The 105,230-nt window shown below is 38.7% G+C and overlaps 1 protein-coding gene across 2 annotated transcripts; it reads right to left on the minus strand.

The window, feature by feature from the left end:
- Positions 1–2,884: 2,884 nt before the first annotated feature.
- LOC133621700 (myosin-10) lies at positions 2,885–95,721 on the minus strand. 2 transcript variants are annotated; one of them, XM_061983972.2, is made up of 45 exons: positions 95,583–95,721; positions 78,419–78,796; positions 70,119–70,275; positions 55,258–55,285; positions 54,182–54,284; positions 53,867–53,896; positions 51,555–51,572; positions 47,806–47,898; positions 47,590–47,653; positions 47,216–47,314; positions 45,266–45,409; positions 44,945–45,040; positions 40,427–40,545; positions 40,186–40,338; positions 39,919–40,092; positions 39,625–39,798; positions 35,653–35,767; positions 35,456–35,518; positions 33,154–33,347; positions 32,826–32,947; positions 32,674–32,743; positions 32,425–32,585; positions 30,645–30,753; positions 30,414–30,545; positions 30,138–30,344; positions 29,918–30,055; positions 28,345–28,468; positions 26,273–26,444; positions 24,244–24,456; positions 24,009–24,153; positions 23,712–23,918; positions 23,514–23,618; positions 21,019–21,171; positions 20,689–20,937; positions 20,405–20,617; positions 16,937–17,149; positions 16,687–16,848; positions 16,475–16,603; positions 13,499–13,587; positions 13,287–13,410; positions 8,276–8,365; positions 8,082–8,200; positions 7,904–8,012; positions 7,430–7,602; positions 2,885–4,630 (listed from the first exon to the last, which is right to left on the minus strand). In XM_061983972.2, the coding sequence occupies exons 2-45, from the start codon at positions 78,761–78,763 to the stop codon at positions 4,489–4,491; spliced, it is 6,039 nt and encodes a 2,012-aa protein (XP_061839956.1). In that variant the 5' UTR covers positions 78,764–78,796; positions 95,583–95,721; the 3' UTR covers positions 2,885–4,488. The 2 variants fall into 2 exon arrangements, with proteins under 2 accessions (XP_061839956.1, XP_061839957.1); XM_061983973.2 differs by lacking the exon at positions 35,456–35,518 and having other exon boundaries at positions 2,886–4,630.
- Between the last annotated feature and the right edge of the window lie 9,509 nt (positions 95,722–105,230).

The raw sequence follows: 105,230 nt of genomic DNA on the forward strand, positions 1-105,230 counted from the left end.
CTATCAGAGAAACCTGGGCTCTCATAACACCTGAGCAGTGCCAGAAACTCATCGACTCCATGCCACGCCGCATTAACGCAGTAATTGAGGCAAAAGGAGCTCCAACCAAGTATTGAGTATTGTACATGCTCATATTTTTCATTTTCATACTTTTCAGTTGGCCAACATTTCTAAAAATCACTTTTTTGTATTAGCCTTAAGTAATATTCTAATTTTGTGACACACGGAATTTTGGATTTTCATTTGTTGCCACTTCAAATCATCAAAATTAAATGAAATAAACATTTGAATGCATCAGTCTGTGTGCAATAAATAAATATAATGTACAAGTTACACCTTTTGAATGCAATTACTGAAATAAATCAAGTTTTTCAAAATATTCTAATTTACTGGCTTTTACCTGTATACAGGCCCGGCCCCAATCAATCTGGCGCCCTAGGCAAGATTTTAGGTGGCGCCCCCCCCCCACATCGGCAGTGAAGTGTATATACTCACAAGAACCCGAATAGCTTTGTCTTTGACCTTTTTTTTTTAACTTACAACTATACCTAATATATAAAGGGGTGGAAAAGTGACTATTACCTGCAGGGAAAACATTAGCTAACCAGAAGGCAATAATGTAAACAAAAAACACCTGCTTAAAAGATCTAATACAAATGTCCCTGAGGAATGTAAGGTGGGAGTACTGTAATTACCTAACGTTACATTATTATTTTCCATAACAATTTAGCCCCCTCCACAATATTAACCCGACGTTAAAACAGAACTAGCTATTTATTGATTAGCAATTGCCGAGTCATGTAACATTAGCTTAATGCTAAAAAGCCAGGTTACTATCACATTCTGTAACAGACAAATAATTTCATGTAGGCTAACGTTACCTACCTGCTACCTCTGTCTTTTCTCTTTTCTCCTCTTCTTTTCTCTTTTTTCTTCCCTGGGCACCTGACAGTTTTGGCCGTTTTGACATCTTGTGTTGATTTTTTGATGTGGTGACGTCCAAAAAGAGTCATGATACGGGAAGGGAGGGGGCGCACCGTGCGGGGGGAGGAGGGGGGGCGTAATGTTGTAACAAATAATATTTCTATTAAATAGGCTTTACTTTGCATTTTAATTAACGTGAGATTATTTTTTGTATTTAGAAATAATAGTAACAACTTTTTTCTTTTTTTTTTTTCTCCAACATTTGTGGCACTGGCATGGCGCCCCCTGATGGACGGCGCCCTTAGCATTTGCCTATACGGCCTATGCCACGGGCCGGCCCTGCATATATATATATATATATATATATATATATATATATATATATATATATACACACACACACACATCAGCCCGAAGGTTGGGTCTTGGGCGCAGTTGGGTGTTCCAACAGGACAATGACCCCCAACCACACGTCAAAAGTGTTAAAGGAATGGCTAAATCAGGCTAGAATGAAGGTTTTAGAACGGCCTTCCCAAAGCCCTGACTTAAATGTGTGGACAATGCTGAAGAAACAAGTCCATGTCAGAAAACCAACAAATTTAGCTTAATTGCACCAATTTTGTCAAGAGGAGTGGTCAAAAATTCAACCAGAAGCTTATGGATGGCTACCAAAAGCACCTGGACCCCGACTTAAACAAGTTGAAAAACGTATTCGGGTGTTACCATTTAGTGGTCAATTGTATGGAATATGTACTGTACTGTTTCATATCATGTATTCTCTTCCTTTGCGATCTACTAATAAAAGTTTTAATCAGTCAATTAATCAATTATTGCAGTGAAACTTGCCAAGGGTCATGTAACCAAATATTAACATTGCTGTATGTATACTTTTGACCCAGCAGATTTGGTCACATTTTCAGTAGACCCATAATACATCCATAAAAGAACCAAACTTCATGAATGTTTTTTGCTCCAATCACTCTATCACAAAAAAATAGGAGTTGTAGAAATGATTGGAAACTCAAGACAGCCATGACATTATGTTCTTTACAAGTGTATGTAAACTTTTGACCACGACTGTATGTCCTGTGTAAGTTCAAAAAGAAGGAATTCAGTGTGCAACTTTATGATAAAGCATTTCATTTGTCATTAAATAAAAGCATAAAACTAATGTAGCAAATATACTATTGGAGACACCTGTGTATCACAACTTAGATACACAACTAGAGGTTGGAGGACAATGCATCATTGTCACAATGACAACAAAAGAGCAGTTGTTAATTGACACTTCTACAAAGTAGCTAGCAACATTGCCAACTTAACACCTACCTCATGGGAGGTGATAGCCACATGTAGCTTCTCCGTTAGACAAAAAATATTTCCGAACTTCTTTCTTTGCTTTTTATAAACCAAAAATGTCAATGTGGTAAAAAAAAGTAACATTTGGGGTCCAATTCCCAGAAGGTTGGCAGATAAGTCTAGCTAACTGCCACCAGTCAAGGCAAAAAAGAATAAACAAATGACAGAAAATTGAACAGCAAATTAGTTTGATAGCGAGCTTACTGTTTTGGTCGCTGACGGGGTTGACTGTTGTTCGCTACGCCAACTAGCGGCGCGGAGGCTCATAACGCCCACTCCAGCTCGCAACCTAAAGCATAACAATTAGTCGAGAGACCGCTCGTATCTCGAGGTACTACGGTATAGTTCCGTAGTATTTAAAAAAAACACTTTTATATTCATATGTTTTTTTCAAAAATGGGGGTTTCCTCATTTTTGTGTTTAAAAAAAGAAACGTTTAGGTTATAGGTCACATTTAAAAAAAATGTTTTTGTTATGTGTAAAACACATCTTCCTCTGCCATTATATTATTGACCTAGCGTCGAAATATTTTCTTATTCTTTTTGGCTCTTAAAGCTTTCCAATCACCTTATTTATATTCATAAAAACAGCTTAGAGTGGGGGTTCTTAAACTCTGTGACCTTGAGGCCCAACTTTTCCCCTATAGCCCACTCAAATATTAACACTGAATTAGTAATCTAACTCTTGATTTGAATTGTGTACATATAACCTACTCACAATTTAAAAAGATAAACTTTGTCAAATGATATGAAAGCATGTATTAATCACAAATATTATTTTCAAGGCTGATGTAGATTGGGTTGTTTACAAAAATAAATACCTATCAAATATACTTTCAAATAAATGACACAGAACTGATGAAAAATAGATTTACTTCCAACTATGCAGGGCTAAAATGAATACATTCCATCAAAATGAATAATAACATACATGTTTCCTAAATAAACCGTCAATAAAATTAAAATGCAAATGAAACTATAGTTTCACCACTTTAGTCATAATTTTTGTGCTTTAAAAACTTCTGACTTTTGCTTCAGACTTCTTCTGTTTGAGACTGTCATTGCTGCCACAAGTGGTGGAAAAGTGTATTACAACTGAGTACTGCTGCGGCCTATATGGACCACAGCTAAGAAACAAATGTTTTTTTAAGGGCCCTCGCCTATGGTTGAGAAACACTGCGCCATAAAGCACCTCAAATTAAAAAAAATATAGAGTGTAAAAGGACAAATGAAAACTGGACAGTTACAATGAATAAGCTTTATTTTCTTTAAAAAACAAAACAAACAAAAAATATTACCTTCTATAAATCCAGGTATACAATGAGAGTATTTGTGTAGTGAAATGCCTGCTTTTGTCGACAGCCAGCTGGATATAATAACAATAACAACAGTAAGTTAATGATTTAACTAATCAAGAATGTTAAAGCTTCCAACCAAATGGTCAAAAATAACGCTTGATTGAGAGAAGCGTTATTTTTGGAGACTTCTTAATACTGGTTTGGACTCGTGGAGCTTTTAAACAAAAGGTACACGTTACTTGTGATATGAAGCACAGCAAAATATAAAAGTAGAAGTTTAGGAAATTCTTTTTCGTTGGGATTTTGTAACATCATTTTGTATCGTTTCTTGTTTTTGTTCAGTGTCCAAGGCACTTTGAAAGAAACGTAAGAAATGTCCGTCATTAAGCAGACCATGTGAACTTTACAGCCATCATAACATTTGCTTGGACTAAATATTGTTTTCATCGTTTCGTAGAAGGGCAACAAAAGGGACGTAGTGTTGCGTGCAGCTGTTTGCATGTCTAGCAGACACATGTTGAGATGAACATTTGTTTTCACAGTCATAACAATAATAATAATAAAAATACATGTGGCATTCAGTCCTTTGCATGGAGACATTAGTGTTGGTCAGAAGGTCACAGAGGACGTGTCAGCTTTGTTTGTTTGACATACGTGAAGTGTGAGTCCGCCTTGTGTGAGCAAAAAGCACTTTGAACCTACAGGGAAAATAAGGGAAGGAGGAGCAGAGGACCCACTAAGGCAGAATTGTCTGTTGGCCTCCAGAGGCCTCACATCCAGGAGGGGGTGGTATTAAAAAAAAAAAAAAAAAAAAGTATAGAGGATGGGGGTCTGGGGGGTAGATAGTGGCTGCTGCAGTCTTTAAAATAATAGTAATGACTCGAGGCAGAAAGCGACGTGGACTTCTTTTACTCCACCACGTTGGAGGTGTCGTTGAAGTCGCTGGTGCGGCTGTCGGCGTCGTCGTCCGATCTGTCGACGGAGGCGCCGTCCACGATTAAGTTGTGATGGCCCGAGCGGCTGGAGAAGCTGCTGACTGGACCTCCTCGCCTGTGCCGAGGGGACACGGACAACATGACAGTTATGCTTGACATCTATTGGCCACAAGATGGCGACATAATTGCTACAACATGGTAACCCCTGACTATTACATTACAGGGATTCTCAAACTATGGTACGTGTACGCCAAAGAATCACTTGATTACAAGCCGTAGAAAAATGGATGGATGGTTTTATTTTCCTATATTCAAACTGTGTGTAATGTTACTTGTCAAATAAAATCTCTGCCTTATTTTTAATGAATACTACGTTACTGTATTTTAATATTGGTCATTATGGTGGTACTTGGAGAGCAAAGTGTTTTCTAAGGTGGTATTTGGAATAAAAAGTTTGAGATGTATTACAACAAACTGATGAAACAAATTGATTCTCAAATCAAAATATCGATACTTTTGATACTTTATTTATTTGAGATAACGTACATCGTTAACTGGAACACACTTTAAAGTAACTACTGTAAATCATTGATATCTTGTTTAAATGAAACGCGTTAGCAACACTTCAAATAGACTACTCTGAACATTTTACCAGTCACATCAGGTATATTTGCACATAGTATCAAATCGGTATCGCCAATACCAGCCTGAATTTTACTGGGTATCAGATCAGACAGAAAATCTGTGGTACGACACATCACTAACTGGGACACCAAGCGATCACTGCTTTGCTTTTTCTTTGGCTTGGGGTTAACTTTTTAGAATAAAAATACCAAAATATCAAGCTAATCTGTGACGCGAATCACTTTACAGACTTAGGGCCTGATTTAGTAAAGATTTGCGTGTATTAAAACACGTGCAAACTTCATAGCACACACAAAGTTGATCTACGAAACGTGTGCTGAGTGGATTGTGTATGTTAAGTGAGCAAAATAAGGCGTGCAATCCATTTTGCGTCTCCTTCTTCATTTATATATGCAAAATATATGCTGATCATAAAAACGCCCAGAGTACAGGGAGGAGAAAATGCATATATATTATACAGCACACGCAATGTGATTTATCAATACTCATCACCGTTTTGGGAGCACTATTTTGCGTTTTATTTAGCATGTTTGAAAAAGCACCGCAAATTGACACAGTTCCATATATTGTACAGCGCACGCAACCTGATTATCAATACTCATCACCGTTTTGGGAGCACTATTCTGCGTTTTATTTAGCATGTTTGAAAAGGAACCGCAAACTGACACAGTTCCACATAAAAAGACAGGAGTGCTCGCACTGCAAAGACACACGATGGACAGAGAATCCTCCGTCCTACGTGTACGTTTCAACATATTTGGACGGTCAGAAATAAAAAAATATTAGACATATTGTCTATTCAACAACATCCTTTTATAATTTCATAGCTGCTCGGTGACTTAAGGGGTTGATTAAAACAAAGTCAATTGAAAATATTTTTTAATGATGTTTTTTTACACGGAATATAAATTACTATCATTAAGTATATCCTAGATGATAAGAACTTTTCGAGGTATGCATTGTTTGCATCTTGAGTACATAAGTGCAGCCTCCCTCCCATGCACCTTCAGCAGTAAAAAAAATAAATAAAGAAAAGTGCTGTTAATATAGATGCAATGCACGACTGCTGCTAAAATGCCCATAAAAAGTGGTACAAGTCTCCTACTTGTTAGAAAACATAACAAAATGCCACAGGTAGAAGCATAAACATCCAACCACTGTACATCAATGGGGACTATGTGGAAAGGGTTTCTAACTTCAGGTTCCTGGGGATCCAGATTGAGGAAGACCTGTCGTGGAATATGAACACCTCAGTGACCATCAAAAAGGCACAGCAGAGACTTTACTTTCTGAGACTCCTCAAAAAGAACCACCTGTCACAAAAACTGCTTGTGTCCTTCTATCGCTGCTCAATAGAGGGTGTGCTGACATACTGCATGTGTGTATGGTATGCCAGCTGCACAGCGGCAGAGAGAAATGCACTTCAGAGGGTCATAAAAACTGCCATGAAGATCATTGGCTGCTCTCTCCCCTCCCTCGATGAACTGTACAGCGCCAGGTGCCTCAAAAATGCCCAAAACATCATAAGGGACCCATCTCACCCTGTACATAAACTTTTTGAACTGCTGCCCTCGGGCAGGAGATACAGGACAATAAAATGCTGGACAAACAGATTTAAGAACACTTTTTACCCGAGAGCAATAGTGTCGCTGAACACAAGACAACAATGACTGTGTATGCGAGCTGTGTGCTTGGTATTTTTATGTATTATTATCTATTTATCTATGTTCTTATGTTTTTATGTGTTATTATGATTTTGCACTAAATTAAATTTGCTTACAATTTTGTTGTACAATGTACAATGTACAATGACAATAAAGATATATTCTATTCTATTCTATGATAATGAATGTGCAGTAAATGAGAATGTCTCCGTGGTGATAATCCTCATTTAAAAGAGGCGGTCTGCACCACTTTTTAATTGCACACGCAGCGTTACTAGATCGCATGCAACACACCCACTAATAGTACAAGCTATTTTATAGATTGCACATGATGTTTAGCGCGAGGTATTTAAAACTTCGGAAATCAGGCCCTTAGTGATTACTATGCTAGTTCAATACTTTCTGTTCCACTTTACTTAAAACATCATTTGTATAGTTTATAAAGGTAATGACAGCTTGACCCTGGAACTGATCATTTCTATTTTCACGATGGTTGCGGTCATGTAAGCCACAAGTCGCCCATCCTGGTCCATGGTTAATGTGAGAAGTTCTCTGAAGCAAATTCCATTCAACCATTCTTGATTTTGTGACTTTTGTGTTCCTACCTGAGGCGGCTCTTGAGGCTGCTGACCTCGCGGCTGAGGCCTTCGCTGGCTTCGGTGGTGTCGTCCAGCTCCCTCTGCAGCTTCCTGCGGGAGGCGTTGGCCTTGGTGGCCTCTTCCTCCGCCTCCTCCAGCTGACGCTTCAGCTGCTTCATGCGCGAGTTGCCTTTGTCCACCTGCACAGGACACCACAATCAGTCACAAAACGAAAACATGTTTTTTTGTCTATGCAATGTTTTATTTATGGCTGTATGTAGAGATGGTTCCACTGAACGACAGCTTGTTGCATCAGCTCAGTGCTCTTAATATATTTTATGTCCATTAATGTTTCCATGAGTTGTTTACCTGATTTTTTGTAGACTTTTTGTATCTGCATTGCAACCACATAATTACCCTATTGTAGGATAAATAAAGCTGATCCTATCCTATTCAGTTGAAAAAAACAAAACAATCAATGAATAATGACAGCCTGCTTACCTGCTCCTTGTACTGGTCGGCATGGCGACGTTCGTCTTCCACCTGCAGCATCACTTCCTTCAGTTTCTTCTCCGTACGGCGAACAATCTTGTTGGCCGCCGCTCTTTCTCTGCAGACGGAACACAACACAGGAAGTCAAGAGGACTACTTCATGACTTGTGCGAACATGAACGCCTACTTTGTTTCCTGCTCCAGCTGTTCCTCCAGCTGCAGGATCTTAGCTTCCAGAGCCGTGATGGAGGCCTTAAACTTGGACTTGACGGTCCCTTCCAGCTCTGCGAGCTTGGCCTTTAACTCCTGTGATCACGGAATGAAAAACTGATGAATGAAGCACAAAATATCCAGTTTTTTGGGCTGCAACGACTTCAAGACCTTGTTCTGCCGCTCCATCTGTTGACGAGCGTTCTCGCTCTTCTGGGCGACGCTGCGTTCTGCAGCCAGCTCAGTGTTCAGGCCGTCCACCTGAAGAAACCATCGGGAAGTTTTACTAAAAAAGTGGAACTTAGCGACATCATCAAGTCTTCATCTTAATGCATGCACACTCTCACGCTCATAAAACTAATTTCTTTTAAGACTGACAATTTATTCTTATAAGACTGACTATTGTTTTAATCGACTTTTGTGCAACTTTATTTGATAAAATGACTTATTTCTTGTTGCGTTACGAAGAAAAATTCTGACTTTATTCCTGCAACTTTTTGACTAAATTGGCGTAATAACTAAAAAATCCTTTAAATTGACAACTTTTATAACGGAATTTTTTTTATAAACTTACGACTATATTCATGCAATATTTTGGACTAAATTCTTGTTATTTAATCTAATGTTGTAAAAGTTTTGGCTTCTTTCAAATAAAATCACAACTTTTTTCTCCATCCATCCATCCATCCATCCATCTTCTTCCGCTTATCCGAGGTCGGGTCGCGGGGGAAGCAGCCTAAGCAGGGAAGCCCAGACTTCCCTCTCCCCAGCCACTTCGTCCAGCTCTTCCCGTGGGACCCCGAGGCGTTCCCAGGCCAGCCGGGAGACATAGTCTTCCCAACGTGTCCTGGGTCTTCCCCGCGGCCTCCTACCGGTCGGAAGTGCCCTAAACACCTCCCTAGGGAGGCGTTCGGGTGGCATCCTGACCAGATGCCCGAATCACCTCATCTGGCTCCTCTCGATGTGGAGGAGCAGCGGCTTTACTTTGAGCTCCCCCCGGATGGCAGAGCTTCTCACACTATCTCTAAGGGAGAGCCCCGCCACCCGACGGAGGAAACTCATTTCGGCCGCTTGTACCCGTGATCTTGTCCTTCCGGTCATAACCCAAAGCTCATGACCATAGGTGAGGATGGGAACGTAGATCGACCGGTAAATTGAGAGCTTTGCCTTCCGGCTCAGCTCCTTCTTCACCACAACGGATCGATACAGCGTCCGCATTACTGAAGACGCCGCACCGATCCGCCTGTCGATCTCACGATCCACTCTTCCCCCACTCGTGAACAAGACTCCGAGGTACTTGAACTCCTCCACTTGGGGCAAGATCTCCTCCCCAACCCGGAGATGGCACTCCACCCTTTTCCGGGCGAGAACCATGGACTCGGACTTGGAGGTGCTGATTCTCATCCCAGTCGCTTCACACTCGGCTGCGAACCGATCCAGTGAGAGCTGAAGATCCTGGCCAGATGAAGCCATCAGGACCACATCATCTGCAAAAAGCAGAGACCTAATCCTGCAGCCACCAAACCAGATCCCCTCAACGCCTTGACTGTGCCTAGAAATTCTGTCCATAAAAGTTATGAACAGAATCGGTGACAAAGGGCAGCCTTGGCGGAGTCCAACCCTCACTGGAAACGTGTCCGACTTACTGCCGGCAATGCGGACCAAGCTCTGGTACTGAGCATACAGGGAGCGGACTGCCACAATCAGACAGTCCGATACCCCATACTCTCTGAGCACTCCACACAGGACTTCCCGAGGGACACGGTCGAATGCCTTCTCCAAGTCCACAAAACACATGTACACTGGTTGGGCAAACTCCCATGCACCCTCAAGGACACTGCCGCCCCCGATGTCCACGCGATGCTGCAGAGTCTTGTCAACCAAGACAGCCCCACAGCATCCAGAGCCTTAAGGAACTCCGGGCGGATCTCATCTACCCCTGGGGCCTTGCCACCGAGGAACTTTTTAACTACCTCAGCAACCTCAGCCCCAGAAATAGGAGAGCCCACCACAGACTCCCCAGGCACTGCTTCCTCATAGGAAGACGTGTTGGTGGGATTGAGGAGGTCTTCGAAGTATTCCCTCCACCGATCCACAACATCCGCAGTCGAGGTCAGCAGAACACCATCCTCGCCATACACGGTGTTGATAGTGCACTGCTTCCCCTTCCTGAGGCGGCGGATGGTGGTCCAGAATTGCTTCGAAGCCGTCCGGAAGTCGTTTTCCATGGCTTCTCCGAACTCCTCCCATGTCCGAGTTTTTGCCTCTGCGACCGCTGAAGCCGCACACCGCTTGGCCTGTCGGTACCTGTCCGCTGCCTCAGGAGTCCTATGAGCCAAAAGAACCCGATAGGACTCCTTCTTCAGCTTGACGGCATCCCTCACCGCCGGTGTCCACCAACGGGTTCTAGGATTACCGCCACGACAAGCACCAACTACCTTGCGGCCACAGCTCCAATCAGCCGCCTCGACAATAGAGGCGCGGAACTTGGTCCATTCGGACTCAATGTCCAGCACCTCCCTCGTGACATGTTCAAAGTTCTTCCGGAGGTGGGAATTGAAACTCTCTCTGACAGGAGACTCTGCCAGACGTTCCCAGCAAACCCTCACAATGCGTTTGGGCCTGCCAGGTCTGTCCGGCATCCTCCCCCACCATCGCAGCCAACTCACCACCAGGTGGTGATCGGTAGAAAGCTCCGCCCCTCTCTTCACCCGAGTGTCCAAAACATGAGGCCGCAAATCCGATGACACAACTACAAAGTCGATCATGGAACTGCGGCCTAGGGTGTCCTGGTGCCAAGTGCACATATGGACACCCTTATGTTTGAACATGGTGTTCGTTATGGACAATCTGTGACGGGCACAAAAGTCCAATAACAAAACACCGCTCGGGTTCAGATCCGGGCAGCCATTCTTACCAATCACGCCTCTCCAGGTTTCACTGTCGTTGCCAACATGAGCATTGAAGCCCCCCAGTAGCACGAGGGAATCACCTGGGGGAGCACTCTCAAGTACTCCCTCGAGTGAATCCAAAAAGGGTGGGTACTCTGAGCTGCGGTTTGGCGCGTAAGCGCAAACCACAGTCAGGACCCGTTCCCCCGCCCGAAGGCGGAGGGAAGCTACCCTCTCGTTGAACTCCAACGTACAGGCTCTGAGCCGGGGGGAACAAGAATTGCCACCCCAGCCCGTCGCCTCTCACTGCCGGCAACGCCAGAGTGGAAGAGAGTCCAGCCCCTCTCGAGAGAACTGGTTCCAGAGCCCTTGCTGTGCGTCGAAGTGAGTCCGACTATATCTAGCCGGAACTTCTCCACTTCGCGCACTAGCTCAGGCTCCTTCCCCCCCAGCGAGGTGACGTTCCACGTCCCAAGAGCTAGCTTCTGTAGCCGAGGATCGGACCGCCAAGTGCCCTGCCTTCGGCTGCCGCCCAGCTCACATCGCACCCGACCTCTATGGCCCCTGCTATGGGTGGTGAGCCCATTGGAGGGGGGACCCACGTTGCCTCTTCGGGCTGTGCCCGGCCGGGCCCCATGGGGACAGGCCCGGCCACCAGGCCCTCGCCATCGTGCCCCACCTCCGGGCCTGGCTCCAGAGGGGGGCCCCGGTGACCCGCGTCCGGGCGAGGGAAATCTGGGTCCTTGTTTTTTATTTTTCATGGAGGTCTTCGAGCTGCTCTTTGTCTGATCCCTCACCTAGGACCAGTTTGTCTTGGGAGACCCTACCAGGGGGCATAAAGCCCCCAGACAACATAGCTCCTAGGATCATTGGGATACGCAAACTCCTCTACCACGTTAAGGTGGCAGCTCAGAGAGGAGAACTTTTTTCTCGTATCATGATATTATTTTTTTGTAATTTTAGAATAATATACTTGTAAATTTTTTACTTTATTCTTGCAATATTTCGACACCAAATTTGTGTAATTTAACTTATTCTCATAACATTTATACATGTTTTTTGTATTAAGATAATAATATATAAACCTACAACTTTATATTGATTACATGTATATAATTAACATATTCTTGTAATATTAGGGATTTGTTCTTGTACATTTATAACTTTTTTCTCTTATAAAATGATTTTCTTACAACATTTTCATAATTTGATTTATTTTGTAAAAATTAGACTTAATAATTCAAATAAAATAAAAAATGTTTTCCTTATTTTTTACATTATTATTTTTAAAACTTGAAACTATATTCTTGCAATAATTAGATTACATTTGAGCAATTTTTTTAATAAACCTTTGACTATATGCTTGAAATATCTAGATTAAAGTTGAATAAATATTTAACAAATTTAATTTTTTGCAAAATGTTTAACTAAATTTGTGTAATAACTTATTTTTGTGACTTGTAACTTATTCTTGTAATATTTTTACTTTCTACTAGTAAAATGCCACCTTTTTTCTCATATAATGGAATTTACAGCTTAATTCTTGCAATATTTTCGACTACATTTGCATAATTTTAATTACTCTTGTAAAATTAAGACTTTTTTTCCCCAAATAAATTTGCATTTTTCATGACGAAAGGGACAAGCGGTAGAAAATGGATGGATGGATGACGCTATTCTTGTAATTTTCTAAATCTGTGTAATTGAATATATTCATATAATATTTTGGACTTTAAAAATTTTTTTTCTCGTATTAAGATATTCTTTTCATAAACCGCAGACCTAATTATTGTAATATTTTGATTACTTTTATATGATTTCACGTATTCTTCTAACTATCTTTTCATATTATTTTCATACACTTTCTTGCAACATTTTGACTAAATTTGCATCATTTGATTTATTCTTGTAAAATTAAGCTTTACCTTAGAAATTATTGAAATAATGTTTCTCATTTTACACTGTTTTTACAACTTTTGACTTTATTCTTGAAATATTTTTTATAAAATTTGAGTAATTTAACTTATTTTCATAATAGCAGCACTTTATTTGTTTAAAAATTATTTTCCCATGTTACGACCTTATTTTCATAAACTTTCAACTGTGCTCTTGCAATATTTAGATAGTAATTTAACTTATTTTTGTAAAATATATATTTTTAAGCCTTATAGTATTTTCATAGACTTACAAATTAATTCTTGCAATTTTTTTTTCCATTTGTGGAATTTGATTTAACACTGTATTCTTCAAAGGAACAAACAGTACAGTACATGTTCTGAAGGTGAGCCTACCTGCAGCGTGCTCTTCCTCAGGCGGTCATTGAGCAGCTCCATGTTGCCCTGCTCCTCCTCCAGCTCCTCCTCCAGCTGAGCGATGCGAGCCTCCAGCCTCCTCTTCTCATCCAGCAGCATGGACCTGACAAACCAAAATGTGGATGTAATTAACTCCATCTTCACGGCTTGTCGAGGACATTAACCATCAGAGAGGAGGCAGAGACACTGACTTCCCAGACGTGCTGTTGGACATCTCGTCTGCCAGTTCGTCTCGCTCCTGTTCAGCATGTCGACGGGCTCTCTCGGACGCCGCGTGGTCCTGTGACGGGAACAAAATAAAATAAAATACCAGACCATCTTGTATCTACCGAGTGGTACAGTTGTGTGCAGTTCATAATAGCAGTAGCGTCACGTAAAATACGGTAGAACCTACTTAAGTTGACTCTGCTTATGTTAAAAACCTCTTTATGTCAACTCATCATCATCAGAGTTGTAAAATTGTTTACTTCATCATTATTTCTAAGCAGCAACATAACTAGACTTCCTGTTCAGTTTAAAGTATGCTTCAAAATAAAAGCATTGAAATATTAATGTAAATTCTGGTATCTCGCAATGGACAAATTGTGCCACTTTAGTTTTTTTTATTGTTAGCTATCGGAAGAAAGATTTGTTGTCATCTTAGTTAAGACAGACAACGAAATTACTGCAGCAGATTTGTTATATTAGAGTAAGAAATATATGACAACAACAAATCCATATTAAAATATGCACAAATGGAGGAAAATTATCTCAACAAACTGCCTAAGGTTAAAAAAAAAAGATATATTATCACCCACTCTCCATATGTCTCCAGCCAAAGTATTGTGTAAAAAGCAATAGCAAGTTTCGAGTTCGGTTAAGTTGATAACTGCTTATGTTGATGTCAGTTAGACTTTCTGGGAGTTCCACTGAATCAGCAAACTTCAGCTTACCGACTTTTGGTGATGCAAAGAGCAAAAATGTGATGATGACAATGGAAATGTTATGCAATGTAGTGATAGCTTACCAGTGGTTATCTGGGCGACCACACAACCCACACAGCTCATGAGTTTAGTCGAGCATCGCTCGCCAATGAGCTCAAAGCCTAGGGCTGTCAACTCATTGTCCAGCGTGAGGTTTTACACAATGTACCAAGGTTTTACACAACACTAACTGTTACAGTCGCATAGCAATGGAAGTGGGACAAAAGTGTCTGTCCGGTTGCTCAGTACAATATGGACAACTATAATTAAAATAACAAAATGTTTACACAACATTGATTGACAGTAAAGGATAGGGATGGGAAATTTCAAACGGTTCCTTTAACGATTCTTCCAGGTGGGGATGATGTCATTACGCAATGTGCGTAGTGACGTCAGATCGCAAAATGGCGATGCCCGGGTGGAACAAACACTAACATCTTACAAGAAAAGATTGCACAAGCGCTATTTGTAATAATTATAAGGCCGCTATTTCATCAAGAGGAGGACATACGAGCAATATGTGGAAACATCTGAACACACAACATGCAATACCGATGAATGAAAGTCGCGTTTTTGAACCGCTACTATGTCATCCCAGCAGCAGTAACGCTAGCACGTCATCTGGTACTAACTCTCTTCCTATCATGTTAGCACTATTATTTGTTAAATTGAAATTAATGCCTTCTCATTTAGTTGAACACGATGAAAAACAGATTCTGACTGGCTACGAGGCGGGCAGTTCACGTCTGTCGCTATACCAGTGCTTCTCAATTATTTTCTGTTGCGTCCTCCCGAGGAATAAGAAAATATTTCATACTCCTCCCCTCCCACCCACTCTCCACAGTGTCTATAAATTGTATAATTTGTGTATACAATTGTCATAACTATACCGCTGCATAACATTGTAAGCTTATTTACGGTCTTTCCTCGTCTCCCACCGTGGTTACAGTAAAGCCCAGTGCTACATACGCTTCATTATATTTTAGTACGGCAAAAAAAGCATGTTCCCCAAGGTCACACGTGCCACGCCTGGCATCGCACCACGCCCTAACAGGGGGGCCAGACCACTATTTGAGAAACACAGCGCTAGACGAATGTCACCGAGCAGCGACTAAGTTTGTGGTCAAAAGCTATTTGCAGCAGCAGTGGCGGCCAAAGAAAAGTTGCATGTTTTACTCACACCAGATTTTCTCTCAGTCATTATATAATACAGATGAAACTTAAAAAATTAGATTATCGTGTAAAAATCCATTTGTGTCAGCAATTAACTTGTGATATGTGATATTAACTCCATCCATCCATTTTCTACCGCTTATTATTTTGGGGTCGCGGGGAGCGCTGGAGCCTATCTCAGCTACAATCGGGCGGAAGGCGGGGTACACCCTGGACAAGTCGCCACCTCATCGCAGGGCCAACACAGATAGACAGACAACAATTCACACTCACATTCACACACTAGGGCCAATTTTAGTGTTGCCAATCAACCTATCCCCAGGTGCATGTCTTTGGAGGTGGGAGGAAGCCGAAGTACCCGGAGGGAACCCACGCAGTCACGGGGAGAACATGCAAACTCCACACAGAAAGATCCCAAGCCCGGGATTGAACCCAAGACTATTCAGGACCTTCGTATTGTGAGGCAGATGCACTAACCCCTCTCCCACCGTGCTGCCCGTGATATTAACTCATTACATGCAAAGTGAGCTTACATTTTCTGAAATTTTCAATTCAAAGTTTTCATAAACTGTAAGCCGTAATCATCAACATTGTTATTAAATATTACATTCTTGTGTAATTTGCACATCATTTATTTTGTTAAATTCTACAGAAGAATATTAATTTATTATATTATTTTTCATAAAAGTATTATATTTCTACGCAACGTATGTGCCTCTTGAGATCCCACTGTAGGCTTGTAAGGTCATGTTACCCCTAAACTAAACAAAATACAAATCCACCTTTTTTTTCAAATAAGAATCGATAAGAGAACCGTTAAGGAACCGAATCGTTAAGTAGAATCGAAAGTGGGATCGGAACCGGAAAATTCTTATCAATTCCCAAAGAATGTTCAAATTCAACTGACATTAACAGTAAATAGAAGTGATAGTTTGACCCAGGAACAGGTTATTTCTATTTCCTTTGTGTACTTTGGGAAACATTTTAGGGTCCACTGTGGCTCTCAGGAAACACCAAGTGTCAATCATCTACCTCTTGCAGCTGTAAGATTTCAGCTTCAAGGCTCTTGAGTTTTTTCTCGTTTTCTTTGGACTGTGTGAAAATCTCGTCCCTGGAGGACCGCGCCTCCTCCAGTTCCCTCTGGTAGTCTTTCATCTGAGCCTGCAGGGACACACAGATAGAAGTGGATCAACACAACCTGCTATAAAAAGGTGGATAACTTCAATGTGTGTGTGTGTGTGCACCTGTAGCTTTTTAAGCTGTTTGATGGCCTCGTCCCTGCCTTTGTTGGCTGCTTCTATTTGTCCCTCCAGCTCATTGAGGTCCATCTCCAGCTTCTTCTTAGCAGCCACAGCCAACGTTCTCTGCTTCCTCTCATCCTCCAGCTCAACCTCCATTTCACGCACCTGGTGATACAAGCCACACAAAACGTGTCTTGGTCAACCCACACTTAGGTTTTACAGTAAGACAGGAGCGATGTGAAGATGGAAGTACCTGTTTGACCAGCGCCCTCTTTTTCTCATCGCCCAGCTCGTCTCTGGCCTGCAGGTCTCGGTCAAACTGGGCCTTCATGGCCTGCATGTTCACCTCCAGACGCAGCTTGGCATCCTCGGTGGCTTGCAGCTCGTCTTCCAGCTCCTCCAGTTGGGTTCGCATTTCCTCCACCTGTTGTTCTAGCGTACGCTTGGACTTCTCCAGTTCATGGACCTGTTGGCAGCAACAGCCACACTTTTAAGGCACTGCCAGGATCGCATCTTCAAGCTTTTCTTGTCCGCTACTGCTGTTTAGATTAAATACTTACTTACCGTATTTCTGGACAGTAATGCGCACTTTTTTTTTTGTGCGCCTAATGTACATATTATTTCTGGTTGTGCTTACCGACCTCAAATAAATGGTATTTGGTACATGGTGTAATGATAAGTGTGACCAGCAGATGGCAGTCACACAAGACATATGTGTGGACTGCAGGATGACATCTGTCCAACTGACAGCAGATTGGGGGGGTGTTACATTATTTTGCCCATAAAGCCCTCTAACAAACATCCAAAAACCGCCAACGATACTCCATTTACATCTTGTGACCTGAATATTAACCAACTATTAGCGATAGTGTTATAAGCGCAAACGTTAAAGAACTACTTTTAGCAGCGCCGTGATCCCAGAGAGGTAACTAGCTTATGCTGTTATATTGACATGGTGAGCTGCTACATTGCCTCTGAGTTGGTAAAAGTTAATTGTAGTTTATAAACCATGCTTCTCACCTGGATATTAGAAGGATGTGGCCATACACCGAAAGGTTGTTCAACTTTGACACTCAACGTTTGTTTGCGTCACTTTTTTTTTCTTTTTACCTCCAGGTGGATTATGATACATTTTTCATCTAATTGGGAAAATATGAACATCCTGTCAGTCGGCATTACAGTGAGAGCAGACAATGAACAGTAAGTGATTGTTTTATTATGTTTGTTTAGGACTTAGCAATGCTGCTGCATGATGCTTAGTGTTTCATTAAAGCTGGATTTGTTTAGCACACAGCTTCTAAAACTTGTAGACCATCCTCCTTATATTCAGGCTCAAAATATAAGGTTCTGGATCATCATTTGTCCCAAAGTAATTGTTGTTGGCTCTCATGAAGTCTGCCATGATTAGTAGTGTTGTTGTTGAAGGTAACGTGATGCGTCTGTGAAATTAATACACCCCCATATGCTTAAATTGAGCCAAATACGCAAATATTACACGTTATTATGAAAGTGCCAGTTACTGCATTACAAATATACTTACAGCATGTATATAAAACCTTGATGGAGGTTTCTGGATGTGTTTTAGAGCGCTTTATAGGCGGAATAGAGCGAATCCCATTACCTCCATTGTTAGCTGACTTTTGTTAGTTTATTTACGACTTAGAATGGATGGAAAAAAGAAAAACATATGTGTTGTTAAATTGTGAATGATGGGCAAAATAAAAAAATAAAAAAGTTAACTTCCCCTTTAAACATCTATGTACCTTAACAAATGTCAGGCAAATAATAAAGACATCTTATCTTAATATTATGTCTGATCTTATCTTGATAAGGTGTAAGTACTTTGAGTTTGTTTAAATATACAACAAAAACACTGGTCAAAGATAATTTAAATTACATTAAAAAATGCTGGTCAAAGATCCTCTATATGAGAGAAGCTCTCTGCCGTTCATACCGATTTACAGCACAAACCCCAGTCAGTGACCCCGGTCTCATCCTGGGACCCACATTTACCCATGGTCATTAACCCGTAAAAGCTAAATACATTTTTTAAATTAAAAAACGCCTTTAAAACATATGCATGTCATTTTCTTTTCAACAAAAAACTCAATTATATGCGAAAAATATATTTCAAAACACAATATCAAGAGGAAGAATGTCAATGACAAAAAAATCCATAATATAAAATAGTAATGAATATTAGGAATGGCTGATAAACATTGGACAGATAATTATCTGATATAGTCTTACCTCGCTACGATGTGCTTTGAAACGTGTGGCTTCAGATTTTGTTGTTGTGAATTTTAAAGCATATTATATGTATTTTTGTCCTAAATTAAGCACGTTTAAGCATAAATATGGCCAAGTTAACTAAAAATATTAATACTACAGTAGTATTGGCCACCAGATGAGACCAACCCAATCAGAGCGCGCTGTTCAGTATCGTGACCACTAATTGGCTCAGACTCAGGCAGCACCTAATCCTGTCTTAACGGGTGTAAAGGTGACTATGTGGTTGTTATTTCATGTTTAAAGGGTTCTCATGTTTAAATAAAAACAAATTGAACGTTTTTTTTTATGCTATCACGGTTAAAATATGTGATTTATAATTAAGAATTCCTACAGCTCGGCAATTAATTTACCTTGGTCAGGCCCGGCCAGTACCAATTAAAAGAGATAATTTGTCGTTTTGGCTTGTGCAGCCCTTTGAGACACTTGTGATTTAGGGCTATATAAATAAACATTGATTGATTGATTGATTGAATTTAGTGTTTACTGTAACATTGAATAACAGCTCCAAAAACCAAACTAACAAAACTACCAAGCTCCAAAAACATCAAACCTTATCAGCCGCCTGAAATGCCAGCACTGCAACGATTGTGTGTTGAAAGCCTACAAAGACACTTGCGCTGCTAAACAAGATGATCCAAAACTAGCCAAAAATAAATTTGTACACAAACTACAGTTAAATCTACTTGAATAAAAATAATCTAAAATAAGTTATCAGCTATCAGTCTTAAGAGGCAGAAGTTATCTGTATTGGTATCTTTGGTTTTTTATTAAATATTATACTGTGATTTGGACTTGTCCATGACCCACCCAGAATGGGTCTGCAGTCCACTTTTGGGTCCCGACCCATCAGTTAAAAAACACTGCTGTTAGAGTACAATAGGGAAGGGGTTCATATGGCCCCAATTTTTGGGTGGATCTCGTGTGAGAGTAAGGGGGTGACTTAATAATTTTGCAATGCAGTGTGTTGAAAACGATGGAAATCGCCACTCTATATAGCAACTGACGCTGTGGTCAAAGATGGAATTGCCACAAAACACATTTTAAAATATTCAACACTCTACTGTCATCTGGCGGCTAAAGTGGATAAAGCACCCCCCGATTTGTCACGTTTCATGTGTCAGGTAAACCGCGATGAATGGGGCCATATGAATCCCCTTTCTACTGTATATGACAGGAACACAGCTGTTTTTAGGACTTTTCTACGAAGATGTGAGTCAGAGATCTTCTATACAGTATGACAGGGTGTTGCCAGTTAAAGACGACAACAATGTAGCAGCCTTTTTTTAAGAATTTTAAGCACTCTGAAACATACCCTGCCTATCATTAAAAAAAAAGTGTTCATTTTGTGTTCATTCACTCACTTTTGAGTGGTATATTTGTAGCCTCTAAAATCAACTCAGTCTCATTGAAAAGTTCAAAGGTTACTCACATTCTTCCCCACGTCATCCTTTGAACTCATCAGGTCCTCCATTTCGGCACGGAGCTGCTTGTTGAACCTTTCCAGCTCCTCCTTGGCCTCCAGAGCCTCCTCCAACGCTCTGGCCATGGACAGGGCCTTGGTATCCTTTTCTCGGGCTTCCGCCTCTGCACGGTCACGCTCCTCAGCGTAACGAGCCGAGATGGTCTTCTCCTCGGCCAGCATCTGTTGGCACACAGTAGTCAGATACAGCAAGCACAGTTATTTCATGAAAGACATTAAGTGGCTGCAAGAACCTGGTCAAACTTTTTTTGTTTCTTCTCCAGGTTGGAGACGATCTGCCTCTGGTGGTCTAGGTCCACTATTAGGTCATCTAGCTCCTGCTGCAGTCTGTTTTTGGTCTTCTCCATCTTGTCCATGGCCATAGACTTCTCCTCCAGACGCTGGTTGGTAAGCTCCACGTCCTTCTGGAGTTTTCTCTTCGCCTCCTCCAAGCCTTCCATGGCTCCCACATCTTCATCCAGCTTCTTTTTTGTCTCAGTTAGCTACATGAAGTAAGGAACAATCAGAATGTATTCTGCTGGGAACTTTTGCCATTTTCTTGGGACATGGTGGTCACCTCATACCTGAACCTGAGCCGTCTGTAGCTGCTTCTCCAGGTTTCGGCGGGTCTCCTCCTCCTCGTCCAGCTGCTCCAGCAAGGTGTTCTTCTCGTCCTCCAGCTGACGCACTCTGCTGCCCAGGTTTAGCTTGTGGCGTGTCTCCTCCTGCAGTAACTCCTGCACCACACAATGAGACAAACACCTGAACAAAATATTATTTTCAAGGGAACTTATATTAAGACCTAAGATAGCATTACATAACGGCTGTCGTCATTAATGCGGCCTTCTGTTCCTGGTTTTAATGTTGTTGAGTCACCGATATTATTGTTTGCACCCTACCATAACCCAAGATTCTTTAAGCAGCACTGCTCAGTCCTGAGCTATGTTCTAATTTGCTGAAACAAACACATCTGTTAGAAATACTTGACTAGCACCTTGATATAGAGACCTGCAATGGGTTGTGTACCCACGGATGTTTGATGCCCATAAATGAGTATTTAGTGTAATTACAGGTATGCCTGGTACTAAATCTACTGTGAGTGTGTCATTTTATGGTGAAAAATTGCATGACAATAGCGCCGATTTCCTTTAACTTCACTCACTTTGCTTTGCACCAAGGACAGCGTGACATTCACAGTGAGATGATGAAGATTAAGTCGAAGATAAAGCGGATGATCTAAAGTACCAGTAGAGTGGAAAAACAAGTTGACTTAATAGGCTTAATTGTGTTTCATTGTATCCATTAAATCATATCCAATTGTATTTACAATATACAAAGTATGTGAAAATACTGTCTAAACATCACAAAAAGTCACAAATTCAGTCAACCATTTTGAATATTCCGCTCCAAATGTAGAAGTGAAGTGAAGTGAATTATATTTATATAGCGCTTTTCTCTAATGACTCAAAGCGCTTTTACATAGTGAAACCCAATATCTAAGTTACATTTAAACCAGTGTGGATGGCACTGGGAACAGGTGGGTAAAGTGTCTTGCCCAAGGACACAACGGCAGTGACTAGGATGGCGGAAGCGGGGATCGAACCTGGAACCCTCAAGTTGCTGGCGCGGCCACTCTACCAACCGAGCTATACCGCCCATGTCTTCTGTAATTTCTGTACATAAGACGTCACTGGAGGAACACTTCTGAACTCTGATCATATGCAAAATTAGACAGCGATGTGCTGTCTATCATTCACAATCCCTATACAAGACATGAACACATACGTTTTTCTTTCTTTCATGCATTCTAAGTCGTAAATAAATAAATACATAAAATGTTCGCTAACAATGAAGTCTATTGTGGCTCTCTATTTTGCCCACAAAACCTTCTAAATAACCATCCAAAACCCACAAACAATATTCTTTATACATATTGTGACATGACTATTAACCAAATATTAGCAATGTTGTTATTATACACGCTAACGCAGAAAAACAATTTTTTAGCGGCGGATTGATAACACACAGTTAAGTAGTGTTCTGCTGCTTTACTGTGATATGGCCATGATGTACTGGTGCTCCCGCATCATTGTGTCTTGGCTCGTCAGAGTTATTCTAGATTATAAATCATGCCTTTTATCTGGATATTAGGAGTATTTAGCCATAAATCTAGAAGTTGTTCATCTGTGACATGTGGAGACAAACACACACATCCGAAGACAGTGTCTGCAGGGAGACTTTTCCTTGTTAACACTTAGTGTAGATCATGATTAATGCTTCATCTAAACGGGAAAATATTAACATTCTATCAGTCGTCATCAAAGTAAGACCAGACATTGTATAGTAAGATATCATTTTATTTTGTTTGTAGTTTGTATTTCTTGTTCAGCACTTAGCAATACTGCTACAGGATACTTAGTGTTTCACTAAAGCTGGATCTGTTTAGCAGAGCTTCTAAAACTTGTAGCTCATCATCATCATATTCAGGATCAATAATATAAGGTTCTGAATCATAATTTTTCCCAAAGTAATCGTTGTTGGCTCTCACAAAGTCTGCAGTGATTAATTGTTGGTGGGGAAGAGATCTGCGGTTCCTAACACTATGTCACACGATCACGTGACTGATTAGGAATCTCTGTGGGATTGATACTATTTTAATCATATCTATTTACTCTCAAACTTTGTAAGTCTTTTTGTGTCATACATCAGATATATATGATAATAGCTTCAATATAGAGGCAACTTGTTTTTCCACTCTACTGGTACTTTAAATGTAGATCGTAGATCTCCAAAACCCTAACGGGCATGACTTAAATTAGTCGATTTTATTTTGAAGGCCAAAAGGGAAGTTGTGTTGATGCATATCATTTGATTTCTATAAACTCAACAGTTTTTCCCCCGTTGCCATTTTACTGTTGCGAGAATCTGTGTACAAGTTTAAAGAGGCTTTAATCTGCATTTAAAACACTTCCTTGTGGTGTAGTCTAAAGAGTTCAATTCTTGAATTGGGCTTGTGTCAAGTTACTTTTAGTTTTGCCTTAACAGAAAAGTTGATATTTGTCAATGCAGTGTTTCATACATTTGCGTCTTGCAACTGGCTTCCCAGGTTGTCAGCATCCTTCGTCAGTTTGATGCCCTTCTTCTCCGCCTCCTCCAGCAGGGCCGTCACATTGTCAAGCTCCAACTAAGAAAGGATTTAAATAAAGTCAACATGTGAACAAACAATATCATCCCACAAGAAAACAGTAGCTAAATCATAATAGGTAATGATGTTTACCTGGAGTTTATGGGATCGGTCAGCCAACTCCCCCTTAGTCCGCTCCATCTCAGTGGCTCTCGAGGTGAACTCCTGGAGCTGGCCCTCCAGCTTCTTCCTCTTGTGTTCAGACTCGGTCTTAGTCTGCTGCAGTATTTTAACCTCGCAGATCATTTCTTTGTTGTCATTCTCCAGGCATTGCTTGTTCTTTTCTAAATTGGCCTTAAACTGCACAAATGGAGATGTAAAAGAGTTGAGTGTCTTTCTAACTGAGAAATACAGCGAGAGCACATTAGCTAATTAAACATGATCACTCACTCGTTTAGACTGTTCCAGTTGTTCAGACAGTTCCTCCAGTGTCGTGCTGTGCCTCTGCCTCATTTCCTGGATCTGGGCCTCATGGTTTTTAGACTCCTCCTCAATCGCCTTCTTTAATTCAGCCACTTCTTGCTCTCGTTTGGTCCTGGTTTTTGAACAAAAACGTGAAGGTTAGACAGGAAGAACGCCCTGCTACTTTCTTTTTTCGTATGGTTCAGCAGCATCATAAGAGCACCTGAGTTCTTGCTGAGCAGCAGTGGTGTCCAGCGTGTCCTCCAGCTCCGTCTTCAAAGCCTCAAGCTCCTCACTCAGGTCCCTCTTCAGTTTTTCGGCTTTGCTTCGACATATTTTCTCGGATTCCAAATCCTCATGGAGCTCAGCGAGTTGAGCCTGAAGTTCTCGGATCTGCTTAAGGGCGTTGTTTTTGTGCGCCGTCTCCTCATCGCTCCTGACGGGACAAGAACAGGCACACTTTGAATATTTGTTAGTATTCATACAATAATTCAGACTCATACTGTTGTGTCCCCACGAATGTAACCATAACATTCCTTATGTTTGGACCAACGGGTTGTCTTATAACTATGAATTTTAACTTTGAAAGGCTCAAATCTTAAAGAATTTATTTAACAAAGGTGCAAATATTTTCTGTTGTCTTACTGGAGAGCTACAACACTGCTCAGCCTCTAGGTTTCTTTCAACATCAGGTTACAAATGCAAAGGTACATTGTTCAGTGTTAATGCAGCTGAGGGCAGACAAGAATTGTAGTTAATAGAAAGGTAGAATGGATAGTGTGTGTGTGTGTGTGTGTGTGTGTGAATGTGTGTGTGTGTTCGTGCATATCTGTAATTCAGAATTTAAATTCAATTAATATGAATAATTGGAATTTGAATTGAATTGGCTCCACCTCAGAGCCTGTTAAATTGGAATTAAATAAGTGCAATTAGATGACTTGCAAATCAGAGAGATCCCTTATGTCTAAGTAACAGCAATCATTTTGTAACCTTTAACAAAGGTTTTGGCCTAAATGCTAAAATATTGCTAAAAAATTAAACAGAAATTCACTGTATTTTGAAAACGTATATACAGTAAAGCATTCTGGGAATTTCCATAATTTGAAAAGTAACCATATTCATTATTTTAGTTTTATACCTAAAAAAATGGCTAAAATAAATGCTAAGAGTTAGCATGCAAGCAAGATAGCAACAAATAAAAATATCCATGACTTTTAGATTTATATCTACAAAATTGGCGAAAATGCATGCTCGCTGCATTCCTGCAAGATACCACAAAGTAACAAGATCCATGACTTGTAGTTTCATATCTACAAAATTGCCTAAAATGCATGCTAATAATTAGCATGTTAGCAGCATAAACCAAGTAACAACATCAATTTATATTTATAGCTACAAAATTTGCTTAGAAATGTATGCTAACTGTTAGCATGCCAATATTGCTAATGAGATAGCAGCAAGTAACAATATCCATGACTTTTAGTTTTATATCTACGCAATTGCCTAAAATGCATGCTAACAGTTAGCATGATAGCCCGATAGAACCAAGTAACGATATCCATGCCTTTTAGATGTATACCGACAACATTGGCTCAAATGCTAACATTTTAAAATGCTAACTGTTAGCATTTTGTCGTTTGAAAAGTTTGAATTGGTTGAGAAATGTGCAAGTAGTAATATACAACAATGATCAATTGGAATTTCAGGGAATTTAAAATTCTACTTCCTTCAATTCTAATTGGAATTGCAATTCTACTCCCTGTTTGAAACCTCAATTCAAATTCATAGAACGGAATTGGAATTTGGAGACATTCTTAATTTAGTTCAGAATTTTGCACAAGTCTGGTGTGTATGTGGGGACGCTCAGACTCTGGCTGATAAAGAACAGCAAGCGCTCAGTTGACAGTCCCAGTATTTATCTCACCACTGTCTTTGTTCTCAAGTCTATTTCAGGTCATGCGGGTGGCTTGGCTGTGTGCTATCGCTGTGTCCTTGCTGTGGAAATTGGTTACGCAGCACCAAGAAGAGGATGTGTGTGGTAGTACAACACAAAAAGAGCCACTAGAAGCAATATGTGCCACATGTTGACAAGATCCATGTTATCTTGCAAAGGGTTAGACAATATGTTGCTTTGTCAATGATATCGTTAAATGAGGCCTTTTTATGGTTTCACTATCTCCGTGTACTTGTCACTTCCTGACACAATCCCCCCAGGTGTGCAATCTCAGTACAACTTTTAAGTTCTAGCTGACCTGGCCAAGGAAGTCTGTAGCTCTTCTTCCTTCTTAGCCACATGAAGCTTCAGTTCTTCAATTTGTGCCTGGAGCTCAGCGATCTGGTCCTGCAGGTCTGTGGTTTCAGCGTCCAGTTTGCGCTTGGCCTTCTCCAGTTCTTGACGTGTTTTCTCTTCCTTCTTCAAACGCTCTGCAAGACGGTGCAGGCTATTAGACTATTTCTAAACACACAACTAGGGCCTGATTTACTAAGATACGAATACCACGTGCTGAACAACGTGTGCAAAAAATAAAATAGCGCATACCGTATTTTTTGGACTATAAGTCGCAGTTTTTTTTATAGTTTGGTCGGGGGTGCGACTTATACTCAGGAGCGACTTACGTGTGAAATTATTAACACATTACCGTATAATATCAAATAATATTATTTAGCTCATTCACGTAAGAGACTAGACGTATAAGATTTCATGGGATTTAGCGATCAGGAGTGACAGATTGTTTGGTAAACGTATAGCATGTTCTATATGTTATAGTTATTTGAATGACTCTTACCATAATATGTTACGTTAACATACCAGGCACGTTCTCAGTTGGTTATTTATGCGTCATATAACGTACACTTATTCAGCCTGTTGTTCACTATTCTTTATTTATTTTAAATTGCCTTTCAAATGTCTATTCTTGGTGTTGGGTTTTATCAAATAAATGTCCCCAAAAAATGCGACTTATACTCCAGTGCGACTTATATGTTTTTTTCCTTCTTTATTATGCATTTTCGGCCGGTGCGAATTATACTCCGGAGCGACCTATAGTCCGAAAAATACGGTACTATACGTGGGGAGGTTGCGTCTGATCTACTAACACAGCGTGTACAATTGAAAAGTGTTGCAGACCGCCTTATGTCTTAAATAAGGATTTTGCATGCATACATGGCTTTTATCACAGAGACGATAATTGTCTGCAAATTCATGTTATCATGCTCCTACCTGTGTGCAATGTGTTGAACCAGCAGCACATATCTATAATCTGTAACACCTTTTCTGAATTGCAATCTAGACAACAGAAACATATGCACACTGACACTTAATTCTGTGCTCGAGCCTGTGGATCGCATCACCAGCGCATTTGTGCGTCTTAAAATTATTAAAATGCAACAAAAAAAAGCACATTGAAAGACGTCTTTCATGTAAGAGATATATTGCAGTAATACATTTCCCAAAAAAAAAAAAAAGACATTTAAAAAAAGACCAGTGGACACCAAAACGCATCAATTGTAATTGTTTCAATCAGCTCCTTAAGTCATCCAGCAGCAATAATACTATGAAAGGAAATTACTGATTAGAGGATACGTCTATTATTTTTTATTTCTGGCCGTCCAAAATGTTGGCACACACACACACACGTAGGACGGAGGATTCTCTGTCTGTCCATCGTCTGTCTGTGCAGCGCAAGCACTGATCCTGCAGCACTGTGTGGAACTGTCAGTTTGCATGTCCTCCTGACACATGCTAAACTAAAGGCAAAAAAGTGCCTGCAAAACGGTGATGAGTGTTGAAAAATCACATAGTGCGTGCTAAATATTTATATTTGCATTTTCTCTTGGCAGTATTGTGGGCGTTTTGAGGATCAGCATATATTTGGCATATTAATGAAGACAGAGACGCAAAATGGATTGCACGCCTTGTTCTGCTCACTTAACAGACGCAATCCACTTTGTAGATCAGCTTTGCATGTGTTTGAGTACACACAAACTTTTATCAAATCAGGCCCTTAGAGTTAGCAGTTAGAAGTAAGTTGAAACCATAAAAAGTGAGAGATGTCATTACCAAATTAAAATAATGTTGGCTCAGTGTCATTGTCGCTACATGAAACTAAGGTAGATTAAACGAATGCACCAAGCTTCTTTTTAAGAAAAAACAAACAAACAAAAAAACCCAACTTTTTTCTTTGGTTCGTGTTAAAGAAGCAGGACTTTTCCACTGTGGAGTCCCAAGAGTAGTAATCTTCTGGCATGCAGGATTGCAGCTTTCTATGCTTGGTGGAATATGCCAGAAAACCGAGAGACTGATTGCGCAAGAGTGTTCTCTTACCCTCCAAATCCACCATCATCATCTCCTGCTTGTTCTTGAGCTTGCCAAGGTTCTTTGCTTTCTCCTCCTCCTCTGTCAGCAAGGTTGTCGCTTCATTGATCCGGTCTTCCAGTAGCTTCTTCTCCTGTGAGGTACAAAATAAAGCTTTACTTAAAATAGTTTTGTCAAAACTTGTATTTCTTGTATATTTTGACATTGCAATTGGAATGTAACCTTTTAAATCTTCAAGTTGAATAAAACAAATAATAAAAATAAAATATACTCTGTTGTTTAGCAAAATGTTGCACTTGAATAAAAATCACAACCAAAAGCAATAAAATAGGGTCTGTCTCTGTTAAGGAGGGGACCCTCAAATTTACACAACCAAAACAATAAATAAAATGGGTAAATAAAGTTAATGTGACCAAAATTATCACTGTTATCATTATTTTTGCGGTATTGTTAAATGAGCTCAAAAGGTACTTATACACATACTAAAATATTTGAACCAAATTTTATTTTTTTAAATACCTAAAATGAATAGACACACAAGTATACTCTCTTGGCAGAAGAAACGTCAAATATTGTTCTGGCTTCATAAGAGCCATAATATTTTAATTTGTGTGTTTAAATATGATTAGCTTCTTCCATTTGAATTTGTAAATGTTTTAGAATGTTTTATCAATAAATGCGAAATGGGTGATCACTCCCTCTTACTTCTAGTTTATGTGACGTGACGCAAGTTCACTTCCTGTTGAACACAACAAACCTCCGTCTGTTTCAACGTGAAACTGTGGAGTAGATATCGATCACTTTGTGAAAAAAGAAAGCACAGCCTGTATGATCAATGTGGAAACTGTATCTTATTGTTTAGACAGTAATGTGTGTATGTATACATTTTGATTGGGGTAGTGTTTCTTAATGGGTTAAAACTTTAATGTCTTTTGTTTTCATGTTAGTATTTAAAATAGCTAGTAAGCGAGCACTATTTGGCCCATCATTTTATCAATGTGTAGTTATCGATTACGTTTTTTTCTATATTTCTAATCTAATACCCTAATCCTTACCGTCTGGAGTTTTACCTTGGTTATCATTATTACGGTTTATGTGCATGCAGTATAAACACCTGCAGATGTTGAAAGCAATTCAAAAAGTGACCGCTCTTGCCTCCCGTAACAACGCATGCACATGGTGATTATCGAGGATGGCAAAGTTATTGAATTCATTTTCATTTATCGTTCCATTAATTGACTTATCGAATATCGGCCCAGGTCTAGTCACAGATACCCGCCTGCGCGGGTTTGTGTCCACTTATCTGTCTTTTTCTGCTGTGTTTGTTCAAAGCCTGCTTGTTACTGCATTGCCGGTGTTTTCCCGCATTTATGGTGCGAACCGTTGCTCACACACAAGGCGTCAAAATATAGTGTTGTTAAAGGAAATTAGTGTTAATTTTGACAGCTCTTGACTCAAACACTTTCAGTTTTAGCAATAAAAGGGTTTGAAGACCCCTAGCACTGTTGTAACTTTCTATAGTATTCTTTGCAAATAATGCATAAAATCCACAGCTTTTTGGAAAAACGCACAACCCTTTTACCTTGTGAAACTTGGAATTTTGGTCCTCGAGCAACACAATGTCTTCTTCTAATTTCTTTATCTTTGCCTCCGCCGTCACTTTATCCAACTGAAGCTTCTGTCTTGCAGCTTCCTCCTCGTCAAGCTGCTCCTCCAGGTCCTGCGGCAAAGACAATGCACAACAAAAATGAGCAAGAATTAGGCAAGGAGGGAATCAAGTGGGATTTCGCATGAAAACAAACCTGTATGTGCGATTGCATTTTCTTCTTCTCGTTCTGCAAACTCTGGTTCCTCTCCTCTTCTTCCTCCACCCGAGACTCCAAGTCATGGAGGATCTCCTCCAGTTCTTGCTTCCTAGAGGCTAGACGAGCTCTCATCTCCTCGGCTTCTGCAAATAGCTCTGTTTCCGCCTGGAGCTGCTCTGCAAGAATGGTCTTCTCCTCTACGAGCTAGTCAGAAAAAAAACATAGTTAAACTATCAAACTTATTGCTATTTTATCATTTCCAGACGTGTCTACCTGTTGGTGTTTTCGCTCCATATCCACAAGCTCAGTCTCCACAAATAGCTGTCTTTCCTTGACTTTCACCAGCTCCTCATCTTTGGCTTGCATCTCCTCTTCCTGCCTGGTCACCTGCAACAGAGGCTTCACCTGACAGAGAAAAAAAGGAAAGTTAAAAAAAAGGTAAAGACTCTAACATTGCTTTGCTGTTGAGCTGTGTCATGCCTGAAGCTGCATTAAGGTTCTTACCTTGGTAAAGAGCCTCCACCACTGCCAGTGGCGCAACTTCAGGTAGGCAGCACAATTCCTTTGCAGAACCTTCAGGGCGCTTAGCTGCTGTTGCTTTTTAGCAAAGGCCCTGTGGGGGAAATATGCTACATTAACATGCATCATGCTGGTAATGCACTCAAAGAGCTCCACTGTTCCATCAATGAGTGGACAGCTATGACCTGGCGAGAGATAAAGTTTTGTCCAGATCATTTTTCAACGGAACACAGTCATTAGATTTACAAGCACAACAAATACATCTGGGTGGTGGTGGACACTTACAGTGCTATGCTAAAAACATTTGTTGGCTCATACACAGTGCAAACTAGAAAAGTACTCGGAGAGGGTAGACCGCCACCATGTCCTACCTCCCAACAGTAAAAAAAAGTCCTAAATCCAGGCGGTGATCTGAACCACCCGCAAAATATAAACATTTGTTCCTTATCTCTATTGCTGACATTTGCTGAAAGTTGAATCAAAATCCACCCATAACTTTAAAAGCTATCTATAGCGGCATGATAGAAACAGAGTGAATCCTCTTGTCAGTGAAGCACTCTGTTTGTCTCTATGGGTGGAGGGGGAGGCGGGAGAACGCAAGCCTAGACAGACACAAAAGTTGAAGCTCGTAAATGAAAATGAAAGGTAACATAGTAGAAATGATCGGGATCAGCCTCAAAATCTAATCACTTTTGGACATTTCCTGAAAGGTAGATGAAAATCTGCCCAAAACTTTTTGCGCTTTGTAGCAGAAGAGCAGAGTGAACATCTTTGTCAGTCATCCACTGTTTTTGTTTGTGCGTGGCCGCAATCATAAACATAGACATACACATACACACTCACATGGAAGCGTAGACATACAAAGCCACCCATAAGTTATGTTAATAGCTAATTAGCTAGCTAGCTAACTAACCAACAATTAAATGACCTATTATAAGGTTCATAAATAAAACTGTTTTTTAAAATTTGATATCTGTCTTACACTGAACTTTACTACTAAAGTACGTCCTGTAAATAGTCAAACCACTGCTTGCGACTTTAACTTCTATTCAAAGAAACATATTTAGAAAGACAGATGAACCATATGATTTCACCATCCAAAAATAGTTTACTAAATTAAGTTAATTCAAATGTTGTCTTTATAACTTTCATATTGGGGTTCAAATAACATGTAATGCTGGTACTTTGGTCAAGTTTTAAGACCATCTTCAAGATAAGACCGCCCACAAAACGGCGCATCCTGAAGAGAGGGTCACTCTTCAGGATGCGCCGTTTTGTGGGCGGTCTTATTTACGTGGCTCTTCTTCGACAGTCTTCTCCCCGCCAACTTTGTTGTAGTTTTTAGAGCTTCCATGTCAAGTCGACTGAAAGATTATGAGGTTCAACCTATACACTACTTTGTATTAGAAGTGGCAACAGCGGAGGTTGCATGTTCATGTACGAGCCAGTCTGCCCCACAATACGAGGATAGCAAAAAAGAAGGAGATTATTGACTACAACGTCAGACTACAATGGCGGACTCGCGCAAAGCACTTTGGGTACATTTCTACCATATATGGATAATCCGCTGATGTCACCAATGGGGCTAATTCCAAACGGCTCGTTTACAGGGAGTATGAAGGAAGTTTTATAAACATCTCCGCAATCCCTCCAGAGTTTGATCTGAAATTTTCAGGACTTATACAGATCCCAAATACACTACAGCAGGCACCAATATGTATGAAAAGTTGGTTTTGGATATTAGGAAACCTTTAATGTTACTCACTTTCGTGCCAGGTATCCGCGGCACACAGACTGGAAGTAAATGATGATGTCGGTGATCTTCAGATCTCGCTCCTCCTCCAAGTGAGCCAAAACCCCGGTTCTAAAGAAGATCTTACTCTGTCCAATGCGGAACAGGTTGGGATCCAACTCAAGGGCGTGGATCTGTAGAAAAAAACGTGCAGAAAAGGTAATTTAAAAAAAACTTTGATTACATTGAAGGGTTTACCTAGTATTAGCAAACACACATTACCATTCTCTCACAAGCTTGTTTCCCATCCATGAAGCCCTTGGGGATTGCGTTGGGTGTGAGGATTTCATATCTATCAGCAGAAGAGAACAGAAAATTAAACTAGAAATGTCCACCGATGTAACGCAGCTAGGAAAAGGTGTTTTATGTGATACCTCTGTCTGAACTCCTGGAAAACAATACGGTTCGGGAAGCCCTGTCTGCAGATGCGGATCCCCTCGAGAACTCCATTACACCTCAGTTGGTCCAAAACAAGGTGAGGCTCTAGTTTACCTGCCTGGAAGGAAAAAATAATATTGAGAAAGGCATGCTAGAAAACAATGTGCATCCTCCAGTTGTTTAGGATGGCGTATGAACCATACAAGTTACTTAATAAAACAATTACCGGTAGGTCACAATAATTCACAATGGGGTTACAAACTAGATGAAACATGTCATGATTTCACTTGCTTGAATACAAATAGATAAAGATTATGCATTTACTCGTTTTTCGTGGTTGGGGATGATGCAGCGGACAAAGTTGGGGTTGGTGTTCCTCAGCGTGGCCATGAGCTTGGTGAGTGACTCCTTGTAGAGCTGACCCACAGTTCGAAACATGCCCTTCTTCGTTTTGTAGGTGGCTCCGAACGCTGTCTCGTTCATTCCTGCCACCTGGTCCAGGCCCACGATACGATCCACTGGTGCAGGGAGACGGGGAGAGGTAGTTATGCCAGCGTTACTTAACAGGTGGGAAGGAGGAACAGTGATGTAGTTACAAGGCCCAATGAAGATGGATGATAGGGGCACTATTGTACACATGATCGTAAGACAGCAGCAGGCACACAATCTGGCATCCTAGATCTAGTACTAACTCTGGCTGCTTGTGGAAAAGTATCTAACATGAGACATAAACTAAATGCATAGAATAACCATAAATAACTACCCCGGTACAAATTTCAGTTCTAGAAACGATGAGTGAATGCTAAAATGAGGTCAAAGAAAGAAATTCAGGACTGGGAACGTCAACACATCACAGCCTATCGTAAGAATTGATCAAACACACCCTTCGGGCTATGAGCAAAACATGGGGTGACGTCATAGCCGAATATTTGACATTTAGAAAATGTAATGCTGCAACTATCGATTGTTTTAGTATTTGAGTAATCTATCGATTCAACGAGTAATCGGAAAAAAAAACTTTAAAGGGGTATATTATGCAAAACTAACTTATTTTACCTGTTGGTACTTGCTGTTGTGTATTTCTAATCTGCACAAGGCCCGAGAATTTAAAAATCTAACTATAGAGGCATTGCAGATATATTTATAGAACAATCTTGCCTTCCTTCATACTTCGGCCAAACGAGTCGTTTGTATTTGCCCCTTTGGTGACGTCTTTGCCATTGGTGATGTAAGCGGATTATTCATAAATGGTAAAGATTTACCCAAAGTGCTTTGCGCGAGTCCGTCATTGTCGTCCGGCCTTTTTCGCTATCCTCTTGTTGTGGGGCAGACTGGCTCGTACATGCACATGCATCCTCCGCTGTTGCCATTTCTAATACAAAGTAGCGTATAGTTCAAACTTACATCTGTCAGTAGATTGGCAATGGAAGTGCTAAAAATTACACCAAAGATGGCGGAAAAAAGACGCTGTCGAAGTGGAGCCACGTAAATAACACCGCCCACAAAACGGTGCATTCTGAAGAGACAGTCCGAAAGTGGCTTGAAAATTCTCAGTAAACCATAATCTATGCAGAATTTGGACCAAAGAACCACCATTAAAGTTATGTAGACCACAAAGAAGTGTTTTAAGTGTAAAAAAAAAAACATAAACTTTTTTCGAATCGAATGAATCGATTAATCGTTGCAGCAACTAAATGCTAGCAAGACGGAGATATTTTTTTTTTTGGTAATGCTGATACATCTCAAAATGCTATGGATCTGGCATATTTTTCGTTGCAAAAACTTGTTTGAGCATCTTAGCCTTCACACAATGAAGTTTGATTCTCCCGGCTGTTCGCAAGTAGCGCTCTGGTGCAATAAAACACAATTAAGGTACCTACTGCATCTGACCACTGTGTACTGTTTTGACTCATTCAAATGAAAACCTGACATCAAATATCAGCGGTCTTTGCTGGTCTACATCAACACCAACTGACAGAGCAGAAAAATTCTAAATCTGTCCCAAAATCACACAGCATGTCAGTTTAGTGCCCTACTAGGTGAATTACAGTCACATGACTTTAATGCATCACAGACTGCTGCAATGTTTGAAACCTCCAACACTGACGTCTTGAGCTCAGCGCCAACACAAACACCACAAAACGGCATCTGGTGTCAATTTGCTGCTACTAAGAAAGGCGGGAAATTGATGTGATTAAATTTTGACCTCAGTCAAGACCTTAATTTACCTCATGCATAGTCACTACACCACAAGAGCAAGAACACAAAATGAGCTTGCAGACCCCAAACAACTACGCTACATCCTAAAAGCTTGCTTTAGGGCAATTGGTCATAATAACCACAAGACCCATAACAGAAGACAAAAGCACACTAGTTCAGCTAAAGGCAGCTATGCTATACTTGAGTTAGGGCTTAGTTCTACTGCTTATGGCCAAGACAAGGAGCCATGCAGCCTGGAAGCAAATGGTGGCACTGCCAGAAGCATGAAACAAATGATCCGCCAGATCTGGGCTAAAATATAATAACCAGTATCAGGCTGGCAGTTCAACCTGCTTTAGGGATGTTGTTTTCACAATTGCACTATTATTTTGGCCCAGGTCTGCTATGCCACTACCCCGTCATTCACCTGCTGGCTCATCCAGACTAGTGACATTGTCATAGAATGAAGCCCTTTGAATGGTCTGAATCTCTATAACACAAAGAGAGACAGAGAGGGGATACGTTTGGCTGAGCAAGGCAGACCAGGCAGTTATTTGTTAATGTAGCGCTTTTTTTGGCAAATTATTCAGAGGAATTCCTTGTCATTATAGTAACATGACTCACCATCTTTCCACAGCTCTGCCACAAATTTATCTGTGGACTGATGCAGAAGCGTGGCCACGTTGTCATTTAGGGGGTCCATGTTCTTCATCAACCACTCATCTGCCTTGTAGTCCACCTTAGGGATGATGCCAAATGTGTATTAACTGACACGCTTTATTAATCCAGTGAGGGCAATCAAGCTAAATAATAAATGATCAAATATTTAATAATAGTATTTATTATGCATGTATGGGAATACCTAGACAAAATATGAATGATAACCACCACTTTGTATAATGGCATTTAACAGAGCAAACCGGCCCAGTGTAAATAAAGCCTAAATGACATAAAGGCAATCTACATTCCACATAGTCCTGAACTCAGGATGTAACGATTTTACATCATGGTTAGTGTAAACAAAATGATCATGGTTATCACCATCAATGTGTGAATGTGGAGTGAATTGAATGATGGGCTCTCACTTCTCTGTAGAAAAGCGCTATATAAATGTAATCCATTATTATTATTATTATCATAATTTTTTATCACGGTATTGTTAAATTTGCTCAGAAACTAGGCTACTTATACACACACTGACAACTTTAAACCATGTTTTATTTAAAATTAAATAAATAGACACAATATACAATTTAATAAACATTACATATGGTTTTGGCTTCTTTATAGCCATATTGTTGGTATTTTAGTGTTTAAATATGTTTATCTTCTATTTTAATTTATAAAGCGCTTTGAGTACCTTGAAGTTAGAAAAGCATTAAACAAGTATAACCCATTATTTTTTTTATATAAAGGATTTAGAATGTTTTTTATTGACAAAAGCAAAGCGAGCGTAGCACGGCCGTTTTATGTTAAGTTAATTTCCCGTTGTTGACACCTCCAGGTCGTATACCTCTGAGTATAGAACGATCACTCTGTTCTAAGAGTGCAAATCTTGTAGGTTCAACGTGCACAATTGAATCGCTTAGTTTCTCAGATAAGAGCCGTGTATAGAGAGAGTATGGCCAACTTGGTTTCAAAGCTGGTAGCAAACATGGCGCTCTGTAGTCACGTGAGAGGCTTTTGACCAATCAGAGAGAGTATCGCCAGAGGGTCTCCTAAATGATTCTGCCAAGAAAGTATATTGTGTCTATTTGATGGAAAGTAATGGCAACAAAAAAAAACAGCCGACCCAGTTTTTCCAATTGCACTTTAAGAAGCAATTTTTGCTAAAAGAGATTGAGAGTCTGTTTTATTTTTTTGTTTGTTTACTTATTTAGGATAATTAAAGTTTATTGATCTTCCACTTACAGTGGTATGAAATACTAATGAAAAATATCGGTATATTGCATTTAAAAGGGTTACTTGGATTAGTATTATATATTATCATTGTATTACATGTACATTACATTAATTTGGTTTCAAAATAATCCTGACAATAGCATCGTTTATCGGCTATAATTTGTGGGACGGTATATCGTACAGCAAAATGTATTACAGGGTTTCTGCAGGTATCAGCAAATCTAATTTAATTACTTTTTAATGCCTGTTTAATGCAACTTAAAACAATTTTAATGCCCATGTCTTACTGCAGATCTTTATAATATACTGTATAGTCAAAAACATACAACTGTCTGTAAGCATTTGACAATGATAATCTTGAATAAATAAAAAGCAATTGCAACACTTAATTGGCCCTAGTGTGTGGATGTGAGTGTGAATGTTGTCTGTCTATCTGTGTTGGCCCTGCGATGAGGTGGCGACTTGTCCAGGGTGTACCCCGCCTTCCGCCCGATTGTAGCTGAGATAGGCTCCAGCGCCCCCCGCGACCCCAAAGGGAATAAGCGGTAGAAAATGGATGGATGGATGGATGTAGTGAAGTGAATTGTGAATTACATTTATATAGCGCTTTTTCTCAAGTGACTCAAAGCGCTTTACATTGTGAAACCCAATATCTAAGTTACATTTAAACCAGTGTGGGTGGCACTGGGAGCAGGTGGGTAAAGTGTCTTGCCCAAGGACACAACGGCAGTGACTAGGATGGCGGAAGCGGGGATCGAACCTGCAACCCTCAAGTTGCTGGCACGGCCGCTCTACCAACCGAGCTATACCGCCCCACATGTAAGCATTGACAATGATAATGTTGAATACCGTAGTTGAAAAGTAACTGTGGCCAAATTAAGCACTAATGTAATCATAATATATAATAATAATAATGCAAGTACCCTTTCAAAAGCAATAAACCTATTTTTCATTACTGTCGTATTTTTTACCACTGTAATTGGATGGTCAATAACTTAATTATCGTAAATAGGTAAACAAACATAAAAATAAAATGGACTCTGAATCTCTGCTAGCAAAAATCTTGATGTGCTGTTTCTTCCACAGTTATAAAAAAAGTGCCGGGTGGTTCGTCTTGTTGTCTTTTTTGTTGCCATGTGGCATCACAGCATACTTGCTATTTCTTCCATGTTGATGGACTCATGTTGCTCATTCAGTTTGAAGATGAAATATACCCACACAGGGGCGTTTCGCTTTGCAATCATCGTTTTTCATCATAACTTTCATTACTTAGCGTGTAGCAGCTAACATGGACAACATGATCACAAAACAAAATGCCGCCACACCAGTGTGGGAATATTGCATTTTAAACATTTGGAACAAGATCAGCCTATCAACACTCACTTCGCGTTTGGTGAACAAGCCAGGTCAGTGTAAACAAAACATTGCAAAATAGTGTGTGCTCATTGTGTGGTTAAATACATCTAATACCATTTCGTACTGTTACAAAGCGAGCATTTCTTAAAGTGCTGCAAACGGACATTTGTCATGTTGTCATGTCATGTCGGTGTTTTCTCACTCGGAATCTGCCGGATTTAAGTTTTCTTTTCATACGTCCTGTTAACACATCTGCTTATACTGTAGTGTTTATATTGGTATGCTGCATGTTTTATTTAAAAATGTCCTTACTTATTTGTCAGTTAAGACATTTACAACACTACTTCTGCCTGCATGTTCAATACTGAAGTGCAACTTTGTTTGTCAATATTTTATTTAGCCATTTTATTTATTATTTTGGTGGTGTATATTTGATGCCCTCTACCCCCTCTGTAACACATTTTATTGCTTTTGGTTGTGATTTATATTCAAGAGCAACATTTTCTAAACAGACAAAGTATATTTTATTGTTATTGTTTGATTTTATTTAACCTGGATATTTAAAAAAGTTTTAATTCCAATTACTGTATTAAAATATACGAGAAATACAAGTTTATTGCATGTGAAAGGATATATATATATGCATTATCATTATGTATTGTCATTACATCAATGGTTAATTAGGTCTCTTAAAACAATGGCAATAATATCGTTTATCTTCAATAATTTGTAGGTCAATAAATCGTCAAGCAAAATTTGTTATCGGCCCAGGCCTTAACGTGACATGCCAAAACACTCTGCTTAAAATTATAAGAGTGAAATGCAAAGTTACCGTAAAAGCATACGTATCAAGACAAGACAGACATTGCAGAAATATCTGATGGAGTCATGAATGTTCAAAAACTTAATACAGCCATCATAGCAAATTCTTCACTTGCCACTAAATCATTTATTTTGTGCATTCCCAATAATGAACATTTGGGGACGTGGCTGTGTGCTTGAGCATTCTTTCCCCCCGCAGCACAAAGTCTCACATCTTTGTGGTTTTTCTAAGGTTGTTGCATAAGACGCCGTCCTCATAATGTTAAGCAGATGTCCTCTTCAGCAGGTCTTTCTGCGTTGTATTGCATAACACCACTAGCAAAGTCCCAATCCACTCATAGTAATTCACCTCAATTTCCACCATGGGGGAATCTTGCGTCAGATTAGCTCTGACCAGCAGCAACTTTCCACTTACGGACAATTAGGTAGGAAAATAAACATTATGGGTACAACAGAAGAAACCACTTAACTTCTTGAGTTCTTTTTAAACACGTCTATGATTCATTCCAAGCATACCTTGCCAGCATAGTGGATGATACAAAAGTCGGCTTTGTCTTTAAGCTGTCGCGGCTTCTGGAACTTGGTGTGTGTTCCCTGTTCCTGGATTAGCTTGTCAACAAAGGTCTTGTCTGTGGCTTTGGGGAACCAGCACTCCTCATCCAGCAGAGCTAACACCCCAGGAGGGTTTGCCTGAAGGAATTAATGCAGAGCAGAAGTTTAGTGACACAGCCCCCCCCCATGCCTCTTTTGCAAGTATAGTCACTCATCTGAATCAAATGTAAGATTTTGTGTCTAATTGACAGTACTGACCGGTCTCTCAATGAGGTCAATGCAAGGCTGCAGGTCGAGGCCAAAGTCGATAAAGCTCCACTCGATACCTTCCCTTTGGTACTCCTCTTGCTCCAGGATGAACATGGTGTGGTTAAAGAGCTGCTGCAGCTTCTCGTTGGTGTAGTTGATGCACAGCTGCTCGAAGGAGTTAAGCTGCAAACATATGAAGAGCAAACACAAGTGATTTATTGTGAAAAAACTGTCGATGCTGGCTTCAACTAATTTCTGCTGTACCAAACATCTAACCTGGAAAATCTCAAACCCAGCAATGTCCAAGATGCCAATGAACGAGGCCCCCTGTCGTTTGGTCCTGTCCAGAGCTTTGTTAATTCGATGTACTAGCCAACGGAACAAACGCTCATAAGTCGCTTTAGCCAGGGCCTCCACTGCAAAGTCAGCCTGGATCAAGTAGTTGTCATAAGTGAGAACATTTAAATAAATATGTTACATTCTTGTTTAGTACAATTGTGAACATTTAATGACCAACCTGCTCTTTAGTTTGGGCTTTCTGGACATAGTCTCTTCCCACTTTGATCCTTGGCGAAAGGATTGCTCTGGTGAACTCCATGACACTCAAGCCCAACAGGTGACACAATTTCTGAGCAGCTGGGAAAAAGTGTGAAAGAAGGCACATCAATGCAATTGATGTACCCTTAGGTCATGTCTACTTTACAAGCTTGGTTTTAGGGTGACATAGATTTCCTTTTTTTTTGGGTTCGTTTCCAGTTTGGGGCTCTTGTTATATTCCCACTTCCTGTTCTGTGTATGTTGGCTTGCAGCAACTTCACCCCTGCTTTCAAACCCTGTTCTCATCACCTGTGGGTGATTCGCGATTATGTTTCTCACATGCTGCCAATGACCATCAGAGGGTTTCTATACAATTCAATGTGCTCAATTTTCCGCACACAGCTTCCCTGTGCTTCTTGTGCACATTTTCTGTGCTGCACTCTATTTGGATTAGTTTTTTTTATAAAAGTAAATACTTTTCAACCTGCACGCTGCCTCCGGCTTCTGCATTTGTGGGGTTCTATATCGCGACGACGACAACTGAACGTGACACAACGCTTATTTGCATTCAAATGTAAAGAGGCCACATATGTATATAAGTGTAGTAATGACTTGAGACATAATGGCTTATTTGACAACTGTAAAAAAAATTAATCTACCGTATTTTTCGGACTATAAGTCGCAGTTTTTTTCATAGTTTGGCCGGGGGTGCGACTTATACTCAGGAGCGACTTATGTGTGAAATTATTAACACATTACCGTAAAATATCAAATAATATTATTTAGCTCATTCACGTAAGAGACTAGACGTATAAGATTTCATCGGATTTAGCGATTAGGTGTGACAGATTGTTTGGTAAACGTATAGCATGTTCTGTATGTTATAGTTATTTGAATGACTCTCACCATAATATGTTACGTTAATAAGGTTATCCAAAAAATAGTGCTCGATACCGTAGTAGAGCGCAATATATGTATGTGTGTGAAAAAAAATCACAAGACTATTTCATCTCTACAGGCCTGTTTCATGAGGGGGGGTACCCTCAATCATCAGGAGATTTTAATGGGAGCATTCGCATACCATGGTTTATATAGGGCACATAAACCATGGTATGCGAATGCTCCCATTAAAATCTCCTGATGATTGAGGGTACCCCCCTCATGAAACAGGCCTGTAGAGATGAAATAGTCTTGTGATTTTTTTCCCCCACACATACATATATATATATATATATATATATACACACACACACACACACACATACATGTACCGTATTTTCTCGGACTATAAGTCGCAGTTTTTTTTATAGTTTGGCAGGGGGTGCGACTTATACTCCGGAGCGACGTATACTCCGAAAAATACGGTATATGATTTTGGGCAGCACGGTGAAAGAGGGGTTAGTGCGTCTGCCTCACAATACGAAGGTCCTGAGTAGTCCTGAGTTCAATTTCAGTCTCGGGATCTTTCAGTGTAGAGTTTGCATGTTCTCCCCGTGACTGTGTGGGTTCCCTCCAGGTACTCCGGCTTCCTCCCACCTCCATAGACATGCACCTGGGGATAGGTTGATTGGCAACACTAAATTGGCCCTAGTGTGTGAATATGAGTGTGAATGTTGTCTGTCTATATGTGTTGGCCCTGTGATGAGGTGGCGACTTGTCCAGGGTGTACCCCGCCTTCCGTTTGATTGTAGCTGAGATAGGCTCCAGCGCCCCTCGCAACCCCGAAGGGAATAAGCGGTAGAAAAAATGGATGGATGGATGATTTTAATCTAACTGTATGATAGATTTCACTTTTTTATCTGCAATACCAAGCAAATTTTCTATTTTTTTGGCTCGGAAATGATGGAAAATACTACATGCAAGACACTGTCTAAATCAGACAGCTAACCTCTTCTTAAAAAAGAAAAAAAACATTCCCGAGATCAGGCTTGACACATTTGGGAATATTTTGCAGAACGACATCATTGGCATTAGGATCAGTCTGCCTCTGTCTCTCTCTTCTAAAAGGGCCACATGTGGAGGAACTGGGCCCCATTTCCTTCAGGAGTAAATCTTCACAATAATGGGCTTTAATAGCAGGTTGACAAAGTTCAGGGAGAGAAAAAACATAAATCAACGTCCTTCTGCTCAACGGGTAAGGATCAGAATGCAAAAGGTGCCAGGAAAAGTGGAAATGAGTTGAAAAATATGCGGAAAAAGTTGTGCGCTTTAATGCATATCAGGCAGCAGCTATGTCAACGTCCTCCATCTGTGTCTCATAAAGTAAATCAATACCCTTTAATGGGGAGGGGGAGGGAAATCAAGGTCAGTGTCAGATCAACGTCTTAAAACAGTTAATACTACCATTAATACTATAATTTTGGTGTATTTCAAATCTTTGCTAATGCTTAAAATTGTGTGTAGCCCTAACATATATATTAGGGGTGCAAAAATTAATCGGTACAAATTGAAAACCGATTTTAACTTTAGAAATATGAATACATCGTTTGGCGAGCTTCTGATCTATATCTAGTATGGATCGGCTGATGCCCGGTTGGAAAGTCATGAATCAGTTGATTAGTGCTCTGCTACAAAATACGGCTGCTCTAATCTAGCAAGACTTCTGTGATGATGTAATATGAGAGTAACGTTCTCGTTTGTGACTGACAACAACAGAGCAACATGGCAGGCAACACCAGAAGAGTTTACAGACAATGCACCCTTGAATATTAAATCTAAAGTGTGGTAAACGTTCAGATTTTCTTTTTTTTAAAAGAATGGTCAGTTGGATAAAAGTACGGCCATGTGTAACGTTTGAAAAGCAGCGATAAAGTAGCGGCAGCACAACTAATCTGAGCCCCCACCTGTTCTGACGGCATGAAAACACTCAAGCTGGAAATGAGGGATCTAGGGATGCTAATACTAGCAGAGCGGGCAACTGGCAAGACAAGGACACGGATTTGAAAGACTTCCAGCCCCAACTTAGCCACAACTCTGCAAGGTAATCACACCAACTACTACATTATTCATTCTGCTAAAGATAAATACCTACTGTAGCTGCACAGTAAGCAGCAGAATGGCACTTTGAAAAGTATTTGAGCTTCTACACCAGGGGGGCCCGCCAAGGTCCAAAATCCGGCCCGCGGGAAGTCCCAAGATACATTTTATTTTAATATATATATTTTTTAATTTGTCCTTTCTAATCCATTTTCCACCGCTTGTTACTCTCTGTGTTTCCTAGCCACTCAGGCAAATCATATTTTCTAAAAATGCCCATCCATAACGTGACATCGGCCAAATTTTTTTTAACCCAATGCGGCCCCCGATTCAAAACGTTTGGGGACCCCTGTTCTACGCTAAAGCTGCTGTTTAGTTTACGTGGTGGCACTTAATTGGATCTTGCACATGTGTTACTGTGGGGTTATAACACCCCTGCTTGATGTAGCGCTTTGCTTTTATTGTTGTTATCTGAGCAAACAACAGAAAATACCTGTTAGCTTTACCAAAAGTGTTTTATTTACACCTTTTTTTTGTAAAGTTTATGGATTGCAATGCTTAGAAGTTGATAGTTCGACTATTGGCTCATAATTAACACAGAAACCGCCTGTTTTGTCTGTCTCAATTTAAAAACACGACATTGTTCTGACATGATGCATGATACACTCGTATCAGTATTGTTACTGAATCGTATCGTAACTCATGTATCGGGGTGCATATCGGATCACCATTTAAGGTAGAGATGCACACCCCTAAATATAAATATATATATCACACACATACATATATGTATATGTATATACATTATGTATATTAAGGCTGTGAATATTGGGCACCACACAATTTGATTCGATTCTTGGGGGTTACGATTCGATTCTCGACTCAAAATGATTTTTTTTTAAACTTTTTTAATAACATTGGGTATCAGTTCAATGATTAACTATATTACACCATAAAATAGATAAACAGCTCTGATAACTTTCTAAATTACTGAAAAGAAACTTTTTTTTTTCAATAAAATTCTACCCAAACATTTAATAAAGTCAAATACAAATAAGGAAACAAGAGACATATCCCGCACTTCTCTTTTCTAAAGTAAATCTGTACAGCAGATATGGGCATCTACATCAACAATATGATTTGCCTGAGTGGCTGGACAAGACAAAAAAAAAAAGTAAAAATAAATAAATAAGAAATCGCTTTCTTTTTTTTTTTTTAATCGATTAAGAATCATTGCAAATAAGAATTGCTCGGCTATAAGAAATTTCTCTGAATTTCAAAGATTTTACAATAATTCCCCTTCCTCTAATTCCGAGTCATATTCCAATTCAACATCCAGTGGAGTGGTTACAGTATAATTTCAACTGTACACATGATTTAAATAAAAATTGCAGATTCAGAATTATGTCCAAGCCTGGTGTTGACTGATATTGAAACTAGTGTACAAATAGTACCTAAATTAACAAGAGGCACATGAATTCACTTTTTTTTTCTGGTTATACTAAAAATTAAACATGCTTACCAGTGTTATCAGGCATGGAGGCCTGGTCTGTGTTCCTTTCCTTCTTAAACACAATGTTTCCAAACTGAAGCACTGAAGACACCACCTTCAACATGGCTATGAACATAAACCAAAGAAACATACATTTTAGTGTAAAAATTTACATTATTTTTTACATTTCCTTTGCATACTGATTCAGACTAACATTTTATTTGCTTCTGTAAAAGTATGTACACGTTAAACTCCAAACATGTTAATAAGATTTGATGATTAATTTATACAGGGTTGAGTATAGTAACAAAAGAACAGGTACAGTAAATCGAACAATAATGGAACATATACCTAAGATCTCCTCATGGGAAAAGCTCATGATGTGCATGGCATCCATGGTCTCATGAAAGTTGTCTTTATCCTGCTGGCCCGGGATTGGGATGTTGCCATTAGACAGGAAACGGTAGTTGCCGAATCCCTCCAAAAGCAGGTCAGCTGTGGATGGAAGAACAGAGGAACTTTAAGGAGCAAGGACATGGAGGGGTGCCAAAACTGGGATGCTGCCTTTAGGAACCTTGCTTTGAGCACTGTGGCACACTCATGTTGAACGGACAAGAACCTTTCCCAAACTGCTCTCACCCGTTAGAAGCAGGGATGGACCGGTTTACGGGAAAAAACGGAACTGTTCGGTTGACCTAACACGGTTCAGAGCACATGTGTTTTTTCTTTGTATTACTAATCAGTAGTTCTGAACATACACGTGCACATTGTGAGGCAAAGTAGGGCACCATGATTTCCACGTAAACAGACTTGCGGACGGAATCACGGAATTGGCCAATAAAAACTAAAACCTATCATGGAAATTCACATAAATGTGACCGAAACGCTATCATCATGAGGGTAAAGCTTGGTAATCTAGGGGCTGCCACGGTACTGTGCTCTCTCGTAGTCTTCCTTGTTTTTTGCATTGTACTCACCGCTTTGCTGAAGTAAACAATGACAAGACAGCCACTTAAAATATTGGCTAAATCTGCGAATCTACTATGAAGCTGATGTTAGTTAGCTATGACAACCCGTACACCTGCAACACATCTTTTCGGCTTATGTTGTCATGAACGAGACAACCAACGCAAGGTTAATGTACAGACACGACAGCAGCTTTAAACTAAAGGTAATTTCCCCATTGGGGGATACATTTAAAAAAAAAAAGTCTATCCTATAGTATGTAGAAATGGCTCTGATGTAGTGGCAGCTGATTGCATCAGCTCTGTGCACTTTTAATGTATTTTATGTTCTTGGATGTTTCCCTCTTTTTTATTGTGATTTTTTTTACCTTATTTTTGTGGACTTTCTGTATCTGCACTGCCACCACATAATTTCCCCATTGTGGGATTAATCAAATCTATTCTATCCTGCTTCCAGCCTTCATAACAACAGAACTGTTCGCAACATCTGGTCTGACTGGGCTAACAAAATAAAGGTTTAAAAAAAGTACCGTACATAAGCACTTTGTACTTAAAGCACTCATTGGTACATTTATGTAAGACAATTATTATGCTTTGACTTAAAATACTGGTCAAGATTGTCCAACGATGTACTGCACCACTAATTCAAATTATTTTTGCATTTAATTAACATACTTTTTTTTCATTTAAACAAAGAAAACTGTAGTGCCCATAAAGCTTGTGCTTCACTTTATGTTGATGGTATATAATATGGTTATAAAGATATATATATATATATATATATATATATGTATGTATGTATATATATATATATATATATATATATATATATATATATATATATATATATGTATGTATGTATGTATGTATGTATGTATATATATATATATATATATGTGCACAAGCTTAGTCGATCAGTTTGTGTGCGCTATCAACTTTGCATGTCTTTTAATACATGCAAACCTTTAGTGGTATTTATATATATATATATATATATATATATATATATATATATATATATGCGTACAAGCTTAGTCGATCAGTTTGTGTGCGCTATCAACTTTGCATGTGTTTTAATACAAACCTTTAGTGGTATTTTTATATATATATATATATATATATATATATATATATATATATAAAAAAAAAAAATATATATATAAATATATATATATATATATATATATATATATATATATATATATATATATATATATATATATATATACTGTATATATATCAAGGAAATCTTTGCGTAATATTTTGTTTTGCAGCAGTGTTCAACATGAGTGACAGAGAGAGGAGCAGAATATTAATCTCTATGTTGCATACTCACATTTGAGGTGTTCACCAGCTCCGGCGAGAAGCTGGTAGAAAATGTGAAATGTGCGTTCATCTTTGGCCTGGCGTATAGCTCTGGATTTTTCCAGTAAGTCTTGACAATTAAGTAGTCAAAGGAAAACAATGAACGGTCAGCATTACTAGTAAATGTGGGATCTGAGCCAAGGATGTCGTTGTGGCTTGCGCAGCCCTTTGAGACACTAGTGATTTAGGGCTATATAAGTAAACTTTGATTGATAATTTACTGTACTGTAATTTTGTCATGCTCCCAAGTTTGATGACAATAAACCTTACATTCTACTCCATTATTCTTATTTATATGACAACATAACTTCAAACGACTTAATAAATCCCTCCAAAAAAGGATACATGTTTCAATGTTGGCTCCAACAATATAACCGGTGACATCAAAGTTGATCCGGATGAATTTTCCCTGCAACACAAAATGGAAGCCTCAGGATGTGCATAAGACAAGCAATTTTCAAAATTCACATCAATCTTAGTAAACAGTTAGAATCACACACAGAGCTTATATTTGAAGTTGCTGTATGTGACATTGCAAATATACATTTCTTCCGCACTCACAAAACGCGACGAGTTGTCATTTTTCACCGTCTTCGCATTGCCAAATGATTCAAGGATGGGGTTGGCTTGTAAAAGCTGACGTTCCAGTTCACCCTGGAAGAAAACAGTCTTGTTACAGCAATTATTAAAACAAAAGACCAACAAGCAAAATAAAATTAAATAAAACTGATTCATCAACGTTCCAAGAAAAGAAAAAAAGGTTCCATGCAGACTGACAGCAGACATCTGGAGGGCATGTGTTTCAAACCAAAAGACACACACACAATCTCCAAGTGCAAGTATGCAAAACAAAGTTTGATTATGACAACAGTGAGAAAAAGTAGGCCATAACAAAACAAATAACAAAATGCAACAATAAATGTTCCTCCATTCACAACATTAATATCCATTCCGAAAATAAGGCTATTAAACTAAATTAGACACAGACTTCATTTAAGCATAGAAATAGAAAACCTTAAAATGTTTTTGGGAATATTTAATCAACTTAGAGTGATGAGTAATAATCGTGATCCAACTGTAAGCATAGTTAGCATTTTTATGATTATTTTGTTTTCATAATCAAAATAATTTTCTTTTTTTTTTTTTTTAAAGCAGTTGCTTTATATCTAGAGAAAAAAAATGACTAAAATAAAAAATATTGAAGGGGGAAAAAGGTGAGATAAAGCAAGTGTAATAACTAAAAATAATATATATATATTTTTTTTCAAATTGTCAATTTACAAATACTTTGTACTTTACGTGTTGAATATATTATGTTTCTTATATCAGATCTGCTAAATAGTAAAACAAGTGATTTAATTTTGCACATCATATTTTTTGCTTGTAAATTACTTGTACAGAAAATAGATAATGGGCAACTTTTTAGTTTTTTATACTGGCTGTCTCTTGCAGAGACAAAACAGACATTTTCCATGAACAGTCTGTCGGACGGGACACTTTGAGAGGCTAAATAAATAAATAGGCTATTCGTGCAGCTGTTCAAACATGTGGACCATTACTGTTTCCATTCAAACCACATTGTGAGCTTAATCCTGACCAGAGAATCCAAAATTGCTGAGTGAAAGATATTTTTTCTTCTGCAACATCATTTTTGAGGAATATTTTGACCAAATTTTAAAAAGGGCTGAAGCTTAAAAGGGCAATTTTTTACATAAAATAAGGAATTAGCATTGAGGAGCTTTGGGAAGATGATTCATACTTTTAAGGTAGAAGCACACTTTGCTAAAACTAGTTCATTTCCAGTTAACTGTTTTTACTTAACAAAATGATCCTCATTTGGATTGTTAAATACAAACCTAAATGTGTGTTTTTACATTTGCGCAAACAAAAAAAACAAGCCGATTATAAAGCACAGAGGGGGTCCAATTTAGATGACCCACATTACTGGTGCAAGGGGAGTCTGTCTGACAATTGACTCTTCCACTTGAGGAGGCCAATTGTCGTACAGCTGTTATTGCTTTTTACGGACACTCCTTCTGCGGCCAAAGCAGCCCCTCTAATTATTCAATCACATTCTGCATATATCTGCCTTAGCTACAAGTTTGTGTCTCCCCGCAGCACAGGCAGTTTGGCAGGCCACAAAGCAGTCTTCTGGACAGATTGAGAACAGTTAAAGAGGATCAGTAAATCTTTCCACGGGGTTGAGGCCAGTTGAGGATGTGTACTCAGTGGTAAAACATCTGCTCTGGAGGTCAGAGAAATGTTCCCTTATCTATAAAGCGAGTAAAAGGCCACATCTTGGAAATGATACAAAGTGTTTTAAATTCGGCCAAGACCAAGTTGATGTTTTTGATGATGTTTTTGCTTTTCAAGCCTTGCATAAATGTCCCTGCCAAAATGTTTAAAAAAAAAAGTGTGTGTTGTACTGTGCAGGTTTGAAATAAATAATTCAATCAATCAATCAATGTGGGGAACTCATCCTGAGCAGCTGGGACTCCAAAAGATGGGAGATTTTGGAGGCCTTGCTTAAAAAAAATGATCTGGCTTCAAATCAAGAACAATCATGAGCTTAAAAGTAGGATAAACTAATGCAGGAGTCTATATTGTCTAAATAAACATTATACACCAACAAATTGGGAGTGTTTCAATGAGGTAAAAAACCCCCACTAATATGACCATGAAATGTTGATAAACATTAATGCAGGCACAATTTAAGTGTATTTGTAACTGTATTTGTCACTGGCTGAAGTGGTTTTACTTACTTTTGAGTGGTCAGCTTATATATTATTTTCAAAAGAATACTTTTTGTTTATTTCTATAGTAGAATATTAATATTATTTATAGATTAAAAAAAAATGCAATTCTGAAGGCTGTGGGCCTCTTAAGATCTCACTGTTGTGTTTGTAATAGGGATTTAACGATATTAAAATTTCATTGTTACCAAAATGATCAAGCTTATCATTATAGTATTGTTGAATACGCTCAATAAGTACCTATACACATACTGAAAGTTATTTTCTTTAAATAACTAAAATAAATAGACACACTGTTAGAAAAGACACTACTTTGTATGTTTTGTGTTTCTTATGCATCACTGATAGTGTTTTAGTCTTAGTATTTAATCTGTTTTAATAGCTAAGCTTTTAATGTTTTAAATATTGGTTTGTACTTCAGCACTTTAAGATGTATTTAAATGAAAACTGCGCAACAGATAAAATCTATTATTATTAATTATTTCTGGGGGGCGTTGTGGCATCCTACTCTGTTCAGCGGTCCTCTGTCTCGTATTCTTCTTAAGATAGAACGATCACTAAGAGAGCACAGCTTGTTGGTTTAATATACACAATTGAATAGCTTAGATTGGGTATGTAATTTCTTAATGGAGAAAAACATGAATGTCTCTTGTTTTCATGTTAGCATTTAAGATAGCGAGCTGGCGCCAGTCAGTCCATGAGTTTATTAAAGTGTAGTTATCAATCACAGTTTTTCGATAATTTTTATTTAAAACGGCAATACTAACCGTCGGGAGTTTAACGGCGGTTATCATTATTACCGTTTATTGTTACATCCCTAAATTGTGAACTTGTCTTCTTGTTAACTAAACAAAGTTGATGCTAATCAACCTGTTATCCTTTATCCAAGTGATAATTTATAAGAGAGTCGATAAATAACCGAATCGCAAAGGAGAATCGAATATGGAATCGAAATTATAAATATCTTATCATTTCCCACCTCTACTCTTCAATATAATGACAAATAGAGAGGGTGCCGTATTACTAGCAATGGCTAGTACGAGCAGGTAACATTACAGGTTGAAAAAATTACAACATAAGAGCCATTTACCCGTTTTTACATTTTACACAGAACCGGCACAAGTCTTTGTGCTTTGGCATGACAATAACTCCTTCTGACTGTTGCTAGTCAATTACTGGCACAACCCCACATCATTTTGGTCTAGCAAATTTTACGACCTTTCGAGGTTCCACTGGAAATGTGCTAAATGCCGTAGGAGCCCAAAAGATTAATACAGCCGTCACACCAGAAGTCTTGCAGTTGTGAGTTTTCTATAAAAAGCGAATCAAACTCAACGCCATGAGCGGAAATTACAGCCCATGCTGTGAAAACGTTAACGCTTAACCACAGCAAGTGGATGAATGAGGATAGAAAGCATCTATAGCGCAGCTTAATGCCATGTAGAAGCGTTAATAGCTATTTCTGTGAGTAAAAGAGGGAATGGAAACAGAGAGGGTAAAAAGCCTTTTTCTATTGTAAGTGAGGTGAGTCAAGTGGAAAAACTACATTCTACTCACATAAAACAGGGCTCCACTCTGTAGGATACGGGGGGATTCAATTGTTATTATTGTGTAGTCAATAGTTACATACATCATGGCAACAACTGAGGCAGAATTCAGGCACAGCCTAAAATGAATATCATATAACAATGGACCACCTTATTGTTCTTTTATAGTTTATAATCATATTCCTAGAGACCTCAACTACAGCTAGCGTTTAAGATAAACATGTAGCCTGTCATTTAGTCACTCTTGAGATATTCTACAGGGCAAGGGTGTTCAAACTTTTTACACTGAATACTGACCAATCAAAGAATGCAGGGGGCCATTTTTACATGTTTCATTTTATAAAAAAGGCTAAAACCTATCCAGTATTCTAAGACGTTATCTATTCAGTACTTTAAAAAAAACAAAAAAAACCTTTGTGGTATAAGTAACAACATTTCAAGTTTATCTCGTTTCTTATATTATTTTTGTCATTGAATTTTCAATTGCTCGATCCCTGAGAATGTATCTGTAGTCCACAAATGGCTCCTGGGTCACACTTTGAACACCCCTGCTATAAGAGGTCAGCGCCTAAAAGGGGAACTGCACTTTTGTTTTGGAATTTTGCCTATCATTCACAATCCCTATGTGAGACAACAACGCACATATCTTTCTTTTTTCCATGCATTCTAATTAAAAATTAACGCTAGCAAGAGGTGGCTAACAATGCAGGTAATGGTGATTAAATTTGACAGCGTGGCTCAAATGGCAGCACAATCTATTCCGCCTATTAAATGCTCTAAAAACATCCCAACACCTCCATTAAAGTTGTATATACATGCTGCAAGTATATATGTAATGTAGTAACAGGCATATTCATAGGAACATATATTACATGTTTTGGACATTTTAAGCATATGGTGGCACATTAATTTCACAGAGGGTATCACAGCATTCGTTATTTCCTCAAAATAACGAATGCTAATCATGGCAGACTCTGTGAGAGTTAACAAAGACTACTTTGGGACAAATGATGATCCAAAATCGTAATTTTTTGAGCCTGACTCCGCTGCGGATGAGCTACAAGTTTTAGAAGCTGAGTGATAAGCGGATCCAGCTCTGGTGAAACACGAAGCATCCTGTAGCAGTATTGCTAAGTGTTTAACAAGAAATACAAACTACGAACATAGTAAAACAATCACTTACTGTACGATGGCTGTTTTTACTGGGATGCCGACTGATGGGATCGGCATCATGATATCTTTTAGTACAAGACCTAAGTTCCCCATTTAGCTGCTAAATTAATCATAATCATTACTCCACAGGTTAAAAAAAAAGGAGGGGGGGGCGCGCAATTGAGTCTCTTTGTGTCTTTCTCGAGATGTTCCTTGGATCTAAATTGAATTTCAAAGTTGACAAACCTCTCGGTTTATGACCACAACCTTCTACTATACAAATGAGAGGCATGATTTAAAATTTAGAATTATCTTTGACCAATTCAAAGGCAATGCAGTAGCTCAGTAAGTCAATAGCTGCATAAGCTAGTAATCTCTATGTGATCCAAGGCGCCGCTAAAAGTAGTTCCTCGGCCTTAACTCTTATAGTAAAAGTATTGCTAATACTTGGTGAATATACAGGTCACAACATGTAAATGGAGTATTGTTTTTGGATGTTTTTTTTTAATAGGACTTCATTGGCATAATAGATGACTCACATTAGCTTTATTGTTAGCCGTCTAGTACGAGCCATATATTACAAATTAGAATGCATAAAGAAAAGAAAAAATATGTATTCTTGTCTCACACATGGATTGTGGATTACAGGCAAAATTCCATAAAAAGTGCAGTTCCTCTATAAGGCACTGACCTCCATAAGTAACGCAATCTATCTGATAATTTTTGATAAACATAAATTACCTGTTTATAATATCAGTAAAAAGATCCTGGCGAGGTTTTATCAGGAGGCTTATGACTATGTTGAGTGTGTTTTAAGAAAACAAATGACTTTAAATCATGGCACATTTACATTGACAAAGTACATGTAACACATATATAGAGTTTAGACATACTTTGTAACACATATATAGAGTTTAGACACACGTCATCTGAAAAGTACTTACAACTGCATTTTGTGCCTTGTGAAACAAACAAAGTAAACACAGTAAATAAGAATGTTTTGTGCTTTTTCACAGTTTTTACAAAACAGCTACTTTAATTTTGAAACTGATGATCCAGAGCTAACTTGACTATTGATTATCAACAACTTGTATATACAGCAGTTGCAGACTCTCTCAATTTTGTTTGCGTGCACATAAACATGGTGTGTAATGAAAGATAGAGACTTGCCTGCAGCTTCACTGGCTTAGGAGATTCAGGCTGTTTGTTACAAATAAACAAATGCAAAGTGTTAGATTGCGTGCACAGATCTTCTGACCAAAGCCATGGCGATTTACCATCTGTTGTCATGTAGCTGTGACTATTTCCTAGCAAGGTTTTAACTTATATTTATCAATTATACAGTTAAATGGTGGGTTTCCCTGACAACCTGACTCTAAAGTATTTCTGCATGCATCTATGAAATAACACATTTAATGGTCTTTTTAGGTAATCTGCTTATTATATTGAATCATTGCAGAAATATATTAGTTAGATAATACTCACAGGAATGTTGTGGTCTTTTCTTCCTTTGTGGGAGGAGGCAACGTGTGCCAGGTACTGGATGACCTTCTTTGTGTTTTCTGTCTTGCCTGCTCCGGACTCACCACTGTGAGACAAAAGAACATATGGTGTCTAATTGAAAACCCCCCCCCAAAAAAACAGGCTTGCTCAAAACAAGTAAGCAGTCACATCTCGACCTTAGCTACAAAAAATGTAGATTAATAGCGCAGAGACAGTGCTTTTGATTTGCAGGCGCGTTCAGACTAAGTGAGAAAACACAAAGCGACCTCGCTCAACAAATAGCACAGGGCGACACAGGATCAGGATGTGTCTTTCTATGAATGTTAAGTATTGGTCCAGTTTAGCAGTTGTGGTTTTCAAATTGTTGAGCATGCTTTTTGTTGCTCCCTCTGCGGTGTTGCAAACAAAAAAAAGGGAGGAAGGAAATCCTCTTAAGTGCTGTCAGACCTAAAAAAAAACAGAGGGACTGCTCTGATTTAGACTATGTCTGGGGTTTTACCTCAAGTGCAAATTTGAAGTATGTACAAAATAGTGTGTAACTCCTGAGGAGTGTGGCTCAATATAAATACCGTTAGACACAGTAAGGCATAGGTAATAGAGGGATTCATTGGACTGTATCGCTTGTCGGGTGTGGTATTCCTCTGTTATTACATCTTGTGAAGTCCACAAAAAGACAGAAATGTGTACTTTTGACTAATGCCGAAGCTGTTTATAAAGAGCACATATAATCTTACTACTTATAGTAAGATCATATGTGCTCTTTATAAACAGCACAAATGCACAAAAGTGGAATCGCTGCATGCAAATGCTGTCGAAGTTTATTTCTTGATACCTATGGAATTTTCTTATGCTTCATTCATGTTATGGCCAGACACTTTTACAGAAAAGCCAGGCGGCTAATGTGACTTTTCTCTTTCAAGTGGTGACCTGAAGTCCTGATGTTGCAATTCTACTGAATTTGTCTGCTTACCAGCTAATACTGTATATGGCTTTTACTTTCATTTATGTGAGGTTAAAATGTCAAGAATATCAATGTAGCAAACAGTCTGTGTACTCACGTGCAAAGAATGGATTGGTCTTCTCGATCTGTGGAAGACAATAGAGGAAAAATAAGAATAGGTCAACCCCAGTAGCCTTTGGTTGACGAGGGCTCGAGTGGTTCTCCAATAAACAGCATCATGAAACAGATGAAAGAGTATTAAATAAGGGGGAGGGCGGAAGCTACGGACGCTCCTGGGGGCAAAAAATATCCCAGAACAAGAAGAGAAAAACAGATGTATTTATTTTTTTAAATCTGCAACAATAAAAAAACTTGAATTTATCGATAAAATCGATTTATCACCCAGGCCTACTATATAGTAGTATTAGTACCGGTATATAACAATCTGAATATGAATGTGTTTACTGTTACACTCCTTGTATCTTATATACAAACTTAAGACTGATCTACTAAGTTCCAAATAACACGTGCTAAACAGCGTGTGCAGACTCTACAAATGCGTGTACTACTAATGGCTGTGTTTCGTGTGATCTACGAAGACTGTGTGTTTGAAAAGTGAAAAGTGGTGCAGATCGCCCTATTTAAATTGTTTGTGCTGATGCTCTGCAACGGTGGACTATCACAACTGCAGCGCATTCTTGCATCTGGAATGATCCAAACGCGAACAAAATGCTTAATGAAAGACGTTTTTTCATACAAAATATATATTAGACATCAAAGCAGATCAATTGAATTTGATTTAATCAGTCCCTTAAGTCATCTAGCAGTTATCGAATTATAACATTTTGTAATGAAAACTACCGGTACAACTAAGACGAATGTTACAATCAAACATTTGGTGTCTAATAAGCGCAATACTTACAGTGTAGACACTTTGTCGAGCACAACATAACACATTCAGCGTCCTGGAAAAATGTACTTCTTAGTTAGACAACATTTTATATATAACCTACAGTACTGCCATCGAATGTCTTGGAAGAGCAACTGCATTGCAAATGAGAATCAAATGGTATAAGAAAACTAGATGAACTGGACAGCACAGTTGTCATAATCAGCTCATTTCTAAATATTACATTAAAATAATTAAATATATTATCAAACAATGAACAAATTTGACACACACAAAAGTACTGAAAATTGGTTTTGTTAAGTACCGGTATCGGATCCTAGGTGCTGGGAATTGGTATCGTACCGGTTCAAATGTGAACGGTACCCATCCATGTTTAATATTATTTATTTCTGACAGTTAAAATATGTTGACACACACGTAGGATAGAGATTCTCTATACATTGTCTGTATTTGCAGCACAAACACCTCCTTTCTCACAGCACTGTGTGTAACTTCGTCAGTTTGCACATACTTTTTAGACGTGCTAAATACAAACTCAAAATAGAGCTTGCTGAACAGTTATCAGACTTGATAAATCAAATGTTTATATTTGCATCTTCTTTTCCCAGTATTGTGGGCATTCTGATGATCAGCATATATTTTGCATATTCATGAAAACAGACACGCAAAATGTATTGCACTCCTTATTCTGCTCATGAAGGAGATGCAATCCTCTGCGCACAAATTTAGTACCGGGTAGATTAATTTTGCGAGTGCTATCAATTTTGCACGTTTTTAGTACACGCAAACCCTTAGTAGATGAGGCCTTTACTGTTACACCATTAATATCTTACACACAGACTATGTATTGGAAACTCTGGTATTTCCACAATTAATGCCCTACACTCGAACACTCCCAATCATGTATTTCTAGGAAAATATTTTGAGATATAGTATAATAAAAAGCGTATTTTAAAACTTGACATGCAAAATAAAGGTACTAATTATAACAGACACCTTGTACTTTCTGCAGTAGACTAAATACATGTCTCTGTACACATGTATGAAGCTTTATTAAACTAGTGCACTATAAAGCTTACTTAGTATATGATCATGTATTCCTTATTTTAGAGTATTTAAATAACTTGCTTGATCAATCATATCAGAATTTGAATTTCACTGTGATTAGGGAACTAAATTAAGCTTGAAATGTGAAATCAGTTTGAGATATTTGGGGATAAATACATAAACTGCTTACAAATGTCTACAATACACACACTGTGATCCCCTCCCATCAAATTAGATTATGGTGTTTGATCAGCTCGGAGTAAGAAGAATCCCCTTTAAGAGATAACAGTAATTATGTCATGAGAAAACAATACTTCCTGTCCCACTTAATGGCCCCGACAAGGACGGACGCCATATCACATGGCTAAGCAGAGTGCAGTACAAAGATTAGATACAAACTCATCACTTGGCTCACACTGGTCATTCTGGGTTAAAAGGCAGCTGGCCATAGACATTCAAAGTGATTGCAGTGAAGAAGAAAGGAATGAATAATTGGCTTAAAAAGGAGAGACAGAAATGGGACACACATCAAATGATTAGGTTCAACTTGCTTTTTATACCTCCGCCAACGGAAGTTATGTTTTAGACCGCATTATGTTTGTTACCAGCGTAACTCAAAAGGAATGCATTGGAGAATATTTACTATGTAGCAAACAGTTTATAACCCCCCAAAAATATGTGTTGCAGATAAAATTATATTAAAAGAAGTCAGCGAGGAAATATTAGCATTGTTTAATCTTGTTTGCCAAGAAAAATGACAACATGATCATTTTAAAACAGCTGTCAGTGATTCATTGGGAGTAGAGACAAGCCAAATAGTTGGAGAAGCATTTGCAAAGTCAATGTATGGTGAACTGTAGCTCCTAAAGCTGCGACAGTTTCACTAGCATTCCAGACTGAAAGAGGTGAAGTGCTGACTGCAAGGAAAGGTATCTAAATGAGGAAACAGCTGGAGGAGTCATCAGGGACTATCTAAAATTCCTAGCCTTGACGGGGATCTTCCTGTAGTTAAATTCTGTGGCAATGGTTTGCAACCACACACGCACGCCCACACGCACGCACGCACGCACGCCCACACACACGCCCACACACACGCACACTTTCAAACCTTTTCTCCAAACCATTTGGTTGGTTGGTTGAAGTTTATTTTGAACATGTATGCAGTTTCAACATGATGCATCACATATTTTTCATTCCTCTTTACAATATGCCCCAAAAAAAGAGTAGAAAGAAGCATATTCCATAAACGTATTCATTCCTACTCCCCTTTCCACTTCATAGCAGTTACTAACAGATACAGTATGTCCACTTCCTGTTCTCAATTTGTACACAATTTTCATCAATGATTTCTTAATAGAACAGTTATCTTCATAAATATATAAGTCAGCAATGATTCACTCACTTAATGAGATAAATACTATCTTATTTTCAATAACATAATTCTTCTTCCTTGTACTTTGTAAACACTTTGAGTTTGAACAACCTCTTAAACTGCATCAGGTTAATACATCGTTTGTCTTACAGTATTTGCTTTATCCATTCCATAATTTAATCCCACATATTGATATGCCAAAAGTCTTAATTGAAAACAAAAGTTTTAAGTTCGATTTTTCTCTGAGGTTATATTTCTCTTCTTTTGTTGAGAATAATTGTTGTCCATTCTTGGGTAGCAAGTGATAGTTTTAATTTTAGCTGTTTGCAAATGCATCAAGTCATAAAATTTCAATATTTTGGATTTATAAAAAAAAAGGGGTTTATAAATTTTGTAAATTTAACAGTATGTATTATTCTGACTGACATTTTTTGTAACACGGTTAGTGAATGACATGTGCTTTTGCAATTATTTCCCCATATTTCTACACAATAACTCAGATATGGTAATACCAGCGAGCAGCAGAGAATATGGAGTGATATTTGGTCTAGAACATACTGTATATTGCTTTGTTCTTTATATAAATATTTATTGCCACCTTATGTTGTGTATTTTTGTATGAGATTTCCAGCTCATTATATAATCTATTATTACACCCCAAAATTTGAGCTCTTTCACCCTTTCAATGTCTACTCCGTCTATTTGCATTTCTGTTTTACTTTCTCTTCTGCTGTTACCGAATAGCATTATTTTAGTCTTACTGAGATAAAGATAGTCTGTTTTTGTTACGATCCGCTGCCCGGATCATGTTCTGTTTGGTTTTTGGACTCCCTCGGTTCCTGAGTTTGATTTTAGTTACCATGGGTGCTTGTTGTTTCCACCTGTCGCTGATTGGTGTTCGGGACGCTCACGTGTTTCCCGAGCACTAATCAGAAGCACTATTTAATGCTGCCTTTGCCGGTCAGTCGGTCTGGCTTCCTAATTTTCCTTATGCAACAGTTGACGACAGTATTGATTCCTGCTATCTGTATACTAGCTTCCACGCTAGGCTCTTTTGTTTGCTAGCTCCCACGCTAGCCCCTTTGGTTTTTGCCTTCTGTGCTTTGAGCACGTTTTTGTTTTATTCCCACCTGATTTATTATCAAAATAAATCACTTCCTACCTGAGTCCGAAGTCCGTCTGCATCCTGGGAGAACGAACCCCTGCATCACCATGCGACCCGGTCGTCACAGTTTTTGTCAAACCATCTATTTAATTTGGTAATTTCTTCTGTTATTATTTGTATTAGCTTCTGTGTTTTCTCTCCAGTTGTGTCGTCTGCGAATAGTACTAACTTTAAGTCCTTTGTAACTTTGCAAATGTCAGTTGTATAATTAAAGATTGAACAATTGGTCGCAGTATTGATCCCTGGGGTACGTCGCAAGATATCTCTAGCACTGTTGACATACTTTCACTTATTTCCACGTATTGTTTCCTGCTGGTTAAGTAGATTCTTATCCAGTTCAAGACCAGCCCTCTGATTCCATACAGTTTTAATTTGTTAATTATATGATCATTAATTGTGTCAAATGCTTTAGTTAGAACCATACATATTGTGGCTACACACTGTTTACCATCTATCGCATTGGTAATTTGCTCTGTATAGATATTGGCTCTCTGCAAGTGTTCCACTTTAATTCATGAATTTGTCCGATTGGTTGTTGAATAATTATTTGATGATTTTAGAAAAATGTGGAAGTAACCATAGTGTGTGCACACTTCTGCGTGAAGGACATACAGTACTATATTTTACAAGGTCAGATCAGTTGTACTCTAATCCTCTTTAGAAATGGAATTGATCATGAGACTATTAAAACAATAACCGTCAAGTTCAGACAGTAAGTCTACTGTCTGAACTTGATGGTTATTGTTTTAATAGTCTCATTAGCAACATATTCTGTGAAAAGCTAATAAAAGAGTGCTGGTTCTACTCCCTGGTTCCATCTCCTTACTGTTTTCTGCAAGTATCTTTGAGCATCATACGCTACCAAACAGAGAGCATCCAGTTAATGAGTCTCTTTACTTCCATATGACAACCCTGCCAGTACAGCAACAATCTCACCAGCACATAACAAGGACACATATATGCCCTGAATCTTCACAAAAACAACTGCACAATGGCAATTGGTATGAGGTAATACACAATCTAATGCTTACTTGATCCAAATTTTAACATGATTGAATTCAACAGTACTAGAGAATGGTTTGGAGGAATTTTATGTCAGTAGTAAGTGTTTCGCAATCACCATGTGATAAGATGGCACATTTATGAAGAGGCAGGAAAGGCTACTGAAAGACAATTATGAATCACATGATCTTATTACATCTGACTTCCACCATATCTAAAAACCGTGTATTAGCAAGTTGACATGGATGTCAACAGTGTAGGGTTGTCCCGATACCAATATTTTGGTACTGTTATTGTTTTTACTTCATTAGTACTATACCATACTACACTACAAAGGTGTTTTAAAAGTCATGGGTGTTGAATTATTCAAAAGCATCTAGTTCATGGGGAAAATTACAAAGCTTACTGGTGTTTGTAGAGTTTGGGCTGATGTATGTCAGCCACAGCTCTACAAATGGAAACATATGCAGTAGAAATCCTGCACATTTAGAGGTGGAACATTTTTGTGGAGTCAGTGATGACATCTAATATGGAGCTCTCGAGGTGGGAAATACGATCCATCACGACTGCAAGCGATTCCTGGATTGATGGACAAATGTCCAAATATAGATTATTTACATATGTTGAATAGAGTAATACAGACATTTCTAAAAGCTTTGTACACTTCAATAAATGGCTAACAGAAACTGTGTTACGGCAGAGAGTAACATGCTGAGAAGAGGACATTAGCAAATAGATTAATAAGTCAGGAGAGACAATAACATCCATACAGTGCAGTCGACGGCCGACAACACTTTTAGACATAGATATGAATGAGTAAATAGATGACACACGTCGTTGAGCCGCAAGTTTATGGCGACTAGGGCCAAAGTGTCTAAACATTCTGTGGTTTTAGAAGGCACAAAACTTTGATTGAGGATGCCTGCTCGCTAAGTAGGGGCGTTTGCATATTCTTTCACTTAGCAGGCTACTACAGTTCTAACGTATCTAGTCTTTCATGCATACGTATATATCTATGCTGTGCGCACTAACATCCAAAAACTGAAAATGACGCAATACTGCATACTTTAGTAGCCAAAAGAGGAGACCTGTGGACATATTACTAATATCATTAATAATTAATTGTAATACATTCAAAATATATAATAATAATATACAATTTAATGATTATAGATGTATAAATATTCATTTTTGTAATCGAATTGTAGCACTGGAATTGTTATCGTAATCAAATCGAGAGGTGTCCTAAGTCACTTCTAGGGAACGCGGTCAATAATATTTCTAATTTTAATCAAGGTATTTACGAAAACAGAATCAAAACATTTGAAAGGCAGGAAGGCCACCAGCAAAGCAGACTAGAGCAAAACAAGATAGACCAAACTGATTAAGAAGAGGAACATGAAGACATAGTTTGGTTCTTCAAGCATGCTTGCATCTGCATTGTGATTCACAACTTATTTTTACACATGTATGACAGTAAAGAATGTTAAACTGTATCTGAAAGCATTGTTAATAAAAGTTATACAGTTGTGATTAATGCTTGTGTAAGTTACAGCATTTTACTTGCTAGTGTCATTTATTGAATGGGCTTCAACCTGAAGTCAACACGTATGTCTTACGGGTGACTGTCATCTAATGATCTCACTTATCATTTTACCTTGTACCACATAAAATTGCTTTGAGGTCGGTAAGCACAACCAGAATTAATACTGTATGTACATAAGGCTCCAGGGTGTACCCCGCCTTCCGCCCGATTGTAGCTGAGATAGGCTCCAGCGCCCCCCGCGACCCCAAAGGGAATAAGCGGTAGAAAATGGATGGATGGATGGATGTACATAAGGCGCACTAGGTTATAGGGCGCACTGTGGATATTTAAGAAAATGAAAGGATTTTAAGGGCAAGCGAGTGGTATACTTATAGTGGTATACTTTTGTATGTCTGTGCGAGCAATCTTAGGGAGTCTCAACAGACTTAAAAAGAGGGTATTTCGAAGAATAAAATCAGAATCAGAATCTGTTGGCCAAGTAAGTTTAACGCACAAATAATTTGACTTTGTACTGTGCTCTCTTTGCTCAATGCAATAAGACCTCTTATTTCACCACCCTACCAGAGCTGTTCATCCTTGCTTGGGGACAATCATTGCTGACGCCTTTTAACATGCGTTCATTTTCCATCAGTCACATCCAGATTCAAATGTGTTGCTTGGGAAGGAGAAAAACCATGACACTGATCAAGGACAGATGCATATTTAGCTCTACTGATCTGCCTACTGATCTGTGTTTGTGTTAGTTTACACCTCATTTAACCGCCCATCGTAGTGCAACAATGAAGAGGTAATTAACAGATCCCAGCAAAACTTAGACGCCCTTTCGCCACAAACAGGATTCCATAATTTGCTAAAAGTTCCAAATGTTAAGATCAGACGACAGTTGACACACAAACACACAAACCACTATGGCTATTTATCATTATTTATGTGAGCATTCTGGAAATGCTGGTCAAAGTACTAATATGAGGTCTTCTTATGTAAGATGTAATTGCAACATATTGTTAAATGGCGGTACAAAAGAAAACACACTAGAGGATTCCAAGGTATTTAGACTGGCCACTTGTGTGTAAAAATGTGTGGAAAGAAAACCCTTGTGCTTTACTATCAAACTGGATAGTCACTAATATAATTCAGGCTGTTGAAATGCTCAGGGCCACCGCAGAGCAGCTGGCATTCACTAATCTTCAACCTACAAACCTCTTTTACCAAGCAACAACACTGTTAATTTCGATGTGAGCACAACAGGAATTAGGTTCGAATGATTGTGCATTAAGTTTTCCCTCAAATCAAAAGTGTATTTCCATTCTATTGCTGTGAACGGCTGAGCAATGCAATATGAAATAGGTGCAGTTTGATGAAATCATGATGAAAGCATACAGTATTTTGTTTGTGCTCATTGACAATTGGCATTAGAAGATATTACAAATGATGTGGGAGCAACTCCCATTTTCTACCGCTTATCCCTTTCGGGGTCGCGGGGGGTGCTGGAGCCGATCTCAGCTACAATCCGGCAGAAGGCGGGGTACACCCTGGACAAGTCGCCACCTCATCGCAGGGCCAACACAGATAGACAGACAACATTCACACTCACATTCACACACTAGGGCCAATTTTAGTGTTGCCAATCAACCTATCCTCAGGTGCATGTCTTTGGAGGTGGGAGGAAGCCGGAGTACCCGGGGGGAACCCACGCAGTCACGGAGAGAACATGCAAACTCCACACAGAAAGATCCCGAGGTGGATAAATGATGTCAGTGACAAGTTGGGATGTAATAAAGATAGCATTAGTCAGTTTCACATAAAATATGCTGACATGATACTGGTGGAATGAGCAGTATTGCAAGAACAGCGGTGACCTCACAAAAGATTTGGAGGATTCATGGAGATGCCGCAGCTGTCCTATTCATACTGGCTTCAATGCACTATGATCACTGCTGGCTGAGCATTGTGCTACACTATTTAATCTTTGACTGGAGTTTGACCAAAACACTTTAGAGTTTGTCTTCAAGGATTCAAGCATAGTTGAATGGTGATTCGGACGTGGATGATTCTGAATGATAGACAATATTCCAAATAACGATGATTTAAGTGTGTTTAAAAAAAGTAATATGGTTATAAAATGTGGCATTAGCATGGTAGTGAAACAACCATGCTAAGTAGTGAAACAACAAAAAAATAAAAGCTTTCTACACTTCAACTGAAGTCTGACTGGAACCGTGCTAAAGCAGAGAGTAACCAGCTAAGAAAAGGAAATTAGCAAGTAGATTAATAAATCAATGGAGAGAAGAATATCGACAACACTGTCAGACATAGATATGAATAGGTAGAGACAACACACCTCTTTGAGCTATGTGCTAAGCATGCGGCAACCGGTAGCAAAGAGTTTAGGTATTCAAAAAAAATATACTATACTATATATATATATATATATATATATATATATATATATATATATATACATATATATATATATATATATATATATATAAATATATATATATATAAATGGGTTATACTTGTATAGCGCTTTTCTACCTTCAAGGTATTCAAAGCGCTTTGACAGTATTTCCACATTCACCCATTCACACACACATTCACACACTGATGGCGGGAGCTGCCATGCAAGGCGCTAACCAGCACCCATCAGGAGCAAGGGTGAATTAAGTGTCTTGCCCAAGGACACAACGGACGTGACTAGGATGGTAGAAGGTGGGGATTGAACCCCGGTAAACGGTATAATGATAAACCGCGATAATATTCCTGACGATTAGTAATACCATCTAATTTTTTAATTACCGAAAAACTGTCATTTATTAATGCATTTTAGTCAACACTGCTTACTTCCTGAAAACGAAGTCAGGCGCATGCACATTAGCGCCATTTGGCTTGAAAATCATGGCGTACAAACTACACAGACTTTGCTCCGGAGATTTCCCCTCGTTGTAAACAGCCAAGCGCTTGGTTTAACATAATTTTCCCTTGTTTCTCGCTTTAAGAGTGCACTGTCTTTAGATGGAGACAGGTGTGGACAATATTGGAGACAGACGCACTTGTCCCACACTAAATGTATACAGTGAAGGAGAAAACTATTTAATGTTGCTTTTATATTCTCAATACAGCGTCTATCAGCTGCTGTGATTGAGAGTTAATGACGTGAGGAAACATGCAGCAGGCAATGTGTCAGGAACGTTTCCACAACTTGTTTATAAAATCTTTAGTTTGTTTACTGGGATGACCACTCGTCCTTTATCTAACTGCAAACTGTACCAGTGTTCAAATAACATCAATGCTAGCTATAATGTTTTGTCATCTCATCGAACGGAACGCAGGCTGTGAAGATGTGTATTAGGTGTGGAGGTATCACTCCTGTTTATTTTTGTTGGCTAAACTAAGGTACTGAACCACTAGGAGGTGTTGGAGGAGAACAAAGCTTGTTTATTAGACTTCATCTCATTAGCCAAACTGCTTTGTGTTTTAAATTGATATCAAAAAGTAAACACCAGGTTGTTTTTTTTTACATTACTTGTATCTTTTTAATTTCACAAAGGTATTACTTTAAAAACTATTCAGGTACATAGCATTTTGATAATGTTTGATTGTGTATAGTTAATTCCTATACAACATATTTCTGCTCAAACTCTTAATGGATCTGTCCTGATACAGCATATGTACATAAAAATGTACATAACTTCAAATAAATAAATAAATACCTCCCTCTATCAAAATGTAAACATAAAGATAACGAAATTATGTAATGACAAAAAGCTGAAACGTTGATATCATTAATGAACAAAAAATAACAAATACTTGTCTTAACGTTTAACTATAGCCTTTTTATTAGACATTACAAATTACATGATGGCGTCACATTCACACCCCAACACTACTCTACCTAACAATCAGTAATCATGATTTCCATTTTGATAACAAAATAATCTTAATTATTACTTTGGCCATAATTGGCAGCCCTAGATCTCATACATGAACACTATTTTTATCTATATAGACAAAAAGTGCAGTCACGACTTATGGCCATCAGATACCATCATTCAAAATTCTTATATTGTTATTGTTATTTTTGAATCTCTTATGTCCATAAAGAGCTATCTTGCACATTTTTCACATTTATTTTAGTTATTTATGTTATTATTTTTTCTGCCATATTATTTTGTTTATAATGCTTTTGTTGCTTTCATATGCACATTCAATTTCTACTTGAGGTCCACAGTAATGTTTGTCCTAGAAAGGAAATCATTTTGAATGTGTTTTTGAGCAAATTTTGAGCACATTTAAAAATACCGCGGTAATGATAATCGTGATAATTTTGGTCACAATAACTGTGATAAGAAATGTTCACACTGTGACATCCCTAATATACATATATGTATATATGTGTATATATGTATAGGGTTTCCCCTTTATGTATCTGAAAGTTGCGTGGCACCACGGCTAAATTTAAGCCGCTACACCTTAAAAATTAGGATTTTATTTTACGTCTGAACAAATTAAAGTAATTTATTATATGAATGGCTATATAGCCTATATTATTTAAGCACGATTGCCTAGAGATCCGCAGAAAATGTGGCGACTGAAAAACTTGGCTCTACCGTAAGCAAGACACACGTGAGTGTCTGAAGCCTCAGCGGTATATTTGCCACACTTTTGCTCCGGCGGCGGGCGGCTTGGGCGATGAGGCAGCGGCTCTCCAGCGGCGGGACGCGCACATCCCCGCTTTGCACTCCAGCCAGACACACCCAGCCCTTAGAGCCAATCCTTGTCCTGAAGTTATGGCTCTGACTTGCCGACTTCTCTTACCCGCATTGTTTTAACATGTGATGCCAGATATACAGCAGTGGCGATTGCTAAAGACTGCAAGGGAAGTTCAGCTTCCCCCAAAATATAAAAGAAGTGGTCAAATATATTATTTTGTGTTTGCGTTTCATTGACTAAAATGCGTTAAGAAGCTTTCAACTGTTGTTTCTGTTGATATGGAGAAATTTATAATTTTTTTTAAGTAAAATTTTCTTTGTAAAATATAGCATGTTTATATATTTTATCTGTTATTGTAGACTTTACTCATGTTTAAACAGTAGCTGAAAAATAGCTTCCCCAACTTAAAAGACCAGCAGCTGCCACTGGTATACAGCCTGTGTTCCATTGTACAATAATAACAATTATAATAATACAGCAAAACGATATAACAAAATGTTATTACTAATTACTAATAACACATACTTATTTATTAAATGTATGTAAATAATTTTTAGCATTAAAAAAAAAAAAAATATATATATATATGCATCATCAACAATTATGCAAATTATACGATGACGCCACATTGACCACGTCCCCAGCCACGCCCCCACCGCCACATGTTGATTTTAAGCTCGGGGAAACTCTGTATCTATCTATCTATCTATCTATCTATCTATCTATCTATCTATATATATATATATATATATATATATATATATATATATATATATATATATATATATATATATATATGTATCGCTAGCTGGAATGTTTCATCTACATGCATTATCGCGATACTATTAAAAGCAACTATACTTCCCGCCCCTGCTGAGCAGTGACTGACTGGGATCAGCCCAACAAAAAATATCTAGGGTGACCCTATTGTGCTTGACAATGGGCCCTTTGTGCGACAGAGATGGTCGACGAGTGGTGGTGGTGACAAAAGTGGACAGTCAGTCATTCCTTTTAGGCTCCACTGTCTCCCAAAAGAAAACAGGATAACATAATTAGCGTGAATTATTTTTCTGCTTATTCCTTCGTGTTAAAAATCTATACAGTACATGCCAAATATTTTCATTTGACTAGCTTCAAACTAGGTATGGCCATAATAATTGATTAAACGATTGTTAAGAGGCAATAAATTGTGTGAAATTGATTGTTGATAATTTGCATCTCCACACAGTGAGGTTGCACTACTTTGCTGCAAACAGCAGTCTGCACTAGTTTCTGGCATAAAGAACAGCAGCTATGGGAAGTTGAGCTACTTAACTTATCTATGCAGACCTCCACAATAACACAACTTCTCCTTGCAACACATTCTGATCAAGATAGAACAGTAATATTCATCAATGGATCGATGGTTAATTTTTCTAGTCAAGCGATCAAAGAAAACTAGCCAAATGCCCATCCCTTTTTGAAGCTTACATCACGTCAATGAAATGTGTCTTAGTCAATTTTACATTCAGTGGGACCTTTTTTTTTTCATTACAAAAAGGTACCACAAAAACGACTCGTACAAAATCGAAGCAATAATGTAAACTCAAATTCTCTGTTGCAGACACCCAAAATAACAACACAAAACCCATTACCTGAATGATTATAGTTTTACATGCAGAAAACAATGCAAAATACATATATATAATGAATGAAATAAACATTTAACATCACTTTTATCTATAACATAAAGCTTATATAACTTATAGTACAGTATATGGACTATGGTTGTGCGATATCGACTATATATAATATAAATTATGTAAATATGGCTGTCAATAGAGCTTTTAAAACTATCGCTACATCGTGATAATGTATGTTGATGACACATTCTAGTTGATTTGGCAGCGCCAAGCAAACCTCTTATGCAATGTCCCCCCACAGTGCAAAGCTATTTCTAAGTCAGCAATCCTCGCCTCCGTGGTGGCAGTTAAAGTATGTTTATAACAAGTATCAGCTCCAGAGGACGAAGAATAGCTAAACCCACTTACAATGAAAATTAAAAACAAATCTTGTTTTTCATTAGCTATGTACTAGCATTGTATTTCTGGGTGGGGGTCCTACTTTAAAAATAATGTGTACCCCTTCAGAGATCACATTTAGCTCCCCTTAAATCATTCTCATGTTGCAAAATGAGATGTAAGCGTGGGACTGCTAAAGTGTACATTCCTGTAACGTTCTGTCGGTGAAATATATATTTTTATTAGCATTTCTGTAATCTAGTAAAAGCATGTCATGATTGATAACTATAATATAACATTCTTAATAAATGATAGTAGAATAAGCACACATCTGATTGAAGAGTCATAGAGTAACGACCGGGCATTCACACATTGTGTGGTGTTGGAGTTGTCTGACTTTTTGTGTGGCATAAACGCATCAGTGGCTAAGTGCCGTGAGTGCGTGTCGTGGCCCAAGTGAGAGCAAGCGGCTGCTGTTAATATGAGAGACAATAAAGAGTTGGTTTTCGCCAGGTTTGTACGGCAGAAAACGACTACTTTTTCTAGATAGAAGTTTTGTACTCATGTTTTAGGTGCGGTTACAGCCAAAAATAAACAGTTTTTCTCAATAAAGTGATCAATAGAATTCCTGCCTTCTTTAAAGCGTCTCGACAGACATTACAATAATTCAACAGTGTTGACGAACATTGTTTTATCTGTTAGAGCCGCTCTGTCACTCACAGTGGAATTGCAAGATCCTACAGAACAAATAGTTATGTGTTTATTTTGTTCAGAGTTACATTGGATTATATTTTGTGCACGGCATAGATTTGCTGTGCGCAGAGGACGTGTGAGCAGTGAATAATGGGAAATGGGGGTCTGGATTCTATCCCAACTGCACTTGGGCGGAAGGCAGTGTAATCCTTGGACAAGTTGCCACCTCATTGAAGGGCCAACACAGACAGACAGCCAACCGTTCACATTCACAATCACATTCACACACTAGGGCCAATTTAGTGTTGCCAATCAGCTTATTCCCAGGTGATTGTCTTTATCAGAGCAAATAGCATTAAAGACGCATTATTCCGGCGAGACACTCTTTAGACTGAACAGCCATTTCTATATAAAGCCGATGACCTCATTTTACTTGCTTTGAAATAGGCTGACAAGATATGATCAGATAGCTCCAGATCATAGACATTCAATAGGTGATCAGATGTCAATAAACTGTACTAACAGGCTTACCTTGTAGCATGCATCTGTAAGCAGACTCTGAGATGGCATAAATGTGTGGGGGCATTTCGTGCCTCTTTTTGCCCCGGTACATTTCCACAATGTTCTCTGAGTAGATGGGGAGGTTTTTGTAGGGGTTTATGACCACGCAGAAAAGCCCGGAGTATGTCTAGAAAAAAAGAAAAAAATACAGTTAATGAGACTATAGCATCTGAATGTAAACTCAGTAACCATCAATATATTTGGTTGATATTTTATGCTGCTTTGATATTAACATTGGTACCTTATGCTGAGAATCAAATTGACAGTGACTCAGCACACGAAAGTACAATATATAGAAAGATCCTGCCATTGCTGTTCAATAAGTTACGGGGAGTACAGACAGAAATGCACTTTGTATCAATACTAATTAGTGTGTCTGCTTAATACTTTGATTTTTCTAACATGGGACAAATCTCTTGTGACTTCTATGCATGAATGACTGGTGTGTCTACACGATGAGAACAGATGTGCATACAAACTCTCTGTTTTCACGAATTAGATTAAATCAGGACTATTCAACTAGCAACCCTGGAGGCCAAATCCGGCCCGGGAATGACATCAGTCCGACCAGCGAGTTTGGTTTAAAAACTTGGAAAAAAAAGCTTAACATTTTTGTAGCATATTCCAGTTGTCATATAGGCGATCTATATATTTTTTGCAGTGGGTCCCTAAAAACAGCAGATTCTAAAGTGTATACCAAATAAGACTAATAGTGAAGAGAGAAGTCCAGCCCCGTAGTCCTTAGTTCTCTGGAATTGTGGCACCCTCCAAAATTGTGCTGAATAGCCCTGGTTTAAAGCAAGCCATACATGAAGGAAACATGTAATGTAAATATGTGTTCACGACACTAAAAACAGTCTTGTTGTTAACTTAAAATGACAATGTCTTACATAGCTATTGTATTTGCTTTGATACTGTCAATCCTTTTTGCAACATTGTAATGGCCAAAAATGTACACTGTCCTAATGTTCTTATTACCATTTCCGAGGAGCATTGTGAACAGATCTCTGAACCAGTGACTGCAGTAAATTCTGCATGTTTGTTTTCACACCATAAAACACTTACACATGTAATGTGTCATGCAATGCATGCACAATATATGCTCTTTTTGAGATCGCCAGATGGCGACCTACACCCCCATCCTTTTAATCTCTTCCATGTGCACAGATGATTTTGTGCTGTGCTACTAGTAATGTACTGATTTTCTATTTACCACCTGAAATCTAAAAGGACACTTCATCTGGCATTGACTAAACTTTTCCTCCACTTTGCTATTTGTGTTGTGTGCCACAGTAACCCCTTCATGGACCCCCTATGGTGGGCACAGCGCCAGACAGATCACTGCTACTGATCCAGCCTGGGCTCCGGGAGGGGAGTAGACTGGAATGGCTCAGCTGGCTGCCCTTGACAGTGGGACCCCAAGTATTTGTGGGATTAGCTGGGCTCTTAAAGAGGAACTGCACTTTTTTTTGGAATATCCCTATCATTTATAATCCCTATGTAAAACAAGAACACATATGTCTCTCTTTAGTTACGTATTCTAATTTGTATTATACGGCAAGTGTAAAAATGGCTAAAAATGCAGCTAATGGGAGTAATCTATTGCGCCTATAACAGTGGTCCCCAACCACTGTTGGTACCGGTTTGCACAACGGGAAAAAATAAATAAATAAATAAATAAATTATATATTTTTTTTTATTAAATCAACATACAAAATACAATATATACATTATATCAATATAGATCAATACAGTCTGCAGGGATACAGTCCGTAAGCACACATGATTGTATTTCTTTATGAAAACAAAAAACAAAAAACTAAGCAGCCAGCTGCTTTCCCCGCAGTGAGCAAGTAGAAGCTCCATCTATCCTGCGCACAAGTGTGAGGATACAAACATAACAAAATGAACAAAAATTGCTTTGACGTAGTAACGACTAACTTATTACTTTTAAAATAATTAAACAACACGTTACGTTACTACTTACAACAAAAATAATCTGAGAGCTCGCAACACTGGTTATCTAGCCATAAAACACAAGTACTTTGAAATTTTTTTTCAATATGCCGGTATATATACAAACACCGGTATTCAAACAAAAAATACTGCGGTATCAGTTTTGAGCCATATCGCCCAGCCTCTGATTCTAACCGAGGTTGGTCAACTTTGACATTTGAGTAAGAGAAAGACACGAAAAGGCGCTCATTTGAGGCCACCTTCTTTTTCCTTGTTTGCATTTTTCTGAGGATTATGATTAATTCTTCATCTAAATGGGAAGATATAAATATCCCATCAGTCGGCGTACCAGTGAAAGCAGAAATCGCACAGTAAGTGATTGCTTTATTATGTTCGTAGTTTGTATTTCTTGTTTAGCACTTAGCAATGCTGCTACTTGATAGATCTGCTTATCACCCAGCTTCTAAAACTTGTAGCTAAGCATCTGTATATTCAGGCTCAAAAATATAAGGTTCCGGTTTATTATTTGTCCCAAAGTAGTCGTTGGCTCTCACGAAGTCGGCCATGATTAATAGTAGTTATTGTTGTTGAGGGGAAAATCGAACCTTGTGATGCGTCTGTAAAATGAACGTGCCACTGTATGCTTAAAATGAGCAAAATACGTTAATATTACACGTTACTATGAATGTGCCTGTTACTACATTACATATATACTTACAGAATGCACATAAAACATTGATGGAAGTTTTTTGATTTTTTTTAGAGCCCTTTATTGGCAGAATAGAACAAATCCTATTACCTCCATTATAAGCTGCCATATGTAATAAATTAATGTCAAGTCATCATTAAATGGCCCTGATATGTCAAAAGGCATTAATAAATCATGTTATTTTCGAATACCTTTATAACTGATAACGGTAGTTCAGCCGGAATATACTCATTTAAAAATTACATTTACAGCCCCGAAATATTGTTATTGTTTTCATTTCAATGTACCGCCCTCCACCGTTTGACCAATTAGAAAGTCTGTGAGTGTGTCACGTCCAGGTTGCCACCACCCTCTTCGTCGAGCTACTGCCACTGGTAAAGTTACTAAACATGTCAGAACTTAGTAAATCTAAAAGGCGTCGTTACGATTCTCAACTAATTAATGACTAAGCCAGGAACAAATAGAGGATTTGTATCAAGGATGCCTTTGAAAGATGGAGACGATCGACCTTGCTAATTTCCTCCTTGACTGGTGTGTCAGGCATTTACGTTTTCTTATTACTTGTAATAAATGGAAATGGACATTTCGTATGTAAACTATATTGTCCAATAAAGTCTATGATCTTGTCTAACAAAGCTAGCATGTTCGTGCAACAAATGCTTAGGAGCGAAGCACCATCACACTAGTGTAGCTTAGCATGCTAGCCCGGTCAATGACACATCGACATATAGGCTAACGGGGGAAATATATGCCCGTTAGCCTGTATGTCGATGTGTCATCCAACTGACAGGGCAACATATCTTTTTGAAAACTAAAACCTCTGTGGACATGGGTAGTGTCAGTGCCTATTTCGTTCTCAACATGCTGATACACTGAGGAAATGTGCTCCAACATTAGCACGGCTAATTGCGGTTTCTGGTACTGTATGTGCATCAGACACATGGGGTAGTATTTGCTTGGCACAATATAATGCATTATATGTAATGATTTTCTACTTTGTGTATTGACATGGTAGTAGGCTATATGATTTATGCGTAACGTGGTTTTTGCATAACGTGGGTTGGCTCATAGAATCACACTCTGCACTGAAAGATGGTGATGTGCGAACATGGAAGAGAATGCACTGCGTCAGGTTGGATGCAACATGGAGTTATGCTGAGCAAAATGTGGCAGTAATTTCACTGTTGGCCTTAGCTTGCCATCAAAGTAGGCCTATGCGATATATAATATATTATATATTATTATATATAATTATTTTGATGGTGGTCCGTGCGGTCAAACTAGACACTTTAGCATGGTAATGCCAACAATCTGTCCCGACTCCCGACGAAAATATTGCTGCGTATCTTTACAAATACATTTGGCTAATCGACATCAGTAAAATGTGTCATAATTACTTAGTAAACCATATTGCAAGAAGCATAAACAAAAGAAACCTACAGTGTAGGACTCGTCGATTGCCATTTGAAGTTCCTTGAAGTAATATTCAGATTTTGCTGCGTATCTGGCAACCTCAGTCATGGAGAGTGGGAGGGGACTACATCATTTTGACTGTGATTGCAGTACCATTTCTGGCCACATTACTATATATGGCACCTTTAAGAATATCGTTAGTAAAAAGAAAAAACATGTGGATTGTGAATGATTGTCAAAATTCCAATAAAAGTGCACAAATTGGATGCGTAGAACAGCAACCGTAACTGATACCAGCCAGTAAAATGTTGACATATTTTCTCCCTAAAAAGATACTGTATTTGTTTGTGCAAATCTAATCATTTGTTACACTGTTAAGACCATTTTAAAACCCTTTGGGCATAATGCATATTTTGTCCTCATCAGTTGTCGTCGTAATGACAAACTGTGGTTAAGAGAGGAGAATTTGGACACAGTTTTAAAGGTTGCTAGCACTTTGGGAATGTACAAATAAATGTCTGTGAACCAAGCAGTGCTTAGCAACAGGACCGCAGCTTTCTCAATGGGCTAGGAGAGACATTTCCTCCTCAGTCCATGACGCAATGTGCCTCATTCAAAGATAGAAGAACTAACACTAATAAATCAGTGCTCCAATTTCTACAGCAACAAAGTTGAGCCAGTTAATCCCTGCTCATGCCAAGTTATTTGCCATTTTTGAATGCCAACGAGTCAGCTACATTCCACTTCTATTCTATAATGCAGTCACAGTAGTGCAGAACGAAAAGCCCCCTTTAAGTGTGAAACTCAGAGCTTGTGCCTTGTTCCGGTGCCTCAGGTGGCCCACCACCTCTGTGTCTGGACTATTCTAAGAATGCATGGCACTAAGTGGGTCATCATCACAGGGGAACTGGACAAGTAATGTAGGACTTAATAGCATACCAATTGAAAGCGGAATCTGAGGAGCCTTTTGAAGAGCTGGGATGCTACAAATAGGATGAACAGTATTATACTGCACATTTCAATATTAGTAATAATAACCAGAAATATTTGTCGGAGCTGGAGGCATTACAAAATTGGCAGGGTTTACCTTAATGTAACTGAATGTGGTGCACCGCCACAGCAAATTCATTGCCGCCACACCTTCATTTTTTTTTTTTTTTTTACGTATAAACAAATTAAATTAATATATGTATTGTAGCCTCCAGAAGAAGTCGACACTACTTTTAACTTTTATTGCCAATGTTTTGCCTTTTGTCTTCGTGCTTCCCCAGACACAGAACACTTTCTCATTCTTCACCAATCCACTTTCAGGCACGGACGGTGTGTTTGCGATCATGGGAAAAATAAACATCAAATCAAAACCACACAAACATAAAACATAAAACTAAAATGGAACTTGACCACACAAACATAAAACATAAAATTAAAATGGAACTTGACCTAAAATAACTGGTCAAATATGCCTTTTAACCCCAGATTTCCATGAGATGGTTGGTTTCCACCACTGGTGCCCAGCGCACGGGACGGACACGGCTCCGCCAGTGCTAAGCCCTCCGCCAAATATACCCAACTGTTTCTATTTTTTCTGGCCACCAGAGCACAGTGGATCAATTGAGCCAAAATCAGCTTGTGTGGGGCAAAAAGTCATGCACAAACACAAAATAAATTATTTGGTTTATTTTCCAAATAAAATGCTACAAAATAATTTTTTACACCTCGAAACGTCCTAATGGAAAGAGACAGAACTGAAGTCAACATGTTTTAGATGAGAGGAGATACTGATTTTGAAGGTGCAAAATCCTAAAATCATCTTACAGGCATAACTTGGACAGCTACTTTGGGGGCCTGTGTGAACTACAACCTGACACGGGGGGAGGAGAAGCACAGGTAAATGAGAAGTGTGTGTGGTAGCTCGCCACCTATAAATACAATAATAAAGTAATTGTTCTGCAAGGCACAGCAGTCATCTTTTCCACGAGTCAAGTCAAGTTAGTGCCGTCACAGACACCCACTGGTGGGTATTGACAGACAGGCCGTAGCAGCAGTTACAAATTTCATGGAAGTCCCAAAAAACATAAGAGCTTTCATGATCTCCCATTACAATTATTATTTTTTTTTGTATTTTATTTTAATTTTCTGTCTAGCTCTCGTATTTTTTATTTCCACTTCCTGTTTGCCTCCATTTGGTCTGAGTGCTGGCTCCCACAGCTGTCCCTAATCAGGACACACCTGTCCCTCGTTGACAATCAGAAAGCCTCTTGAGCCAATAGGACAGGGCTGCATCATTTTTGTGATTTTTTTCTCCATGTTGCATAGCTTTCCCTATACTTCTTGTGACTGTTTGAACTTTTTGTGGACTTCCCTGCTGCACTATTTTTTGTTATTTAAAACATACGTTTTACCTTCACTTTGCCTGCCGACACTGCATCCTGGGGTCTAGACCAACACCACCCACATTGAAACGTAAAAAGAGGACAACAAGGGATCAACTGGTCTGAGGCTATATGCGTTGTTGTTAGTAAAATTAAAGGGAAACTGCACTTTTTTGGAATTTACCAATAATTCACAATCCCTATGTAAAACAACAACATATATGTTTTTCATTTTTTAATGCCTTCTTAGTCGTTAAATACAGCAAGGATGAGGTGGCTAACAATGCAGCTAATGACAGTAAATTAACCTGCCCATACAACTGGAAAGTATTCACAGCGCCTCACTTTTTCCACATTTTGTTGTATAGGTATTATACAATAAAGTATTGAACATGGTCTGTGAGTACTTATCTACTGTACATGTGATTTTTTATTTTTGTATTGAATCATACCGCTCATTTGTATAGTAGAAGGTTGTGGCCATAAACCAAGAAGTTGGTCAACTTTGACATTCAACCTATACCGAAGATAACGAGAAAGACACGAAAAGACGTTCCTTTGCAGACAATTTTTTTTAAAACCTGCGTGAGGATTATAAATAATTCTTCATCGAAGCGGGAAGATATGAACATCCCATCTGTTGGCATCCGACTGACAGTACACATTGTACAGTAAATGATTGTTTTATTATGCACACATTGTACAATAAATTATTGTTTTATTATGTTTGTAGTTGGTATTTTATGTTCAGCATTTAGCAATACTGCTGAATGATGTTTAGTGTTTCAATAAAGCTGTATCTGTTTAGCATACTGCGTTTAAAATATGTTGCTCATCTTCCTTACATTCAGGATCAAATATATGAGGTTCTGGATCATCATTTGTCCTAAAGTAATCGTTGTTTAAAATGCTTAAAATGAACAAAATGCGTAAATAATACATGTTATTTTGAATGAGCCTGTTACTACATTACATATTTACTTACAACGTGTATATAAAAAGATGATGAAGGTGTTTGAAAGTTTTTCGGAGCGCTTTATAGGCGAAATAGGGCGAGTCCCTTTGGCTCTATTGTACGCTGACTTTTGCTGGAGTTTATTTATGATTTAAAATGCATTAAAAAAAAAGACAAAAATATGTGTTATTTTCTTACATAACGATTGACAATGATAGACAAACTTAAAAAAGTGCAGTTCCCCTTCAAGTGAATGTATTTTACTGTTTTTACATTTGACAGTGGTTAATTTATTTTTACAATTATGTGAAATGTAAAAAACATATAAAAAGAAAATGCACCCAACAAGCGCTATACCTCGATCACCTGTTTGTAAGATTAGAGGAGCTTGATTTATTTTTACACTTTCATGTAGAAAGAATTGCTTAAAATTCCAAACAAATTGGAAGTCCACCAGCATTCTAAACAGACTGTTTGACTTGAAAAGTACCATTTAATAGGGTTTTGGTGGGAGGAATTGCATACTTCTATTTTTTTGTGTAACCTCCCACATCAGGGTTTCATTAAAATTCAGAAGGAAAAAAAAACAAAGTGAAAGAATGAGTCACAGTAAAGAGAGAAAGAAGATGTAGGCATTTATCAAGCAGGGAGGGCCTTGTGGGAAGCTGTTATCTGGTTATACTGTAGATCTTTTTGGAGATTTGCCTACTTCCGTTAAAGGGAGTTAAAGGTTGTGATGACCTGGGCAGAGACTTGAGAGGATTAATGGGCTTCCCCTTAATCGACCTTGTAGAGTTTTCTTAAATGAAAACATTTAACATATATTAACTAACTTCTTGTGAGATGATGAATGAAAAGTACTTACGTAAATGAGTCCTGAGTAGTAGCGGTCTTTGAGGTTGTGAAGCACAGAGGCTTCATTCAGGCAGGTGAGCTCGGCCATGTCCTCCACCTTGCTGAACTTGGGTGGATTCATCTTCTGGATGTCGTCCTTGTTGACCGCTGCCTTCTTCCCATTCTCGGCCAGCTCCACCAACACATCATCTCCACGCTCCTCACGAACGCTTGCTGCTTCAAAGCCATGGCGTTCTGACGGGATCCATACCAGCCTCTTGGCAGTCCAGTCCGCCTGCGAGGCCGGGTTATAGACCACGGCACGGTCCACAAAGAGGTAGCGCTCCGGCTCCTCCAGCCCGCTCCTCTGTGACATGATGGGTACCAGGAGTAGCACGCACTAGGCCACCTGCAACCAAGCCAGAGAGTATCATGTTTAGAACAAACACAATTATTTATTTTTAGAAAGCATAACATTAAAAACCACAATGACTCAACTATCCTTAGGGGACGCTGTTAGGATTAAGTCACAAGCTCATTTTTCTATGGCAGAATATTTACAAAACCTCATTGTAAGACACAAAGACTGGTAAAAGCTAATGATAAGACTTGGTTTGATTTGCCCGTAATCTCTCACAAACAATTAAAATTCTCAGATGATATTAATCAGCATTTCATGGACTAACAAAAACTCAATTGAGGGAAAACTCAAATAGCCCGACATCCTGTCAGGGTCACGAGGAAGCTAGAGTCTACCCCAGATGATTGTAAGTGATAAGGCAGGCTCCATTCCAGTCAATCACAGCAACATGACAACATTCACACCTACAGTCATTGATTGTTTGAAGATCAATCCAATGTTGATTTCACACAGTGTAACACTATATCACGACTATATCAGGGTTTTATGCTGCCGATTTTGATACTGATCATCCATTAGTGAGCTAGGCCGATACCAATCACATGTATTAACCGTAGGGCTGGGCGATATATCGATATACTCGATATATCGCGGGTTTGTCTCTGTGCGATATAGAAAATGACTAAATCGTGATATTCGAGTACACGTTCTCACGCAGTTGCTTTTAGCTGCGGGCATTACACTACAGGCTCTTCTCACTCTTTGTTGTCTCCTTCTCACAGAGACATAAAACAAGCGCACCTTCTTATATACCTCACATACGTATACGACCACGCGGAGCAGAGAGGTAGCGGCATGGGTAACGTTAGCTGTGGTGCGAGTGGTAATACGAGAGAGAGAAGGTGCGAATCTGGTAACAAATGAAGGAAGAAATAATTCCCAAGAAAAACAGCAGGGGGTCCATCGTCTGGCGGTGGTTTGGCTTCAAGTGGGAATATGTCGAAAAGACAACCGTACTTTGTCAAGTGTCGGGCAAAAGCGTTGCTACAAAAAGTAGCATTACTGCTAATATGTAGCATAATTTGAAAAGTCACCTGATAGAGAACGAAGAGTGCTTACTCCGCATGTCAACATCTCCGTTCGGTGCCACACCAACAATATGCCGAGGTAACCATTTCCACATCAACACCGTATTAAAAAAATAGTCAACAACAGAAGAGAAACGTCCGCAGGAACCTACCACATAGTGAAGGACATACACTATTTGATTTCCTATTATGCAGCTCATTTTTATTTGACAGTTATTGAAATATCTTGTGTGACATCATGCACAAAAGTGCACTTTATTTGTTTTAAACTATTGTAGTGGCGTTCTGTACAAAAAGTGCACTTTAATTTAATGTTGTTTTGATATGTCATCTTAGTGACATCATGCACAAAAGTGCACTAATAGCTTGTTTTAAAATGTCTCTGACAATCTTGCACTTTCTGTTTGGAAATGACATGAATGTTTGTGCCACTGCTTAATAACTGTTTAATAAATACAGTTTTGGTAAATTGACTTAGTTGTGATTTCCCTCTCTGCGTGAAAGTTTAAAATTAGCATACTGTATATTAATGCAGTATGAGCAAGAATGTTTTAATGTAGACACATAGAATCATCATACTGGTGTGATTATATGCATCAAGTGTTCATTCAAGGCTAAGGCAAAATATCGAGATATATATTGTGTATCGTGACATGGCCTAAAAATATCGAGATATTAAAAAAAGGCCATATCGCCCAGCCCTAATTAACCGTACATTTTTTATTTTTGTATGGTGAATTTGACAGTATTGATAGTGTAACAATTTGTAACACAATTTTTAAACTGGTTCCTTCCTTATTCTTTTGTATTACATACAATTGTTTGAGCAAAACTAAGTAAATAGTACACAATAACTAGAGGTGGGAATCTTTGGGCACCTCACAATTTGATTGCAATTCAGGAGCTACGATTCGATTACAAATCGATTATTTATGCATCTTTAATTTATGTACATTCATGCAGTTTTACTTTTTTTTTTGTTTCGCTTAATAAGCGTTTATCACATGCAACTTAAAAAAATTATTAATTTATAATAACAAACACATGTATTCTCACGTTTATTAGATTAATAAAAATGTGTGCAAAACTGGACCATAGGCCTTGGTATCGACACCACCGATTTATGGATCGATTCGCCCTCCCCTTACGCGTCGTCTACGCCTGGCGAACGACAAGCACATCAACACCACAAAAGTTGCTGTAATAATATTGTCTCTAGACTCTTAGTAATCTATTTGGTAATTTCATGTTAATAGCTGCTTACTTTCTGCTGTAAAATAGCTCCATCTAAACTTCCTAAACTTTAAGAAGCATTTACACTTGTGTTAGTTCTTGCAAGCTTAGCAGCTAGCTTAGCGATTAGGATACCTATACCTGTTTGCTCTTACTCGGTTTGTTACATGTTTAGCCTCGTCCTTCATTGATAATTATACGAAATAATGATACTTAAGATAGTAATAAATACAGTTTTCTTGCTGCAATGGAGGTAATTAGGGATGTCCGATAATATCGGTATCGGTTTCAAAATTATCGGTATCGGTTTCAAAAAGTAAAATGTATGACTTTTTAAAACGCCGCTGTGTACACGGACGTAGGGAGAAGTACAGAGCGCCAATAAACCTTAAAGGCACTGCCTTTGCATGCCGGCCCAGTCACATAATATATACGGCTTTTCACACACAAGTAAATGCAAAGCATACTTGGTCAACAGCCATACAGGTCACACTGAGGGTAGCCGTATAAACAACTTTAACACTGTTACAAATATGCGCCACACTGTGAACCCACACCAAACAAGAATGACAAAAGAAAAACATCCGCACCGTAACACAACATAAACACAACAGCACAAATATCCAGAACCCCTTGCAGCACTAACTCTTCCGGGACGCTACAATATACATCCCCGCTACCCCCTATCTCCCCCCCACTCTAACCCCGCCCCCCAACCCCGCCCACCTCAACCTAATAAGTACAATCCTGACAGTATTAACACTTTTTAGGGTGCAACAAAAAAACAAAAAACACTATAAACTACTGCCATTTAATGAATTGCAACTGCGATTGCAACTTAATGTCATACTTACAAATGACAATATGATAATAACAAAACAAGAAATAACTGGAAAGTAGTTATAATCAGCTAATTTTTAAATATTGCAATTAAAAAATTAATTTTATTACCAAAAACAATTAAAATGTACTAACACACACACAAGTACTGAAAACGGGTACCGCTGAGTACCGATATCAATTCCGAGGTACCGGGAATTGGTACTGTATCGTTTCAAATGTGAACGGTACCTATCCCTAGTCATATCAATTAGCGGTGGGCATTTGACCCAATTCCCTTTATCCACCACTATTGTATACAATAAGTTAAGAATGATCAATTGTTACTGTCGTATTGATGTTGTTCTTCTTTAGAACATAAACAATTTGAGACGGAATTAACAGCGCCTCTGCTGGTTGCCGCCAAGTAAACACCAGAGCTCGAATTTAACCACGGCAATCGTGGCAAGTGCCGCGACCGCCCTCGCCACTTGCCGTAAAGCCCTAAAAAATTGACCACCGTCGGCGGCAAGAACATGCCGTGACCGCCCTTGACTTTTCACTTGTTAATGGACTAGGGATGTAACGGTAAACGGTATAATGATAATTTGCGATAAAATTAGTTAGTAATACTGTCTAATTTTTTTAATTACCAAAAAAACGTCATTTATTAATACATTTTAGGCAATACAAAGACAGGCGCATGCGCACTGGCGTTGGTTGGCTTGATAATTATGACGGACTAACTACACAGACTTTGCTCCGGAGATTTCCCCTCGGAGTAAACAGAGCCAAGCGCTTGGTTTAACGTAATTTTTCCCTCCACAGGTGTGGACAATATTGGAGAAGAGATGCACTTGTCCCCACACTAAAAGTATACAGCAAAGAACAAAAACTATTTGATGTTGCTTTAATTTTGTCAATACTGCGTCCATCAGCTGCTGTGACTGAGAGTTAATGAGGTGAGGAAACATGCAGCAGGTGATGTGTCGTGAACGTTGTTACAACTTATTTATAAAGTTTTTAGTTTGTTGACTGGGATGCTCACTTGTCCTTTATTTAACTGCAAACAATATCAGTGTTCAAATGACATCAATACTAGCTAAAATGTTTTGTCATCTCATCGAATTGAACACAGGCTGTGAAGATTGTGTATTTGATGTGAGAGGTGTCACTTCTGTTTTTTTGTTGTTGGCCAAAGTACTGAACCACTAGGAGGCGTTGGAGAATAAGAAAGCTTGTTTATTAGACTTCATCTTCATTAGCCAAACTGCTTTGTGTTTTATTTTGATATCAAAAAGTAAACGCCATTTTTTTTTACGTTACTTGGTTGTTTTTTTTCATGTCACAAAGGTATTACTTCAAACACCATTCATGTGACACAGCATTTTGTTAATGTTTGATTGTGTATAGTTAATTCCTGTAAGGCATATTTCTGCTCAAACGCTTAATGGATCTGTCCTGATACAGCATCTACATGTACATATAAATGTGAATAACTTAAAAAAAAAAAAAAAAAAAAAACTCCCTCTGTCAAAATGTAAAAATAGAGATAAATGCATCATGTAATGACAAAAAGCTGAAAGGTTGATATTATTAAAGAATTTAAAAATATATATATATTTGTCTTTAGATATATGGATAACGTTAATCTATAGCCTTTTTATGAGACATTACAAATTACACAATGGTATTACGTTCACACCCCAACACTGCTTTACCTAACAATCATTAATCATGATTTCAATGTTGATAACAATAATCTTAATTATTATTTATATATGCATGCTTTGGAGCCCCTGCCTCGAAAGAAAATAATGTTTGCCTTGGTGCCCTTCTAACTTGCCTTGGTGCCCTAAAATATGAGCCCTCCTTTAAGGCAACACTTGCCTTGACCTTAAAAAGTAAAAATTTGAGGCCTGAAACACCCCATTTTGCCTCATTATGTAAATAATTCCACACAATCTAAAGAATACTTTATGATCAATTAAGCCATTATTTCCCCCTCACTATTTCTTTAATGCTATTACATAAAAAATATACTGTATGGGGTTTGCACCACACAGTGTACAATTTCTGATGAATTTTCATGAACTATAAGAATAACCCTCCACTCAGCTGAACGGATAAAGGCATTTTGTGGAGACGTGACAGAATTTCAGGTGGGAGGAAAACTCATACCGAATAAATCATGTCTATAACTCTTGAACTGTACAAACATGTGGGGGAGGCACCTGCTACACCACTGAATAAAACAAAAATAGCATTATTTTCCCAAAACACATACAATGAACTAGCTTGTTTGCTTAACAAATATGTAATACTACAGGACATAACAGTACATTTACCACACAGACCTGAAAGACCTTACACCTCCATCCAGCCCACGTACGCTGCAACTTAACCCTTTGAGGAGTTTAAAGAAAAGACAAATGATTATCAATGTAGACTAATATAGGTTTTAATTTGCTCTTACTCATAATCATGTGTCTATCATCCTTAATACAGACACAACCTCTGTTAACAATCCTGTTAATGATGAATGTGCAAGATTTTTTCAAGTGTGATGAACTAAAAGACGTCAAGTGCGTGTATATCTTGTAGGGTAACAGCCTCCCCCATGTATCTGTTGCTGTTAATGTTAGTTAGCTCGCTTTGGCTGTTGCTAATGTTTCAGCAAGGAGCAGAAGAAAATACAGTCAGCTGTCGGTCCTGTCTTTACTGAAGACAAATGTTTGGGCACACAGCATACTTCGATTTCTACATTTGGCCTGACATATTCAATGTGCAAAATAAATATTTAGTACTTGGGGGAAACACTTCAAATGCACCGATCCTGTTTCGTACACTATCGCCCGAAGCTAAAAGAAGAAGAACAGCTCACAACTCAACTCACACGCCACTCTATCACTTGCAGAATTTGATCGATTGAGACTTTTATTAGTAGATTGCACAGTACAGTACATATTCCGTACAATTGACCACTAAATGGCAACACCCGAATAAGTTTTTCAACTTGTTTAAGTCGGGGTTCACGTTAATCAATTCATGGAAAACGTTCAATCAACTCTAAACAAGCTAAACGATTAACTAAATGTATCGCCTGTTTCAATGCGAGTTAAATGTTGCAATTTAAGCAAAAATGAATCTCTTTGTCAAAGGTTTGCATTTCTGTATTTAACAATCTTTCCCCGCGACCCCAAAGGGAATAAGCGGTAGAAAATGGATGGATGGATGGATGAATCCCTCCATTCAACCTTGTAAAGCTGCATGTTATTGAACAGAAACAGTTTTTGTCTTCTTTAGCGGTGTTTGTCTAGTTGAGTTGAGTTTGTGTTTATTTGGAACATGCATGCATACAACATGATACATCACAATTTCCAGTTTCTCTATTCAACATGTTCGAAAAGGAGTAGGAAGAAGCAGAGTGTATTTAATCCTACCCCTTTTCCTTTACATAGCAGTTGCTAAAACTTTTGTTCACTTCCTGTTCTCAATTTATTCACAGTATACTCCATAAGTAATAACAATAAAAATAAATAAATAAATAATAATTAGTGAAGTAAGTTATATTTCATATGGTGAGATAAGAAAGATTATCTAGAAAATGAATGGATGGATGAAATACATTCAGAATGTTTATCATGGTTCTTCTTCTTTGTACTTTGTAAACACTTTAAGTTTGAAGAGTTTCTTGAAGTGGATTATTTTAGTACATTGTTTTATTTCTTTGCTTAATTCATTCCATAATTTAATCCCACATACTGATATATTGAAGGTGTTAAGTGTTAATTTTTCTCTAAGATTATATTTCTCCTCTTTTGTTGAGAAGAATTGTTGTATATTTTTGGGTAGCAGATTGTAGTGTGCTTTGTGCATAATTTTAGCTGTTTGCAAATTCAGTATGTCGTGGAATTTCAGAATTTTCGATTCAATAAATAAAGGATTTGTATGTTCTCCATATCCAACATTATGTATTATTCTAACTGATCTTTTTTGTAACACCGTTAATGAATGAAGTGTACTTTTGTAGTTATTTCCCCATATTTCTGCACAATAACTCAGATATGGTAACACTAGCGAGCAGTAAAGAATATGGAGTGATTTTTGGTCTTTATAGTAGTTTATAAAGGAACGTATCAAGAATCCATTCTGAATCGAATTGTCATCCCACAAATCTGAACTTTAATTGTGAAATGTTCTAAGATTCAGATTCCTAATGGTTATAGTGTTTTGTGCTTTCTTTCATGACACCGCGAAAAAACAGGTACGTTGATGGCCCCCATACATTTTCAAAAGGATTTAAAAAAGTGAATTTGTGTGTATTTTTTTTTTTTTTGAGGTACTGATTGGCTATAGCTTGCTTAAAACAGAACCTCTTCCTCAAGCAAAGCTGTTTTTCTGACCTTCTCTTACAATTTCAAAATCACTACAATAACATGAGTAATATAAATAGATGCATATTTAAATACAAGATGCTAATAAACAAGATAGTTTTTTGGCGTTTTATTAAAAAATATGAGTAGTGAATACCAAAACAAGCCTTTTCATTAGGGATTTTTTATTTTAGTAGCTGAGTAATTTATAAATGACTTTGTTGGTAATAGGATGAAATACACTTTGTAGCCTCAATGTGTATTTTAAGCGTAATAGTTGAAATAAACACAATTTTTTATGGTTGCCATAATCATCATAAACATTGAAATATCACTTTTTAACATGTGTGCATGAATAAAAGTAAAAAAAAAAAAAAAAAAACATTCCTCTGTTAGCAGCCACACAGATGTGGATCTGTCATGTGCGCTGTTTGCAGTGGCCGTGTGGAAACGAAAATTGGCAAAGCTAACTTGTACAAACGTTTACCGAATTAGATTTTAACGGAACAAAACTGACATAAAATAGCAAATGTGTATCTATTTTCAGGCATCTACTCACCAAACTCTGTAGAAACGAATACTGACCACTAACTTTGCACTCCTCAATGAGTCTCGTGCTCCCGCAACACACACACACACACACCCACACACACACACACACACACACACACACACACACACACACACACACACACACACACACACACACACACACACACACGCACACACACACACACACACCACAGCGTATGCATGCTAACTTTATGGAAGCCTGTTGCTCAAACCTCAAACTCTTAATTTGAAAACAAATACCCAAGTCAATGTTTGGTGGAACATGATTGCAAGATACGGAAGCACATTGTAAGTGTTAGTAAATGCTATGAAGTGGAAAAGGGGTAGGATTAAATCAACTTTGCTTCTTCCTCCTCCTTTTTGGTTCTTTAATATATTCGAGATATTCCCGCGGAGAGCGATCTTCACAATTTAAGATGACACTGGCGGCATTTAATGAGAGAAAGGTTTTCAGCAACGCGAAGTAAGTGTACTTTTCGTCACGGACATGGCGCGACATAATCTAATTCTAAACTGTCTCTAAACACGTGTACAATCGCCAATAACACCAGAAATAGATGCTAGATTTGTTGCCAGTCGTTTTTATTACAGAAAAAGTGACTCAAAGGATTGAGGAATTCTCTAAAAAAAAAACAAAGTACATTATACAATAATAAGCAGCAACAATTTCAAAATAGAACAAATTATATTATGTAAGAAAAATATATATGTTAATACTACACTTAATAATAACTGATTTGTTTTAAATGTATATTTACATCCCTTTTTAAAGAATAAATGCATCATAACAAATTGTACAATGATAATTTGGCAATTCACATTACGATCATGCTTTGTCAGAGACGTTTTGTAATGTTTTCCTGTGATATTTGCACCTAAAGAAATGCTAGTACATCAGTTTAGGAATATGGGGGCGAGTGGGGGGGTATTTTTCTGGCTGGCTGAAATATTGTGTAAATTATTTAATAACATGTTCTGGTCGAGTCCTAAATTACATAATGATTAGCAGGCTGAATATTACATTTTATTAATTAATACAGAACGTTAAAACATTGTCATGCTGCATATGAAGCTACGCACCCTGAAAATGATCTGTCTCGGGTACACGTATTAATGATGAAAAATTATACCTATCTGCAATTAATCGCGTTAATTTTGAGTTAACTATTAACAATGCTATTAATCCCGATTAAATATTTTAATCGTTTGACAGTCCTAATATATATATATATATATATATATATATATATATATATATATATATATATATATATATATATATATATATATATATATATATATATATATATATATATATAATAGGGCTGTCAAGTGATTAATCTTTTTTATTCAGATTAATCACACTCGAATTCAGGTATAATTTGCTTGCATGAATAAAATTTTCTTTAAAAAAAATACCCTAATATTTGGATACAAATGCAATTTTGTAGTCAGAATGTCATATAGGAACAATTTGCTCAAAAGAAGTACAGTAAGAATTAAGTGCAGATTTTTTTTTTTCTTAAATTTAAATATTTCCTGCTTAACTTAATAAAACTAAACATATTTCCTTAACAGTAGTATGTCCAGCTTAACTTAAAAAATAATCAATTCAGTGTGCAGCTTTATAATAGAGCAGGTCTCCAACTTTCATCACTATGAAAACTACTGTGACAAAAAGAGGTGTGAGATATTTGTTTTACTAATATGACTGGCAACATATTAATTGTACTTTATTTATGAAGGAGATCTCCCTGTGAGATTATTGTTTTTATGCTATATTGTGTAATTTATCATTAAATAAAAGCATCAGACACACTCATAGCTCATTAGTGTGGAATAAATGACACGCCACTAATAGTTTTAAGCCACGTATCTCTCTTCTCCTACCGAGGGGTGCAAACTGGATGTGTAATATTCCCATTAAATGACGTGTGCTGGACCTCGGACCAACTGCTCTCAGTAATGAAACAAAAACGCTCACATAACTATTGCGCTTAACGCAACAATTGACAGCAGAACACTTCTATTTTAACTTTTTTTACCCTTACTTTAGTTATCTGCTGCACTGACAAGATGCCTGGCGTGTGAGGTCACTATTTACCTTTTTCTTTTACAGGGCGTACCAACATGAAAACTAAATAATCGGCCCTGTTGGCCACTTACTTAATAAAAATACTGGACAAAGCGTGTCCCTTGACAGCTCAATACGGAACGCGTACTTTTGTTTCTAAATACATGACGATTTTGTGTTTCAATTAATGTTTGGCAACCCTATTCACTTTTGTAAGTAGCAATAATGCTAGCGGCGCCATCCTCACATTCATGTTTCACTTTAAGATACTATTTTAAACTTGATGTGCGCCGCTAAGAAAGTTTGTCGCTGCAATACTATATCATTACCTCAGTTTTATCTAAAATTCCATTGAGGTCTATTTTGAAGCTAAAGTGGGCGCGGAGCACTTCGCTGTAACTATCACTGGTGTGTGACGTGATCACTCCCAGTGCAAAGCGCGCTGCCTTCAGGCGCCAGTCAAAACATACACTTAATAATCATTCATTTATGGTAATGCAATATTTATATTTATATATATATATATATATATATATATATATATATATATATATATATATATATATACATACACATATATATATATTAATTACATAATATATATTAATACCTTCGGTAAATGATTCCACCAAATGTTATATATATATATATATATATATATATATATATATATATATATATATATATATATATATATATATATATATATTGACAGCAGCAAATTATTCCACCAAATGTTATATATATATATATATATATATATATATATACAATTTGGTGGAATTATTTAGAGAAGGTATTAATATAGCCTTAGGTACTAATATTAGGTGCTAATATAGCCTATTAGGTCTGGGCTATATGGCTTAAAAATGAAATCTCAGATTTTTTCACACACAATTCGATGTACAAATTGTTTTAAAATGTTTCTACTATATTTAAAGAATCCAATGGATATGACAGACAGGGATAATCAAAAACTAGTAGTTTGAAATGACACGGCAGCTTATTCTTGGCAAAATTCGAATTTGCATAATGTTGTTCTTTTTAGATCAGATATGAATAGTAATTTTTATGGAATAATTTTCAAAAAACTCATTTATGAGCTTCCTCTGGAAGGCATTAATGGTCTTGAATAAGATACTTCTGTAAAAAAAAAATACAGCATTCCACACTGCATGCAAATAAATAATAATCTCCAACATTTTCTTTGCAGCATGCAGTCATTTGTTCCACGCCTAAATCTAAACCCCTGACGACACTTTTCTTTTCTTTGGAACAAACGTGTTTTGCTAGGTGTGTGAATCTTCCTAAGGAAATAAGGGGAAGGGCGAAAGCTACGGCAGCTCCTGGGGAAAATACTTCAATTGAATCAATACCAATAATCAATAGATAGTAATAAATGATCAATGAACTCAATGAAGTGTGAACTTATGTTTAGAATAAAATACATTTGTAAATAAAATGTAGCATTGTACATTGTATGCAAATAAATAATCAAATAAAACATTAAGATGACTATAGTTTTAGTAAGTGGATAAACACAGGCGTTAGTGATTGCTCTGTACATTCTGCTCCATGGTACCTTCTGTAAATGATTCCACCAAAGTGCACAGCTTTTTAGCTGTATTTTGTTGTTTTTGAAGTCTTGTTCGCCTCCTAAAGAGTTGCATTTCCCCCCACTCGGCTCGATGCTTTGGTTTCAGATGCTGGAGTAAGTTCGTTGTCCTGCTGTCTTTTTTAAACAGACTTTGCGGCATGCAGTCATTTCTCCACGCCTGTTGCCGCAAATGTAACCACTGACGACACTATTCTTTTCTTTGGAACAAACGTGTTTTGCCAGGTGTGTGAATCTCCCTAAGGAAATAAGGGGAAAGGCGAAAGCTGCGCAAGCTCCTGGGGGCAAAAAAATATGCCAGAGGAAGAGGAGAAAAAAACAGTGATTCTTTTACTTTCTAAATTATCTGCAACAAAAAACTTGAATATATCGATAAAATCGATACAAAAAGAACCGACTGCAGGTATCGTTTGACAGACGCAGTTTCGATACTACTTGGTGTCGGGTTGTTTCGGTCGATACCTTTCAGGTATCGAGTACCAATACCCAGCCCTAGTTGTGTCGTCTCCTTTCCCCGTCGTACGTAACACTAAGGATGAGCCTTGTAGACATTTTATTAATATTTAATTGTAATACATACAGAATACAATAATAACATACAATATAATAACTCATTCTCCTTCTATGACACATCAATATGGAATGCACTCCCAACAGGTGTAAAAGAAAGTGCATCTCTATCCTCCTTCAAAACCGCACTAAAAGAACACCTCCAGGCAACTACAACCCCAGACTAACACCCTCCCCCCACCACATCCCACCTCCCCGGATTGTAAATAATCAAATGTAAATAATCAAATGTATATACTTGTTCTTATGCTTTCTGAGCTCACTATGTTCACTGCTCGCTGTACATATCCTAAGAAGTCAGACCTACACTGTTTAAATGTCCATTTCTCAGATGATATAATTGTTGATGACTGAAGTGCTGATATCAACCAAACCTAACCCCCCCGCCCCAACCCCCTCCACATGCCACCCCCCGGATTGTAAAAAATTAAATGTATATGCTCTGATGATTAACTTGTGTGATGACTGTATTATGCTTATAGTATATATTTGTACCATGAATTGATTAACGTGGACCCCGACTTAAACAAGTTGAAAAATGTATTTGGTTGTTACCATTTAGTAGTGGAGTAACGGTACACAAAAAATTTCGGTTCAGTACGTACCTCGGTTTAGAGGTCACGGTTCGGTTCATTTTCGGTACAGTAAGAAAACAACAAATTATACATTTTTTGTTTATTTATTTACCAAATTTGTAAACAATGGCATAACATACATATACACACAGGGTCCATTACCAGGGTTAATGTGGTCAATATATATATATATAACATAAAAACTAAATAAGATAAGGCTCAGAATTGGTTCTTAACAAAACTTTTCTACATATAAAGTGCTTTTTTTTTGATTGACTGAGACTTGTATTAGTAGATTGCACAGTACAGTACATATTCCGTACAATTGACCACTAGATGGTAACACCCGAATAAGTTTTTCAACTTGTTTAAGTCGGGGTCCACGTTAATCAACATTAAACTGCCTCAAGTTGTTGCTCAGATTAAATACAATGACAAAACGTTTCTTCTACATATAAAAAGTGCAACATTAAAGAGTTTCAAGTCAACCCAGCCTCAGATTAACTTTTATTTTCCCCCCCAGCCTGGCTAACTTGGCAGTAAGAGGTGGGAGTTGTTTGCTCGTCTTTATCTTTGTTGAAGCGATGTTCACTTGGGGGTGGTGCCGCTTCAAATGGGTTAGCATGTTTGACGTGTTGGCAGAAGCATGCCTTACCGCTGCTGAACAATGTCGGCAAACCTCCGTCCTCCGCAGCCGAAGTGTTCCCAAACGGGAGATCTTAACGAGGCAGGAGGGTCTTCCAGCTCTGGCTTTTATATGTTGTCGTAGCCCGGTCGTTGCAAGCATGCCGTGTGTTGTGCCTCGGTGTGCATTGTTTACACGACGTGCGCTACGCTACTTAATATGTCCGTGTGGAAACTCGTTCGGTACACCTCCGAACCAAACCGAAACCCCCGTACTGAAACGGTTCAATACAAATACACGTACCGTTACACCCCTGTCATTTAGTGGTCAAGTGTACGGAATATGTACTGTACTGTGCAATCTACTCATAAATGTTTCAATCAATCAATCAATCAAATTTATAGATGTATAAATCGATTTATAATCAAATCGTCGCTCCTGAATCGTGATCGAATCGTAAGGTGCCCAAAGATTCCCAGCTCCAGTCAAGATCGACTGCTAGTTTATTAGTCTATTGCAGGGGTCGGAAACCTTTACCACTCAAAGAGCCATTTTGACCCGTTTCACAAATTAAAGAAAACAATGGGAGCTACAAAACTCTTTTGAAATTTAAAATGAAATAACACTGCATACCAAGTTTTTTTTTGCTTTGTGCTATGTATAAACCAGGGGTCTCAGACACGCGGCCCGCACCTTAATATGAAAATGTAATGTTAGTGCGGCCCGCGAGTTTTATATGAATGGCGATTGACAGCGTCATACTTGCCAACCCTCCCGATTTTTCCGGGAGACTCCCGAATTTCAGGGCAACTATTCTCTCGAATGTCTGCTGATTTTCACCCAAACAACAATAATAAGGGCGTGCCGTGATGTCACTGCCTTTAGCGCCCTCTACAACCTGTACATACAGCGTGTCAGCCCAGTTACATGTTATATGGGGCTTCTGCAGACACACGAGTGACTGCAAGGCATACTTGATCAACAGCCATACAGGTCACACTGAGGGTGGCCGTATAAACAACTTTAACACTCTTACTAATATGGGCCACACTGTGAATCCACACCAAACAAGAATGACAAACACATTTCGGGAGAACATCCGCACCTTAACACAACATAAACACAACAGAACAAATACCCAAAATCCCTTGCATCCCTAACTCTTCCGGGCTACATTATACATCCCCGCTACCACCAACCAACACCCCCGTGCGTCGGTTGAGGTGGGCGGAGTTGAGGTGGGCGGAGTTGTGGGGGCGTGGTTTGGTGGTAGCGGAGGTGTATAATGTAGCCCGGAAGAGTTAGGGATGCATGGGATTCTGGATATTTGTTCTGTTGTGTTTATGTTGTGTTACGGTGCGGATGTTCTCCCGAAATGTGTTTGTCATTCTTGTTTGGTGTGGGTTCACAGTGTGGCGCATATTAGTAAGAGTGTTAAAGTTGTTTATACGGCCACCCTCAGTGTGACCTGTATGGCTAATGACCAAGTATGCCTTGAAGTCACTTACGTGTGTAAGCAGAGGCCGCTTACAACATGTGACTGGGCCGAGTCGCAGATAGTATGGTGAAAAAGCGGACGCGACGACAAGTTGTAGAGGACACTAATAAAGGCAGTGCCATCACGGCACGCCCTCAATATTGTTGTCCGGGTGAAAATCTGAGAATATTAGCCCCGGGAGAGGCACTGAAATCCGGAAGTCTCCCGGAAAAATCGTGAGGGTCGGCAAGTATGCAGCTGAGCCGCATCAGAGTGGTCAAAGAGCCGGAGCCGCGGGTTGCCGACCCCTGGTCTATTGGGACAAACTATTACTGATGAACGTTCAAGGATGTTTTCAACTACAATTAGGTCCCATGTTTGAATCAGGCGCCTGTGGAACACCAATCTGGGTCAGGTCATGCAATAGTGGGGGGGGGGTCAGTATGGCTAATGTGTGATTACATCCCTCTACAAACTACTAATTTACACACAAGACTACACTAGATATATACTAGACCAGGGGTCGGCAACCCAAAATGTTGAAAGAGCCATATTGGACCAAAAATACAAAAACAAATCTGTCTGGAGCCGCAAAAAATTAAAAGCCATATTACATACAGATAGTGTGTCATGAGATATAAATTGAATTAAGAGGACTTAAAGGAAACTAAATGAGCTCAAATATAGCTACAAATGAGGCATAATGATGCAATGTGTACATATAGCTAGCCTAAATAGCATGTTAGCATCGATTAGCTTGCAGTCATGCAGTGACCAAATATGTCTGATTAGCACTCCACACAAGTCCATAACATCAACAAAACTCACCTTTCATGCACAACGTTAAAAGTTTGGTGGACAAAATGAGACAGAAAAAGAAGTGGCATAAAACATGTCCTAGAAAGTCGGAGAAAGTTATACATGTAAACAAACTACGGTGAGTTCAAGGACCGCCAAAATTAGTAGGACAAAACGGCGCTCGCCAAATACTCGAATCAGTGAAGCATGTTTAATATAAACAGTGTGCTTTGTAACAATTAGGGAGGCTGGTGTCATGTTTGTCCTCCTACAGAAACCATATTAAAACAAAAAAATATTTTTTTCCCCCTCATATTTTGGCATTTTTCATACATTTTAAAAAAATCTCCAGAGAGCCACTAGGACGGCGCTAAAGAGCCGCATGCGGCTCTAGAGCCGCGGGTTGTCGACCCCTGTACTAGACATACAAGACGAGTGCTAAGTTCGTTAAAATATAAATGTGTACCCTCGCAGGCCTTCGTGGAGGCTAACTTGCTACTTACTAGCTAGCTTAAAGTTGCACCCTGCAATGACTCGACATCACCAACTAACTTAATATCAACCAACACAACAAGTGCTCACGTAAACCGTGACCGTTACACATTATCGGTGGATTCACATCACTGGAACCGTGGCTTTTGCTGTGGAAATGCCCCGTTGTTAGCGAAGAGAGCGGCGACTTGAGTAAATAAGATCCCCATCATGGGTGTGGGCGGCTCAAAAGACGTCTGGGTGGGGATAAACGCAGGGCAGACAATGACCTCACCGCTTCGCCGTAGCTCTCAGGGATTGAACTTCTCAAACAAGCCATTCCCTTACAAAATGCCGTATGAATTAAAAAAAAAGAGCAATTCCAAAATGTTTGACGCATCGGTAGCATTAGCAAAGCTGGCTAGTACTAGTGCTCCATCATCGGCAAGTCACGGCACAATAATCCGCTAGCTAACGTTAACGAACACCGCCGCTGCTGCTCCTAAGCACAATAAAGGGGTATTTGTTTGGAGTACGTACCACACGCAGCAGGTGAAAGCAGTCCTCCCGGGTGTTTATCAGTATCCAAGTACGCGCAATAAGCATCCGATGCGAGCTTAAACAGTCTTTGCCCGCTCTCTCATCAGTGGTACTCCTCCACCATCCCGCACCCTCTCAACCTAACGCTGGCCCCGGCCCGGGGAGGATGGCCGTTGGTGACGCCCACAAGGCACATCTACAATCTGATTGGTTCGGCAGTGTCTGATGCTTCACTGCTATTGGACAAAAACTATTTCCGTCTTCCAAACTTTAGCGGTTGACGCGCCACTGCGGACCGGTGGATGCTGCATTGTTTACTCAATACTGCACACATTATTTATTGTTTATTATTCACTAATTCGTCCACTGATGATTAACTATAATCGGTGTATATGTACGTATTCATGGGGTTCTGCGTCTTTATTAGAACGCTGTTTTATTATTATTATTATTATTAAGATATGTTTAAATTATTGACATGGTCGCTTATGACAGTGGTTCTCAAATGGGGGTACGCGTACCCCTGGGGGTAATTGAAGGTATGCCAAGGGGTACGTGAGATTTTTTTTTAATATTCTAAAAATAGCAACAATTCAAAAATCTTTTATAAATATAAATAAAAACCTATCTTTTGTTCAAGAAAGACCACTACAAATGAGCAATATTTTGAACAATACAATTTAATAAATTAGAAACTGATGACATAGTGCTGTATTTTACTTCTTTACATTGGCGTTGTTAGGCCTATTTTAGGGGGGCTCAAGCCCCCCTAAAATATTCTTAAGCCCCCCTAAATAATTTGGTGTTTTTTTCTTGTTTTTTTACAAATAAATGCCGACATATTCATTATAAAGTGGCCCAAATATGAGTTTAAATAAATAATCATATAACCTGTTATTATTCACTCAGTTCCCCCTCACTTCGTAGCGTAAGGTAGAGAGCCCCTTTCGTGCGTCGGTATCCAATCCATTCCACTTGTTCATATAGAAAATGCCCACATCACTCAAATTCCAGCCCGCATTTTCTCTGCGACCTTGCTTGCGGTCCTGCAGGTGTACGAAGCACATTATCTTCCTTTACAATGAGTGAAGCTGCACAAAACCTTGTGTGTGCAATTGTAAATCATTTATTTTTTAAGTTTTGTGTTTCTTGTAGAATCTATATAAAGTAATATACATACGCCTATTGTTAAAATAATGAAAAAAACATCATTAAATATATTTGTTTTATTGTATTGTTACATTAATAGCTGTTTTATTATTATAGGATGGCTTGTTAAACATTTAATAGGATTTTCAGAGGGAGGAAAAACCAAGACATTTAATATAAAATGTAAAATGAATAAATACATAAAAAGAAAAAGAAAATATATGGTTAAAAGCCATCGTCCCGGGGAGCATTTCATTTCGTCCCGTGCAAAAAATAATAATGATAACAATGAATAATTTCTAAGTCTTTGTTAGCCGTTTGTGAAGTTTTGTGCTCGTGCGTAACATTCGCTCGCATCCTGTGCATCTCCTGGGGGCAAAGCCCCCCCTGTCCTTAAAAGCTAGTGACGCCCCTGCTTCTTTATCTATTTTTTTCAACCAAAAATGCTTTGCTCTGATTAGGGGGTACTTGAATTAAAAAAAATTCACAGGGGGTACATCACTGAAAAAAGGTTGAGAACCACTGGCTTATGAGATCAAATACAGGTCGCATCCAGAAATGTGCCTTCATTTGTTAGTTAAAGTTGCAATGTTGTAATGGCAGTAGTGTAAAACTACGTTGGTTGTTTCTGTGATGATACATTTTATTTTTCCTTGTCACGTAACTAAAGTAGCCAAAATTGCGGGGAAACATGTTTATATTATAGACTTTTGAGTGTACTGTACATAGTCAAGGCAACTATGTTTATCAGATATTTATGTTAAAATGCCGCCCTCTGTTGACGTCAGCAAACATTACCTCTAGATGGATTAAACAAGGATCGTTGCGGACAATACATTTATTTTTCCTTTCTTTTTTTTATACAATATATTATTAGATACATGTATACACAGTTTCACTCAAATATGGCTCGGTTGGTAGAGTGGCCGTGCCAGCAACTTAAGAGTTCCAGGTTCGATCCCTGCTTCCGCCATCCTAGTCACTGCCGTTGTGTCCTTGGGCAAGACACTTTACCCACCTGCTCCCAGTGCCACCCACACTGCTTTAAATGTAACTTGGGTTTCACTATGTAAAAGCGCTTTGAGTCACTAGAGAAAAGCGCTATATAAATATAATTCACGTCACTTCACACAATTATGTTTAAATGAAACCAAGTTCAAAACTTATATTAAACCGAGTTGAAATTAAATGAAATGAGTTTATTTCGGTCATATAATCAACCATTTTGTGTGATCAAATTAACAGTACAGATTATACATATTTAACAATCATGCACATTAAGAAAAGAAAAAGAATGACCGAAAAGGAATATGCTGAAGCCAAGGCTTATATTTGCCCATCCTATAGATTCACTGAAAATAAGATTACCTGGAACATCAACGTTCAAAAAAATCAATGGGATGAAAGTAATTGTTACTATATTTTATACACTTCTATTATTTCACCTTTCAAGGCTTTTTTAAACCTTAACAAGGAATTACATGTCTTCAAATCATCACTGAGCTTGTTCCACCATTTAACTCCTATAACTGAAATACATTTGTATTTTATAGTCATTCTTACTTTACATATTTCAAAAATCCATATCCCCCTAAATTATAGTTGTCTCCTCTTAATTTAAATAACCTAAGAATACAAGCTGGAAGGCTGTTGTTCTTTACTCAAAACATAATTTCCATTGTTTTTAAAAACACAATATCTAAAAATTTTAACACATTAGAACTTATAAATAATGGATTGGTGGGTTCATAGTAGCACTCTTTTTTGAAGATTAATTATTGTGTCCATGTTTTATAAACATTTCCCCAAACTTCAACACAATATGTTAAATATGGAAAAATAAAAGAATAATATAACATATGAAGACATTTCTTATTCAGCATGTGTCATACTTTATAAAGAATAGCAATGGATTTGGATATGTGTCCCTTTATATATTTTCAATATGCGGTTTCCAATATAATTTATGATCAAGTATTATTCCCAAGAACTTTGGTTCATATACTCTGTCAATTTCCACCACTAAACACCATAAATGTAGTTTTCTTATCATTTAATAATAACTTATTGATATCAAACCATTTTTTTAGCTGAAGCAACTCAACCTCTATTAAACCGAGTTACCAAACCAAGTTACAAGAAACATTTAAATAGCTTACCAGGGTCACTAGTTTTTGTTTATGACAACAAACTAATGTGATTTAATAAAATAATTTTAAATGAAACTATATTTTCATTTAAAAAACGTATATGACGTTCTCCTGTATAACAATGTGTTTGATACTTTCCAATCAGGGTTTAGGCCCGGTCACAGCACTGAAACAGCTCTGATCATAGTGAAAAATGATATCCGCCTGAACACAGACGAAGTAAAAGTCTTAGTTCTGATGGATTTGATCATAATATCTTATTACAGAGGTTGGAAAAACTGGGTGGGAATATCCGGTTCTGCTCTTAACTGGTTTAAGTTCTATCTCGATCACAAGACATACTTTGTTGGGAATTGGTAACTGTGTCTCTGACCAAATGGTTATTATCTGTGGGGTTCCTCAAGGCTCGATTCTGGGACCCCTATTGTTCAACTTGTACATGCTGCCGCTATGCCAACTCATACACAGCTTCAATGTGTTCTATTATAACTACGCAGATGACAATCAGATCTATGTGTCACTGACGGCAGGTGAAAGTTGGCCTGTTGATTCACTTTGTCGCTGCATCAAACAGATCAGTGTGTGGATGTAAAAAATTGTCTGCAGCTAAACTCAGACAAAACAGAAATCATTGTTTAGTCACCTTGAAACCCTCTCCCTGAAACAAAGTAATCAGATAAGAAATCTAGATGTAAAAAGGGTTTCAGACTTGAACCTTAACAACCACATTAAAGTCGATACCTCTGTCGCTCGGAGAATACACTTTTTAAACAACTCTGCTTCTGTACAAGTCGTTTCATGGTCTTGTGCCAAAGTACATCTCTGACATGTTACTGTAGAACCATATTAACCATCTCAGCCTCTGACAACCCCAGGGAGTGGTCTCCTGCTGGTGCCTCGAGTCAGGACAGCCTTCCTGAGGTTCAATGTTCAAATCCAGTCTGAAAACAAATGTATTTATTTCTGCATATAACTGAAAATATTAATACTCTTCGATTATAATTAGAATTACGATTGTTTTTATGTTTATATTTTATGATTTTAACTTGAGTGACGATTGTTTTTATGACTATTTTAGTTTTAGTTTTGCCTTCGAATTGCCTTGTGTGTGAATTGTGCTCTATAAATCAACTTGCCCTGCCTTATATCAACCAAATAGGCTGTACAAACAACTTTTGAATAAGTAGGTATGGTGTTCCCTAATGTAACTCTTTTAAATTAAAAAAATACTTTTTCCAAAACAAATTATATCAAGAAGATCTAACTTTGTCACCTGGAAATACATGCTGAAATCTTTATTATTGACCCACATATAGTAATATATATAATACCAATGTTGGTATCAGTATCGGTTTGATGTGATGAGAAATATGTTTTTTGTGTGCTGTTAATATTGTTATAATTTCATATATTCATGCATTATTTTATACATTGTTAAATTGTTTACAAATATGTTTGTTGATGGAATACTTTTTGTTAGCCCTGTGTTTTATTCCGATTACAGTGGTGATCAACATGTTAAAAGCACAACAATAACAAAAAAGATCTTTCCACTAAAAAAATATATCAATATCACCCACCTTGATTTATGAACTTGATTGGGTCTTGAACAGGAATCAATACGTGTGTATATTGAAGATAATTTCTCCATAAGAAAGAATGTACACAACCTTAACAAAAGTACATGTTTTAGTAAATGTTTGTACACTTTGAACACAAAATAAAATGCTATATAGTACTGTATATCAGACAAACATAACACAGGGTGATGGATAATGTTTATATTTGAGAAGAAAGTCAAAACAACAACAGATAGTTAAAATGTCCTCATTTTCCAGCCGCCCTGCCGACACGCACACCGAGACACACTGTGACTTGCCCTGTGGTGCACTCAGTTTGAAATCAGAAAAATCTTTAATTTTAGCAGCCAGGTCGCTAAAATGACTATAAAAGATAAAATCCACTTTACCATGTTGGTTAATCTTCTTGGCGTGCAGCAAAAGAGAGGGAAGGAGGAGGCAGTGTCGACAACACTGTGGATACATCCTGAATGTTTCTTTTTTTTTTTTTTTGTCCTGTCCAGCTTCTCAGGCAAATCATATAGTTGATGTAGATGCCCATATCGGCTGTTCAGATTTGCTTTACAAAAGAGAAGTGTAGGATACTTCTCTTGTTGCCTTATTTGTATTTGACTTTATCAAATGTATTTATATTATCATTTGGTGCAGCCGGGCCGGAGCAGGAGGGGATAGGAAGAGAAAAAAAGGAAGACAGAGGGGGAAATTGTGGGGACATGGGGGATTAGACAGAGAGACAAAAACAACAACAGCAAACACAACAATAACAACAACAACAACAACAACAATAGAGCAACATTAGCACATACGATATGTACAAAAATGATGGTAAAAGTCATAGCAAAGAAGCAGTTAGCGAAATAAATAATAATACAGAAATGATAATGAGCATTTTTACACTACAAATGGAGCATTACAAATACCAATAGAAATAGCACTAATGATAATGAACAATACCAGCAATTTACCTCTATTATCAACAATGCAGTTGTTCAAATGCAACAATACATGTACATAATGATAACTAGAGATAAGAAATGAATACCGAAAAATATTAACCTTGTAGATTGTTATAGTAACAATAGGTCAAGCTTTGTCAGTGTGCCATGTGTTACCCAGTTTCCCCTAGGGCGGGGGTCGGAAACCCGCGGCTCTAGAGCCGCATGCGGCTCTAGAGCCGCATGCGGCTCTTTAGCCCCGCCAAGGTGGCTCTCTGGAGCTTTTTCAAAAATGTATGAAAAATGGAAAAAGATGAGGGCAAAAAAACATATTTTTTGTGTTAATATGGTTTCTGTAGGAGGAAAAACATGACACAAACCTCCCTAATTGTTATAAAGCACACTGTTTGTATTAAACATGCTTCACTGATTCGAGTATTTGGGGAGCGCCGTTTTGTCCTACTAATTTTGGCGGTCCTCGAACTCACCTTAGTTTGTTTACATGTATAACTTTCTCCGACTTTCTAGGACGTGTTTTATGCCACTTCTTTTTCTTTCTCATTTTGTCCACCACACTTTTAACGTTGTGCGTGAATGCACAAAGGTGAGTTTTGTTGATGTTATTGACTTGTGTGGAGTGCTAATCGACTGCAAGCTAATCGATGCTAACATGCTATTTAGACTAGCTATATGTACATATTGCATCATTATGCCTCATTTGTAGGTATATTTTGTTACGATCCGCTGCCCGGATCAGAGTTTGTTTATGTTTGTGTCACGTGTTTTCAGCACCTTGAGTTTAGTTTGTTTCTGTTGCCATGACGGCAGATTGTACGCACCTGCCTCTGGTTAGTGTTCGGGACGCGCACCTGTTGCCCGGGCGCTAATCAGAGGGCTATTTAGTCTTTGCTCTGGCCTCACTCTGTCTGGCTTCGTAGTTTGTTCTCACACAACTGATGACGACGATTATGTACTGTTTCTTAGCTACTAGTTCTCACGCTAGGCTCTTTTGGTTTGCTAGCTCCCACGCTAGCCCTTTTGTTTATTCATCATATTATTTATATTTATAATAAATCATTTTTCCTACCTGCAAGCTGTGTCCGAAGCCATCTGCATCCTTGGGAGAACCACACCCGCATCACTATGCGACCAAGTCGTTTCAGTACGAAGCCAGCAGAAAACAATTCTCCCGCACTGGCTAACGAGGAGTTGGACGAAGGTACGCTCATGGTGTTGCGAGCGATGGAAGCCGAGACGCTTCGCTATTCGACGGAGGAGAGGTCGAATCTCATGTGGGGACCTGGAGGCTCTCTTATCCCCATCGATTCCCTCTGGTCGGAAGACATCGCCGCTACACCGCAGTACCGTGTGCGCCGTCAAAGACGGAAGCCGGCCAGGAGGTCTTTCCCTCGCCGCCAAGACGCGCCGCTCCTGCAAACTCCTACCCCGGACCGAAGCAAGCTACATTCAGCCCAAACTCCCCCTCCTCAGATGTTTGGCAACCCCATCGACCACTTCGCCAAAAAGTTCTCCGATTGGGCTGTAAGTCACATGGACAGTTGCAACAGTAATGTCATGTCATTGGCGCCTCCCGAAGAGGTAACTCCGCCCACTTCTGATGACATCATTGAACAAGATTTTTTTTTTCCATCTTCTAAGTCTTTCTGTCAGCCAATACCAAATGACTTTCATTGTAAGATAAGACATTATCAGGACATTTTTATTAAGTGTAAGTCTAGTCAGTCACATTCTGATTTTCAGACTCCACCTCCAGTGACTTTGGTTTCGCCCCCAGTGACTATTGCTCCGCCCACTGCACATATTTTTTCCCCCTGTGCTCCCACCCAATCTCAAGTGGGGGATGATAATAGTCAATTTGGACAATTTGAAGGAGAGTATACCCCCCTCCATACCTTCCCCCACCCACCCTTGAAGACAGTTCCAAACCGCAAAGAGCGCGTCTGGTATCCGCGTCTTGAGGGGGGGGGCTAGTACTGGGAACTGTGCTAGTGCGGTGGCACAACTTCGGCGTGCTAAGCCGCAACCTCCTGCACGGCCACCGCCACCAGTTTTTCGGCGTGCTAAGCCGCAACCTCCTGCATGGCCACCGCCACCAGTTTTTTGGCGTGCTAAGCCGCAACCCCCTGCACGGCCACCGCCACCAGTCTTTCGGCGTGCTAAACGGCAACCTCCTGCAAGGCCACCGCCACCAGTCTTCCGGCGTGCTAAACCGCAACCTCCTGCACGGCCACCGCCACCAGTCCTTCGTCCTGCTAAGCCACAACCGCCAGCTAGGCCACCTCCAGCTGCACCTCGGCTAGCACCTGTTCCTGCACCTCGGCTGACACACCAAGCTTCGTCTCCAGTACCTCCACCACGCCAAGCTCCACCATGCCAAGTTCCAAGGCTGGTTCCCACACCAGCGCCGGCTCCAAGGCTGGTTTCCACACCAGCGCCGGCTCCACGGCTGGTACCCACACCAGCGCCGGCTCCACGGCTGGTACCCACACCAGCGCCGGCTCCACGGCTGGTACCCACACCAGCGCCGGCTCCACGGCTGGTACCAGAACCTGCACCTGCTCCACGGCTGGTACCAGAACCTGCACCTGCCTCCACGGCGACGACGTCTCCTCCTGCCTCCACGGCGACGTCGGCTCCTCCTGCCTCCACGGCGACGTCGGCTCCTCCTGCCTCCACGGCGACGTCGGCTCCTCCTGCCTCCACGGCGACGTCGGCTCCTCCTGCTTCCACGGTGACGTCGGCTCCTCCTGTTTCCACGGCGACGTCTGCTCTCTCCTCGTCTTCGTCTCAGCGACCTCGAGTGGTCTGGCTGCGCAAGCGGCGCTCTCGGAGGTTTGTTTATGGACGCCAGTGGCGCAAACAGCAGCGACACCCGAGACGTAGTCGTAGAACTCTCCGGCTGCTGAACTTCTGGCGCCACTCATGCCCACCTTCTCGGCAGCCACGAATGTGGCCTTTCCGTGGTCGCCCGCCTCGCCTGCGGCAGCGGCGTTCCACTCGCCGCCGCCACCTGACTCTTCGCCGGTGGATTCGGGGACACGTGGCCTGGCGACCCACCACCAAATCCTCCCTCCACCCTCCTTGACTCTCGAACTATTTCTTGTTTTTTGGGTTCTAGTTTTATTTAGTGTCAAGGGACATCTGGAATCTGTCCTTTAAGGGGGGGGTACTGTTACGATCCGCTGCCCGGATCAGAGTTTGTTTATGTTTGTGTCACGTGTTTTCAGCACCTTGAGTTTAGTTTGTTTCTGTTGCCATGACGGCAGATTGTACGCACCTGCCTCTGGTTAGTGTTCGGGACGCGCACCTGTTGCCCGGGCGCTAATCAGAGGGCTATTTAGTCTTTGCTCTGGCCTCACTCTGTCTGGCTTCGTAGTTTGTTCTCACACAACTGATGACGACGATTATGTACTGTTTCTTAGCTACTAGTTCTCACGCTAGGCTCTTTTGGTTTGCTAGCTCCCACGCTAGCCCTTTTGTTTATTCATCATATTATTTATATTTATAATAAATCATTTTTCCTACCTGCAAGCTGTGTCCGAAGCCATCTGCATCCTTGGGAGAACCACACCCGCATCACGATGCGACCACGTCGTCACATATTTGAGGTCATTTAGTTTCCTTTAAGTCCTCTTAATTCAATTTATATCTCATGACACACTATCTGTATGTAATATGGCTTTTAATTGTTTGTGGCTCCAGACAGATTTGTTTTTGTATTTTTGGTCCAATATGGCTCTTTTAACATTTTGGGTTGCCGACCCCTGCCCTAGCGCAACAACGTTAATTTATGTTTGATGAAACGTGATTATG

Source organism: Nerophis lumbriciformis, linkage group LG25 (genome assembly GCF_033978685.3).
Source record: "Nerophis lumbriciformis linkage group LG25, RoL_Nlum_v2.1, whole genome shotgun sequence".
Lineage (NCBI taxonomy): Eukaryota > Metazoa > Chordata > Actinopteri > Syngnathiformes > Syngnathidae > Nerophis > Nerophis lumbriciformis.

Excerpts from the sequence above, each read along its gene's own strand:
- LOC133621700 (XM_061983972.2), bottom strand. The coding sequence starts at position 78,763 with ATGTCACAGAGGAGCGGGCTGGAGGAGCCGGAGCGCTACCTCTTTGTG. Across the intron at positions 70,276-78,418 it reads ACTACTCAGGACTCATTTAC|ACATACTCCGGGCTTTTCTG; the intron begins GTAAGTACTTTT and ends CTTTTTTTCTAG. Across the intron at positions 35,768-39,624 it reads TCATCCACTATGCTGGCAAG|GTGGACTACAAGGCAGATGA; the intron begins GTATGCTTGGAA and ends ATCATCCCTAAG.